Raw genomic sequence first — 144179 nt, forward strand, 5'->3', positions numbered from 1 at the left:
CACACACACACACACACACACACACACACACACACACACACACACAAAGCAAGCAATTAGAAAAACAATTTTAAAATTGTTACATATTCCGAAAATTCAGACCACTATATTTTCCACCAACTGTAACAAAGTCACATACAAATTTGCAACCCAGTCTATTCATGTAAATCATTTTAAAAGAACAATGATATATATCAATGTAATATGAAAATTGTCATTTTTTTGCAACCTACATTAATATCACAAGTTAAACTCAGTCAAGAATTTCAGCAGACAAAAATTAATCTTCACAAAACAAACACACACACACACACACACACACACACACACACACACACACACACACACAGTGGTCCATTATAATACCTGCTTTATTGACTCAGTTTCATTAGGCACTGGCACAGCCTCAAAGCTAGAAATTGATCACATACACAGTTTCAGTTTTACTGATAAGCATCTCAATAGTAAGATAATGCAGAAAGCACAATGTTTTTAAGTTTCATACACATGCAGTTTTAATTGTCCACAGGCACTTCATAAAATAATTAAGCTAATCAATGCAATGAATTGTTTGCAAAGGCGAAAATGTTTTACTGAGGTGTCACCCAGATGAGATTAAATTGTTTTGAGGATTCTACACTTCTAATTAAATCCCCCAGTCCTAAAAGCACTTAGCAGAATAAGTATGTAAACCTGCAAACAATCATTCCTGGTGTGAGAGGTACTGGAGTTCAAGTTATCATTACTGTTCAAACTACTGTTTTGTTGCTTCGCTACAGTAAAACAGTTTGATGTGTAGCAACAAACCAAAGAAATTTATGGCATCTGACATTTGTATATTCTAACTTCCAAAACGTTGAGACATTCAGCACACCCTGTCTGAAAGTAATAACAGATATGACAATCCTTTCATTCATTAATAGTGTAACATATGACTAATATCTCTGCATTTGAATGCAACTATTAACCATGTAAATGGTCAGTCATGTAAAGAATGGAAATTCAATTGTTACAAAAATTTTATGATGATTCAACTTGACAGTTTTATTTTCCACTTCAATAAAATGTAGTGAAAACTTGTTTATTTAAGTTTCTAATATATTTAATGTCTAGAATAACATTACTAGCTCCTGCATTTGAATTTCATTACATGACCAGCATGTGTGTTTCACCACTTAGGTGAGAAATAAGGCATAATATAACAATACTGACAATTGTCAGAATATATTTTTCATGTTTATTTTGAAAATATTTTACAGTGTCAATGACCAAACGCCAATAAAACGGTATAGGGATGACCAATTGGGGGAGGGCGGGGTAGGAGGGGGGGGGGGAGGGGGGGGGCGCATGTAACAGCACTCATTTAGCCGCAATTTTCTTTTTGCACTTCACATTTGGATTTTAAAGTCTTCAATTAAGTGCAGCATGTTATTTCAAAAACAAAAATTGAACTGAACACAGTTCCTTTCCCCTACAACAATAAAAGCAACTTAATCTCGATCAACATACTGCCAGTTAAATATTTTTATAAATATAAACTCATAAAAAGTCTTTGCTCTTAAACACACAAAAAATTACATTTATACTGTACCCTGAGAAGTATTATGGGAATCACGAAAAATATTGAAATTTTACCATACTTCATGAAAAAATAATAATTTGCTGTGGGTTTACGAGAATATACTGAAATTCATTTGTTCATTCTCCTCAAGTTAATGAAGAGAAGTAATAAAATGAAGTAGTCATTTATATTAAACTCGGATGCATAATGACTAAAATCACTGAGAAAGAATGTCAGGATGAAAAGCTTCAAAATAATAAGGTAAGAGCAATTTCATTACAAAATGTGCCAACTGAAAATCAGTAATTTACTACACTTTTAAGGAATTTACAGTTATTTTCCTCCAGGCATTGCTTGAACAGTATTACTCTTCATTATATTAGCCACTCTAGTGCACAAGCTAGATAGTAACAAACTGTATGCCATACTACTTTAAAAAGAGAGACTACCACTTTTTTGCCAGCACATTCCTCTAGATAATGGAAAGAAACTTAAATAAGCATAAACCATCTTTCAAGTATAGTTTGTTACTGAGAATCAAACTCTTGCTCATAAAATACAAAAGGTTCATCTGTGTTAACAAAATTAAAGAATAGTATCAAAATGAACATCTCAGACAGCATTAGCTTTTTCCCCTCCACAGCTGGATCTACCACATTTCTGCAGATACTTCTGTGTACAACCAACTAAATATCCAGCAAAAAATCAAAATTTTAAGTGAATTTCAATCACCTTAAAAATCAAAGTTTTCATCAAAACTAACATATGGCTCTTCCAAAGAAATTAATGATTACCACTACACACTACATTGCACCATGTGCATCATCACTGCACAATTTAAACCATCCAGAGGCAGAGATATGGCACTATTTGATAAACTGAAACAAACATATGGAACATAGATACGCCTGATGCCAAGAGAAGACATTTTCCAGTATTTTGGTGTTTTAACTGCATATTTCATTAATGTATTTTAAACTCTAGTGAAACTTTCCTACATTTCTACATATGTTATAACAAATATTTGTAACTGAGGAGAAGAGCTTATTACTCACCACTGGTAAGTTTCACTTTAATAGCTGAAATAAATACTACTACTACTCCTGCTGCTGCTATGAGTGGATAGCATGAAGAACTAACATCAGAACAGATTGCTTAAAAATCAAACCTGGTTAATAAATTTTGCACAAAAGATCTACATTCTTCACCCAGTAATATGTTTCAAGTCAACTTTATTGTTTTATACATGCTGCTGTAGCAGTGTGCACATAAGAAGGCAGGTGGTGGGGTGATGTGCAGTGGCAAGGAGCAGTTTACCATGTGATACTCCTGCCAATAGTATCTTCAGATGACAAAGCAAACATGATAAGTATTATATTAAGGAGCAACAACTAAAGTTTTTCAAGCATATAAATTTTGCTAAGCAGAGTCTGAAGCAGAAACAGTGGACAGGTGTAGCTATCACTCCTGCATTGCCAGTTACCAGGACAGGTGACAGCTGCAGTGTGAGGTTTGGGACAGACAGAACCCCCCCCCCCCCCCCCCCTCTCTCTCTCTCTCTCTCTCTCTCTCTCTCTCTCTCTCTCTCTCTGCACAGAACACACTGTGCTGCCACCTGCTTACATACAGCACACTATTGAACTTAAGTTTGTCTTTCTTCAGACTTATGAGTCAGTTCTTTTAACCCTGTACACGGAAAGCACGTACCACACACACACACACACACACACACACACACACACACACACACACACACACACACACACACACACACAATTTCACTGTTTGGCAATTTCAAATTACATCAAAAATAAGTTGTGTACATTAAACTACATGTGCAAAAACTTTACTAGAGATAGTACATACAGTACATAAAGAATTAACAAATCCAACTGCATGAAATGTACATCTGAAATCATCTATTTCGATAATAATTTAAAATACAAATTATCAGTCTTTATATAGCTTTTTATATTAACAGCATAAAAATAATCTGAACTGCGTTTTCATATAAAACAGTAACAATGGTAGGCTCAACCAACCAATTTCTTATAAATTTAAAAATTTGTGTTTTATGCCAAAATGTTTCAACACTGTACCAATAGGAAAATTTGTTTAAATCACTGCAGAAGATCTAATAACAATGGTAGTAAGTTATGAACAATACGACTTTTTCCTTTTGAACAACTACCAGAGAAATTACGTAAACTGAATGTTGAACAGTGTTCCACAATAATAAACAACTGCTCAATCCATTTGGCTGAATGTACAATCAGATACTTGCTGAAGATCAACTGTTAGCACAGAACATGAAAAAGCATAACAGCAAATAAACATGTTTCATCTATTTCTCTCACATTACTGCAACCTCTTCAACATTAATGTTAGTTTGAACACTGCAGTACTAATGGAGGTGGTATGCTCTTACTAGCCTGCTCCTGCTCCAAACTTTGGACTGATTCCTTCAGCCAATTAAAGGGAACCTACAGTGGAACAACGATTCTGAAATAGTGCAAATCAGTACAAAAATTATTTCCAGATATGAAAGAAGTGATGACAAATATCCAAGGACCAACAGGGAACTGAAACCCATACCTCCAGATTCCTAGTCTGATACTCTCCCACCTCTGCTAAAATCTGAGAAATCCATATCTATGACTCCAATCTAAGAACCAGTCACACGAAGTCAATATTCTGCAAACTGTAAGTATTAACAAAAATGTAAAATATTAAAAACAGAAAATTATTTTCAAAACTTATTTTCAGCCATCTCCCAATTTTTCAGTTTTTCACTGAAGAAATTTGATCAAGTTTAGGTTGCCAATTAAAATACCCAATGAAGAGGGAGAAAACAGCCATGCTAAATGCCTGTATGGTTAATGAAAAAAATTATTAACTAGAAGGCATGCTAGATTTAGAAAACTTAAAAGCAACTATGAGCTGGTTCCAAGAGTAACTACCAGTGCCATATTGTGTTACATATAACTGTCAGGGTTGTTCCTAGCAGTCTCGTCTGCTCCCCTCCCCTTACATTCCTCCTAAGGAAATTATACACACACAGGAAAAATATCTGAGTATATCACGAATAACATTGTTCCCATAAATAATTCATTTCAGAAAGATCTCCCAGTTAACAGTCATCATTTAGAAAAGATAGAGTACTTCACAAATTTCCTGTTATATACCTCCATATTTACAAGTATCACATAACCATCTGAACAAAACTAATTTTTAACTTTAAAACAGTGATACTATGTTACTGTCAGACTGGCTGTAAGGGACATCACAGAAGTTTCTGCAAAAATCAACAGGAAATAGACGGAAATATTGTAGCACTTAACCCTACCTGGGAAAAGTGTTTAATAAGCTGACAACTAGACTAAAACTCTGTCATTTTCGTTACATATGCAAAAAGGAAGAACTAATGCAGCTGTTATTAGGAATGAGACAAAGCACAAGGGAATGTGTTATTATCACAGATGTTTCCACGACATTAAAATGAACTGACCAAAGGAGTGAAAATTCTATCTAGACTGCTCAGTGAAAATACCACAAATTCCAGTCCGTCATATCCTACTACATTATGTTATTAAAATCATCGTTTCATAATTTTATACATCTTCATCTCTCGAAATGGGCACAGACAATTTTCACTTTAAAACAAGGCCACATATACAGGGCATCCCTCCTAAGAGCCATAATGCACATTTTCTCTGCTGTTTTGGCAGATATTTGCAATTTCATTTTTGCAATGTGTAGTAGAGGTCAGCCAAAACAAATACTGCTCATCACATCTTTCATGCAATGCACATTGTCAACAGAAAGTGACCATTTCCAATCACAACTAAAATTATTTTTTTAAGTGGACTTTTACATGCCTATTCAATAGAGGCTGCAAATTAGTCTAGCGCAATATTTGTTTTATCAATATGTGTTAATGTCAACAATACAACACAAAGAATAACCAGTTCTCCAGTAGTGACAGCAACACCCTCACCAACTGCTACTACCACACAGCAGCACTTCTCATTCACTGCTAGAGTACTGCTAATCACTGTTAATATGTATCAATAAAACAAATGTCACACTAGACTAACTTAGGACTGCATTATTGAATGGGCAAGTAAAATTCCACTAGCTCCAATATTACTGTTTTCATTACTCACAGGTCCAGTTTGTTAATTACCCTAAGACATAACATTTCAGTAGAGGTTAGTTACCATTCCCTTCAACACTTAATTAGGGCAAAAGCTATCACCTACTCAGTTTCACACCACTTAATGAGTTTCACTGTGTTCATCTTCAGAAAGTGTGGTATTTTAATATACCATACATTCTGATAATAAAGAAAGTGAAACATGTAGGGCCATACACAGTTCTGACAACACAGCAAATTGGTGGGGGCAGACATAATGAGAGCAGCGTAAGTACACTTTTTGGGAGCTTAAATAATAGCTAAAGAGGTAAGAGGAATTGTGAAGTGACCTACTAAATTCATGGCAACAAATACAGGGTCACACATCAGTAGCTGGCCTATGGGTCAACATCATTCATTAGGCAGTCCTATCAGGGGCAACAGTAAAGACCGCAACCAAGAGCACATAACATACTGTGTTGTGGGCAGTACTGTGTTACTGTACTGGCTTGTCCCTCATTTGTCAATATCACCAAACAAGCATTTAAATAAAAGATGTCAGTACCCACTTCTCCAATTCTGCTATCCAATCGAAAATTAAGTTTCGATTAGATTCTTGAAAGAGTGACACTAGGAGCACATAATGCAAATGGATGGATAAAAATCCACCCACAAAGTGGCAGCAGGAGAACACACACATATAATGGTTAAGGAAATCTGCAAGATTTCAGACAAAGTGGCTCCTTCTGGCAGAAATGTTGGAGGGAAAGAGAGAGTGATAAAGAAACAGGACTGATGAGGTTTACAAAATGGAGTGTGTTTGCAAGTCATCCAGAACCCCAGGTCAGGGGAAACTTACCGGATGGGATGAGAAGGGAATACTGATTATAACAATAGTAGATTCTTTATATATCCAGTTACATTACATTTTCAAAATTTGATTTTTTTTTTTGTATATTTAACTAGGAGCAGGATTAAGCAACACTACAAAAGATGGACATTTGCAACAGTGGCAGAAACGTTGGTCCGTATAACATGACGACCCATTTGCTCAGCTTGAAAAGTTTCATTGAAGGCATAAAATGATGATAAATAAATTTATTGTGCAATCAAGACCTTGCCATCATTAAGTGGCAAATATTTATTAGCTACTCTTCTAACAGCACAGGTAACAGAATCCCTATATTAACAATAATATTGAAGGGGGGAGACATTGGCCCAAAAGTTCAGATGTAGTAGTCCCATAAAATTTTATAACATGTACACAATTTTAAAAGTGACCTCATTTCTGCCATCTACAGTAATTTCTCACATGACAGGATGACAATATGCTTTATATTATGTCTGGACATGTACCAATTTGTGAAGTTAATTTTGGTTGTTGGATGATTAATGGTTTACATGCCTTTCAAGATATTGGCAATATATAGAGTCGTTGCATACAGTGCATTAATACTACTCAGCATTTACTTGAGAATGACCCAAAGTTTGAAACTGTCCATCACCGATACAAATAAATAAATTTACTGGTCAGTGTGGAAAATGTCTTTACTAAAAATTTCAAAGTATTTCAGTCACGGGTGGTCAAATTTAAACTTTACTACACTACCATCACAAAATAAAGAAAACCCTATATTTGTACTAATTGTTTATGTAATTTTTCTCTAGATCACTACATACCTGAAGTGATGTTTCATGGACAGTGAAAGAATAAAATCACTCAGCACTGCAGTTAGACTATTTGTACCTAAATTTGCCAACAACCCCACTGAAAGCTGTATCATTACAATAAGATTTTTTTGCCACAAACATTTTTAGCATTTGCCCCAACAACTTTAAGTTAAATCCACATTCAGGTTATAGCCACAATATTGGTTAGCATGATTGCTATTACCCAACTGTGGCCAAATTAGTCTTTAAAAAAATGCATTTTGAAGCCTTTAAAGACAATGCACCAGTTTACAATGAAAAATATTACTTTCTTCTTTATAATATAGTCTGGAACATGTCAAATCTCTGCAAAATGTGCAACCACATATCTGCCCATCTTTTCTGCCAACAAACACTGAAAAAGTAAACGAAGTGATAAGGTTTCTGACTTTTCCACAAGCTTCCTCAATTCGTCCCACTTTAACAGGTTATCTGTGTTTATCCCTGTGACCCATATCAGAACTGAAACTATTGGGAGTCTTAAATACACAGTTGTAGAGCTATATATATGACGAGAGTAACAAAACGTTCGAACATGTACCGTATTTCTAATCAGATTAATGTTTTTAAGAATTTTAACAGCAGATTTTGGCCTGGAAATAGTGTGTCACTTATTCAGCAGTCTGGCAGACAGAATGCTAATAACAGTCTCACAGCACAGAGCAAACTTGAACCAACAACAACTCATGCAAGATAAATGTATTAATAACAACAGAAATAATAATTAAAAAATACAATGCCAACACTCAAAGCATTAATGATACAGTCATGTAAAAGGACAATGTTTATAATTTAACAATATGTGACTTCAGCTGGGTAATAGTTTTGCATTCCTTTTGCAAGGCTTTGCTTACACGCAGTCTCAAAATAAAATAAAAAAAATTAAAAATACTGTGTGACACCACCGCATTACTCTTTAACATTACAACAGCTGCCGAAAAGAGAAAGTGGATCATAAATCACCAGCTAACACATTCCTAAAACCGAAATTAACAGCCACACAACTCCAGTGAAAACTTCACTACACTACTGAAATTAACAGCAAGCCATATTACAACACAAATAATACTGTCAGCCTGTGTTGCTGAGACATTTAGCCCCCCCCCCCCCCCCTCCCCCTACCAAATAAATCCACTTTTATACACAAAATAAAACAGCACTCTCCTCACACACATCTTTTCCATATTTAACACATTAACTCAACAGTCTGAAGACAGGTTCTGGTTAAACAGATACTGTATGAGAGCTGAGAAATTTTATTGGAAGATTTGTACTGGTGCATCATCCTGTTGCTGGCAGGCACGAGCAGCAGCAGCAGCAGCAGCAGCACGGCGACGATCTTCCATCATCCTGCGACGGGCATCATCTCGTGCCTTACGGATTGCTTCTACAGTTCCACTCGAATCAGCAGATCGTGCAGTTGTCGTCGAGTTGGACTTGCGCTGTGGTGCCACGACGACGCTGAGTTGCACCCTTCACCACTGTTGGTTGTTCCTACAAGATAAATTTTTGTACTATGTGATATACAGAGTTTAAAATAGAACAGATAGGAGTAGAGTTTTAGGTGCCACTGAAATTATTACTATACTGTGGTGATTATGAATGCAATGTATGGGGAAGGAACAAAGGAAGGCAGGAAAGAAGAACAGAAAGAAAGGAAGAAATTTAAGTAACTTTAAGGAATATAATGAAAATGTTTTGCCACTCATCTAATTTTCAACTAAAAATCATTTAAGGTTTGAATATATCACAGGCACTTAGCAGCAATTACAAACACAAAGTTAGCAATTACAAACGCAAACCAATAAAATATTTGAAAAATTCACTGTGTACAAAATTTAATGTGATCATAAAACTTGTGACTAATAAACTCTTATTGGTGCCCACCCTGGTCATACACCCATTCAATTAACTGCAGTACAAACATAAATTAAGGACTGTATTGGATTTTATGTGCCTAACCCCCCCCCCCCCCCCCCCCCCCCCCGAGAGAGAGAGAGAGAGAGAGAGAGAGAGAGAGAGAGAGGAGAGAGAGAGAGGAGAGAGAGAGAGAGAGAGAGAGACCGCACTTTTTATAACCTACTCCCCAACTTCCACAAATGATGATAAATTATTATTGTTTTTAATTACAAATCCCATTATTCTGGGACTATTACAGCATTACTATATACCCAATACTTAAAAGGGCCAAGTTCTTGATACAACATACCTCAATCCAGTTGGCAGCACGAAGCCTCTCAATGTCTTCAAAAAGGCGGTCAACATGATCCACACCTGAAGTTTTACCATATCCCAAAAACCCTCCAGGTCTTCATTTGTAGTTGGGAATTGCTCATCTGAACTTTTGTTGTTGTCTGCAAGTAGTAAAGAAAATATCAAATTTATTGCTATGCCTACCCATATTTGTTGGCAGAGCAGTACATAAAAGGTACACCTGAATACACACGAGTACACACACTCTTGTGACTTTTCAATAGGTCAATCTAACCACTGATGTAGTTTATAATAGGTTGCAGTCACACCATTCCCTGCCAAAAAACAATGGACAGTAAAAACAAGTTGTACATTTACAATTTTTGCAGACAAAAAAGCACACTGATGTTTTGTTCAACTGATTAATTGAAAGACTGTTCACAACAGAAAGAAGAGGGAAGGCATTTCTGAAGACCCAACTTTAGAGAATTACAAACTGAATGCCAATTTACTGAAAATAGCATTCACAGGAAACACTGTACTACCACTGGATAAGAAATACCTGTTTAACTAACTTTTTTCCTCTTTTTTGCTAGGGTTCAGCAATAACATAAAATTGAAGTAGTTTTGTTAGGACTGGTAAAGGAATCAATTGACTTAACTGAATGAGCCACACACACTACCATCTGAAGTGATTTAGGGAATCCAAACCAGGAAGACAGTATCATGAATCAAAGGTGGCTAATTCCCAATAGAAGTAGTTTAACACAGAAACAGCTCATTATTCTTAATGTTTGAGCAGAGGGGATAACAGCTGAAAGCTTATTGGTAGCTAAATCTCAAGCATGTGCTACTGCGCAATCTCAAACAGGTTTAATCTCCCAAACACGTTTATCTGGATTTCCACATGCCAGTACTCAAAGGAATGACCCTTTTTCAAAGCAGTTATGGATTGATGATGATGTCCTAATACTATGCACCAATTTACATACCAAATGAAAGTGATGAATGGTGCACACTTCAGGAAATTTGCAAAACTGTGACAAACTGTAATTGTAGCACCAATAGCCTTAACTGTAGAATCCAGCAAAACTAAGATTAGTATTCAAGACAACTGACCAATATGCGAACTTTAAACAAGAGTGTACATGTTGAAAATAGTGATGAAATTGAATTACAGTCCCATTTAGTAACTAAAGTACAATGCAGTGGTGATGAAATGAAAGATGTTCCTGACATAGATAACTAAATATTACCTGAACTGTCTAGGCTAAATAAACTTTCAACACCACTTTCTCAAAATTGTACGTCTATCACTTACGAAACACCAATGTGGAGAAAACTGTCTGAAATTTTTAGAAACATATTTCTGAAAAATGATTACAATTTTACAGTTGGTTACAGCTTAATTGGTGGACAATTTATCAAAACAGGTTTCATTGTCAGCTTACAAGTGTGTGTGTGTGTGTGTGTGTGTGTGTGTGTGTGTGTGTGTGTGTGTGTGTGTGGGCGCGCGCGCGCTACAAACACTATGATATTTACAACCCCTGTTTTGACATATATTTACAACAATGTTTTGACAGAACTTGGACACGCAAATTTCAGGGATTAATCAGAAATTCAGTAAACATATCTAACAAGGCTAATACTTTAACATTTTCTCTCTCTCTCTCTCTCTCTCTCTCTCTCACACACACACACACACACACACACACACACACACACACACACACACTTCTTGATTTTACAAATCACTGTAATTTATAGTTGAAAATCGCTGAGAGAGAATAAAATACCAATCTGTGAAGGTAAAGCAGTAGAAATTTGTAGTCAACAGTCACGTAGCATCCGCTTAACAACAAATATAAATACATCAGTAGTAGTGCACAACATCATTACAGTACCACAGTGCATTCATTAAAGAACAGAAGAAGCATCCTGGCAGTCATGGTTCAGAAAAGCTCCAGTGGTGTTTTAAAATATTTTGTTTCTCACAGACAATGCAAAACACTGTTTTGTTAATGCACATTTTTTTCACGTGTTAAGCTATACTTTACAAATGAATTTTTAGTGCGAACTGAACATTCAATATTTGACTACATGATGGTAGGATTGCTATTACACAGTATGCTTTTGTTTTTATTATGCCTTTTGTTTATGATTTGAACTATGTTACAGGATGAATCACTGATTTTATGATCTGCATAAAGTAATTAGTTGTTTTGTGCCATGTCTTCTTACTCTTGAGCTGTGAGAAAGCTTCGAAAGATAAACTTTTGACAATATTTAAAACAATATCGTGCTACTTTGAAATTAAATTTATTACGTAATTGTGGAGGTAAAAACATGTGATGTGATAAAAATATTGAAATCATGGAAAATAACTTATATAATTAAGTACACAGAGCAGTGTTATGTATCACCTGTTTGGTAAGATCTGTCTGATTATTTAAGAAGTGAATAAGATAGACTTATAGATTTCAACAGTTTCTTCACTACCCAAGCTATCTGGATCCTCCCCTCCGCCACCAGCTTTCCTGAACTGTGCAGATGGGAGATACTCTCAACACGTTCTCCACTCCCGAAACTATTCGTCTCAACCTACAGTAACCTACTGTTGCCCCATCTTCCACCCATCAGTGTCTACCCCTTTCTGTCCGAACACCACCTCCCCAGTCTTGTCTCTCAACCTGTGTGTGCCACCCACTGCCAACACATCCACCTGTTTTCCCCTCCCCTCTCTTTTCCTGTTTCACTCCCCATCACCAACCCCCCCCCCCCCCCCCAGTCTCAACCCCACAGCGTGTGTGAACATTGGGGAGGGGAGCGGGGAGGGAGGGAGTGGTGCTTCCTTTTCTGGAGAAGACTTCAGCCAAAAGCTTGTGTGTGTCTTTCTGTTGTGCCTGTCTGCAGCTCGCATCATCTTTATGGTGAGCGGTAATTATCTTTCTCCACATACTGCTGATATTCCAAACTGGAAATAGTGCAGGCACATAACTACTACTTATTCACTGTCCTGCAATTCTTCACAAGAGCAGGATGTGGATGTATACCCATTCACCGAGCCAGTTGAATTAAGTAAAAGATACGACTTCATACAAGTTATGACATTTTGTTACTCAGAGCAACACAGATGGTCCATCACAAATGTCGGATCAATGATCAACCATGAACTCTAATTTGCATCCTTATACACACTTACAAACAGTTACTTCATTGTTGATATTACAATTTTTAGATATTGCAATTAATATCAAGTTAATTTGACATACGTGCAGAAACTTTATAATCTCTCTTACTCATTTCATACTGACCAATGAGCCAGAAAACAATGACATCACTTGAATTTACATCAAATATGATGACCAAACAACAATCCTAACAATTTTATCAATTACGCAATACAGTAAAACACGAATTATTGAACCCACTTTTAAGGACACCCTAAATATTTCCGTTGGTCCTAACAAACTCCCATAAGAACATTATTATTTCTCTCTGCTTTTAACAAATCTCACTTTATTCCTTAAAAGGAAACTTCTCATAAACGTTAAACATTTTGCAAACTGAAATTCAGTTTTATGTAATTCCTAACATGTTCTAGCGAGTTTCTGATTTGTTTCCACTTTACAGGTCATAATTTGTCGTGTGGTGCAGTAAATGGTAATCAATTCAACATGCGCCTAGAACGTAGTCAGTAAGTCTACTTCACTTACAGTGAAAATGGCAGATGCGTTTAAACAATTGGAAATCAATTCCCATGTAGCTTAGGTCACAAGATCTTACATCACAGTCACTCATCTTAGAAGTATGAAGCACGAAAAGTTTAGTTTGCTTTCTGAAGGGTCAAAGTTGTCACTTTTATTTTTGTGGAGTTTTACAGCCTGCAAACGTAGAAAACTTGAAGCTCGGCAAAAGCTGATGACAATCTTAACACGAATCTTTCCAACATGGTGAAGAAATACTATTTAGCAACACCTACATGTGCAGCATATTCAAAGATAAGGAAGCATTCTTCTATGCTCAAGCTAACAATTCCTACTGGTGCACGAAAGAACATCCTTATGTGTGTGTGATGTGGAAAATATTCTAAATTAGTTTTCAAGGACTGATAAGTGGAAGAATTCCTAAAAGTAAAAACATACTGTAAGAGAAGGCTCACGAAATCTTTCTGCAGATCGGCACTGAAAATTTCAGTGTATTGAATGGTTGGTTGCATCATTTTTAAAACATATCATAAATAGTCGTTTCAAAGTGTAAGTGGAGAATGTGAGGCTCTGGTCACAGAAAATGTGAACTATTGGAAGAACATTACATTGCCACGATTGAGATATGGTATGAGCCCAGATACATTTTGAATGCTGTTGAAATTGGTGTCTTGTAATTTATTTCCTGAAAAATCATATTCCATTATGGGAGAAAAATGGCATGGAGGTAAAAAGTACAGGAGGGGTGATGCTATTGTGTGTAAATAGAGACGGATGTGTGAAGTAGCCAACACCATTATATCCCAGGTGTTTCCACAACATAAAAACACTACTTTGTACTTTAGGGTACAACAGCAGTCCCTAGAGATGTTAAAAGATTTCTGATGACTTTTTTGGGTGTTTAGATGCCAAGATGGTACAGTAGGAAGGAAAACTGTACTTATTGACCTGCACACTGTACATACTAAGGAAACAGTTTCAGAAGTCTGCAAATTTTTGTTCCTTCCTTCAAACTGCACAAGTACGCTGCAGCCTCTGGACCTGGGCACAATACACGCTTAACTCCAAATACAAAGTATCAGTTCTATAGAAGTTAATTTCATTCTTTGAGAAGAAGGAAGTGATGAGACTCGGCATTGCTGCCTGGAATTCTGTAAAACGACAGACTTTGTTGAACTGTTTCACTATGGCTAGCTGTGGTACACCAGTTGCTGTTTAAGACAAAGTTCTTCCACAAGAAGAATGGAGTAGCAAAACTGATATTTCTGATAATTCAACAGTCCAGAACACTCATTGCTTTTATGACGGCGTCCTGACTTCCACATGTGAGACTGATGCAAGTGAAATGCTTATGAAAGAATACAGGTAGAAGCTGGCAGCAACGATTATGAAAAAGGTGAAAAGGCAGGCAGGCTTTGCATCAAGTTTTGCTGCTGCTGTGCAAAAAGTTTATACTAACAGGAATTTCTTTTCTTCTTTTAATGTAGATGACTCAGTTCTAATACCAACCAACTGGAGCAACAACTTCTTTCAGTAAAATATGCTGGAAGGGCAAAATAAAAAAGAAATTGATTTTTAAAAAAGAATTTTGCGAAGAGAGTGATAATTATATATTTGCTGCTTTAAATTTGTATCACAGGATGTTGCTAATTTTATAATTAAATAGCACTTACACCACCTAAACATGCTTTATGTATGATTCTTGCTCACTGGTTTTGTGTACTCTGGCAAAACCACCCATTTAAGGAAAATCCCTACTTAAGTAAAAAACGTTTGGATCCCAGAGATTAGTTAAAAAGGGGTTTTACTGTAATGAAATTAAGCATAGTGTTCCTACCATGTTTTCAATAGACATTCGATTAGAGCTTTTGACCAATTTAACAGTCATTCTGTATTTAACATGAAGTATCTTGACAATTTGATTGTACACACTGGGTTTCATTATTTTGCAAAATGTTAATTATTTAGTAAATTACATACATTATTTACAAAGATGGATAATAGCAGTTCTTGTGTTATTCGAAACATTTCTTTAAGTATTCTGGCCCACAAAACGAAAGTGAGACCTATGGCATAACACAATTTCATTATATGTTAAGTAAAACAATGACAATTTCAGATATTGACCAAGTTTCATAGGTTTAATATGTTGGTATTTCATAGTCAATTACATATTACATCATTCACAGGACAGAGATTACTGGTTCTCACATTGTAAGTATCTTGTTAACCAGAATATTTGCAATTACTAGCCCTCAATGAACAGAGAGTTGTGGTACCTCTCTGTTCATTATGCTTTCGAAACTGGTCTGTTACATTTCAGTACCCCCTCAAGGGCATTGTATAGCACCGGTCGTGCAAGACTCTTCCAGGCAATCCACGTAAGAGCTGGCATTGAGAACACATTTTAAGGTAAACAACAAAATTTGTGAATAAAAATGTATACAGAAGATATTATGTACAAAGCATTACACAGTTAGTTACCAATAAACAACTTAGTACCACAGAAAAAAGGTGGGGTTGTGGATTCCAGTACAACCTCAATTAACTGTTACTCTTGGGAACAGAGGGTGGTTGAAGTAATAAATCAAAACTAAGGAAAAAATTACATTTCTAATAAAAAGAAAGGAAAACAGAAAAATTTGGACACTGGAAATCTTTTTAAAAAAGTAAAATGTTTCTTGTTTCAGTTTCTTAAACCTAGACTTTGCAGCTGTGTTATGCCACTTCTTTGCTCACATTATATCAATAAATGTAGCGGTTGGCTGTTGTTCCAGATCTTTAGAGGGCAGTCTCTAACACATCCTTTGCTGCAGAGTGGCTGATCTCTTTGTCTTCTTCCTTTTCTTCATCATCTGACTCCTCTTGCTCAACACTATATTGTTCCAAAACAAGATCAATGATCTGACCATCTTGACAGGTTCTTCACCAGTAACAGTTGCGATGTCACCTTCTGCTGGCCATTCCTCTATATCACCAGGCCATGTATTCGGAAGAGTTTGCGAATTAGTGACAAAATCTCCAGTGTCTGACTCATTAGTCTGTCGAAGTTCTTGCTGTTGGTTTAAGCAAGGACAAACCGTCTTTCACGATTTTTGTAGAGTGGTTATCTTAAGTTCTTCCCAATCTTAAGCAACTGCATAAATTGCATGAATTACATAGAGAAAACAGAAGAGGGTTGCAGCTGTTCTGAAGCAATGAAAAACCTCTAACAAAAGCTGGTTTACTTCCTCCTGTAATGTCGTTTCAACCACTCACCAGCACCCTGGTCCATTGGTTGGATTATTGTCGGCATGTGGGAGAGGGGCAAATACAGCTTTTCTGTCACCTTGTTGAAATTTAGTCTCAGGGGTGTGGCTTTGGGTGTTGTCTAGCAGTACAACTGCATGGAGTAGTAGGTTTTTTTATTTCAATTATTTGTTAATAGCCAGAACAAATCCACCGAAAACCATTCTTCAGACAAATTACCATATATCCAAGCACTTTTTTGAGCTTTGTAATAATCAGAAGTACTTATACTTTATGTTTATGAAGGCTCTTGGTTTCTTGGATTTACCAGTTACTAACAGTAGCAATTTTTGGTCACCACTTGTGTTGTGGAATGTTGCAATGGTCAGCCTGCCCTTTCCTATTTTCGTGCCCGAGGCTGATGCTTTGGAGCAAGGGTATTTTGTGATAGCATTTTACAGTTTAGTTACATAAAATTGAGACGGGGCTAATCAGCTACCAGTTTATGTTCAGAGACTATTTTTTCAAAATTTTCAGCAAACTGCCTACCTGCATAGTTTTTCATTCTCAAATGGCAAGTTGTCCAATGACATGACAATTTTTCCACCATCATTTGCTTGAAATTCGTATTCTTCATACCACAGTTTTTTGTGCAAATGAAAAGTTTTTTTCTTTTATGTGCCCTTATATCCTCCCGACAAAAATCAAACCTACACAATACATCCAAGAGCTCACTTTTTTTTCCTTCAACACTTCTAGTTTTTACAGCATTTTTGCCACCTGAAGTTCATGAAGAAGCTTCAAGGTATTTTCGGTTATTTTCCCAGCCTTTAGTGGTTGTCCTCTAACACCCAGTTCACAGGCTTATTTACTAACAGACTTACCTTTGCTACATCTTTGCACAACACAGTTTCTGTTTGACTGCATGCACAGCACATTTCCTTTTTTGATTCGTAGCCATTTTTAGCCTTTCAGAATTCCTTACATTTCTTAATCACAAATTAATAAACTGCATAAAACCAAACAGCAACTTTAAAATTAAAACAAGTACAGAAAAACTTGTTGAGTGCACAGATAAAACAGCAGATGAAAGAGTACAGTAAAGCAAACGGTCTGGGAGTAGAGTAGTTGGTCAAAAACACGTGTAACTAACCTGACTTGGATGGACACCTGCTCCGACAGGAATGAGATCTATCAATAATGCTGACATGCTGTTCGGTGCAGAGTGCAGACCGATAGTTGTACATGATTGGATAACCCAAGGAGTATGTTATTCAAAGGTCAGATAATCTAGGTTATATTGTATTTTAAACAACCAAGGCTTAAACCTTTCATAATTGAGCTACTCATTCACATAGTTTCTCTTCTTTCATTGTAACAGGTAACTCTCCACTAATGTAATGTATGTTATTTAGTCCTGGGAAAGATCACTTAAATGGATCACTTTTTCTAATAACACACTTGCAGCACAGGGCAACATATTTTATACATGATTGACAACGAAGGTATAAACTTAAGGTCGAAAACACACTATAAAATTATATAAAAATAAAATACAAAAAGAAACTTCAGAACAAACTACAATTATGTACACTAAAGGTAACATTCCTCGTCTCCTGTTTCAGTAATGTTGTGCATTTCCTTGCAGACTGTTACTTAGTTTCTATTGAACATGTACACAAAGCTTTCCAATAATATATAGTGATTAGATTTAACATACAGAATTAATTTGTCCTTTTTTATTACTTCTTACATTATGTTACTACAGCTTAGTAAAAGCTCACGAATTCATATGCAGTAGTTAGTTCTACCACAAAATAAAAATATGCCTCTCTGTTACAATTATCTTTTCATCCTCATCTTTTCTTTCTAATAATTTCCAGTGTCAAATTGTGTGCTATCACAATAATCAATGCCAACAATTCTCTTATATGCCATCATGCCTTACTTTTCATAACAGTTTTTTTTTCCTTCATCAAATAAGTGCACTAATTGAACAAGAGTATCACTGCAATGAAACTATGAATTAGTAGCGACACAAATGTAAAAGCTGAAAACCTTTAAAACAAATCTGCAGGTCAGGTACCTCAAATGAATGTTACAGTCAAGTTGCTATGTTAACCAGCACATATTCTAAATTATTTGTGTAGTTGTTCAATGTTCATATACATTGACAATTACTACACAAGACTTAAAAATATAATATTATATGATGATAATATATTATTCACATAGGGTGTGAATGTACCAATTCCCACCGATCGAATAAATAGTAGATATGAGTAAAAATACTGACAGTCTTGTCCACCCTACAGAGCACACACAGTGTGTACACCTACAGGTGAAAGTTTTGAGTAACAGTCAGAATTTATGTTATGCTATTTTAACAACAGTACAGTTTGATCTATCACATATAAAATAACCAGTCATAAGAAATTATACTTTCCAAGTGCTGTCAGTGAACTGAATGGCAGATTACTCAATCTATATACACCTTAAATTCGTCTATATGCATCTCTGAATCAAATGTTTAAGAACAACATATTTTAGATCAACGATTTACGTAAAATAAGTTGTATATAGTAAAAAAAAAAAAAAAAAAAAAAAGAGTAATTTTACAATAAGCAGAAACCAAAAATACCAGGATTCCAAGGTAATATGGATTGCAACCCTCAGTTACAGTTTACATTAGCAATCACACTTCTTGTGCAATCTTAACATAGGTGAATACAAAATGGTATTTTCCATTTACAGAGTGTATAACAGTAATACAACAGCTCACTCATGCATTCAAATTTTGAAACAGCAACGTCAGCTGATAGGCAAACATAACTTTTTTAGTGTATAAGGACAAATGTGAATTGTGTTTCACACAAAGAATTAGACCACAACAGACCTGGTGTGACTAAGTAAAAAAATAAAAAATAAATTACATAATTCATTTAGTAGATAAAGTTTTAACTGAATAAAGACATGATGGCAGCAAACATAAAGAAAGTGCACATAAACTTCAAAACTAAAATCATCAACTATTCTTTTGCTACCCACAGTGAAGCCAGCAACTGAAAACCAGTGATTGTTAGTAAATTTCAGTTGCCAACCTTCTCCTCATAGTTTGAAATATTTAGTTGGTACCCACCTATATAGGGAGAAATGATCATCATAATAATAAAGACAAATCAGAACTCACAGGGAAAGATTGAAGTGTTAATTTTTTCTGTGCACTGTTTGCGAGAAATAGCTTAAAGGTGCTTCAATGAACCCTCCATGAGACACTTAATTGTGAATTGCAGAGTAATAATGTAGATGAAGATGCTACGGAATAACCAACACTTGCTACAGAACAACCGACAAGTGATACTGAAAGAAAATGTAGATGGTGGGATGTGGTAACTGCAATAAAGTCTGTGCATGAACACACTGCATTCGACAGTTCATACAGCAGAGGGCTTGATGACGTTTGTGCAACCGATGAGTGTGACATTCCGTGTGGTATGGCAACATGTCTGCAAGACATCATTTGAGTGCTTACAATTGTGGATAAGAAGTTGGACGGCTCAAAGCCAATCAGAGTGTCACTACTGCTGTCACAGTAATGGATGTGTCCGAAAGTGTCATTTCATGATTAAAAAAGGTCACTGAAGGTGGTTGCAGGCTGACCACAACAGTGCAAGAGTATTGATACGTAGCAAAAAGGAACAGACATCTCACTCCTAGCCAGATAAATTCAGACCCTGCAACCACTATCAGTACACATGCCTCTGCCAGAATCATTTCGCAGCAATTAAATCAGACTGATCTGTCTGTATGCTCTGAAGCCTGTTAAACGCATCCCACTTCAACCATGCAAGCATCAACAGAGTTTGTTGGCTCAGGGAGCATGTTGGTTGGGGTTACATTCTCTCAAGGCAGTTTGTAGTTGTGCATGGCTCAGGGAGAGTGGTTCATTGAGAAACACATCCACCAAGAGCATCCCACACGAATATCCTGTGATTCTGGCCACCAGTTAGCCTGGAGAGAGAACACATCATACACTACAGAATGTTCCTGGGATCACCACCACTATGGTCTAGGCATTACAGTGTAGGCAGCAATTATGCACAATGGCCAAACACAACAGTATATCTTTGCACGAGGTGCCATTGCAGCACAGCGGCATTGCAGGGGTATATTACTCTAGGGTGTTTTTGCAGCTGACAAGCACTCAATGCTGAGGTTATTGGCACCCTCACACACATTAAAAGAAATGACTGGGGAAAAAAATTACTAAAATGTTTATTACACAATGAGGAAGGAACCTATAAAGTGACACACATTCACTCACTCTCACCTCACTTGCATTGACCCCGCACCTTACAGGCCTTAATGCAATAGAGAAGGTCAGAAGGTGCTACACATAGGATTAAAACAGAAGTAAAACCACAGAAGAGCTAAAAGAAAGGCACAGGGAAATGTGACTGGCTGACTATTTACAAAAAAGTGGGTGGGCCTGTCACCCTGTTAATACATTAAGAACATCTCCCTAAAATTTGCAGAACCAAGTTGGACAGATCACAAAACCTTAAAACTATAACCACCTTTGATTCAATGTCACTTAAAATAGAGGAAAGACCTGCCGACAAATTTGCAATTACCCTCTGGTCCAAAAACAAAACACAGTCTAGTACAATGTGGCCCACAGTGATCTGTACTCCACAAGCACAATGGCCAAACACACTGGAGCAAGAAGCCATGTGTCATAGGACTGGGGCCTATGCAAAGACAAGTAAGGAGGATCTCTTCCTGTCTCCATGGTTGGAAGGAATTATGCCACGGTCACGAAGTGGGCTTTACTAGACGCAGCTGACGTCACTTGCAGTCACTCGTTTTCCCATTGATACATCACTCTGTACCTCAACAGCAAGAAGATAACATGCAGGAGGATGGCACACTGCACAAACTGAGGGAGCAGAAAGACACCTCTTTCCCCAGCCATTTTAGTTGGAGGAGGGTGTCCTGGATATTATGAACTATTTTATCTGATGGGCACAAGGGTTGTAGAGAGTGAAGTGCACTCAGAGAATCTGAAGACAAGGAATTTAACACTTTAAGCACATCACATCTGCTCCAGTGCTCCTAAGATCACATATAATTCCACATCAAAGACAGTACAGTCTCCAGGCAGTCTGACCTTGAAAACACGATCAGAGAAAACAGAACAACCAATGGAGTCTGCCTGTTTTGACCCATCCATGAAGACAGCTGTAGAGTTGTAATGCTCAGTTAAAAGTTAGGTAATAACATATTAAAAAAGTATGCAGGAGTGCAATCTATCCTGTAGTGCACTGCACTAAATCCAATATTACTCTGGGCCTCTGAAGTAACCACGATGGCAAGCAGTCTGCGGTTGTACGTGCTCCATACAAAATGACTCCACCACATACTGTACACGGGTCCCAAATGGGCTTGTTGCTCGTGGACGATTGGAGAAAACGTGCTCCTGAAGTGGATGAGTAACAGTACGATACGCACATGAAGACAGAGTTGTGCAAAACTTACACTCTTGGCACATCACGAGGAGATGCCGTCTGACGGTGAGTGGCAGTTCACCAGCCTCAGCACAGAGACTGGGTATGGGCTGGTTCTGTAAGACCCCGTGGCCAACCTAATCCCTCATGGTGGACCGAGCCAATAATCTTTTTTTTAAATGTAGTAATTAAAAATACAGTGAGAATCATTAACACATTAACACGCACGCGTGCACACACACACACACACACACACACACACACACACACACACACAGCACACAATCTGCAGAAAACTGAAAACCTGTCTGTACAGCCCACTCCCCTGATCTCAACACTGTGAGCTGCGACTGAAAAGTCGCTGTTGCAACACTGGAGGAGGAACAGAGAACATCAAAATTGTTTACAAGTAAGTAGCATTGTATGGGAAATGATCCTGTTTATGGCTATGGCAAAGAGGGTAACACTTAAAACATTGCCTGAGAAACACCATTTCCCAGCTTAAATCGATCTGTCAGCATGTCACCAACTCAGGACCTAAAAAACCAGACAGAAAAGACCATATGAAGATGGGGTGGTGTCCATGAAAGGCCAATTGTTGCAGTTGCACAAGAATACTGTGTTTTCAAGTAGTATCATACGCCTTATAGATATAGAAGAATATGCCAATACATTGGTGTTTATGTAGGATACCCTGTTGAACAGCTACCTCTAGCAGGATCAGGTTGACAGTGGACCGAAATCTCCCAAATACACACTGAAACTGGCTAAAGAGTTGCCTTGTATCTAAGAACCAGACAAGATGATAGTTATGCATTCACTCCACGGTCTTTCCTACACAGCTCATTAAGGTGATCCTCCATTGACTACTGGGATGTGTGCCCTCCTATCCTGGTTTGATGAGAGGTATCAAAATTGCCTCTCTCCACGAGCGAAGGAACTGATCTGTCTGCCATATTAAATTAAAACCATTAGATAATGATTCTCTTTGATGCTACTGGAAGATGTCGAAGCTTGCAGTACTGGATTTGGATGTGACTGGGTGCATTATCACAAGTATGAGAAAGGGCCGATTCCAGCTTCCACATGGAGAAAGGGCAGTTTTAAGAATTGTTGGATCTGCAAGTCCACTTGCCCCTTTCTACAGTTGCACGATAGTGGCGAAATGCCAGATACTATCTGGCACTGGCAGTAGTTTTTGCAAAACACTGCCAACGTCTGAGCGATGTCTCAGGGTATTGTTTGAAGAAACTCCCATTTCAGCACTGCTGTTATTGGTAAACAAGCGTGTTTACTGGAAATCCTCTGAATAGCTTTCCATACTTTGTAGAGAAAGTGGAAGAGTTGAGTCCACAACCTTTTCTCGCTCTCCTTAATTACACATTGAGCATTGGTTCTCACAACTCTAAAAGCTATGAGGTTGCCTGCTTCTGGGCAGCATTTAAACCCTCTAAGAGCAGTACACCTGTCCCAGATCACTGAATGGCACTTATTAGTTCACCAAGGTAAAGGTCGCCTCCTAAGATGACCTGAAAACTTTGGGATGGGTAAGTCAGCAGCATGACGGATCTATCGTGCAAATGTGGTCCACCCATTCCTGGATCAGCTGTGGTCTTCAGACATCACCAGCTGGCTGAACAGCGTCCATTTAGCCCTGCTGACCATTTTGGTGGCTTCTGTTAAGGTAACACTCCATCCAGTAGGTGACACTGGAATGAAGGTTGTCAATAACTTCCCACTGAACAGTCCACGATGGCTGGAGAGCAGACAGAGAGGCCAATGGCTGAGAATGACCCAGTATCAGCACAGAAGTGAGAGTACCTGTGTCGAGGATGCACAGCTCACCAGACATCTTGAGGCTTTCCAAAATCTGACCCTGAAAGGGAGTAGAGGTCGAACCCCACAAGACACGACAGTCACTGAAGTATCCCAGTAAGAGAAATCATCAGGAGAGTTGTTCTATAACGTCTGTGATAGTCTCTGAGCCTACCGTATCTTGGGGAGATAAACACAGAGAGCAAACAGTGATCCTCCAACACACATGCATTTCAACTGCAACTGCTCGCAGGTCAGTAGCCAAGGGGGGGAAGCAGAGGAATGGTGGGCGTTATTGATAAACACAGCTATCCTTCCCTCAACTCTTTCCGCAGTCAGATCATCCTTGTGATGTAGGATACAGCACAGTTGCATAGGGGTGTCAGTATCTTTAAAATGTGGTTCTTGTGAATACAAGTACAAGTGGTGTGCCTGTGCTATGAGCTACAGTTCATCCACATGGGTCCAAAATCTATTAATGTTCCACTACAGGATGGGCATCTATTATGGTGGTAGCACTTTCATTCTGAGTTTCTGCAACAGAGGGGATCCCGCAACGGGTGTGTTTGTGCACACCCTAGTCTGTCATCGAGGTCAATCGCCTCTGAACATTCGAGAGAGGAGTCTGAGACTACAATGTCAACATTGTCTGTCTCTTTACTTCCTGTCTCAGCTTGTTGGTGATTCTTCAGCTTTAGCTTCAGTTTTGTTTGGTCTGGGGATGCTTCGGAGCCACAATCGTGGAAGTGATAGTCGCAACACTTGACGGTGGACCGGACTGAATCTTCAAAGGGATAAGGAGTTCTGCAATGTTAGAAACCATGACCTTTCCTGAAGTTCTGGGGGAGAAAGAGACTTAAAGAACTGCAGCAGCAAAAGTGCATTGACAAACGCAGGTACTAGTGCTGACACTCGCAACCTCTGTCTGTGTAGCAGCGTCAGTTTTCTGGACTGGCTTTTTCAGAACCGAAGCAAAGGAGGCAGTGAACATGTGTGACTGCACAGCCTTGTCCTTTTTGGCTTCACTTATGGGAGCCACTTTGTTGCTTTGATCTCATTTATCTTCCATTCTTCAAGGACAACACAGCAGTCCCCACTCTAGACAGAGTGAGCCCTAGAGCAATTCACACACTTTGGAGAAGATGAACGTTGACTCCTTTGCATGCAACCTTACCGTATTTGCCACAAATGACTTCTCTCACATCTGAAAGTGTTGTACCCATAGCGCTGGCATTTAGAACAGTGCATTGGGTTGGGGATGTACTGCCACATGGTTAAGCGAAGGAAACAGGCTTTAATATACTCTGGGAGTTTAGTGTCATTAAAATTGAGCATGAACAAGTCTTATTTAATCGGCTCACCTTCCACCCTTTTCATGATACGTTCTTGACCCCACTCAACTTTCAAGTCGCCTTTGGCAATGTTCACCAGGTCCCTGCACATCATAATACCATTACTGTAGTTTAAGGTGGTCTGGAGCTCAGTCTCCATGGCATATTCCTCTAGGGTTTTTGTCTTCTGCAAGTTTATCACTTGTTGGTAACTTGAGGTTTCGAACATTATCCCATTTCACAACATGGTAACATATTTTAATGTACCTGCAACTGCAATCCCCTCTAAACCCATTTAAATGTAAAAAGGCAAGACTTTTTCAAAGCTCCCATATTTCCTTTTAACTGTCAAAAATACATTTCGACTAACAGCGTAAATTCTATTGTTATAAAAACTACAATTGTGAAATATTTTTGTTTTTTTGATGACTGCCTACATGAGCCCTCTAATTGGATTGGGTCTCAGTATCTTCCAGCAGCCCAAACTTTCCACTGGGAGGAGGAAAAGAAAATTTCAAGGGATTCACCTCAGTCCCAAGAGCAGCTACGGAAATAAGTCACATGTGGCTAGGCAAGCCTTATACAACTGAGACTCTGAACATAGAAAAATAATTATACTGGCGGATAGTCATATCTGAGGAATTACAAGTAGACTTAAATAAAGTAAATGTGAAAGCTATAGGATTTGTCAAACCTGATGCATGTCTAGATCACTTACAAAATCTGGTTGATTCTTCCGGTGTGTAATGTCTTACCAATCTTGATTTTGTGATACTTGCTGGTGGATCTAACGAAATACACAAAAATGAAACTAACAATGCATCTTTATCTCATGTTTTGAAGTTCTGTCTCAGCAAATTAACATATACTACTGTGATGTTCATTGATGTGCCACACTATTACGGCCTTCCAAACTGATCACGTGTAAATTTTGAAAGAGTGTCTGATAATTAGAGATTTGCAAAAATATGTAAGTATTTGAAAAATGTTAACTTCATGAACACTTATTTCAGCAGGATATTTCACTAACATCATGGACTGCACCTAAACTGTCTTGGCAAATTAGATATATGCGATGTTATTACAGATTATGTTGAAGTACTACAGAATGCAGCAATATCGGGTCATACAGAACCCATTAAGTTGGCCTTCAGACTGCGGAAATTTTTTTATGAGTAGGTTTGACAAGCCTTATGAAACTAAAAAAACCTTCCATATTTTTTATCACAACTTCCAATCTATATGGAATAAATTTCTAGAATTTGAAATTTATTTCATGTCCGACCTTCCCACTATGGAAATTATACGACCTTGCTGAACACTGGATAAAAGCTGACGAGCACTCATTTTTTTAATTTTCTGAATTATGTCACAAGTGCTAGCTACTTCAGCACCACTAAAAGAGGTGGTACTTGCCAATACTTTTAAGAGATGACATTCAGTCCAGTCAAGTCAATAAAATCATCTAAACGTAGAAAAACACTTTGAACATTATTTACTTTAACTGAAACAACAGTAGTCAGTCATCATTTGCAGCTACAGATCATCAGATGGAAACATGGCTCACTTTCTACAAAATATGGAATTATTACATTTTGAAAAGAAAAAAATATTATTCTGTGCTCTGATTTCAATGTAAATTTAACAGTAGCTTCAAAGGAAGCCAGCAAATTCAGAAATGTGCTAGCAACATTCTCAGTGGAAAATATTGTAAAAGAACCTACTAGAATAACTCCCACTTCCTCTTCTTTCACTGACAATCTTTGTAAACTGTTACTCTATCCCAGTAGTAACACTTGAGAACTTGTCAAATGGTCTTTCTGACCACCAAGACCACCTCTTTGATGTAGGCCTACCATATACAGTAAATTCCACATCCACCTAACCTAAAATAATTCACGGGAGGTGCATTAATGATCCTGATAATTATATGAAGATTTGTTGAAACAGCAGTCATGGAAAAAATGTTTACTAGGAAGAAGATACTTATAAAAAGACTAAGAATTTTCCAGACAAAGTAAAAGCAACAGAGACACTAATTTTCATAATTATTTCAAAAATACAATGAAGTTCTTCAGGAAGTGATATCCAAGGCAAAAAAGCTGTCAGTCAACTAGTACATTAAAAATGCAAGCAACATGAGTTAAGCTGTGTGGAAAGCTGTCAGTGGCATAACAGGAACGAAGCCTAAACAACCAATGCCTGATTTTCTAAATGAGAATGGGAAAAATATTACAACCTAAAGAAATAAGTGTTTCTTTTGTTGCACCTTTCACAAGTAACATAAGCAACCTTTCTTCAGGAATGTTGAAACCGTAGAAAACTTTTGAAATAGTACTAAAAAATCAGACAGGTCACTCTGATTAACATCAACATCCATTGCAGAGATCATAAAAACAATACGAGAAACAAAAAAACTCATGCTTTTGTTGTACTGATTGACCATTTAATAAAAAATATTAACACAGAAACTGCTGGACCTCTTTGCGATGTAATAAACAGTTCATTATGCAATGGCTGCTTTCCACAACTCTGAAAAATCTCAATGTCATCCCAGTTTTCAAAAAGTGCAACCCACTAATGTGAATAATTATCAGCCAATATCCTTCCTATCAGCAGTATCGAAGGTAATTGAAAAAGTCATGTGTAGTCAAGTGTTAGAATTTCCCACAAGCATAGATCTGTTGATGCCTTTTTGCTCTGTGATCTAATCATCCAGAGTATTTGATATGCTTCAGAAATTAGACACACATGGCATCTGAGGTGTATGTAATCAATGGTTTGAGTCATACTTAACAAATAGGATGCAAGTAGTTGAAATATCTAGCATTAGCAAAGAAATGACTTGTTATAACAAAGTAATGATTACTTGGGGTGTGCCACAAGGCTCTGTTCCATGTCCCCTTCTCTTACTGCTTTTTATTGATGATCTTCCCCTGAACCTTCCTAAAATTTCTCCTGTACTATTTGCTGATCATACAAATCTGTTGCTCAATAGCACATCACTGCAACAAACGAGAGAAATAAACTGTTGCTGAATGCAAATAAAACAGCCCGCATGCTCATCCCATTGAAATGACACATAGTAATAGGACATGGAATTGATTAAGTAAAAGAAATGAAATTTTTGTGAATGTGGGTAGATACTTTGAAGTGGGGTTTGTGTTATTTCATCATCATCCATGCGCGTGGCAAGATTGGACTGAGCAAAGGTTTGAAATTTGTACCGGCGCTGATGACTGCGCAGTTGAGCGCCCCACAAACCAAACCTCATCGTTGTCAGATCCATCATCATCTTCATCTTCATCTTCATCTTCATCTTCACCAAACCACCACCACCACCACCACCACCACCACCACCACCTACACCTTTTTGAAGTAACACTCTGTATGCTGCCTTTACATGTGTGATTGGTGACTTACTCATTGGCAGCTACCACGAGTAGCTCAACACTAACCTAGCAATGTTTCATAAATACACATTTTCCTGAATTTTTTGAACACTTTTTATGGCCGACCATGTCCGAACTTTCATGTGTGTACCGTATTTACTCGAATCTAAGCCGCACTTTTTTTCCGGTTTTTGTAATCCAAAAAACCGCCTGCGGCTTAGAATCTAGTGCAAAGTAAGCGGAAGTTTTGAAAAATGTTGGTAGGTGCCGCCACAACTAACTTCTGTCGTCGAATATATGTAACGCTACGCAGGCACAAAGACAAATACTGGCACCAAAACCTCTGTGTCAGTAAATAAATAAAAAAAGGTGGAAAACGAGCTTTTTTTTCTCCGCCCCGAGTTTCGACCACTGCATTTTCATACATTATCCAATGAAGTAAATACAAATTCCGTATTGTTCCTCTTCGAACGTAGCAGCATTTCAATGTACTACGAAAATCCGACTGGCAAGACTGTTTGGGATATTTGTCAATATGGCCAACTCTGCTTTCTGAATTTTTTCCTAACTTTGAGAAGAAATCGTTGCTAATAGGAACTTTTATGAATTGTGAATCACATACAGTATTCTCTTCACCATAAGAATAATACGAATATAAACATTTTGCCATGTATTCTTTCGTGTTTGCTGCTATCTCATTTAAATCCTGTCCGCCTAATAAACTACGAAACTAGAGTGAGACAACAGCAGACGCGGAAGAATATACATACCATGTCATGTTTATATTCGTATTATTCTTATGCCTAATAGTGATACAGTCAGAAATGAAGCACGGCAATTGACTAGATTTTTAAATCTAAGATGACTAATTTCTGGGCATAATGTAATGTACTAAAGAGGCGTCTGCAAAGATTTTCAAACGGAAAAAATGTTCGCTAAATTCTCGTTCAGAACATCACCTATCATACGCAATCTATTATTTGGTTCTTCTTGATCATTATCAAAGAAAGCAGCAGTGTAAGTAGCAACGAATAGCAATCTCTTGCCATTGTTTCGCTAATGAGACGATTCCTCTCTTTGTTTTTTTAAATTGTAAGCGGCGGTAGCGTGCACAAAGCAAGCCATGCCGCGAGTGGCGACAGGCCGTAAACCCTCATTTTCAGAATGCGACAAACAATGCATGACACACTACAGTAATGCATTTTCAGCTTTGAGTGACGGAAACACCTATAACAAAGAGAACTGCACTTGTCAGATCAAAGAAAAATAAGCAATCAATTCAAACCAGACGAAGCACGTGAAAAAGGAAGGGTACCCGTATAAATATGGACGGAGCGCCTCACGCATAACAACGGCTACCTGGTAAAGCTTAACTGCTAAGCTTACGACTCGAACCAAACTACTACAGCTGTATCGTCATTCATTCAACCTAAATTGTGTCTCATATTACAATGGACCAACTTTGTTTCGATTTGGAAGTGCGGCCTAAAACTTTTCTCTCCCCTTGAAATTCGAGTCTCAGATTTCAGGTGCGGCTTAGATTCGGGAAAATTTTTTTTCCTCGATTTCGAGTCTCATTTTTCAGGTGCAGCTTAGATTCGAGTGCGGCTTAAATTCGAGTAAATACGGTATTTTGTAATAGTTTCAATATGTTGCTCTGGCCAGCAAACTTTCCAGCTGTCACTATCAGGACTGCTTTCAAAACAAAATTCCCTTATATGCACGATATAATTTTAAAACCTCTTTTTCCATCTGCAATGCCACTCATCTTCACTCCCTTTCACAGGTAATCTAGAGGAAGCATCTGAAATGACATTCTCTTTCCATTTCATATATTTTATTGTACTGTCAAACTGTTGCAGATAAACTGCCCATCTTGTGATTCTACTGTTGTAGAATTCACAGTCCTTTATGTAACATACAGCTTTGTGATCAGATAAAACAATGATTTTGCGTCAAACTAAATAATTCTGAATTTCATAAATCCCCATTCAATGGCCAAAAGTTCTTTCTCAGTAACTACACAATTCTTTTCATGTTTATGAAGTGTTTCAATTGCAAAGGCAGTTGGTTGATCTTTTTACCATTACCTACCTTCTCTTGGAATAGGCAAACTGCTAATCCAAAATTAAGACATGTCATGGAACAAAATGGTAATGAAACACCAGGTCTGTGTAGTATTTCACTTATACAAATTTGTTCCTTTATCTCTACATGGCATTTCTCACTCTCCTCCCATATTCCATTTTTCCTTTAAAGGTTGTTCAAAAATGGTGCATGTAAGGTGGGTGTTTTTAGATATTTTCTATAAAAACTAGCTAACCCAAGAAACAATCTTAATTCTTCCTTCACTCTTCATTTCAAAAATTTTGCTATGGCTAGGATTTTATCACTGTCAGACAAACCTCCCTCAGTTATACTGTGGCCCAGAAAATTGGGTTATCTCACAGCAAATTTACACTTTTCTAGTTTTAATGTCTCCCCCCTTTCCTTAACTTCTCTTACTTCTCTTAAGGTTTCAAGATGTTCCATGGTTTCCCAGTTATCAAAACATCATCCATATAAATAGTCAATTTTGCCAAAAGTTCACTTCCTAAAACAAAGTCTATTGCACAAATAGATTCTGCACAGAATCTAAACCAAATGGTACTACACAATATTGAGAACATCTTCCACACTGTGTACATTGACTGACCGAATGCAACCTGCTGTTATCCAGAAGTCTACTACTAATTAATCTTTTATTCTATATCTTTAAATTTAATTTAATAATTCATCTATACTTTCAGGCTGATATGTTTCTCTCTCCAAACATTTATTTAAATGTCTGGAATCTAAAACTAGTCTCACTCCCCCATCCTTTTTTGAGACTTCCATCAATGGGTTATTGTACTGACTACTACTATACTATTTTCCACTTTTGCATCTTCTGTACTTTACAATCGCTTTCCTTTTGCATATAGGTACACCATAAGGCTTGATAAAGAATTAATCATTTGTTTTCTACTTCAGCTCACACAGATAATTTCTTACTCTCCCCGATTTTTCATCAAAAATTTCACAATATTCCCAAGAAATTTCTTTAGCTCCTCTTTTTCCTTAGAGCTCAACTTCTCACCTTCCCACACCTTTTCTGTAATCAATTCATTATACGACTCATTTACCATATTATCCTCAGTACAAACATCAATAATCTCAATATTCTCCTCATGACTACTATCTGCCCTGTTTTATTCCCTTTTAGTGCATGATCTGCAGCCTCACCACCCTCGACCTCAACAATTACAGGTTCAAACACCCCACCCCTCCCTACATTTTCAGTTCCCACTGATCTTACAAATCTGCATTTATCATAATTATTAGCCACTTTCTCTTCTACTGACACAGATTGGCTACTTGATTCATCACAATGTTTGTCAGAAGATCTCCACACAGTTCCGTTTCACTGCTCTTATTCCCGTCTTCCTTACCTTTCATTCTACTTAGTACAGTTTCCCAGAGTTTCCTATTAAAATCACCTATTTACCTGGTATGTTCTATTATTCCCATGGCCAAATATCAGTTGTGGATCATTTCTTCCCCTCCTTCAGTAGCCATCAGCCTAATTTCCATCCATTTTTCTCACCCCAAACTGGTAGGCTCCCAATGGGGCATCCCTCTATTTTCTGTTCTCCTGTTATCAAATTGCCACTTGTTTCCTTCCATGGTCTACATCCCCTTCATGTTCCCTATTTTCATTTCTATTCCTGTCATTCCAATAGTTCTCCCTCTTATTATTATTACACTGATAATTATTCCCATAATTTCCTGGGTCTCTACTCCTACATCTTTCCTAATGTTAATTTTGAGACCACTCCCCATTCTAGTGATGACAATATTCTCTTCGTATATCTCCTAGTCTCATTTCTCTCTCATGTTCTGTCTAACTTGTCCACATATCTTGTAAACTGTTTAATAGAATTGTGATGCCTGTATACCAATTCCCACTGGACTGTTTGGTAATCTCTGCTTTAACGCACCAATCAATCAAGTGGTTTATTCAAATGTACTAATGTTTTTCACTCTTGTTTACAAACATCTTTTTTTCACCCACTACCTTCCCTGAAATTAGGCCCATTTAGGAATTCACTTTTTATTCCAACTTACTTAATCTCTGAACAATATTTGTTTAAAAAACATTTTTTCAAATTCACTGAAAGTTGTTTTTTTTTTTTTTTTTTTTTTTTAGGGCGCAAAACTGCTATGGTCATTAGCGCCCGGTCCGTGACTTAGGAAACAGTAAAAAACGACAGTGGAAACCAGCAGCAATGGGAACGAAAGTCATAAAATTGGAGAAACTAAAAGCAGAAGGAAGGCTTAAAAATTCACTACAGAAAGGGGTTGGTTGTCCCCAAAAAAAGCTTCAAATGACTGACGTCATTTCACTGGCACTAATAAACTTGAGAATGCGGTCGGCTGAGCGCGTGTCATCTGCTAAAATCGATGATATATCAGGCGATAGCTGTAGACGGGAGCGTAACGGATTAAAATAGGGGCACTCAATTAAAAGGTGTCTTACCGTCCACAGCTGAGAGCAGTGGGGACAGAGTGGGGGAGGATCGCCGCTTGAAAGATGTCGATGGCTAAAAAGACAGTGCCCTATCCGGAGTCTAGTTAAAATTACCTCCTCCCGACGACGCGTTCGGGAGGAAGAGGTCCAAGCACAAGGAAGAGCTTTCACGTCCCGCAATTTATTATGGGGAAGTGTCGACCAATGCGCGTGCCATAAATGAAAAACACGACGACATAAAAGACTCCGTAGATCGGCGAAGGGAATCGATTGACTAGCTGGCCGAAGACGAGAGACTGCAGCCTTGGCTGCAATATCGGCCACCTCATTTCCTCCCGGGAGCCAGAGGAACGCCACCGAGACGCCCCCCAGGTGGAGCAAGCGCAGACAGTCCTGAATCCGGTGGACCAGAGGGCGCACAGGATAAAGAGCTTGGAGACTGAGGAGAGAGCTGAGAGAATCTGAGCAGATAACGTACTGTATCCGCTGATGGCGGTGGATGTAGTGGACAGCCTGGAGAACAGCGTAAAGCTCCGCAGTATACACCGAACACTGGTCGGGAAGCCGAAAGTGATTTGGGGTGTCGCCAACAATATAGGCACTCCCTACACCTAACGATGTTGTCGAGCAGTCGGTGTAAATAAATGTGGCGTCCGTCATTTGTGCACATAGAGCAGCAAATGCCCGACGAAAAACAAGTGAAGGGGTACCATCCTTGGGAAATCGACAAAGGTCACGGAGCAGGCAAATCCGGGGACGGGTCCAAGGCGGTGCTGTACCCCAAGTTGTCAAGAAGGTTTTAGGAAAGCGAAAGGAAAGAGAATGGAGCAGTTGACGGGAGTGGACTCCCGGTGGTAGTAGGGAGGAGGGGCGGCCTGCATACCCTAAATCAAAGGAGACATCGAAAAAAAGGTCATGGGCTGGATTAGCAGGCATGGAAGACAGATGGCTAGCATAACGACTCAGAAGGACTGCTCGCCGATTGGACAGCGGAGGCTCAGCAGTCTCAGCATAAAGGCTTTCCACAGGGCTGGTGTAAAAAGCTCCAGGCACTAAACGTAATCCACAGTGGTGGATAGAGTCGAGACGCCGAAGAATAGACGGCCGAGCAGAGGAGTAGACTATGCTTCCATAGTCCAATTTCGAGCGCACTAAGGCGCGATAGATGTGGAGAAGGACCACTCGGTCCGCTCCCCAGGAGGTATCATTCAGGACACGGAGGGTGTTAAGGGATCGCAGACAGCGAGCCGAAAGATAGGAAACGTGGGAGGACCAGCACAGTTTTCTGTCAAACATAAGACCCAAGAATTTAGCGACATTTGAAAATGGAAGGTTGACAGGACCCAGATGTAAGGAGGGCGGAGGAAACTCCTTACGTCGCCAAAAATTAACACAAACGGTCTTACTGGGAGAAAAACGGAAGCCGGTTTCGATGCTCCAAGAGTGGAGGCGATCGAGAGAGCCTTGAAGACGTCATTCAAGAAGGCCAGTCCGTGGAGAGCTGTAGAAGATCGCAAAATCGTCCACAGAGAGGGAGCCCGAGACATCAGGAAGGAGACAATCCATAATTGAATTGATGGCAATGGCAAACAGTACAACACTCAGCACGAAGCCCTGGGGTACCCCGTTTTCTTGGGAGAAAGTACAGGAGAGAGTAGTGTTCACCCGCACCCTAAATGTGCGCTCTGCCATAAATTCGCGAAGAAAAAGGGGGCAGCCGACCTCGAAAGCCCCAAGAGAACAGTGTGCAGAGGATGCCTGTCTTCCAACAGGTATCGTATGCTCTCTCCAGATCAAAAAATATTGCTACTGTTTGGCGTTTCCGGAGAAAATTGTTCATGATGTAAGTGGAGAGAGCAACAAGATGGTCAACTGCAGAACGATGCTTTCGGAATCCGCATTGGGCAGGTGTTAAAAGACTGCGGGATTCCAGCCACCACGCTAAACGGTAATTCACCATACGCTCCAAAACCTTACAAACACTACTCGTGAGAGAAATGGGGCGATAGCTAGAGGGGAGATGTTTGTCGTTTCCAGGTTTCGGAACAGGAACGACGATAGCTTCCCGCCATCGTCTGGGAAAAGTACTGTCGGTCCAAATTCGATTATAAAGGCGAAGGAGGTAACGCAGACTATGGGTTGATAAATGCAGCAACATTTGGACGTGGATACCATCCGGTCCTGGGGCGGAGGAGCGAGAAGAAGAGAGTGTACGTTGGAGTTACCACATGGAGAAAACAGTATTGTAGCTTTCGCGATTTTGAGGAGAAGGCAAGGGGTCGCATTTCCGCTGCACGTTTCTTCGGGAGAAACGCTGGCGGGTAATTTGAAGAGCTCGAAATCTCAGCAAAGTGCTGACCCAACGAGTTAGAAATTGCGACGGGGTCCACTAATGTGTCACGCGCAACAGTGAGCCCAGAGACCGGGGAGAAACTAGGCGCGCCTGAGAACCGTCGAAGCCGACTCCAAACTTCCGAGGAGGGAGTGAAGGTGTTAAATGAGCTAGTAAAGAATTTCCAGCATGCCTTCTTGCTATCGCGGATGACACGACGGCATCGCGCTCAGAACTGCTTATAGCGGATACATTTGGCCGAAGTAGGATAGTGGCGGAAAACGCGGAGAGCACGTCGCCGCTCACGTATTGCATCACGGCATGCCTCGTTCCACCAAGGAACTGGGGGGTGCCGGGGCAATTCGGAGGTGCGTGGTATTGAATGTTCCGCAGCTGTAAGAATAACGTCGGTAATATGTGTGACCTCATCGTCGACGCTGGGAAAGTGACTGTCATCGAATGTCGCTAGAGACGAAAAAAGTGTCCAATCAGCTTGGGCAAACTTCCAGCGTCGCGGGCGCATGTATGGCAGTTGAGGCTGCAGTCTAAGGACACATGGAAAGTGGTCACTCGAGTGTGTATCATCAAGGGCGAACCATTCGAAGCGCCGAGCTAGCGGAACAGTACCGACCGCAAGGTCCAAATGAGAGAAATTTGTCGTGGAGGCAGACAAAAATGTAGGGACCCCAGTGTTGAGGCAAACTAGATCCGCTTGGTGGAAGACGTCTAGCAATAGTGAGCCACGTGGACAAGGATGTGGAGATCCCCAAAGCGGGTGGTGGGCATTGAAGTCCCCAACCAGCAAATAGGGGGGTGGAAGCTGACCAAGAAGATGAAGGAGATCAGCTCGTGCCATTGGTGTGGATGATGGAATGTATACAGTACAAAGAGAGAACGTGTATGGGAAAGACGGACGGCGACAGCTTGGAAGGAAGTGTTTAAATGGATTGGGTGATAATGGAGAGTTTCATGGAGAAGAATCATGAGTCCTCCATGTGCTGGAGTTCCTTCAACAGAGGGGAGATCATATCGGACGGACTGAAAATGAGGGAGAACAAAGCGGTCATGGGGACGCAGCTTTGTTTCCTGAAGACAGAAGATGACCGGCGAGTAGGATCGCAAGAGGATCGACAATTCATCCCGATTGGCTCGAATACCGCGGATATTCCAGTGGATAATGGACATAGGGTGAACAGAAAATGGAGGAATGTGACCAAGGTCGCTGTCAACTCAACGACTGCTCAGAGCTTGCGACCGACAGCATGGAATGGCATTCAGCCGAAGGCAGAAGATCCTGATCCATAGGTTGGTCAGGAGCAGCTCCACCACCAGCGATCGGCCGGTTGATTGGCCGCCAGCAGTGCGCCTCGGCGACACAGAAGACTGCCGAGGGCGATTCCCACCAGGTGGTGCTGTAGATGGGACACGCCTTGGCGGAGAAGGAGAGGAACTGGGTTTCTTTGTAGCCTTCTTGGAAGTATGATGTTTAGATGAAGGAGGAACCGATGGTTGGGAAGTTGCGGTACGTAAAAACTCTTCACGAGTATGCTCTTTTTTGGAAGTCTTTATGTCTGACTTTTGGGCTCGAGATTTAGCAGAACCCGACGAAGGGTGAGCCAGAGAGTGGGCAGGCGAAAGTGGTGAGGTTGAACGGGCGATCTTTGCGCTGGCCGATCTGACGACCGTGGTACTAAAGGTGAGGTCGCAAGTCTGCATGGCCGCCTCCTTTGTTGGCCGAGGAGAAGCAAGGACAGTGCTGTATTTTCCTGTCTGAGGCACGGTGGGCTGTCGACTGGCGAATAATTTTCGAGCAGCAAAGGTCGACACTTTTCCTTCACTCTAATTTCCTGGATGAGCTTTTCGTCCTTAAACGGGGCAATCTCGAGAGGAAGCAGCGTGGTCACCCATACAGTTGATGCAGCGAGGGGATGGAGGTGGACAAGCACCCTCATGGGCATCCTTGCCACACGTAACACATTTGGTCGGATTGGAACAGGACTGGCTGGTGTGATTGAACCGCTGACACCGATAGCAACGAGTAGGGTTTGGGACATAAGGGCGAACGGAAATTCTCATAGCCTGCAGAGCGGGTTGGAATGATGTTCGTGTCAACCCTTTTCATAACCCTATGAACAGCCGTTATGCCCTGGTCAGACAGGTAGAGCTGAATTTCTTCGTCAGACAATCCATCGAGGGAGCGTGTATAAACGACTCCATGCGAGGAATTTAAAGTACGGTGCGGTTCCACCCGGACAGGGAAGGTGTGTAGTAGTGAGGTACGCAGCAATTTTTGTGCCTGGAGGGCACTGACTGTTTCTAACAACAGGGTGCCATTCCGTAATCTGGAACAAGACTTTACAGGACCTGCAATTGCATCGACACCTTTCTGAATAATGAAAGGGTTGACCGTGGAGAAGTCGTGACCATCATCAGACCGAGAAACAACAAGGAACTGTGGCAACGATGGAAGAACTGTCTGTGGCTGAGACTCAGTGAACTTACGCTTGTGAGCAGACATAGTGGAAGGTGAGGAAACCATTGCGGAAGAATCCCCCATGATTACCAGCGTCTCCGATGGCGTGCTCCTCCCTTGTGGGGCCCCTCTCTGAGGGCACTCCCGCCTTAGGTGATTGTTCACACCTCAGATCACACCTCCCGACAAACGGACGGAGGGACCAATCGGCACTTTCGGAAGGTATCAGCTCGGGTAATCACCCCTCCCTGTGCCTGGCCGTCACCAGGGGGTACGTACGTGTCCTACCTGTCTACCCGGGGCGGGGAATAACGCGTTACCCCGTCACCGGCTACGCATGGAAGTGCGTGGGTCGGCCTTCAGACACGCACAGGGCAGAAAAAAGAGAAAGGGAAAGGAAAGAAGAGGGGTTGAAAATGCCGCAGCGGAGAAAAGTGCAAAGAGAAGAGGGAAGGAAAAGAGAAGGACAGAGGAAGGACGAAGACTTGCAAGTATAGAAAGCAAGGAATTTGTAACAGTTTCGAGCGTCCGTCTCCGGACGTAGGCACAAACCATACTCCCAGAGGGGGAGAAAGGGAAGGAAAGAGCCGGAGGTGAGGGGGGGGGGGGGAAAGATGGGGGACAGGGAAGGATGCGGAAAGGGAGGGTATGCAGCCCGGAAAGGAAGGAGGGCGACATTAGCTCGGGGTCCCGTGCTCGCTACGCACGTATCCACAAAAGATTTGTGGACCCCTGCGGGGAAAGTCATATCTGTGCTAATATTTTGACTGTTCCAAGACAATGCTTCCCCATCCAATTTTTTTTATGAATGTACTTTTAGAGGCTTCAGACATTCCAGAAACAAAATTATCTTTACACTGCTAAATCACATCAACAGGGTGTAACCTTTTATCCTGGAAAATTCTTTAATGTTTACATTTCCCCATCCACTGCCACAACCACTACCGAAACACTTAGTAATTTAACTTCCTTGTAATTTAAATAGTGTATTATTACTAATACCTGATTATGCTACTTTGACATGCATCAACATTACTACTTACATCTAGACTGATTAATTTTGTTAATTTCTCCTTCTGTTTTACTGACTACATCTGCAAACTTCCTATCAACAGACTCTTTACTTTAAATTCTTGCACAAAGATTTCCCTTTCATTGCTAATACTATTATGTATGAGATTCAGTCTCAGTCCGGCAAACAGTTTTAATCTGCCAGGTAGTTTCATATCAGCACACACTCGCTGCAGAGTAAAAATCTCATCCTGACTTATGTATGATCTTAAAATTTCTTGTTCCTTTCCATTTTATATAACCAAATCATTCTCTACCTAACTGACTTTATTCTTTACTGCACTAATGCGTGTGTGTGGGGGGAGGGGGGGGGGCTGATAATTGGTATCGACAGAAAATTTGGAACTGGTTAGTTCCTCCACATTGTCAATCTGTGTGATTCTATTGGCTGACTGGTCTTTCACTCCTTTTACTTCTCTGCTTGCACAATTTTATCCCCTAAGAATTTTGTAAGCTGTTCAAATAGGTTGCTGTTGCTGCCCAACATTTCCGCTGATCAAATCTATGAAATGGAGAGCATACGGTACTTATATCTCTGCCCACAGCTCCCCCTTTACAACTTCAGCAATATAAATTTTTATTATTCACAGAAGATTGCTCATCACCACTATCTTGTTCTGAGGTTACATTCTCACCTACCTCCAGTTAGCAAACAACAACTTCACCTAGATCACTCATTTTTAAAAAGTTAATAATGAACAAATCTGAACAAAAAGTTCCTCCCGTGACCTAATCACACTAAGCTGACCAAAGCAGACAATATTAACTTTTTAAAATCCTTGTATTGTTTGTTGAAGTAGACAATGTTTGTCATCCCACATCTCATTTTGGTTATGCAATTCAATTTCTGTCCTCTTAGTTTGGCTCCAACATTTAGCTCCACAGTCCTTGTTTATATCTGTAGGTTCAAGTTCATTCTATTTTCTTTTATTTCTATGATCAGCATACCTGAAACTCAACACAGAATTACCACTTTATCCTGTATTGACTGATCCCAGTTCATTCCACACCATTGTGGCTTAACTCCAACTAAATGTATTTTACTTCTTGACAGTGAAAACGGTAAGTTTGTTGCAATTTAAGAGCAACAAAATAAAATCAGTTCAGATGGGCAGTGTAATGCATGTACTTAACTAATACTAATGTGATGTCCTGGAATTCTTCACAAAAACAGGACTTCGGCGTATATCCATTCAGCATGCTACTCGAATTAAGTAAAAGATACACCTCCATATTTTTTATGACATTTTATTATTGAGAGATGAGGTAGTCCATTGTGAATATCAGATCAACAGTGAACCATAAACTCGCCATTTCACACCCTAATGTACACTTACAAACAATTACTCCATTGTTGATAATACAATTTTTAGATATTGCAATTAAAATATCTCAAGTTAATTTGACATACAAGATGTTACCCAAAATATCTGAGAATTTCATTTTACTGGTCAAACCTATAGCAGTACGATATTCTGCCACTAGATGTTTCTAGATACATCTTAGCTACAGTGGCACAAAGGTGAATCATTTTTGATGCACATAGCTGTGTGTTGTAGCAGTGCATGTCGAGACATGTTTGTGCTGCTATGCATTGTGAAATGGATAATGTGAAGGAACAGCAGATTTGCATCAAGTTGAAGAAAACTGCAGCAGAAGCCCACCACATGCTGACAGAGGCATTTGGCGAGAGTTTACAGAGTCAAGCAAGGACATTTGAGTGATTCAATCACTTCTTGGAAGGCCAAGAATCGCAACATGCACAACACCGGAAATGATCATGAAAGTGTGTGAAGCGGTTCACGAAAGCCGAAGGCTGGTAATTTATGATGTTTGTAACAGACTTGGGCTGTCGTGCGGTACATGTCAACAAATTCTAGGCAATGACCTGAACATAAAAATTGCAGTGAAGTTTGTCCCTCGCCTTCTCAGCACCAACCGTCAACACTTCAGGATTCAGATGTGCACTGAGCTGCAACAAAGAGTTAGAGAGTCTCCAAAATTCTTATCCAATCTTAACAGGTGATGAATCTTGGTGCCACAGTTGTGACCCTGAAATGAAGCGGCAATCATTACAACGGAAAATGCCATCTTCTCCAAGACTGGAACAAGTATGACAGGTTCACAGTAACAAGGAGTCAATGCTGATCATTTTTTTGACACTCGGCAAATAGTTCATAAGTGGGTTTGTTCTACCTGGTCAAACTGTCAAAGGCAGTTTTAGTGTGAGGTTTTCAGGTGACTGAGGGACAATGTTCTGCACAAACGGCCAGTGCTGTGGAAAAAGAAAGACTGGTTGGTGCACCATGACAATGCACTCATGACACCTTGTGCATTGTGAAGGAATTCCTGGACAGAAAGAACACGGAAATTCTTTTCAAATTGGAGTAAGTTAAAGATGTCAGAATTTGCCTACATCTAACATGTTTATGGTTTTCTGAAGGAGACACCCTACGTTACTCTAGTAAAACTTCTAGCCACTGCCTGTTTCATACAAACTGATGTGAAAATCTGTAACAGCAGTAGTATCTTCAGTCTTTGTCTAAACTCTTCCTAGATGGTAGCCACACCAAGTGTCTAAAATCTCTCCATAACTGCAATTCATCCAATGCGTCTGTTGCCCACTGTTTAAGTAGTCAAGTCAGTGCAGGAAATCATTCTTTTTGCAGTACATTAACAGCAATGAATATCTGACATAACTGTATACTAATATACTTACAATGTTCTTTTGACACAGGCCTTCAAATTGCTGCAATTTCTGACGCACGAGAAGGCCAGCCTGACCAGCTGCCGCCCGGAGCTTGCCTTTTGCTTCCTCATTCAATTTTTCATTGTTTTCCAGCTCACTTTCAGTCTTTCTCACCAGCGACAGCAGCCTTTCCATTTCCTGATGCACTTGCTGTGACAAAAGCAGAAGAGTAAAGTACTTTCTCATCTCTAAAGAGCAAAAATATAAAATTTAATGTTGAATTGATAAATAAGAATTTCTGGGAATAATTTACAAATTATGTTCAATTGTAGAAAAATCTCATTTATGGTAAACCAACAACACACTTTTCATAAATTTCAACTAGTTTGTTCCAACAGTTGGAAACTACTCGTGGGTTTACACTTTTTATTTATTGCATTGCTTCCTAGTTCACTGTTCACACATGAAGACCTCAGACCATAATTTTTTTCTTCCTCAATTTTTTGTCAACATTTGTGATTAAATAATATTAAAGTACAGTGATAGCCTTTGGTGAATGTTGTCTTTAGTTTCATTTTCTTGTGCTGTACTCTTCGCTTGTGTTACAATCAGAACATTTCTATGTTAGTTACTGCTGTCATTTTTACATTTGTAAACACCTAATATGAAGCACAAGCACAATTCCATTTATCTCAAATGGGCACTGTATAAGGGAGCCAGAGCTTACTCCCTCCTCCTAAGCATGGGACAGAACATGCTTCCTCCACAATCTGCATGCCTCCATTTAAATGGGTCAAGATAAAGCCTGTGAGCTATATCTAGCAGTATTATATGCTTAAAGATCGGAATGTAATTTAACACTAATGAAATACATTTGAGAGGGAAGTGAAGGAAGAACACAAACATACTGACAGTAAGGAGTGACTGGCAGTCACAATGCTGGACAAGAAGAGGGAGAGTATGATTAAAATGCACATAATGTGCAGGCAGTGTGATCTGGAAAGGAGAAATACTATCTACAGAAGCAGATAAGCAACTACTGGATGTAACAATTTTAAAATCCTGGTAGGGCAATCCTGTGTGCTGGAGTAGGACTCAAACACACAGTCCTACAATGGCAATTTACCCAAAAGTTTACAGTTGGTTGCAGAGTAAACAATTCATTCTGGAACAGGTAATTACCCGACTGACTGGTAAAAATTAAGATTGACAAGAGAAAATGAAATGCACAAAAGTACTATCACTACAGTGGAAGTTTACAATGGCAGTTTTTCAAAAAGTTCAATTCTTTGGGGTGAAAAAGAGAACTAGAGATTAAGTAAGACTTTTATAAACACTGTCTATATGTATTCTGGTACTGTTAAACAAGAGTTCACTAACAAGGCTAAAGTAACTATTGAGGGAGAAAATCCTGGTTTCAGAAAAGAATGTTGTAGATATAGTGTCTTTACTATGAGTCCAGTATTGTTACATGATCAGAAGTACAACAGTAGCATCTATATCTTATTGAATTACTAAAGTTTTGATCTCACACGAATTTCAGGTTTGCACAGGTTCTTCTAAATGCAAAATAAGCCTTACCAAATGTTGATTTGATTAAACATTTCACTCTACATAGTGTATCACAACAGTGAAACACACACACACACACACACACACACACACACACACACACACACAAAAATGATCCAGTAAATATGGGTCCACAAATGACCCTTTAACAAGACTATAACAAACGTGGTTATGAGCCATCACTTACTTTGGTATGAAATCTTTTCTTAGTGCAAATGTATTTGAAATGCAAACTTATTAAGTCTCCATCTAACTGGGCTCAAATTTCACCCATGGCCTACATTAACAAGAAATACACCACTTCAGCATGACAACATTGGTTTTCACAGAGACATTTTGAAGAACACAAGTTAAATTCAACTCCTCTTCATCCATCTTGCTTCTTTCACTATGGTGATGACACCTTTGTGATCTGGCCACATGGAATCTAAGCTATTCACCAATTAATTGATAAACACCCTAACATCAAATTCACTGCTGAGATGGGGTGAGGGAGGGAGAGAATGAAAATTACCCTTTTTTTTTAGAAATTCTTCTTCAATGAGAATCAGATGAGCAGATAGGACCCTGTTTACTGGTAGCCAACACATAATGACCTATATCTCAATGTGCAAAACTTGTCAACCAACCCAAAAATGGTTCAAATGACTCTGAGCACTATGGGACTTAACTTCTGAGGTCATCAGTCCCCTAGAACTTAGAACTACTTAACCCTAACTAACTTAAGGACATCACACACATCCATGCCTAAGGCAGAACTCGAACCTGCGACCGTAGATACACAAACCTAAAACTGTTGTGACAAGAATACATGGAGTCAGAGATTAGAGTCTGAAACATATTCCACAAAATTTTGGTAGCCATCCCTAAGAAACAAACACAGAATCATTTGAAGATTATCAGCCTATAGCATCTCTTCTTGTCTGCAGAGCAACACATAAAATAGGCAGAGTCCTGGGCAGAAACTGAACTCAATCCATTTTCTGATTACCCAAGTACATCTAAGAGTAGCTGGAGACAGTTAATGACAGCCTTGGCCTCTGTGTTCCTGAAATTTATAAAATTACTTATGAATGTTGTAGCTGTTACACTTGTCATTCAACACGAATGGTTTCAGGACAATACAGAGCACTGGCATCACATTACATACACAGTTTCTCCAAATCTGTTGCCAAACACAGCCTCATGAACAAACATATGATTAGGTTTGCTGAATTGAAATTATACCATGCATTTACCTACTGGGATTCTGTCAACAACCAAGAATCAAAACAACTTTAGCCGGGACAGCAGCTATTCCCTAACTGGTGCATGGAAAAAGCACTTTATGATGAGGGGCAACAGAGAAATAAAACAGCCAAGCACCAAACAACAGTCATCAACACCAATGTAGTTCTATCACAGACATCTCTGGAAACATGTGGAAGTTTATGATTTCGTGACATTTTCAAGACAATTTGGTCAACTAAATTAAGTATGAAACAGCCTGCAGCAAATGCTTGACGATGACAGGTGAAGTAGTTGGAAGCTTGGAGCCTGAATAAGTTTCATGCAGCATGAATTCCACGTAGCTTTTATTCGACTACTTCATTATGTTACGAAGGTTGGTACTTTAATGGTGGCAATTATTTGTTTACAACTTTTAAGAATAGATATGTGTTTCAAAGTTTTACTGTTCCTCAAAGTAGTCACCACCATTCTGCATAACCTGTTGCCAGTGATATGGAAGTCTTAGGATAGCCTTAGCAGTACCCGTTGTGTTGATAATTTGTGTGGTGTAGTCCACTGCGCAATGAATCTCTAACAATTCTGAAGCAATTGCCATGAAGTGCTTCCTTCAATTTAGGAAGCAAGTTGGAGTCACAGGAGCTTAAGTCTGGGTAGTATGGTGGAAGGTGCAGCATTTCCCAGCTGAGCATATCAGTCAACTGACAACATATGCATCCGAGCACTGTCCTGCTAAATGATGGGCAGGTCCTGCACAGTGTCACCCATTCCTTCTCTAAGCTGTTTCCATTTTTGAAATGCAGTCTGCGACCAGCTTAGAAAAAGAAGCTATGACACTTTCTGTGTGACCCGCCCTTCATTTTGCACGACAATGCTCAAGTGTATATGACAAGTTTTGTCAGTGATTTGTTCGATCGATCGATGGGGCTGGGAAGTGCTGTACAACCCATCACACTCTCCAGACTCAAGCCCTTATGACAACTTTATTCCTAAATTGAAGGAAAATATTCATGGCATTTGCTTCAGAACTGTTACAAAGATTCATTGGGCAATAGACTGCTCTACTAACTATAAACAACTGGTACAGCTAATGGTATCCTATGACATCCATACCACTGGCAACAGGTTAAGTACAATGTTGGTGACTATTTTTCAAGGACAGTAAAACTTTGAAACATGCTTTGTGTAAGTCCTAAATAAATAGTTGCTAATGTTTAAGTTTCAACCCTCGTAGATTTAACAATTTACTGTACATTTGCACAATACTATATTCGTCTCTGCCACAAGTTACAAACTCTTTCAAACACCCTGGTATATCTCAAAGTTTGAGAAGACTCTACAATCAGTTGTTCCAGTTCCTCATTTGTATCAATGAGAGTGCTGTTCACACACACTTCGCAGTTCACTTTTGAGATAAACCTGGACAGGAAATTTTACGTCCAGTACAGGACTTTCTTGACCCATCCATCTCTGACCATATTGGCATGTTAGATGTCTTCCTACATTGGCAGAAGAATGTGACTCCTCCAACAGACACTTACCACACTCTCCAGCCATGTGCCATGGGTGAAATTTGAGCCCTGACTTTAATAACGACCATTACATTTCCAACACATTAGTACTAACTAGGACAATAATTCATACTGAAGCCAATGGCAACTCTTAATCACACATTTACAAATATTTTACAAATGGTTCAGTTGTGGACATGTTTTTGCTTCTATCATATACTTTCAATCATGTTAGTTATTACTATTAATTATAATACACTATATATCATTCTCAAAAGTATGAAATGCAAAATTTTTACGATACATAATGGTGTAATATGCTGATGTGTGATAACTAAAATTTTCTCACAGAACAGTTCATGTTGCAAGGAAAGCACTATATAGGGTGGTCCATTGTAGTAACTGGGCCAAATGTGTCACAAAATTAGCATGAAACAAAAAAATAAGAACAACAAATCTGTTCAAGTGTGACAAGAGAAAACAGATGGCACTATGGATGGCCCACTAGATGGCACTGCAATAGGTCAAATTCATAGAAACTGCATTTTTTTAAATAGGTACCCCAATTTTTTATTACATATTCATAAAGTACATAAATAAATAGGAATGGTTGATTCGGAACATCTATTTCACTTTGTTATGGATGGCGCTGTAAAATTCTCACAAATGTAGCAAAGCACCCAATAGTACTGTGTGCAATTCATTACTTAAATTAGGTATGATAACATGCTTGTCCAGAAATAACAACACAATCCTGTTAAAATGGAATGTTTAACAGTCACAGAAGAGGTAGGTATGGTATTTACTTATGGCTATTGTGATCAAAATGCCCAACAAGCTTGTGCTTTGTATATTGATCGTTATCCTGGCACACAGCATCCAACTGTTCAGACCTTTTGTCGCATAGTTAATGCATTTAAAGAAACCGGAAGCGTTCAGCCAAAGAAGAAGTAGCAACCAAGAACTGCAACAAATGAAGATGCCCAAATAAGTGTTTAAGCTGCAGCTGAGGCTAATCCACACATCAGTAGCAGAGAAACTGAACAAGAATCAAGACTTTCAAAAACATCTGTTTTGAAAATTCTTCATCATACATTCCACCCTTACCCTATTTATATGCACCAGGAATTTCACAGTGGTGATTTTGAACATCATGTAAATTTTTGCCACTGGGCACAAAATAAATTACAAGACGATAACAGGTTTCTTTCAAGAGTTCTATTTAGTGACTAAGTGTCATTCAAAAACAGAGATAACGTAAATCGGCATAATATGCACTATTGGGCAACGGAAAATCCACAATGGCTGCGACAAGTGGAACATCAGTGACCCTGACGGGTTAATGTATGGTGTGGAATTATGGGAGGACATCTAATTGGCCCTTATTTTATCGATGGCAATCTAAATTGTGCAATGTATGCCACTTTCTTAATTAATGTTTTACTGATTCTACTGTAAGATGTTTCACTTCATGACAGAATGGCGATGTACTTTCAACATGGACGTCCGGCACAGAGCATGCGTGCAGTTGAAGCGATATTAAATACAATATTTAATGACAGATGGATTGGTCATAGAAGCACCGTACCATGGCCTGCACAATCACTGGACCTCAGATCTCCGGACTTCTTTCTTTGGGGAAAATTTAAAGATATTTGTCATCGTGATCCACCAACAATGTCTGAAAACATGCATCAGTACATTGTCAATGCATGTGCGACAATCACTGAACGCAATCTACTCACTGTTGAGAGGAATTTTGTCACTCATATTGCCAAATGCATTGAAGTTGAAGGACATAATTTTGAGCATTTATTAATTAATGAGGTTATTATACTTGCTCATGCAGTAACAGCATGCATTGCCATAATTTACGAAAAGGTCACAAAAGTAAATGTATCACACTGGAACAACAGAAAGAAAGTCTAAACATAACTACTTTTTGGGTTGTAATTTAAAAAACCACACTGTTACCAACTGTTTATCTAAATGGGTGAGGCATATTATAAGTGTTAGAATATTACAGCACCATCCATCATAAAGCGAAAAAAATGTTCCAAATTGAACAATCATATTTATTGACGTACTATACGAATATGTAATTAACAAAATAGCAGTTTTTATGAATTTGATTTATGGAAGCCTCATCAAGAGGGCCATTCATAGCGCCATCTGTTTCCCCCCGTAACGCTCTAACAGATTTTTTGTTATTTTTTGTTTGATGCTAATTTCGTGAGATATTTCACCCGGTCACTATCAATGGACCACCCTCAATAATGCTTGCACACTTAAATAGGTGAAATGAAGTACAAGGTACTTTTGTGGGTAACATTTCATTTCAAACACAAATCATCTTGTAGGATGTGATACAACAACACACATACTAAATGATGGTCAGGGTTAATATCGTCCAAGTTAAAACGTCTTAAACAGCAACATTTAACTCTACTCAAACTTACGTGCAATGAAAGTACATATCTAACCTTCAGGAAGAAATGGCCATCCCTGATAGTTGATTCATGAGGAGTCAGAGTGGGACGTGGAAGTACAACGTCAGGAGCAGCTGGTCGTAAGTCAGGAGGAGGTTGTTGTTCTGAGGTAGATCCTGCCAACTCCGACTCTTGGGGAGTCGGTGGTGGGACACGCCGGGTTCTGCCTATAGGAAGCTGAGCACGAAACTCTGGTCTTAGGTGCCTCAGCACAGGCAGAGCTGGGGGTGAAGAACTACATACCACCTTAATATCATTTTCCGAAGGTGACACCTGGAAAGAGTGTACAACTATTACAACACCTGCTACTCTGTGCTTTCTTTATACATTTAGTCACTGATACTATTTATTAGTGAGAATTAAGTTTCTCTCAGTGTGTACCATTAAGCATCACAACATAATTTTAGCTAACTAAAAGTTTACCGACACAAATTAAGGACTGAAATAGAAAAAAAGGGAAGCAATCACACAAATAACGAAGGATGGGGAAAGATCGGTAAAGAGGAAGGAAGTGTCAGATTGTTCACAAAACTCAACTTGACATGAACAAATAAGATGATTTGAAAAAACAATGCCAGAATACATATAAGTTACGAAGGGTAACTCCACAAAGTGGAAATAAAAAACAGAAGAAGCAATGTAAATCAATTTCGTTTTCAAATTCATGCAGTGTTCTCTCTCTTCCTCTTCCCTCTTTAATTGGCAAGGAAAACATGAGATTTCAGTATCTCTTGTTTACTTAATCATTATTATTGTGCACTGGCAACTGTGGTGATATATCCCTCAAAAGGGGAGGAGGATTTTTTCATTACTATGGTTACAAAATTTATTTTTACCTGTTGTCAGTCATGTTAAGATCTATTTTGGACTTTACCTCAAACATATGCATCTAAAATACTAACCTGTGAATCATCATCAATGGTAGGTGATTTTGGCACTGAACCACTCATTCTTTTTAAGAAAGCCTGGGCCAGGGCACCAGGCCCATACAGCCGTTCAACTCTCTGCTGAACAACAGATTTTGCAGGAGAATCTGGCTCTTGCTGATGCTGCACAAAACCCTTTTGCTGAGTAGCCAGTTCCAATTCAATAACACGAACCGCTCCAGGCACAGCCATAATGGGATGACTGCAGTCTGGATCATCAGAATTCTGGACATGACCATTGACTCTGGTTGATGATCTCCCATCCTGTTTAATAATAATAATAATAATAATAATAATAATAATAATAACAGAACTTAAACTAAATGATACACTATTCAGGGCCACACCTACATAAAAATTTCAGAACAACAACTGCACTCCACTAATGAAAGACCGTCACCTTATGAGAGACATCAAGAGTTTTGGATCTTAAAATAGAACTAGTAATACCATTTGTACACTTATTTTTCAAAATAGTCTCACATCAGTGTTTCTTTCCTTTTCTTACAAAATATATATTTCACACTCCTTAAGAAGTTCTCAAAAACTGATGCCGTTCTTCATTTTACAAGAAACTACTACTAATCCAAATTTATTTGCTTCCTTAAAAGCTCTGGGGACTAATTGGAAACTGTATGAAACTACATGAATATTGCAGAGTCTGATCAATTCATGTTTTACTTTCATGGAAATATACAAATTTAGTTTCAACAAAACTGAAAGGTAGTTTTCTGTAATTTTATCTTAAGTTTTCATCAAAATATTAGTGTTCTCTTAGCAGTGAATATAAATTTTATATCTACTCTATTAACATACGTTTCTTTCTGGCAGCAGAGTGTTATCGCCAGAAACACTTATATAATAAGTTCATGCTATGATGTGAAAAATTTGAAATGAACAAAATCTGCAAAAACTTTTGAAGTTATATAGCTCCACACCAAGTTGGTAATAGATTATGCAATTCATCAAATCCTCTACAGTATCAAGGATAAAAGCTTAATCTGCTTTTGCAAGCTCTCCTATAGTAAGATGTTTATGATATTTCAATGTCAAAGGGAACCAATCGCGCTGCTGAGTCACCGTCCGTCACCAGTGAGGACAGGGTGACATCTATAAAAAAGGGGTCAGACTCACTCACACACACACACACACACACACACACACACACACACACACACACACACACACACAGACAGACAGACAGACACGATACCTTCAGTGCAGACGTATATTAAGTGTGAACTCTAGCAGGAATCTGGTGAAGCTGCCAGCAAAGAGGATCACAGATAGTGGACACTACATATGTTGTGTGCGACACGTTGATAATTTGAGTTGGATGGAAAGCGTGCTTGTATAGTCTAAACGGTTAACACAACCACTCATATAATGTGGGAAATTTGGCTTCGAATCCTGATCCAGCACAGATTTTCATTTGTCACCACTGGATTTATTTCAATGCCAGATTGTGGCTGAGGTCCAGAGTTTCTCTTAAATCATACAATTTCAGAGTTTACATAAAAGCCTTACCCAACAAACACTTCCATGTGAGATTATTAAAACTATTTGCACAAAATCTTTGAAATTTGGACACGGCTTTAAAGATAATGTGAGTATATCAATCGACAAATTAGAGAGACAATTTTCACTTTTCTATTAAGATTTTATCTTTTCTTCAATTCCCTTTTCTCTGCAAATCTCCAAATTCAAGTTTGACGCAGTCTGCCTCTGAATGTGACATTGTTTTATACCAAAATTTCAAGGGATACTGTTCATCATCTTTCAGTTATTTTGTGGTTTAAAATGATTTCTGGGTTCAAGCACGAAATCACATGTGTTAAGTCATATTTGAAGTATGATCTTTCTCCTAACTTCTCTAGTATGCCAATACTGTGTGATTGCATGCTTTCTTTTAGCAACAATATTTTTTGTTCATATACATTAATTTTTAGTGCACTTTTAGTAGCAAAATCTAGATTGAAATGTCTTCCCATAATCAGATTTGTTACATGCTTCAAGTCTATTTTCTTATAAGAAAAATTTTTGCTTTTTAAGACTTCTTTCAAAACTCACTGCATTAACCCTTTCACTGTTACAGACATGCTTCTTGCATTCTGTGCTGAGAGACTGCGTTCCATCCACTATGAAACACACATCCAATTTTAAGGAAACTACTAGGTGGAAAAAAAATATTTTTGCACATCTTACTGTCCGATTCATTCACTCAATGAAGGACTATTCATAATAGTTACTGTGCTGCATCAAATTAACTAAACCATTGCCCTAAATTTTAAGGAGTTTGCAGAGGTAAAAATGCATTGAATAAACTTTCTGTACGATTTATTTTAGCTAATACATTGGTGCATATGAAATGCAGATAAGGTAGAACTTTATGAATGAGGAATACTTTTCTATTTCTTTACCTCAGTAATGTAAGTGTGAATATGTTCAAAAATTTCCACAACCTTCTCAGCTGCATTGGCATCTTCAATGATCTCGTTTCACAAAATGGTGTAGGAAAGGATGCAGATCCAGTTATCACAGTGCATTGTGGCCTCTGTACTTGTTAACGTCATTCAAAAGCTTTAAATTCATGTTTGGCCCATCCATTGATAACTGCTTACATTTCACAAAAATAGAATTAAAGTAACTTGCTATTAATGATTTGTCATGGTCCTAAAATCACACATATAAATATCTGCACTGTAGACTGTTTCACTGGTTCATTCTGCCACTTCAAATATGTCGTCTTGTTTGATTCTGGAACTCTTACTACAAAAACGCTAATCTATATTCCATAGTCCCAGCTAATGCCCATGTCTCAATGACAAAACAGGCAGAAAGCTGACAATGAGGAAAGCAGAACATAACGAGATGATATTGCCTTACCTCATGCGAGCAAGAGGGTGGAATCTAACTCAGCAAGAAGACATCACCTCACTAACAACACAGCCCGAGTTCACAAGAGAAAAGTTCCACAAGAACACCAATAAGCTTGCCAATATGGCAGAAATGCAACAACCTGAAGACTTGAAAGGCATCCTTGCAAATTAATCTGCTAATCTGCACAAATGGAGGTATCCACAATCAGGAAAGAGAAAGAAATGCTGATGGGCAACAAGATAACTTCACTCCTTACAGCAATAATTTCTAGATTTTCTATAAAGAATTATTCAAATCTTTAACTAACTCATATGTAAAGGAAGAAAGATGAAAAAATTGTACTTACAAATTTCATGCTACATGCAACACTCAAAGTTTGGGTAACTGCCACCCATGACATTATACAGTAAAAGTTACACAATATTTTATAGCATACATTTTCAGAAAGCATAACAAATAAAAGCTTTCATTTTGTGGCTGAAATGAGTGTTTCACTTGGCAACAAAATATAGGTTTTACTATAATGCATTCTAGTTTACAGCCAGGATACACAGATAATGCACATTTTTCAGTATATGTGCATGTAACTTAGTTCACACTTTTAAATTTTTATATTACAAGGAGGGATAGAAAGATTCTCTCACTGTTAGAGATTTTTTCCAACATATTTCACAGGACTACTGTGATAATTTTGGGAGAGATCTAGTTTTGTACAAACCAGCCTTTGCTTAACTCTACCTCTGAAACATCGAGATATATCATCAAAGGTGCAGAATTTATGTGGGCGATGACAGAATGCTAATGCATACTGTGCCATATAAGGCACATAATACCAGTATTTGGCTAAGAATATTAAATAAAAATGATGATTTTTTTTAACAACAATTTGCAATTCATTCAGAGTTGAATTTTCTACAGCCACTATTTTATAATACCACCTCCTGGCCAGGATGCCTTCAAAGCGTGGCATGGGGAACATAGTTATCTGACACTGTTCTACGCAAAAAATATACAGGGTGTTTATAACTAAACTTTGAATACTTGAGAGGCTTCCATGAAAAATGAGGGATTATAGGACAATGAAACTTTGTGACAGCATCTGTACAGACATGGAGAAGAGAGATAATGAATAAAGTAATAAAAAATTAATTTACACATGACGGGGTAACAACTGTTAATAGTATAAAATGTTTACATTCTAGGTTACAAACATTGCCCAATGTGACGGCCATCTGCATCCACCTGCAACCATACTAGAGATACAATTTCAGAATTATTCTTAGCATTTCTGAATGGTGGACAATGGAGTGTTCAGCTGACATGACACAGCTCATGCGATACTCCATGATTGCACTTTACATCCAGCATTCTCAGCCATGGCTACAGTAACTTCAACCATTTGTGGTGCAATTGGCCACTGCTCTCCCCCAAGAGCAATTCCCAAATTGCCTGGTAATTCTAACTTCCAAATTATGTTCAACCGCACTGTGGAAAGAGGACCTCTCCATATTCCTTTAATGCATTTACTTACAAATAGCATCTGTACTATAGCTGTTTTGCTAAAACCACTTTTCAGAGTAAAAGCCCTGCTCACCTTGTCCAGACATGACATTGATTGGCTGAGACTAATACACACTGACGCTTGTCTTTCAACCCTATCTTGCTGTACCAGTAGCTGCACCTTACCAGCAAGCCATGGCACACTACTAACAGTGCAAATCCTGCAGTATACAGTCTGAACATCATTCCTATGAAGTTGATTATCCTTAAAGTAAACAGTTTTCCTTATACACTGGCTCAAGAAGCAGAAGTTTAATTATAACCACCCTGTATATTTTTACTTTTTGCTGCACAAGATTTCATTAAAATTACTTTAATTCAAGCTCATTTTTAATCGAGTCTGTTATCTTCCATTTTCTGCTTTTATTAAGGAATATATCTGGAATTTATATTCTGTTGTCTATAAATTCCACTACAGTTATTTCAGCTTAGCACAAAATCAGAAAATTTTAGCAAAAAAGTAATCTTTCATTTTTTTAACGTGTGTTTCAAAATCACCCATTATCATCCCTTATGTTAAACTGTTTATTAGACCAAGAAGTTTTCACCTTTTGAGTCAGGGTGTGAGAATGCTTGAATGCAAAAACTTTGATGGCTCAAAAGCTCGTATTTATTCTTAAAATAATTATTCTTTATTTGGATTCCTTTAATATTAATAATTTGTTTATTAATTTTCTGGTTATTAATAAAACTTACAACTTAATATTATTGATCTGACAAAGGAAATTCCCATATTGCAGAACTGTTTAATTACCTTCCATATTGGTACCTCCTATGCAATGAGCAGCTCATTTCACTTTTTGTTCAGTTTCCAGACCAAGTAGCAAAATCTTTGGTTCTTGAAATCTGCATTACACATTATGGACATACTGACATCTATAAAACTAAATTTTCTTTCAAGTAGATTTGGTACTAAAATGATCATGCAAGTAGCTGGGTATGCAATATTTTAAAAGAACTGCAGAAGTTCTTCAGTCTTATATCTATAAACTTTTTATTGAGTGCTGTAAACTGTCCAGTACAACAATTTTTGTGGGGAAAGAAGTGAAGCTACTTCACCTATGTTTTGTTAAAAGTCAAGTCCTCACAGCATGCCGCAACCTTCTTTTCTGTGAAGTCAAGTGTAAAGTCACCAATGTATCACGAACAGTATCACTCACTAGCATAAAAGAGAGAGCACAGTTTAGCATTTACTAGTAGCTACAACACATAATACTATCCGTTGTGTAAGTGTGGTACTGCCTGCAGACAAAGCTCTACAGCTCTTCCAGTTTGTTGTAACCATGTCAAAGTACCTACATGAATGGAGTAGTTATTAACATTACGTGAGCAACTAAATGAAGCTAACAGCATTTCATTTAAGCATTGAGATTTTCAGGAGAGAGATCAAAAACAATCTGATGAAGACAAAGTACTACAGTGTACCAATGAACAAAGCCACTTACAAAGAGCCTCACAACTGAACAAAGCCCAAGTATAGATTGGTTCTAGTCTTTTCTGGTCCTGTCATGACTGACTGCACCAACGCTGATTAAAAGTTAACTGCAGTTAAGTCAGCATGTAATCCTAGTCAATGCAAAATTCCACTTCATCAACATCGGTTAAATGAGGGAGTTGAAAATGGTTCAAATGGCTCTAAGCACTATGGGACTTGACTTAGAACTACTCAAACCTAACTATAACCTAAGGACATAACACGCATCCATGCCCGAGGCAGGATTCGAACCTGCGACCGTAGCAGCAGCGTGGTTTCGGAATGAAGTGCCTCGAACTGCTCGGTCACAGAGGCCAGTGAGGGGAGTCAATCGCAATTAAAATAATGTAAGTTGATGCTGCATTTTGATGTTTTAGATGGCATAGATGATGAAATATTATACCTTTACCACAAAGCATCACCGCAACTGTACTGGAGTAGTTGTCGAAAGAGGAAATTCTTTCAAAGATTATGGTGACAAGAAATTTGAAGCAAGATTTCATCTTTCAAAACAGTATTATGGCTACTAGGCCAAATCAACGAAAGCTTGGAATTGCCTACTACGCTAAATAACCCTTCACCTCCCATGAACAGAGTTCGAAAGACATTAAGCGCATATCCAACGGATGCATATAATATAGATATTGAAAACTGTTTTGTCCACATCAAGTCTGCCCTATAGATTTGCACTATGCAATATTGCTGGTATCACACTCAGGGATGCAGGTTCTGTGCAGCACAAAACCTATGAAATGGCATGCCATATGCGCAAAAAAGTTAGTCAGATGTTGTCAAGGAAGCCGTGAGAAGGTGCAGGGCACACTTGTGCTGGCAGTTGCTCTGGGCAGCAGCATCCAGAAGTAGCAAGATACAGCTGTAAAGTGGACACTGTTGTCTCAGTACATTTTGATTTCAACCAGGATGAGAGTGTGTGCATCCTTGTCATCCAGCAGGACTTTGTTGCAGATACGTACAAACAATAACTTGGTGAGCTGCACTTGGGAACTGTGTGGACTTGTGATGACATGCTAACTTTGTTAAACATATACTCAGGGTGTTGATTGCAGCAGTTCAAAATTTCACCAACAACTTCAAATAGTAACTGTGTGGTGTGCTGATGGATCAGGAACCTTTCGCTTAACCGTCAAGCATTTGAGCTCAACAAAGGAGAAGCGGTTATTACCATATTGTGACCAAAGTAATTTTCTCAAAGACTGTTTTCCTTAATCATCCAACTGCATGAGGGGAAGCCTGCTTATTTTGCCTTCCGTGTGATCGTGGGTTTGACTGATGGCAGGTGACTGGGTAGGCTTGACCATTCTGTGTCCGGCCCACGGGAAAAAAGGCAAACTCTAAAACAGCCTATACTGGTTGTAAGAAAGGAAAGCCATTACTGTCTGTAAACTGGATATGTTGTTCCTGCAACCTTTTCTATAGTCATTGATGAGTTTTATTTTGTAATTACTTGGGAATTATTGTTGGCCATTTTGAGAATCTCCTAACAAGTTCTAGTTAACTAGTTTCTTTAGGCAACCAGTGTTTGTTAGGCTACCTTTGTTTGCTGAACATCCTTTTAAGATTACAGTTGTTCCTTTAAAATTTAGCCCACTGCCAGATTTTATTGAAAGTTTTTTTTATTGTTAAATTGAATGTCTATTCTTTTATATATTTTCTTAAAGTGAATTCTGTTTTTTTTAATCATATCAAAGTGAAAGTTTCTTAATCATTGGAATGATGAATACCTTTAGAATGATTGAAGCCAGTGTAAAATTCCAGTAGAAATTAGGCATCTTTGTGTTTGTAGCAAGTAAGAAAGAATTTAAAAATCGGTCATGAACGGATTTTGTAATAAATTTTTGTTTTGAAAATTTTGTTCCAGCACCTTTCCTCAATGGAACGATGTTTCCTAATCTTTACAAACAGAGTAGCCATTTAAAAATGGTACTAATGCAGATAGGACAACACCGCAAAGAATTATCACTGACTTATCGGTTATCACAGCACCAATGTCTCCACAATACATAAAGCTTCTTCCTGAGCAGAATTACTGTCTGATGTATGGTTTCAGTGCACTGGATGATTTCCTGGTGTCACTCGTACAGCGGATTATGCTCACAGAAGTATTCGGTCTTCTGCGAGATATAACACAGAACAGGAAATCTTATTTTGCATTTTTCTACCACATCATTGGATTCCGTAGAAATGGTGGAACACGTGAGGCAATACTGACCTTACAACTTATCTTAGAAGAAAGATTAAGGAAAGACAAACCTACGTTTCTAGCATTTGTAGGCTTAGAGAAAGCTTTTGACAATGTTGACTGGAATACTCTCAAATTCTAAAGGTGGCAGGGGTAAAATACAGGGAGCGAAAGGCTATTTACAATTTGTACAGAAACCAGATGGCAGTTATAAGAGTCAAGGGGCATGAAAGGGAAGCAGTGGTTGGGAAGGGAGTGAGACAGGGTTGTAGGCTCTCCCCGATGTTATTCAATCTGTATATTGAGCAAGCAGTAAAGGAAACAAAAGAAAAATTTGGAGTAGGTACTAAAATCCAGTGAGAAGAAATGAAAACTTTGAGGTTCGCCGATGACATTGTAATTCTGTCAGAGACAGCAAAGGACTTTGAAGAGCAGTTGAACGGAATGGACAGTGTCTTAAAAGGAGGATATAAGATGAACATCAACAAAAGTAAAACGAGGATAATGGAATATAGTCGAATTAAGTCGGGTGATGCTGCGGGAATTAGATTAGGAAATGAGACGCTTGAAGTAGTAAAGGAGTTTTGCTATTTGGGGAGCAAAATAACCGATGATGGTCGAAGTAGAGAGGATATAAAATGTAGACTGGCAATGGCAAGGAAAGCGTTTCCGAAGAAGAGAAATTTGTTAACATCGAGTATAGGTTTAAGTGTCAGGAAGTCGTTTCTGAAAGTATTTGTGTGGAGTGTAGCCATGTATGGAAGTGAAACATGGACAATAAATAGTTTGGACAAGAAGAGAATAGCAGCTTTCGAAATGTGGTGCTACAGAAGAATGTTGAAGATTAGGTGGGTAGATCACGTAACTAATGAGGAGGTGTTGAATAGGATTGGGGAGAAGAGAAGTTTGTGGCACAACTTGACTAGAAGAAGGGATCGGTTGGTAGGACATGTCCTGAGGCATCAAGAGATCACAAATTTAGCATTGGAGGGCAGCGTGGTGGGTAAAAATCGTGGAGGGGGACCAAGAGATGAATACACTAAACAGATTCAGAAGGATGTAGGTTGCAGTAGGTACTGGGAGATGAAGGAGCTTGCAAAGGATAGATTAGCATGGAGAGCTGCATCAAACCAGTCTCAGGACTGAAGACCACCACAACAACAACAACAACAAGAACCACCACCACCACCACATCATCAGGGACCAAAATTTAATAATATGGGATATTGTTGCTTGACAGCCTGGCTCTGTGGAATCATTAAAATCTTGTCACTACTGAATTTAATAACCTGTTACATTATTATGCCACTGTACACCAACGTTCAGTGCAATAAGCGAAATCAAATTATGTAGAAGTTGTGGGAATGGTTGATTCCACTTCATGTAGACGTTTTATAAATGATTAATACTATTTGTATTAAATACACTTAATACACCATAGAACATTTACACAGTGAAACATGAAACTGTGCATTTTTTGCATTCAAAAATTCTCATCAAAGCCTACCAGTTCTAAACATGAATCATTTTGAAATTTCGAGAAATTCGGTGTACTTTTCTTGATCTCTGTACTGCAGTAACAATACCCACACTACAATAACAAACTGGGAGTGCATGTAAGTACCAGAGACAGCAATTATTATCTTTGAATGTACAATAAGCACTTTCCTTTGTAACACAATGAGTTACTGCAGTCAAATTCCCAGTTAACTGAACACATTTTGCTAACCAGTGTTAAACACTGGTGCAACACAGAGAGAATTTATTGGCGATTAAGCTTTAGCAGTGATCACAGAACCCTCAGTTATCTGGCTTTTTAGTCAATGTTCGTGCAGTTGGCCCAGAGTGCTATTCAATGCAAAACAAGAAATAAGTTTAGACTATTTTTCATTGTTTAATATTTGGAAAAAATTCACAAAATTAACAAAGACAATATACATAAGATATGAACCAAGAACATTTTACGCACAGCTAAGTACTTTGAAAGCAAGTACATACTGTAGCAATGTGAGGAACTTTGAAGTAACTGAAATCTGTGTGGCACTCCACTGCATAGTGAACAACTCTCTGTTAACTTACAGGTCCATATCTGAAATGTTTCCTCTCTATTTGGTCTTTGTAAACCTAAAGTCAACAGTTTACTACAACGGATGCATGACACCATTCCTGATCAGTTACCACTATGACAAATTGCCGTATCACACCCAGTGCATTACAGGCATACAGGGTGATTCCACGTCAAAACACGCAATAATTCGAGGATTTGTAACCCTCGATCTATGATTTTCACAGAACATTGCACATTTGCTTTTACTTATTACATGGGAACTTCTGAAAAATCTTTTTGGTCTCAGACTACAACTTTATTTTGTATCAGATTTTAAATGTAGTGATATTCTGATAACTCGGCTCTGCGATAGTGTCAAAGCAAAATGGTACTTATCTGCATAAATGCCTATAACTCAGGTGTTTATGAAGCTTTTGATTTTGATTTTTTTCAGAAGTAAGGCATACAGTTAACAGATATCCATTTATTGAAGCAGTAAAGTTACAAAGAAAATTTTTAAAAATATTAATGTGTGTTAATTTTCAATTTCACAAAAACTGTGACTGTGTGAAAAAATGTTTATATCACATTTCTCCAACCTGCTGGGAACCTGATTTTGGTCTTAAATAATCCCCTAAATTCTAAGTTTTCTAATAAAATAAAAATTTTATGACACACATCTGAAATCAAAATACTTTTTGCTATGATGGAAAAGGGTCATTTTAGGTCAGTTCATCCACTCACTGTCTCACTGCCTCAGATGCAAGGGTATCAAATTAGCATATTTAAGTATAACTCATTCTAGGCAGGCATGTTGACTTTAAGTTTGAAAATTTATTTCCTTTCATTCAACTAATTCAGTAATTTTTTAAACACTATAATAGATATGATTTGTGTGTTCAGCCAGTCACCTGCTCACAGTGATAAAATAGTGCCCTTAGACAGCAGTAGCTTGTTTGAAAGCTTTCTAGGCATGGAAACAATGCAACAATTGCTGAAATTTACTGTTGAGAATAAATGGCATGAAACAATTAGTCTATTTGGCCTCAGTTGCTCTTTGACTTTCTATGAGACAGATCATATCTGTTTGTGGTGTGGACCTATCATTCCACTTGTATAAAGTATGTTTTACATGCATTAACACTCAGTTAATTGCAATGGAAAATTAATTCATTCACTGTTCAAAAATTATAAAAACACCATGTCATTTGACAACCTATACCTTAGTAAAAACTCTGCAAAAAATAGAAGAGCTGAGTGAAGACAAATGAGATTTGATATTGCTGTGGTCCAACACAAGCTTTCCACAAAATCAAGAAAGTGCAGCTGTATGTGGACATCACAGATACTATTACTTAAAAGTTTTTGAAAGTCATGAAAGAACTTCTGATCCTTTGTAAAAACGCAAACAGTTCAAAAAATCTTTGAGGTCAATTTGCTTGTCTGTCTAAAAAGTAAGCACTGAAAGAGTCTAATGAAAACCAGGCCAAAAACTGAACAGCATGTCATAAGATTTGTGACCAGAAAACTGACATCACTGATAGAAATGAAATTATGCAGATGACCCAGAGGTGAAATTTCACGAATCAGTACTAAAAGTGTTGAGGGTGCAAATAAAACTTTACATGATTTGGGGTGCTCTGCCTTAAAACTTCACTCCATTCCAAATGACAGCAAGGTTTCATATGGCAAAAAGAAGCTAGAAAAAGTGAAGCACATTTTGGAAAGAAAAGTGTGCCAGGCACTAGACTGCAGTTTGGAAGATTCTGATGATGACATTGTTAATAAAGCCGAAGATTTTGATGCCAATATATTGTTAATAATAGAAAAAGTGCCTAGTGTAAGTGTGCCTGAAAAAATTGCAATTTCAACTTTCGCTCCACCCTCTTGGTCAAAACAAAACAATTTTGGAATTCAATGTTAGTGAGTATGTGGTTCGACAAGCAAGGAAATTGAAAACAGAAATGGGTATTTTATCAATTCCTGAACCAAAAAGGGGGGGGGGGGGACAGTTATTCCTGATGAAGTGGTAAACACTGTCACTGATTTCTACCAAAATGATGAATATTGTCACGTACAAGAAGGTGTAATTAGATGAATGATGAACACTAACTTCACTTAACGAAGGTTTATTCAGCACTTGCACATACAAGAGTGCAGAGCGAACTGCCTCTGGCCAGTACACACACAGTATATATACAGCTGCAGAATATTCCAGTACAATGATTCTTGATATGTCTGGATACTTCTAGAATGTCCTCTAACTGAATATAGAAATTAAAATTTCACAGTTCAGGTGAGTTTTGAACTCACAACCCTCCATGCAACACTAGTGTCATAACTGCTACACCACAGTGACAGTGCTACTCAGCTTCCTCTGCGACAATATAGTCAAATGTTACCAAGCGCAAAAGAAAAAGTTACCGTTCACAAGAATGTGTATATGCAGAAAAGACTCATCCCTTGCAACTCAAGAGAACTGTACTCTCATTTTGAATGGGAGAATCTGAACATTAACTTCGGTCTTTCTAAATTTTGTTCACCAAGACCAAAGTGGTATTTTAGCCGGTGCTGCCAGCACTCATTCCGTGTGTGTGTGTGTGTGTGTGTGTGTGTGTGTGTGTGTGCACGCGAGCACGCGCGAGCGCGTTCCACCAAAATTTAAAACTGCTTTTGGATGCAGAAGACATTGAAGAAACATACAAAGATCTTATGAAACTTCTTGTATGTGACTCTGAAAACTACCACTGCATGCTTAATCACTGTGATAATTGTCCCCGTGACAGCAAACTGTCAGAACTATTAAAAATAGAAATTCTCTTACAAATATGCTGATGATGAAATTGAGTTCAGCCAGTGAATAAACACAGATCATCGGGCAGAATTGGTAAAGCAGTCTGCAACTGTTTGTGAATACATAGACTTGTTGGTAACAAAATTACAGGCACTTAAACTACACTCATTTATATCTAAGTGTCAGTCAAAATCATTGAAAAAATTGAAAGAAAAATCTAGCTTAGGATAAAGCAATTCTGTTAATGGACTTTGCTGAAAACTACAGTTTTGCAATTCAGAGTTACAGCTGGACAAGAAGCAGCTGTACAATCCATCCTGTGTGTGTTTATGCAGTAAATGAAGAATGTAAATTGGTAATAGCGAATCCACTGCTTTATAAGTTATGATATGGAAGATGATGCAGGATTTGTAAATGCTCTCCAGAAAACAAATGGGTAAGTAGCTGGCAGAGCATTACCTACAAGTGAAGAAAGTGCATTATTTCACTGATGAATGAGTTGCTCAATATAAGAATAGAAAAGATTTAAAAATTTGTGTGAGCACGAAAACAATTTTTCTATTGATGCTGAGTATTCCTTTTTCATTGCTAACCACAGTAAATCAGTGTGCAATGGTTTGGGAAGAACTATAAAACATATATTGAAAAGAGCTAGTCTTCAACTGCATCTGGTGTTTGATTTCTGCAAAGCTAATATTTACTTTTTTTCACTTCTTGGAGAACTAAATATAGATTTCCTATGCAAGAACCTCAAGAATAGATTTTTGACAACCTGCACAATACCTGGTACCAGGAATTTTCAGAATTACAAACCACTTTCTTGTGATTCTTTAGAGACTAGAAGAGTAAGTCTTCCGAAAAGCTTTCCATGATTTTCTCATTCAATGAAAATGCCCCCACAATGGACATGCACTAGTCCAACAATATTCTTTTGTAGCAGCTGTATATGATGACAGATGGTACTTTGCCTTCATCAGAAATGTGTAAGATGGAGGAGACATTCAACTACTTTTTCTCCACCCACCTGGACCAGCAGTATCATTCTTTTGGCCTGAGAGACAGAAGAATCTTGTTTTGTGCCTTTGTAAAACATTTTATGTGCTGTTGGTGCACATAAATCAACATCATTAGGCAGAATGTATTACCGCAATGAAAAAGATATGAAGTTAACAGAATATAATTCGTCGCAGTGGATTAAAAACAGTGATAATCTTACGACTTTCATTAATAGCTTCAGAGATCTTCATTGCTGAACATGTATACTTTAAATTGATGTTAGTGTGGCTAGAATAATTTTTTAAAGGTGCTAATTTGACACCATAAGTAAAGTTAATCCGCAAACTGAAAATGTTTCAATTACATTTATAGCTTTTAGTTCCGTACTTTCATGAGGCAGCCTTACTATATGTTGTTGGTTTACATAATTGACGTGAATGATCTTCTGAGCAATGATGCGATTATGTTAAATGAACATCCAACATCTATAAAAACTCAGGGCTCTTTTTCTTTAAATACTACAAGAGTTGTACTAAAACTAAATCTTTTATCAGCTGCCAGTATTTTACATATTTAAAAATCATTGTTTGAACCACAACAGCTTAAGTTAATTTTCTATATTCCCATAAATCAAGAATAGTAATCCTTTTTTTAAAAAATAAAGATACATCCCTTCTGTGACCTCTAGGAACTATGACAGTAATGTCTTGAAAATGATATACTTTCTATTATTATTATTATTATTATTATTATTATTTATTTCTTTACTCAGACGTTATGTCTGGTCAAAAATGGAAAGTGACGCGGACCTTGATCAAGCGTGACTTCCTTTTAACTGTACGGTGTATGTTATATTGCATTTAGGAACTTTCGGGTAATTGAACATTTATCAATAATTACGGATTTCTGTAGTTGTATATATAAGTTTGGATGTAGCTGTATTGCATTGATGTACTGGTGGATATTGTGTGGTATGACTCCTGTAGTTGATAGTATAATTGGTATAATGTCAACTTTATCCTGATACCACATGTCCTTGACTCCCTCAGCCAGTTGGATGTATTTTTCAATTTTTTCTCCTGTTTTCTTTTGTATATTTGTTGTATTGGGTATGGATATTTCGATTAGTTGTGTTAATTTCTTCTTTTTATTGGTGAGTATGATGTCAGGTTTGTTATGTGGTGGTGTTTTATCTGTTATAATGGTTCTGTTCCAGTATAATTTGTATTCATCATTCTCCAGTACATTTTGTGGTGCATACTTGTATGTGGGAACGTGTTGTTTTATGGCAAGTTGTTGATGTATTATTTTTGCTACATTGTCATGTCTTCTGGTGTATTCTGTATTTGCTAGTATTGTACATCCGCTTGTGATGTGATCTACTGTTTCTATTTTTTGTTTGCAAAGTCTGTATCTATCTGTTGTGGTATTGGGATCTTTAACAATATGCTTGCTGTAATATCTGAAGTTTATTGTTTGATCCTGTATTGCAATCATGAATCCTTCCATCTCACTGTATATATTGCCTTTTCTTAGCCATGTGTTGGATGTGTCTTGATCGATGTGTGGCTGTTAGATGATACGGGTGCTTGCCATGTAGTGTTTTCTTTTTCCAATTTGCTTTCTTCGTATCTGTTGATAAGTGATCTAAAGGGTTGTAGAAGTGGTTATGAAATTGCAGTGGTGTAGCCGATGTATTTATATGAGTGATTGCTTTGTGTATTTTGCTAGTTTCTGCTCATTCAATAAAGAATTTTCTTAAATTGTCTACCTGTCCATAATGTAGGTTTTTTTATGTCGATAAATCCCCTTCCTCCTTCCTTTCTGCTTAATGTGAATCATTCTGTTGCTGAATGTATGTGATGTATTCTATATTTGTGGCATTGTGATCGTGTAAGTGTATCGAGTGCTTCTAGGTCTGTGTTACTCCATTTCACTACTCCAAATGAGTAGGGCAATATTGGTATAGCATAAGTATTTATAGCTTTTGTCTTGTTTCTTGCTGTCAATTCTGTTTTCAGTATTTTTGTTAGTCTTTGTCTATATTTTTCTTTTAGTTCTTCTTTAATATTTGTATTATCTATTCCTATTTTTGTCTGTATCCTAGATATTTATAGGCATCTGTTTTTTCCATTGCTTCTATGCAGTCGCTGTGGTTATCCAATATGTAATCTTCTTGTTTAGTGTGTTTTCCCTTGACTATGCTATTTTTCTTACATTTGTCTGTTCCAAAAGCCATATTTATATCATTGCTGAATACTTCTGTTATCTTAAGTAATTGGTTGAGTTGTTGCTGCCAGTAGTTTTACATCTTCCATGTATAGCAAATGAATGATTTTGTGTGGGTGTGTTCCAGTAATATTGTATCCATAATTTGTATTATTTAGCATGTTGGATAGTGGGTTCAGAGCAAGGCAGAACCAGAAAGGACTTAATGAGTCTCCTTGGTATATTCCACGCTTAATCTGTATTGGCTGTGATGTGATATTATTTAAATTTGTTTGGATATTAAGTGTGGTTTTCCAATTTTTCATTACTATGTTTAGGAACTGTATCAATTTAGGATCTACTTTGTATATTTCCAATATTTGTAGTAACCAGGAGTGGGGCACACTATCAAAAGCTTTTTGGTAATCAATGTATGCGTAGTGTAGCGACCTTTGTTTAGTTTTAGCTTCATATGTCACTTTTGCATCTATTATCAGTTGCTCTTTACATCCTCGTGCTCCTTTGCAACAGCCTTTTTGTTCTTCATTTATAATTTTGTTCTGTGTTGTATGTGTCAATTTCTGTGTAATGACTGAAATTAATATTTTAGGCATGTTATGGGGCAATATTTAGCTGGGTTTGCTGTGTCTGCTTGATCTTTAGGTTTCAGATAAGTTATTCCATGTGTAAGTGTATCTGGGAATGTATAGGGGTCTGCAATGTAACTGTTAAATAATTTAGTTAGATGTGAATGTGTTGAGGTGAACTTCTTTAGCCAGAAATTTGGTATTTTATCTTTTCCAGGGGCTTTCCAATTGTGAGTAGAATTAATTGCTTGGGTGACTTCCATGTTGCAAAATTATCACTTCAGGCATTTGTGGTATCATCTTGTATGTGTGTTTCTGCTTGTATCCACCGTGCACGCCTGTTATGTTGTACTGGGTTTCACCATATGTTGCTCCAGAAGCGTTCCATGTCTGTTATGTTTGGTGGATTGTCTATTTTAACGTGTATGTTATCTATTGTCTGGTAAAATTTCTTTTGGTTTGTGTTGAATGTTTGGTTTTGTTTCCTTTTATTTTCACTTTTTTGTACCTTCTAAGTCGTTTGGCCAATGCTTGTAATTTCTGCTTCTTTTCATCTAATTGCTCTATCGCTTCTTGTTGTGAGATTTTACCTAACCTTTTTCGTTTTTTGTCTGACATTTCATTTCTTATAAATTGTGTTAGCTGTCCAATGTCCTTTCTCAGTTTTTCTATTCTGATCTGTAGCCTGTGTTGCCATGCTGGTTTTGTGGGTTTCTTCTGTGTGTTGGTTGGTTCTGATCTCTGCCTAGTGTGTATATTTAGTGTAGTGAGTGCTCCTATATAAACCAGTAGTTGTAACGCTTCCATAGTTGTGTTTTCATTTATTTTGTTGTGTATGATTGTGTTGATAGTTTTTATTGTTGTTTCGACTTGTGGGTTATTTGGCGGTCTATGCAAGAATGGTCTAATGTCTGTATTTGTGTCTTTGTATTCTATATATGTCAGCTGAAATTTTTCTTCTATGTCTAACATGTGTGTCACTTCGTGTTCTATTTGTGCTTGTTCTGGTGGCTGTCTTAAGATTTCGTTTTCCTCTGATTGTTTAATTGATGCGTGTTGTTCTTTGTTTGTTTGCTCTGGGATGTTTGAGTCCATTACTGTATTTTCTTCTTCTTCTTCTTCTTCTGATTGCACATTATTTTGTTCCAGTATTTGTTGTACTTGTTGTTTGGTGTTTTCTAATTCTGACTGGGGTATCCTGTTATTTTTTATTATTACACGGATCTGATCAGCTAGTCGTTGTTCTGTTAAAAATTTTAATTCTGGGTATTTGGTAATAAATGTTGTGTATACTTGTGATCTGTATCCAGTTGTGTTGGTTCCTAGGTTTGTTGCTTGGTAATAACAGAACATGAGGTGTCTATTAACTTCATCTGACAATCTCATCCTCTGTCTTTGTTTCCCTTCTAGGGTGGTTGCAGGAAGCATATCCTGCAAAACACCTCTATTTGGATTTAAATCATTTTCCAGTTGGCTAGCAGTGTCGTTACCATTGTGGGCGGGCATAGGGTTCAAGCATCGTCCCCGACCATGACGGCGCTTGTCCGAGGCTTCTTTAGTTCTGTCCTGAACCAACTAATCACACTAAAAGGGGGGTAAGCCCTATTAGCGGTTTGTTCTTTTCGTCGCCTTTTATGACTGGCAGAACATACCGGAGGCCTATTCTTTTCCCGGGCCTCCACGGGTTTATTATTATTATTATTATTATTATTATTATTATTATCATCATCATCATCATCTGAAGTAATGCAATCCAAATGACAAACTTCAGTTGCAGCATTCATGTTTGTAAAAATTTCCATTTTTTCCCCTCAAATTACATGAAACATGGAGCAATTTTGCACTGACTATTGACATGCAGTAGAAAAGTTCTGTGAAAATCTCAAGCAATGGTTGTCAGGTATGGATGAACTTTCTTAGAATAATTTTTTAAATCACAAAGTATTGTGATTTCAAATTTGTGCATCCATTTGTAGAAAAAAACCATTAATAATTTTATTTTACTACAAAGTATACTGTCTTTGGAATTATTTAAGACCAATTATAAGTTCTCACCAGGCTGCAGAAATGTGATGTAAGCACTTTTTAATGTGTGTACTTTTTACAGAAATTCGAAAGTGATGCGTATTAAATTTTTGTATTGTTTTTTGTAACTTAACCACTAAATAATTACACGTCTTAAGTATGTGCTTCTCTTAACTTATGAAAAAAATTCCAAATCAAAAGCTTCATAAACACCTGACTTATGGGCATTTATGCTGGTAAGTACCATTTTGCATTGACATTCCTGCAGAGCCCAGCTATCAGAATATCACTGCATTTAAAATTTGATATAAAAAAGTTTTAGTGTGAGAGCAAAAAGATTTTGCATAAATTCTTACATTATAAATATAGGCAAATGTGCAAAGTTTTATGAAAATCTGAGATGACCTGCGTGATTTGATGTGGAATGGCCCCAGAATTTCCCAATCTTTCCGAGGGAACTTTTTAAAAAAAAGACTGAATTGAAGATGTCCTTTGAAAATACGTCGGCAACTTACTTCCCAAGTTCAAAAACATGTAAACTGAGTTTTTAAGAAGCAGTGAAAGTTAAGAAATCACCAGTTCATTAAATCTGGAATATTTTGGATTACTTGTCCTAAGGAACCTAATAAATGGCTTAAAGAAGGGCTGCCTTACAACCAGTGTTCTGACCAGACAAGTGTTTTCATCAATGTGTCAAAATTTGTAACCTAAAATATAATTGAAAATGGAAGATTCATTTAATTCACTGATGTTGACAAATTTGGTAACAGTGTACACTTGTGTCCAATTTGTAAGCTATTGCATTCTTTTAAAATTCATCAATGAACCATAAAAATCCATGAAGAGAATATGATTTGGTACACCACTATTTCAGTTTCTTTCATGTTTATTCAACTGCCTGAGCTTGGCAAATTCAAGTATAAAATTACAGCAGTTTATGGCTTCCTAATAATGTCTTCCACACACTAATACATCAGTACTGAAACCAACTAATATCAAGACGAACTTCCATTAATAGCAAAATATTTTAGAGTGCTGCTACTATTGCATGAACCAGACATTATGTTCAATTTTTTCCAAATGTTTTCATTAAAACTACATTTCCTTCAGTAATTTTTGGATAGAACGGATTTAATGGGATGTCTGATAACAGTAGTAACATAAAATACATTATATAACGAATATTAGAAGAGAAATTATTTCCCTTATAGCACATGGTGGTGGTGGTGGTGGTGGTGGTGGCGGCGGTGGCGGTGGTGAAAGGAGCTGGTGTTTTAACTCTGAGTGTTAACTGCTAAGGAGAACAATGCAGTTATTTTCACGCACTGTATACCGAAATAATATCAGTGATAGACAATCAGGCATACAGGACATAATACAGTTATTACAATAAGGTATATACAAATTGGTTACACGAAAGCCAATAAATGAACAAATAGATATATTACATGATATAAAGTAACTACTATAAACAGCATTTTGTCAATATGTGATGAATACATGCACAAGAGAGATACCAAAACTATCAGTTGTGAGAATAGATGGCTATCTGTGGGGATTTACTGCAAATGCATAGATTTTGTGCCACCAAAGACAGCGATTAAACAATGCTAATAGTTCCCAAAGAGACGGCATCATATCGAAATGTGCCATACAGTAGAAGACTATTTCAGAGGTGTGGCAGTAACTGGGTGTTAAATACGCACTGGCATGCAGGCCGACATGTAGAATGCATGCCATGCTAGGTATTACAGACTGCACCTAGGTCGCAGTGCATGTGAAAATACTGCTTAAGTGCTGTGGTCTTTTACCATGAAACCAGCATGGAAGTGGTGTGTGTTTCAACAGAAAACAAATTCAAAGTTGTGACTGATTAGCCACAGAAACAACAACAACAACAACAACAACAACAAAAAGACATCACAGTCATTTGAAAGGATCTATACCAAAATTTATACTCACTAGAAAAATAAACCCCTGTCTATACTGAATGAGCAATAATACTTCAGAGACAAGTATTTCCATAATTTTTTTGAAGACATACTACAAAATGTTCCTGCTTTTCTGTTCCTCTTTTATTCTCTTATTCTTTAATAAATATTTTCATGATTGTATAAAACTTGGTTCAATATATTTTAAACTCTTGGCTGCTTATGTTTTTACTTTTTATTCATTACTACCTCCATATGCCTAGTTTTGTGATAATTACTGTGCAGTACCTCCCTTTATGTAATATGTGGATTTTGCTCCAAGTTAACTAAAAAATGCCGTTCTGCTTCGATTTTTATTCCTGTTTTCTTCCTCCAAATAATAATTGTAACTTCATGCTTATTGCTATTTAATGGACTTTATAGTTGTTTAGTCATACTCTCAGTATTTTTAAACTGTTGACTGCTTATGCATTTGTTTTACATTTATGACTACTTAGATGGGTCTGATGTATTGTATGGTGGTAGTGGTGTTACCTGTATTTCTATACATCTGACATGATGTATGCTTATTTTATGGAATTTCATGGAATATTCATCTGTAAACAACTATATTCACAGGTCTTTAAAACTTCAATTTCTTAAGGTCATTGTTTTACATTTTCGAGTTTGCCAGTACATATCTAACATCCAGTCACTGTCACTGCTCTGATATCATTTGCTGGATGTCGCATATTGATACACCGCAGCCCCATGGGAACCATTGGCGTCACTTAATCGCATTTTTGGTGGCATGAAATCAGAGTTTGCAATAAATCCTCCACAGATGGCCATCTGTCCTCACCTCTGATTATGACTGGTTATCTCATCACATATTGAGGAAATGCTGTTTACATCAGGGAAACATTCCACGTGGGAAAAATATATCTAAAAACAAAGATGATGTGACTTACCGAACGAAAGTGCTGGCAGGTCGATAGACACACAAACAAACACAAACATACACACACAATTCAAGCTTTCGCAACAAACGGTTGCTTCATCAGGAAAGAGGGAAGGAGAGGGAAAGACAGAAGGATGTGGGTTTTAAGGGAGAGGGTAAGGAGTCATTCCAATCCCGGGAGCGGAAAGACTTACCTTAGGGGGAAAAAAAGGACGGACACACACACACACACACACACACACACACACACACACACACACACACACACACACACACACACACACACAAAATTATATATATATATATATAAGCAGACATATTTAAAGACAAAGAGTTTGGGCAGAGATGTCAGTCGAGGCAGAAGTGCAGAGGCAAAGATGTTGTTGAATGATAGGTGAGGTATGAGTGGCGGCAACTTGAAATCAGCGGAGATTGAGGACTGGCGGGTAAGGGGAAGAGAGGATATATTGAAGAGCAAGTTCCCATCTCCGGAGTTCGGATAGGTTGGTGTTGGTGGGAAGTAGCCAGATAACCCGGATGGTGTAACACTCTGCCAAGATGTGCTGGCCATGCACCAAGGCATGTTTAGCCACAGGGTGATCCTCATTACCAACAAACACTGTCTGCCTGTGTCCATTCATGCAAATGGACAGTTTGTTGCTGGTGGCTCAACATGCCTTGGTGCAAGGCCAGCACATCTTGGCACAGTGTTACACCGTCCGGGTTATCTGGATACTTCCCACCAACACCAACCTATCCGAACTCCGGAGATGGGAACTTGCTCTTCAATATATCCTCTCTTCCCGTTACCTGCCAGGCCTCAATCTCCGCTAATTTCAAGTTGCCGCCACTCATACCTCACCTATCATTCAACAACATTTTTGCCTCTGCACTTCCGCCTCGACTGACATCTCTGCCCAAACTCTTTGTCTTTAAATATGTCTGCTTGTGTCTATATATATATATATATGTGTGTGTGTGTGTGTGTGTGTGTGTGTGTGTGTGTGTGTGTGTGTGTGTGTATACCCGTCCTTTTTTCCCCCTAAGGTAAGTCTTTCCACTCCCGGGATTGGAATGACTCCTTACCCTCTCCCTTAAAACCCACATCCTTTTGTCTTTCCCTCTCCTTCCCTCTTTCCTGATGAGGCAACAGTTTGTTGCGAAAGCTTGAATTTTGTGTGTGTTTGTGTGTGTATTGACCTGCCAGCACTTTCGTTTCGTAAGTCACATCATCTTTGTTTTTAGATATATTTTTCCCACATGGAATGTTTCCCTCTATTATTTATATATATATTACAATAACTGTTTTACTTGTTGTACACCTCATTAGCTATAGCTGATGTAATTCGGTATGCAGTGGGCAGAGCATCACATATTTAAGCAACAACTGTTTTGCTCTCCTTAGCAATTGACACCGAGTTAAAACACCAGCTTCATTCACCATCACTGCCTGCCGTAAGTGTTATAATTTGTTCTTTTAATATTTGTTATATATGATGTATTTATGTTACTGCTATTATCAGACATCCAACTAAATCCATTCTATATTTAAATTTCAGTATGATGGTCTGAGGATGTTCAAAAACTGACAGACTGTTTACCATCAAAATAAATGTTTTTACAGTCAAAATTGTGTCCACATTTAAAATATTTCCTTCACTTACCACATAATAGAAACCAATAATCATCCGACAAATGAAAGTAGCATGTAACTTACAAACTTACAAGGAAAAAATGACAGCTCAATTTCTTTAATTATAATCACTAAATACTGAATGTTAAGTGCCTACCACAGTTTCACCAGTGAGGTAAAACATGACAATAGTAACAAAAAGCAAGTGCCAGAAATTTAACGTACACACACTGCATCATCCATGGTTTGCACTGGTGTGCCAAGTCTAGGCTGAACAGATGTTGGTGCTGGGCTGTGATCTCTCGAGCGCAGTCCGTATGCAGATGCCCTCCCGTATCCACTCACAGAGCATGACAAGCCAAGATACGAAGGTTTGCGTACACCACCAGATTCTGCTGCACTTTTTGGAACATTTTTACTTGCACCTGAAATAAAGTTTTCAGATACTAATCAAAACAGTTACTAATGTAATATCTCAAAGAATTCTTCCAGCAATATTACATGTGGATGATTCATGCCCAAATTTTATATGCCATTTTTCAATTTCTCCTATATCTGTTTCAGAACTGTAAAACTGTATGACTGTATTTAGTCATAATAATCATTAAAAGTGGCATTAAAACAAAGCACATTTTTCATAAATTACTACTCTACAAGTAATCTGCAGCACATGATCGAAGTATCCAGACACCAACCTAAAATAATTCACTTATCGAAGAGACAAGCTACTGATTTTGTAGGATGTGATTTCCATTATTAAGTACTTGGCCATGGCCTTTAGATTACCCAGTAGTAGATACTTCATAGCACTTAACACTGCCACATATCTGTGCCATGATGAATCTTATTATAGCAAATAGTGAATGGAATTTGCAGTTCTATCTAGTGCCTACAGCAAAACTTGCCCCTTCTCACCCTGCCATCCCACAGAAAGGGCACTCATAATGAGGTGGAATGCCAATCCAATAGTTTTCATAAATATACCGAGTGCTTACTGACTGTCAAAGTATTGTTCAATTGTGCACATGGAGTGCATGGACATGAAGAAACACTTTCATACTGCATGGTTTGCAGAGGAGTAATCTGCTGAGAAGGCAGTAATGTGTGTACCACATGATTTTAACTCATTTGAGCTTTAACAAGATATCTGGGATTGTTAGCTTTGTACCAGACAACCAAGGCAACCAGCGAAATCTAAAAACCTTGCAGTTCTCCAAGAAGAATCAATTCAACTTTAACTACAGATGTGAGTGTTGGCTGTCAGGTTATAGAATTGGTCAACCCATCTGACACACCAGAGGAATGACAGCAGCTTTACACAGCTGTCTGGATACTTCTTACTGCATAATGCAGCTAACAAAGGTGTTTATTTAGTATGCACAAAATCAATAATCATGTAAACATAAAAGGTTAAGTCAAACAATAGCAACTAACAAATGATAGAAACTTTTTTGTTGTTGTTGTTGTTAACAGAGTGTTAGCAACTTGATCAGTCAACTAGAATGATACCAAATCCAAACTTGGCAATATCAGTACTGCTAGTGTGTAAATAACAAGCATGCACACACGTGACTTCAATGTAACATGCAAAGGGCAGTGCATCAACAGGTGGGAACAGGGCAGTGAAAATGGATTGAAATGCCAAGCAAGAGAACTTCTCCTCAGTATCTGCTCACCTCTCCTACCAGAAACTATTGCAATCCACTGAGGACTCTGCATTACCATAAATTACTTCTGGCTATTTTAGGCCTCTGATACTCCTCATCCGCATAAAATTATTCTATAAAGCAAAACCTAGGTGAGTAAAAAAAATCCTTGACCCTTGTACTGACAACGTGCAATAATTTGTTCTGCAATTGTGGAATGTATATGCACACAAGGTGATGTGGGAACAATTACAAGCAAAGAATCATGCGTTTAACGAGTTTTTGACGTCTAATACCTGGATCGGCTCCACCATTACTGTAAATACCCACAGAAGGGTTGTTTATAGAAGCCATGATGCATGACTTCCTCACCTCGACAGGCTTACCTGTATAAAAAAAGTATTTAGCACATTGCAAGGCGAACACCAAAGAAATCACCAAAATCTGCACTGGAGGAGAAATACTCATCAATAATTGTACTTTGATGGAAACACTCTTACGGGTACACTAATAAGAATGGCAATATGTGGGCAGCAATTTTTCCATTAAACACGAAGGCAAAAACATTATGCAGTATCGAGGAGAATCTAAGAACATAAATTATTGCATAGAGTTCAGTCATGTTACTGTATTGATATGAAACTCACCTATTACACTTTTTTCACCTGTCAATTTGCTTGTTCAAAGTGGAAATACCCTATTTGAAAGCCAGATAATATTCCTTACTCCATACCAGTGTATTTCTTATGGCAAAGAATCCTCTTTAAAAGCACGCACACACGCACACTGTGCCCCCATTTAGTAGGGGTGGTTCTCTCTCCCCCCTCACTATTTCATGTTCAAGATACCAACCAGAAGAATATTTTTTATTATAAATGTCATTTTATACAGTTAATCATTCTACTGGGGTTGTAAACCTTCTTAAAGACCAGGATTAATTATGTATAATATACACCGAGGTGAAAAGTCATAGGTTAGCGATATGCACAGATACAGATGGCAGTAGTATCCTTTACAAAAGGTACGAAAGGGCAGTACCTTGGCAAAGCTGTCATTTGTACTCAGGTGATTAATGTTTAACAGTTTCCCATGTGATTATCACCGTGCTACAGGAATTAAGAGACCTTAACATGGAATGGTAATTGGAGCCAGATGCGTCTGACATTCCATTTCAGAATTCAATATTCTGAGATCTTCAGTGTCAAGAGTGTGCCAAGAATACCAAATTTCAGGCATTATCTCTCACCATGGACAATACAGTGGCTGCCGGCCTTCACTTAATGACCTAGAGCAGCAGCGTTTGCTTAGAGTTTACAATGCTACCAGACAAGCAACACTGCACAAAATAACCACACAAATCAATGTGGGACATTATGAATGTATCCATTAGGATAGTGCAGCAAAATTTGGTGTTAATGGGCTATAGCAGCAGATGATCGATGCGAGTGCCTTTGCTAACAGCACAAGGTCGTCTGCAGTACCTCTCCTGGGCTTGTGACCATATCGTTGGACGCTAGATGACTAGGAAACTGTGGCCTGATCAGATGAGTCCCAATTTCAGTTGGTAAGAGTTGATGGGAAGGTTTGAAAGGGGTTTGGTTTGGGTTTTGTTTTGCTTTAGGGCACAAAAATCAACTGAGGTCATACTCGCCAAAGTCAGAACTATAGAACACAAAGACAGAGAGCAGTTAAAAAATGACAATATGTCAGTCCCTACTGACATAATAGAAGACAGCTAAAAACAGCATGTGGAAAAAGGGCTAAAAGAGACACCATACTGAAACAGAGGTCCAAAACTAAAAATTAAATGGGCTTCGCAATATTGCTTTGGCAGATAAAAAGTAAGATGCAGTCAACAGCCCATGCGTCATTTGCTAAAACGGCCAATAACTCAAGATGGCAAACCCAAGCGGGAACGTAAATGGTTAAAAAATAGGCATTCCATCAGGAAGTGGTGGACAGTTAAAAACTTAGGAGCAATGTGTACAAAGTGGTGGGATAGCGCCACTTATTAAATGACAATGGCTAAAAACACAGTGCCCAATATGCAGCCTAATTAAAATGACCACCTCCCAGCAGGAGGGCCAAGAGAAGGTTGTCCAAGCCACTGGGAGAGGCTTAATAATCCAGAGATTATTCCTGTGAAAGCAGGACCATTTGCGGTGCCAAATGGATACCACCTCCTGACAGACGGCAACACAGAGATCATCGGAGGGAACATAGGAACTTGCAGGCTGAGGCAGGACTGCAGCCTTGGCAGCAGTGTCAGCAGCCTCGTTTCCTGTCAGACCAACATGACCAGGAACCCACAGAAGCATCACACTGGCTCCACCAAGAGTGAGCAAGTGAGTTTTGTGGACCCACTGCACTAAGGGATGGGCAGTGTACAGCACACATACTTTGAAGGGCACTGAGTGGGTCTGAGCAGAGAACACAATCGAAAAGGCCGTGTCACCAGATGAACTCCATGGTCTGATACAGGAAGAAGAGCTCAGCTGTAAATACTGAGAAGTTTGCCAGAAGCCGAAATCTAAAGACACAGGTGCCAATGATGAAGGCACACCCGACCCCATGGTTAGTCCGAGAGCCATCAGTGTATACAAAGGTACTATCACTAAGTTCCATGTGAAGGTTGTGAAACTGAAGGTGATAGACCAAGGCTGGAGTAGTGACCTTAGGAAGCGAATGAAGGCCGAAGTTAACATGGGCCGCTTCATGAAGCTAAGGTTGTGAAGGGTTCACACCCACTGGGAAATTTGCAGGTAGTGTGAAGTTAAGCCACTGTATCAAGTGCCGAAAGCAGACTCCAGGAGGTAACAGAGAAGAGAAAAGGGAACACCACACACTGGCGATCAAAGGACTCATCGAAGGAGGCAGCATAGTATAGGTGGCCATGCATGGCACACAAATGGCATGCATACCTGCTGATGAGAAAGTGATGGCAGTAGAACAGTGGTAGTTCAGCAGTTTCAGCATACAGACTCTCAAACAGGCTGGTGTAAAACGTGCCCATGGCCAAATGGATGCCACAATGGGGGATAGTGTTGAGACGATGTAAGAGAGATGGACGTGTAGACGCATAGACGAAGCACCCATAGTCTATTTTTGAACGGACACGGGACTGGTACAAACGGAGGAGGGTTGTTCAATAGGCACCCCAGGAAGTACTATTGAGGACATGGAGATTGAGGGACCGCATACAGTGGGCTGCCAGGGAAGACACATGGGAGAACCAGGAGTGTTTCCTATCAAGCATGAGCCCTAGGAATTTCGTAGTTTTAACTAATGGAAGGGCAACAGGCTTAAGATGTAAAGATGGTGTGAGAAACCGTTTGCGACGCCAGAAATTCATAGAGATGGTTTTGTCAGTGGAAAAGTGAAAGCCATTGTCGATGCTCCAGCAGTAAAGATGATCAAGACATCGCTGAAGATACTGCTCAGTGAGACAGGTCTGTAGATAACTGCATAGATGGCAAAATCATCAACACAAAGGGAACCGGAGATGCCCGGCGGGAGACAGGTCATTATAGGGTTAATGGCGATTGCAAAGAGGACGACACTTCTCTGGCTGAAAAGTGGGGACTGACGTCCCCGAGGGTTGGGGGCAGGGGAGGGGGGTGTTGCTCCTGCACAACCTACTTCAGGAGCAACGGGGAGGGAAGTAATCCCACTATCAAGGGGGCAGGTGAAAAGTCTGACAGCTCAGAGCCAACTGTACACGGCAGAATGGAAGATGGTAGAACCATTGCCATAGCGGCGGCTTAGGTTGACATATGCACAGGATGTAGCCTCCCTCTCTCTCTCTCTCTCTCTCTCTCTCTCTCTCTCTCTCTCTCTCTCTCTCTCTCTCTCTCTCTCTCTGCCTCAGTGTGGGTCAGTCGGTCGAGGGTCTTGTATTCCATTATTTTTCTTTCTTTCAGGAGAATCCTGCAGTCTGGCGAGCAAGGCGACTGGTGCTCTCCGCAGATGACACAGATGGGAGGCGGGGCAGAGAGAGAATTGGGATGTGAAAGACGTTCACAATGCCAACAGGTAATGCTGGAAGTACAGTGGGAAGACATACGGCCAAACTTCCAGCACTTTCATTAAGCACCCATCCGGGAAGGGATCTATAGCTTTACGTCACAGTGGTAGACTATCACCTTGACCATATAGGGTCATGTGACACCCTCTAAGGCCAAGATGACGGCACCGGTGGCAACTCAAACCCCAGTGGACGTGCCAGACAAAATGGACACCTTGTTGCTCTAAATTGGTGTGCAGCTCATTGTCAGACTGGGAAATAAGGTCCCTGTGAAATATGATACCCTGGACCATATTTAAGCTCTTATGGGGCATCAAGGAAACAGAAACATCCCCCAGCTTGTCACAGGTGAGTAGTGCCCATGTCTGGGCAGAGGATGTTGTTTTGATCAAGACCGACCTTTACCACACATTTTGGAGAAGCCCTCCACCTCCCCAAAATTGTCCTCCAAATACTCCACAAAAAATTGATGTTTCACTAACAAGAAAGATTCCCATCAAGCCTTTTACATACATGGTACCAGGCTGATTAAGCTTCGCTGCCATCCTTAGGCAGGTGTTCCTCACATGGTGTGGCCGGGGGGGACGATGATTTGGGGTCATATTTCTTACCATTGAAGTTAGCCCTTGACCGCTTAGAGACTGCTGGTGTTTGACCACCAGCAAGAGATGACGTACTATGCTTCATGGCGTGTCCTCTGCTCTGATGCCACCCACTCCGACCAGGGAATCTCCCCACGGGCACCACCCAGCCGCAGCACAGGCCACCTGGCAGGATGGCCATTGCCAGGAGTCCCAATGCTCCAGGGTGACTGGCATCTACTCCTTGGCATACATGGGGAGTTAACGGTGCAGCCATCAGCAGAGAGATCCCTGAGTGGTCAGGGGGATACACAACCAACAGGAAGAATGAGCAGAAGTGCAGATCCACGTCGACGTAGGATGCGAGAGGTCTCAGTGCATGATGGACACTATGCACCATGTAAGGCGCCCTTCCCCAATTGGCTCACTCTTTGAGAAAATCTTAAAAATCGAGGTCAAACCCTACAGGGGACCATCATATAAAGGCCAAAATGTGCGAGGCTCCTTTTAGTCACCTCTTATGACAGGCAGGAATACCTTGGACCTATTCTAACCCCCGGATCCACAGGGTGGGGTAGATGATGATGATGATGATGATGATGATGATGATGATGATGGTGGTCACCTTCACGAAGAGCTTGCAGTAGCTGAATTTTCATGGTTTCATGTGTAAATGTCGACATAACAAATGCTAGACAGACATTCGAGGCATACTGAGTTGTCGAGCTGCACAGTGAACGTATTTCTGGGGACCCCTTGTTGAATTATGCAGGATGCGTTCGACGTCTGTGTCTGACACTAGGGGACAATCTGACGATTTTCCTTTACACAAACAATCTGTTCCTCAGAATTGTTCATGCCATCCTCTACTGCTCTTTGCTGTAGGAGGATCCACACCATACCTAGTATAAAAGTCACACTGAACAGTTATTACTGACCCATACTGCACAAAACTTAGAACACAAAATGCTTTCTGTTCTCCAGACATCATTTTACTAGAACTGAAGTGGGCTCACACTGCTGCTACCTAGTGAGAACCCTGTGAAATTCTAGATTCTGCTCTTTCCAGCAGTATGTTGTTCACACACATACCTCAAATAACATGATAGTTAAGATTTTTTTTTAAATCCAATGTTTTTTGATACACCCTGTTTTTCTGCCACATTTAATATGGATATGGATTGTGGTTGTTCTGTTCACATGTGAGTCAAGCTGGTGACCCTCTGCTCACAGTTCCACGTGGTAGTCCGTTTGATTACACAGCTTGAGGCTGTTACCAATGCACATGACCATAGGGGACCCGATATGAAGATCCAAGAGACATCTGGCACATCCCATGTGTCCTCCAATAGGTTCACTACTGTGGCCACCCTGGGTACTGCCCGCACTGAGGTTGGCCTTGCTCTCATGGTTAAGTGGGAGGTCATTGCAAGGTTTAGCAGACAGACTTTCTGCGGGGCTGATTGAATGGCCTCCCAGGTCACAGTGGGCTAGGTTACTAATAATTGGGAGCATTAGACATATAATGGGACCCCTTAGGAATGTGGCTGCCAAAAATGGGAAGGAATCCATTGTACACTGTGTGCATACCAGAAGGAGTCATTCCAGACATTGAAAGGGTGCTTTTGGATGCCATGAAGAGCACAGTGTGCAACAAGCTGTAGGTGGTGGTTCATGTCTGAACTAATGATGTGTGTCACTTTGGATTGGAAGCAATTCTCTCGTTTCAGATGGCTAGCTGACATGGTATTGCCTGTTACACGAAAGCGAAGTTCAGTGCCTGTAGAATAATCTACAGGATTGACTGTGGACCTTTGGTAGTGAGCCTAGTAGTAGACATGAGTCAGTCTAGAAGGTGCAGAGCAAACAGCACAAAGGTAGACCTAGCAACTATTGGTACTTCACTTGGAAACTGGTGTAACTCTGTTGGGAAAGAAACAAAGCTCCAGGCACTAACAGAAGCACTAATCATTATACATACTAGAAAGCTGGCTAAAGCTGAACATAAATTTAGCCGAAACTTTTACAAACAACCTAACCATGTTCAGAAACGATAGGTTAAACACAGTTCATGGTGGATTGTCTACTCCTGTCAGAAGTAATTTACCTTGTGAAATTGAAATAGATAGTTCCTATGATTTCGTATGGGTAGAGGTTATACTTGACAATTGGAATAAATTAGTAATTGATTTGTTTTACCAACCTCCAACTCAGAGGATCAGTTCCTGCACAGTCATTTCAAACAGACAGCAACACGTACAATTGTATTTTGTGGTAACTGGCTCATTCAGCACAAAATGAGCGAAATGGTGATTTTTACAAAATCAGGAAAGTGAAGATTTGAGCAAATGAATGCACTAACAAAACATAAGATTTAATGATTTCAAACTCATTTTCACTGTATTCAAGATATTTAGTTATGAATTGTAACCACAAAGATTGTAGTTTAATGTACTCCATGAACACCAAGAAACTTATATTGGCTGAACTGATTTGCTTTCTGTGAAACAGAGGGTGAAACAATGAGCAAATTATGTAACAATAGGTTTCCTACACTGAGTACTTTTTTTCATATAAGCTTTCTTTTGAATTTCTCTCTCTTTCTGGAGGTGTCCAATGAATGTCACACCTGTGACAAAAAAAAAAAAAAGTTTGCTTCTTGTTTCAACAAGTACTTAATAATTTTTAATATTCTGTGAAAGTGAGGTTAAGAATACCGGGTGATTCAAAAAGAATACCACAACTTTAGGAATTTAAAACTCTGCAACGACAAAAGGCAGAGCTAAGCACTATCTGTCGGCGAATTAAGGAAGCTATAAAGTTTCATTTAGTTGTACATTTGTTCACTTGAGGCGCTGTTGACTAGGCGTCAGCGTCAGTTGATGCTAACACCGCTCAACAGAAAGCTTTTTGTGTTATTGAGTACGGCAGAAGTGAATCGACGACAGTTGTTCAGCGTGCATTTCGAACGAAGTATGGTGTTAAACCTCCTGATAGGTGGTGTATTAAACGTTGGTATAAACAGTTTACAGAGAATGGGTGTTTGTGCAAAGGGAAAAGTTTTTGGTCCCTTTTTCTTCGAAGGTGCTACTGTAACTGGACTACAGTATCTGGAGATGTTAGAGAATTGGCTGTTCCCTCAGCTCAAACAAGAAGCACAATAATTCATATTTCAGCAGGATGGAGCGCCACCACATTGGCACTTATCTGTCCGTAACTACCTGAACGTCAACTACCCGAGGCAATGGATCGGCCGCCAGGCAGTCCGTGACAGAGCATTTCATCACTGGCCTCCAAGAAGACCTGATCTTACCCCCTGCGATTTTTTCTTATGGGGGTATGTTAAGGAATAGGTGTTTCGGCCACCTCTCCCAGCCACCATTGATGATTTGAAACGAGAAATAACAGCAGCTATCCAAACTGTTACGCCTGATATGCTACAGAGAGTGTGGAACGAGTTGGAGTATCGGGTTGATATTGCTCGAGTGTCTGGAGGGGGCCATATTGAACATCTCTGAAACTTTGAGTGAAAAAAAAACCTTTTCAAATACTCTTTGTAATGATGTATAACAGAAGGTTATATTATGTTTCTTTCATCAAATACACATTTTTAAAGTTGTGGTATTCTTTTTGAATCACCCTGTATATTAATTACATATATATTATAATAAATATTTAAACTTTGAGACTATTTTATATTGAAATGTTGTCACAGGTGCAACGGTAATTTTTGTCACAGGTGTGACAAAATGCACACTTTTTTAAGATATTCCAGCATAATGAAATACCAGTATATAAAATTTGAAACAAACTGTTTCTGTTGAAGATGCAAAATAAATGGCATAATCTGCATCACTTCAGGCAGAGCAGTTACCTTCATAGTCTCTGATGTTACTGAATGTAGCACATCTTAAAATTCAGGAGTAAGTAAGAAACACGTATCTTTTTGTTTTCTCCATAAAAATTCCTGCCCTGAGAGATAGGCCTCCAAACATGACACAGAAACCCATTCTGAACATGCAAATTTTGGAAAAATTTGCAAATGCTGTATCCCTGGAACAGTTCTAAATTTTTATTTTTTTTATTTTAAAGGTAATTGCTTTATGAATGCAAAGAAATCCTCCATTTGTACTTATCTGACAACGTTCTTTTACTACAGTGTTCTGAACTTTATAATTTATGGAAAAAAAATTTTTTTCAAAAATGCCAATCCATAAAATTTATTTTTTCTGTTGGTTAGTACCATATAGTTCTACATTCCCTGAAAATGAGAGCTTCCACTTTTAAGTTGGACAGGTTTTATCTTAAAAAATCATTTTGTTTACTTTCAAGGGTAATGTATGTCTTCACTGTAGTTGTTTCTTACTAATTTTTTTGGTACAATGTTTATTTCTATTGTCTTTGTTGCACCTTCTTTTCACTTCCATTGTTGCACCTACTTCTTTTCACCTCCATTGTTGCACCTACTTCTTTTCACTTCCATTGTTGCACCTACTTCTTTTCACTTCCATTGTTGCACCTACTTCTTTTCACTTCCATTGTTGCACCTACTTCTTTTCACTTCCATTGTTGCACCTACTTCTTTTCACTTCCATTGTTGCACCTACTTCTTTTCACTTCCATTGTTGCACCTACTTCTTTTCACTTCCATTGTTGCACCTACTTCTTTTCACTTTATTGTAGTTTCTTGTCAGTTTCTTTGTTGTGGTTGTTCATTGCAGGTTTCTGTATTGTAGTTGTTCAGTGCTAATTTGTTTTCTGAAGAGGCTTCTAAGAAATCTGAGACCATCCAGTGAGTTCTGTGTTTTTGTGAGGAATTTGCCAGTTGACACAGATGCAGTGTTTTGTGAAAAGGACTGTGAAATTTCTTCTGACTGGGGCCACAGCAGAGCGAATGTCCTATTTGCATATCCATAAAGGAATTGTATGTAACACAAACAAAAACACAGACTTTGTTCAGGTTGGGAATAAGTATTCTCATTTGAAGACTGTTTCAAAGTGAACATGTTTCCAGTGATGACTGTGTTCTAAATGTTTAGACAGAACAACAATGATAGTATCTGAACAAGGTGGATAAACTAAGAAAACTGTGGCCTTTGACTGTTTCATTGATGAACTTGGTAAATGGTCAGTGAAAGCAGTAACACACCAGCATCCTAAGAAACTGCAACAACAATACAGTGCAGAAGTGAAAGGGTGTGTACAGGCTGAAGAACTATGTTTCGTGCTTCACAGTGATTTTGCTGAGAACTGGTCTGCATTTCTCCACAAGAAATACAAGGGTATCATTGGAGTAATGACCAGGTTTCAATTTTTTTCTCCTACCCTGCCTGAATTGATATGGACTATGCCAAATATAGGTCTACTGACATAAAAATAAATGTAAATAATATGTCTTACATTCTCAGATAATGAACTTCAACAGAAATAATGAGAAAGCTGTGCGATAAAATGAAGGAAGATTCACTGAAACATGAACACTTAAAAAGGTACAGAAAAAAGGACAAAATGAGAAGAATGAAGAACAAAAAAGATAGGATGAAATTAGAAAAAGGTGATTCACGGAAAGAAAACATAAAAATATTGCAGAAACAAACAACACCAGTGAGTTACGGTCCTACAAATTTTGCAGATATTGGGTAAGACTGCAAATAAGGTGAAGAAGTCATTCCCAAACAGTCCAAGGAAACAGACTGCTGCTGTTAGGAAACTGATTAAGGGACTGGATTTTTCTGACAAAAAAAAATTAAGGTACCCAAGAGGTTCAAGAAGTTTGTCAACTGAAACAAAAAAGTAACTGAGTATTTCTGTCACAATGATGACAGTCAAGTTACTCCCAGTATTCATAATGTAAAATCTGTTAAAGACTCATTAAGTGGAAAATGAGAACAGGTTCGGAAGCAGCATATGATTACAACTGTTGGTGAGGCCTATGAGGAATTCAAGTCAACATTTTATGAACCAAGACCAACTCTTTTACTACCAAGATCAGGGACACCTCAGAGGACTAAATGTTAACTTTTAAAAGGCATTTCTGGATAAAGGAGTAACAAGCCGAATATTTTTAATTCTGTATGAAGAGCTTACAAAGAATGATGTTGCCATGCAAGCTGACTTCACCAAGAACTTATCTTAAATGTCACAAGATGAAATTTAGGCTGCACATTGGAGCCATAATATTTAACATTTACATGGGACAGTGCAAATGTTTCTTCTTATGCAATTACAAATGATTACCTTTCTCATGTCAAATTTGCAGTCTTGAAAAAATAATAGTACATCTAAAACAGTAAAATCCAAATTTACAAAAAGTTCGCATGTTTTCTGACAAATACACTTCACAGCACAGTTTAAAAATAAATTTACTCTGTCCTACTTCTGCCATACTATATCATGTTTGGGAGTTGCAACTGAGTGGAACTTCTTTGCTGCTTCACACAGCAAAGAGACTGTTGATGGGAAGGGAGGTGGGGGGGGGGGGGGGGGGAAGACATTGAAGAGAACCATATGGAGAGGAATTGGAAAGAGACAGTGACTAATGCAAAGGGATTTTCTGATTGTGCTAGTGATAAACTGAATGATGTTCAAGTTCTCTTCAGTTGAAGTAGTGATGTACACATGACAAAGGAAAGTCCTGAGACAAGGTCATTCCAATTCCTGATGTGCATTCTAACCATTATTTTAGGATCTATGACAGTCCTAAATATTTTAGCTACAGAAACATCTGGCAGTGAAATGGCAACATATGAAATCTTTCAGGAGGTCCCTAAATCCAAGAAACAGCTGAAATTTTCTGATGTTTATTCAGATTCAGAAGAGTGATGTTTAAGATAATCAAGCAACATCAGAAAAAGTACATGCAACCATAAATCCAACAAAGTAAATTAAAGCAGGAATCTTCCTGAAGATCACAGAGATTCAAAGTGAGGGAAAATGGACAGAGTTTTGTTGCTGTTTGCCAATCAGAGTGTGTGGAGAATAATATCAAGGTCATGTTTTTAAAATGCTGCAAGAAAGAAAAGAAACTCTTGTGCTAACGAAAATAACATTTCAATTTTTTCTTCACAAAAGAACATTGTTACAATTTTGTATCCCCCTGCAATCCAATGGAAAAATCTAGTTTTTATTATTTTCATGAGAAAGTTATTTACGAGTGTTTCTGTGTATACTTCTTTATTTTGTTAACTACTGAATCCTTTGTTTGAACAGGACACTGCTTAATTCTCCATATTGTGTAATACGCTGAAGAACTAAGAGGGTGTTTTAGTTAAAAATGAGTTGTTTCTTTTAAATAACTGAGTTTATTAATTTAACTCCAACACCACTTAATTAAGCAATGTGATTTTTTAACTGCCAAAAATGGGATTTTAATACATTTTAAATTTTTGTTTTTCTGAACTATTTAGAGAAGTTCATACACATCATACCCATGACAACAGAAAATACGCTATTATTTTGAAAATAATGTTATGTTCTTTCTGATATTTTCATCGCTAGTAAGTTTTCAGAATTATGCACTTATTAATTTGTTTACATATAATCATTCAATTCACAGAATTTTCCCTGACAGGTCAAAGTATTAAGTTGCACTTTTGAATTTCGTGACGCTCATTACACATGGTTTTTGGTTAATAACAGATTTTCATTAACTACAAAAAATTCTTTATTCAGACTTAATATATTCAATTTCCTTTTAAATAATATATGTTGAAAGAGGAATCATTAATTTGGGATATTTTAAAATTGTTTCACAGTTAATTTATACAGTTCACATGTCACACCCAAGACTACGGAATCAATCAACTTCTATTTTTTTTATTTTTTTTATTTTTTTTATGGTTTTAGGGCACAAAACTGCGATGGTCATAAGCACCCATTCTGTGGCTTAGGGGAGGGCAAAAAACCAAATGTTAAATCAGCAATGTGACCGAAACTCAAAAACGAGGGAAACTAAAAACAGAAGGAAATCTCAAAACTACTACTGAAGGGGGGTTGTTTTCCCAAAAAAGGGCTTCAAATGAGCGACGTCATCTCACTGACACTGATAAATTCAGGGACGCGATCGGCTGACTGCGTGTCATCTGCTAAAAGGGAAGATACATCAGGCGACATCTGTAAATGGGCAAGTAGCAGATTGAAATAGGGGCACTGAAGTAAAAGATGTCTCACCGTCCATAGTTGCAAGTAGTGGGGACAAAGAGAGGGAGGATCGCCACTTAGAAGATGTTGGTGGCTATAAAGACAGTGCCTCATCTGGAGTCTAGTTAAAATTACCTCCTCCAACAACGAGGCCAGGAGGAAGAGGTCCAAGCAAAGGGAAGAGGTTTCACATCCCATAATTTATTATCGGGACGTGTAGACCAATGTATGTGCCATAAAAGAGCAACATGATGCAATAAAACACTCTGTAGATCAGCTAAGGGAGCCATGTGAACAGCAGGCCGAGGAAGAGAGACTGCAGCCTTGGCTGCTATATCATCTGCCTCATTTCCGTGGGTACCAATGTGCTCGGAGGTCCAGCGGAATGCAACAGACACAACCCCCAAGTGGAGGCAGTCCTGAATCCAGTAGACCAGAAAGTGGACAGGATAAAGAGCTTGGAGGCTGAGGAGAGAGCTGAGTGGATCCAAGCATATAATATACTGTAGCCGCTTATGGCGACAGATGTATTGGGCAGCCTGGAAAAAAAGGGTGAAGCTCCGCAGTAAAAACCAAATACTGATCGGGTAGCCAAAATCTATGAGGGGTGTTGCCAACAACATAGGCAGTCCCAACACCAAATGTGGTTTTTAAGTCTTCAGTGTAAATAAATGTGGAATCCTCCATTCGTGTGCATAGAGAAGCAATTGTTTGACGATAAACTATTGGGGGGGGGGGGGGGGCATACTATCCTTGCGAAGCTGACAAAGGACACGAAGCAGGCACGTCTGGTGACAAAGCCAAGGTGGCGCCGTACCCACATCTGTCAAAGTTTTAGGATAGTGGAAGGAAAGAGAATGTAGCAGTTGATGGAAGAGGACTCCCGGTGGTAATATAGAGGAAGGGTGGCCTGCATACCCTAAATCTCAGGAGGCGTCAAAAAAACGAGCATGGAATGCATGAGCAGGCATGAACGACATGACTAGTGTAACGACTCAGGACAGCTCGCCGATTGGACAGCAGAGGTTCAGCAGTCTCAGCATAAAGGCTCTTCACGGGGTTGGTGTAAAAAGCTCCATATGCTAAACGCAGTCCATGGCGGTGTACTGAGTCGGTCACCAAAGAATAGACAGCCATGCAAAGGACTAAACAATGCTTCCATAGTCCAATTTCAAGCGCACTAACACGTAATATAGGGGGAGAAGCACCACTATCTGCTCCCCAGGAGGTACTACTCTGAACACAGAGGGTGTTGAAAGAGCACAAACAGCAAACTGAAAGACATGAAACGTGAGAAGATTAGCACAGTTTTCTCTCAAACTTAAGTCCCAAGAATTTGGCGATGTCTGCGAACAGGTCGACATGGTCTAGATGTTGGGAAGGCAGAGGAAACTGTATGATGCAAAAAATTTACACAGACTGTCTTACTGGGAGAAGAGCGGAAGCCGGTTTCAATGCTCCACGAGTGAAGGCGATCGAGACATCCTTGAAGACGTCGTTCAAGAAGGCTGGTTTGTTGAAAGCTGTAGTAGATCACAAAAATGTCGACAAAGAGGGAGCCCGAGACATCAGGAAGGAGACAGTCCAAAATTGGATTTATGGCGATGGCAAACAGTCCAACACATAGCACGGAGCCATGGGGCACCCCGTTTTCTTGGGAGAAAGTACGGGAGAGAGCAGGGTTCACCAGCACCTTAAATGTGTGCTCTGTCATAAATTCACAAAGAAAAAGGGGTAGCCAACCTCGAAAGTCCCAAGAGAACAGTGTGCAGAGGATGCCTGTCCTCCAACAGGTATCATGCTCTCTCAAGTTCAAAAAATATTGCTACCGTATGGCATTTCCTGAGAAAATGGTTCATGATATATGTGGAGAGAGCAACAAGATGGTCAACTGCAGAATGATGCTTTCAGAAACCGCATTGGGTATGGGTTAAAAGGTTATGAGAATTCAGCCAACAGCCTAAGCGGCAATTCACCATATGCTCCAAAATCTTACATACACTACTTGTGAGAGATATGGGGCGATAGTTAGAAGGGAGATGTTTGTCCTTTCCAGGTTTTGGAACAGGAATGATGACAACTTCCCGTCATTTTCTCTGAAAGGTACTGTTGGTCCTAATTCAATTATAAAGGCGAAGGAGGTAACGCAGACTATGGTATGATAAATGCAGCAACATTTGGGCAACAATTGGACATGGATGCCATCTGGTCCTGGGGAGGAAGAGCAAGAGGAAGAGAGTGCATTTTGGAGTTCCCACATAGAGAAAACAGTATTATAGCTTTCATGATTTTGAGAGGAGAAAGCAAGAGGCCACACTTCTGCTGCTCGTTTCTTCGGAAGAGAGGCTGGCGGGTAAAGTGTCGACCCTATGGGTAAGAAATTGCGACTGGATCCACTAAGGTATCATGCATGACAGTGAGCCCAGAGACTGGAAGGGAGAAACTAGACATGCTGGATAACCATCAAATTTGACTCCACGCTTGCCTTCTTGCTATCGCGGATGATGCTACAGCATCGCGCACGTAACTGCTTACAGCGGGAACAGTTGACCAACGTAGGATGGTGGTGGAAAACGCAACGGGCATGTCTCCACTCACGTATTGCATCACGGCATGCTTTGTTCCACCAAGGAACTGGTGGGTGCCAGGGCAAAGGGGAGGTATGAGGTATTGAACGTTCTGCAGCTGTAAGAATAACTTCTGTAACATAAGTGACCTGATCATTGGTGCTAAGAAACTGACAGTCATTGAATGTTGCTAGAGAGGAGAAAAATGTCCAATAGGCTTGGGAAAACTTCCAGCGACTTGGGCACATATATGGCAATTGTAGCTGTAATCGAAGGACACATGGAAAATCGTCACTAGTGCCTATCGGCGAGAGTAAACCAATCAAAGTGCTGAGCTAGTTGAACAGTACCGACCGAAAGGTCCAAATGAGAGAAGGTTGACGTGGAGACAGACAAAAAGGTAGGTTTCCCAGTGTTGAGACAAACAAGATCCGCTTCGTCGAAGAGCTTCATGGACAAGGACACAGGGGTCCCAAAGCAGGTGGGAGGGGGCCACTGAAGTCCCCAACCAGCAAACAGGGGGCAGGAGCTGACCAAGGAGATGAAGGAGATCGCCTCTTGTCATTGGTGTACACAATGGAACGTATACAGTACAAAGAGAGAAGGCGTATCCAGAAAGGGGAAGACGTACAGCACAGCTTGGAAGCAACTGTTTAAGGTGACTGGGTGATAATGGATAGTATCATGGAGAAGAATCAAGTCCCCCGTGTGCCGGAGTGACATCAACAGAGGGGAGATCATACCGGACACATTGGAAATGAGGGAAGACAAAGCGATCATGTGGATGTAGCTTTGTTTCCTGAAGACAGAAGACGACCAGGGAGTAGGATCATAAATGGATCAACAATTCATCCAAATTGGAGCGAATTCTGCGGATATTCCAATGGAAAATTGGCATAGGGAGGACAGAAAAGGTAAACAGCTCATCACAGCTGTTGTCAACTCAATGACCGCTGAGAGCTGGCGGCCAACGGCGTGGAACGGCATTCAGTCAAAGGCAGAAGATCCTGATCCATAGGATGTTCAGGGGCAGCTCCTGCCGCCAGTGATCAGCTGTTTGATCAGCTGCCAGCTGTGCGTCTTGGCAACATAGAAGACGGCTGAGGGCGGCTACCGCTGGGTGGTGGTATAGAGGAAACACGCCATGGCAGAGAAGGAAAGGAACTTTGTTTCATATGAGCCTTCTTGGAAGCAGGACATTGAGATAAGGGAGGAATCAATGGTTGTGAGGTCAGGGTATGTAAAAGAATCTTCACGAGTAGGCTCTTTTTTTGGATGTCCAGGCATCCAATTTTTGGGCCCATGATTTAGCAGGAGCCGATGAGGGGTGAGCCTTAGAATGAGCAGGTGATAGTGGAGACATTGAATGGGCAATCTTTAGGCTGGCTGATCTGACGACTGTGACACTAAAAGTGAGATCCTAAGTCTGTGTGGCTACCACCTTAGTAGGCAGAGGAGATGCACAAGGACAGTGCTATATTACCCACCGGGGTTTTCTACTGGTGAATAACTTAGGAGCAGCAAAGGTAGACACCTTTTCCTTCAGTCAGATTTCCTGAATAATTCATTATCATTAAAAATAGGGCAATCTCTAGACGAAGCAGTGTGGTCGCCCATACAGTTGATACAATGAGGGGATGGAGGTGGACGATCACCCTCATGGGCACCCCTCTTATATGTAATACATTTGGCCATATTGGAACATGACTGGTTGGCATAATTAACCACTGACACCGATAGCAATGTGTAGGGTTGGGGATGTAAGGGCAAATTGAAATTCTCTCATATCCCACTTTAATGTTTGATGGAAGTTGAATTTTGTCAAACGTCGGTATCAAGTCCTTGTCAACCCTCTGTAGGACTACGTACAGCCATTATGCCCTGGTCAGAAAGGTAGTTTTGAATGTCCTCGTTGGACAATCCATTGAATGAGCATGTATAAACCACCCCGCATGATGAATTTAAAGTGCGGTGCACTTCCAACCGGACAGGGAAGGTGAGTAGCAGTGTAGTTCACAGCAGTTTTTGTGCCTGGAGGGCACCGACTGTTTCAAACAACAAGGTGCCATTTCATAATTGGGAAAAAGACTTTACAGGACCAGCAAATGTGTTGACACCTTTCTAAATAATGAAAGGGTTGACTGTGGGGAAGTCTTTACCTTCATCAGCCCGAGAAACCACTAGCAACTTTGGCACTGATGGAAAGATTGTCCGTGGCCGATTCTCATCGAGCTTTTACTTGGGGGTAGAAGTTTTAGACAGAGGAAACCATTCCGAAAGTATCCCCTATGATTACCGACGTCTCCGATGGCATGCTCCTTCCTCATGGGGAGCCTGTCTGGGGGTACTCCTCCCATGGGTGATTGTCCACACCTCAGGTCACACATCCGGAGAAACGGACAGCGGGACCATTCCGCATGTTTGGAAGGTACCAGCTCGGGTAAGCACCCCTCCCTGGGCTTGGCCTTTACCAGTGGGTACATACATGTCCTGCCTGTCTACCCAGAGCGCGGAATTACGCATTACCCATCACCGGTTACGTGTGAGTCGGCCTTCAGACACGCACAGGGAGGAAAGACAAAGAAAGGGAGGAACAAAGAAAAGGAAAGAAGAGGTCTCAAATGCTGCAGTGGAGAACAGGGTAAAGAGAAGAGGCAAGGAAAAGAGAAGGACAAAGTGAGGACAGAGACTTTCTTGCAGGGAGAGCAAAGAAGAGAAACTAGGCTTATAGTCATAAGTGTCCGTCTCCAGACGTAGGCACAAAACATACTCCCAAAGACAGGGAGAAGGGGAAATGGAAGGAGAGAGGCGGGGAGACCAGGGGGGGGGGGGGGGGGGGGGAGATCGGGGACAGGGAGGGATGTGGCAAAGGAGGGTATGCAGCCCGGAAAGGAAAAAGAGCTGCACTAGCTCAGGGACCCATGCTCGCCATGCACATATCCACAAAAGAGTTGTGGACCCCCTGAGGGGCCTTGATATGTTGACCAGAACAAATGTTTAAGGTCAGTGGTAGGCATTAAATGTAATATCATACTAAATGTTTTCTTCAAACATTATTTTGAACAATTGCATCAGGAGCCAACTCAAAGCGTAAATGGTTGTGAAAACATATTTTACCTCCCAGCAACAAATAAACCTGAGCAAATACAGAGCTTTGTAACAGATACAGGGATTAGTAAGTAAGGTCATTGTAGCAAGACCTAATACCATAAACATCCAAACCCACAAAAAAATAAACACAAAATATGTATCTCGAAATAAGACAGTCTTGGTTGCAAAATCTTTTTCATTTACAGGAAATGCTTTTCACCCTTCTGGGGCATCATCGGACTGATCTAGGGGTGAAAAATGACGACAGTGAGGCATAAACAGATTAAAATGAGGAAATGAGGTTGATATAAAAACACAAAAGAGGCAAAGTTACAGGCTGTGCATCCAACTCTACAATTCACCCTAACTATGTACTTACGTAAAAATAAATGTGGAAAACCAACATCTGTCCATTAATGCCCACATATGGCACTAAGATAAAATTTTAGGAGGAACCATCATCCTATTGACATGGGATGAACAACAGCACTACAGTATGTGGAACTGAGAGTACAATGCCAAGTATAACTACACTGTCTGCTGGACAGGAAAACTATGACAAACCAAAAAAATTTAAGAAATCTTACTTAACACAGAGCCAACAGCGTTCCGGCGTACACAGCATGGAGTGTTGCGTACAGCTGACAAATAGTAGATAATGCAGTTGAGTACAGGATACAACAGCCCTCCAAGCCGGCCACACCCACAGGGCCACAGAAACGAGATTATACGCGCCCGTAGTAGCAGACATTACAAATTATTAAAACTGAATTTAGTGCAAGAGTATTAATAAAACAGGCGCAAAACCACAAATTTATTACAGCTAAAAAGGTATCTATGAAATGTCAAATTTTTAAAACCTGTCAAGCAGTAAAACCTAAAATGACAAAACCTTGATCAGACAAATGAAACCAGTTAAAAGATAAGGAATAAAAAATTAGCATCACATTTACAATGAAAGCTATTGGTGGGTTGGAATAGTGGGTACCATATCATAAGACTGGTTTCTGCTAACCAATAGAACACTGAGCAAAATGCATTTCCCAGTACCAGAGTGTTTCAGAATTTCTATTCCCTCTCCAAGATTTCTAAAGTCCTTTCCCTCTGCTGGCAGTATGGTGTACATGTGATTTGCTCAACGTTGGAGAACAGTGCCCACTAGATTTTAGGTGCCCTGCAGAGACTAAATTCTGCTCTATTTGTCCATACTTGTTAAGCAAATTTTCACCAAATCTGGTTCAAAATTTCCTATCACTCTGGCCCACATATGAAGCTTCACAGTCCACATGCTATTGTGTAAACCCCAGATTCCGCGTATTAGTCTTTAGTAGGTATTTTATTATGGATGTACTGATGTTGGATTTCGTTTGTTGATGAAAAGGCAATGTCCACACCATATTTTTTAAATAGATTTGCAAGGCCATATGATAAGGTGCCTACTAGTTAAAATTAATGAAGACTTCTATGAATATACAATTTAGCAAACAGTGCCTCCATGGGCATTTACTTCCTGTATATATTCGTGAACATTTGAACATATGCAAGGATCAGTGCTCCAGTAAAGACATGGTGAAATGTAGTAAAATCCTTATTTCTAACGAAATCAAGAAACTTTATTAAGGAAGAGGTGAGCTTGATCTCTTATCTTACAGAGCCTATTTTATTGCTGTAAGGATTTTAACTAGTGATCTTTTATATAATTCATTTAAAATCCTTAATTGTGTCTTATGGGAAGTTAGCCCGTCTATCACTCAAACACACACTAAGAAGTTGCACAAGTTAAAAGAAGCTGACTATAACTTCACTAAAATGCGATATGCTAGCACAGCAGTGCATTTTCCCTTTGCCTAACTAAAATAAGAGTTTAGTACACAAGAAATGCAGCTACTGAAGAAAGGTGTAAAGTATTGCAGTCAACCAAAACTTAATGAAAAGACCACTACAGGTCTAGATGTGATTTGAAAATGGCACTTGATACCACCCCATGCAGTAAGGCCAACAAAATAAAAGTATCATATACAGGGTGTTCCAAAAAGGTACAGCCAAACTTTCAGGAAACACTCCTCACACACAAAGAAAGAAAATATGTTATGTGGACATGTGTCCAGAAACGCTTACTTTCCATGTTAGAGCTCATTTTATTACTTCTCTTCAAATCACATTAATCATGGAATGGAAACATACAGCAACAGAACGTACCAGCGTGACTTCAAACACTTTGCTACAGGAAATGTTCAAAATGTCCTCCGTTAGCGAGGATACATGCATCCACCCTCCATTGCATGGAATCCCTGATGCGCTGATGCAGCCCTGCAGAATTGTGTATTGTAACACAGCTGTCCACAATACGAGCACGAAGACTCTACATTTGGTACCGGGGTTGCGTAGACAAGAGCTTTCAAATGCCCCCATAAATGAAAGTCAAGAGGATTGAGGTCAGGAGAGCATGGAGGCCATGGAATTGGTCCGCCTCTAGCAATACATCGGTCACCGAATCTGTTGTTGAGAAGCGTACGAACACTTCGACTGAAATGTGCGGGAGCTCCATCGTGCATGAACCACATGTTGTGTCGTACTTGTAAAGGCACATGTTCTAGCAGCACAGGTAGAGTATCCCGTATGAAATCATGGTAACGTGCTCCATTGAGCGTAGGTGGAAGAACATGGGGTCCAATCAAGACATCCCCAACAATGCCTGCCCAAACGTTCACAGAAAATCTGTGTTGGTGACATGATTGCACAATTGGGCCAACTGGCGGTGAATCGAGGAAGTACAGTACATACTGACAAAACTAAAATGAGCTTTAACGTGGAAATCTAGCGTTTCCGGACACATGTGGACACAACCTCTTCATTATTTATGTGTGACGAATGTTTCCTGAAAGTTTGGCCGTGCCTTTTTGTAACACCCTGTAGAGCAAGTGAATTCATCCAAAGGGCTACACAAAATAGTCATAGAAATAAAGAATATCTTGCACTCACTATCCTCAATGGCAAGCTAAGGTCTGATTATACAATGATAATTCTTGCTGACAATGGTAATACTTCAGTCATTCTTCACAAAGAAGACTATATAGCTAAAACACACTTTCTTTGAACATAATAACATTAAAGAAATAGACACTGAGGCATAGCTAAAGAACTAAAAAGTTGTCTTGAGGCCTGCCCTAATAACACGGGTTCTGAGGTCACCGCAAAGTTGAAAGTCATGAACCCTAAAGCTTTAGTGAGGATGCAAACCAGGCTACAAGATTCGTCCAATTTCTTACGGGATAGGGAACCCAGGAGAACCAATTTCTAAATATTTACTGCAGCTGCTGCAAAATGTTTCTGAAGAATGTTTTGCTATTTGTAACGGGAAAGCTCTTATTAGTCATGTGTGGACAACCCCCCCCCCCCCCCCCCCCCGACTCACGACTGCTTTCTGTTGTCTTTAGATATTAAAGAATCTATATATGAATATTCTCATCAATGAGACTATTACTCTTACTGAAAAATCTTTGTAGACAGCATCAGCTCACATTAGATGAGACCACCGAAACCATCTCCCTTCTTAAATTACTCACTTCATATAACTATTTTTCATTCAATCATCAGTTTTATAAGCAACACAAGGGTTTAGCCATGGGTAGCTGTCTGGCGGCCTTTAATACCAATGTTTTTGTTAATTATTTAAAAGGTGACTATCTGAAGAACAATACAATTACATCTAAACACACACTTTTCAATAGGCATTATGTTGATGACATTTTTATCATCTTTGATGGTACTGTGGACAAGGTTCCGTGTCTAGTTGACGATTGTAACCACCCTAACTCTCACCCTCAGAGGGCCTTCGCCCATGAGGTAATGGTTGACAAGATTATCAATTACTTAGATTTACAATTACTATTAGAAGTTGGTTATTAATTCCTCTTCTTGTCATTCATATCATCATAAAGTGAGTTTCTTCAAATCAGTGATTCACTGCATCACAGAACTTTCCCCAAGTCAGTATTCCACTGAGAAAGAATTGGTAACCTTAAGAATATTGCTGTCAGCAACAAATACAACCCTAATATTATTGAACCAATCCTGATGAATCCAAACTCCTATTAGGTCTGTTACAGAAGATTACTAGATTTTTTAAAATCCTTTTGTAGGCACCTTATCTTACATCCTTGCAAATCTATTTGGAAAATACTGTTTGGATGTCACCTTTTCATCAACAGAGTCCAGCATCAGTACATCCATAATAAAATATCTACTAAAGACAAACACGCTGAATCCATGGTTTGCACAATAGTGTGCCGGCTGTGAGACTTCCTATGTGGGCCAGACTGGTAAGAAATTTTTAATCAGATTTAACAAACATTTGCTTAACAAGTATGCACAAATTAAACAGAATTCAGCCTTTGCACAGCACCTAAAATCTAGTGGGCATAACTATCCAATGTTGAGCAATTCACATGCACTCCCTACTGCCAGCAAAGGCAAAGGGCTTAGAAATATTTTGGAAGGAATTTACATTCTGAAACCCTCTGGTACAGGGAAATTTATTTCGTTGAATGGTCAACTGGTTAGCAGAAACCAGTCTTATTATATTATGGTACCCACCAATAGCTTTTATTGTGAATATGATGCTACATTTTTTAATTCCTTACCTTTTAACTGATTTTATTTGTCTGATTAATGTTTCAGTGTCATTTTAAGTTTTACTGCTTGATAGGTTTTAAAAATTTTACAAGTCAGATACCTTTTATCTGTACCAAATTTTCACCTATTCTATTAATATTCTTGCACTAAATTCAGGTTTAATAATTCATTGTTCTACATAATCTGCCTTCCACACATGTAATTTAGTTATGTAATTGCTTTTTGTAAGCACAATGGTTAGCAAATGCCGTCTGCCTTTTAATGTCTGCTACTACAGGTGTATAATCTTGCCTCTACAGCTCTGTGTGGCCGGCTTGGAGGACCGACATATCCTGTTCTCAATCGTATGATCTCCTGAAGTAAGATTTCTTAAATTTATCTTGGTTTGTCACATTCTTCCTGGCCAGCAGACTAATTATACTTGGCACTGTACTCACAGGTCCAGGTCCCGTAGTGCTGTCATTTATCTCATGACAATAAGATGACGGTTCCTTATAAAATTTTATCCTAGCGACATATATGAGCATTAATAGACAAATGTTGGTTTTCCAAATAATTTTTACGCAAGTTCCTAGTTATGATTAATTGTAGAGAAGGATGCACAGCCTGGAACTTTTGCCTCTTATGTTTTTATATTAACTCCAGTTTCCCCATTTTTATCTGTTTATGCCTCACTATTCATCTTTTTTACCCCTACATCACACTGATGATGCCCCAAAAGGTTGAAAAGCATTACTTTCTGTAATTAATGATTTTGCAACTGACACTTGTATTTCAAAAGACTGATAACTGTTTACTGTACCATGCACCCAGTACGAAATAGAACCAATTTACACAATATATCTATTTTAAAAAAGCAGTTAAAAATTCACTTGGTATCTTCTTAAGCCTCCACACCTTCCCATCTGACTGAACATAGACCATATGTGGCTTAAATTCAAAGGAATAGTATGGAGAGCAATGGAGATATCTATACCAAAGAAATTAGTAAGAGATGGAACTGTTTTTCCACTGAATGGGCAGATTTACTTGAGAAAACAACCCAGCCAGGAAGACTACCTGGGTTACAGAGTCATAAAAGATCCAACTACAAGATGGTTCAACAATGATGCAATACTGTAGCCGACAATTTTTTCAGTAGCGTACTATTAGTGATAGGACTGCTAGCAGTCAAATCCACTATGTTAGATCTCAGCTGTGTTTTTATTTTCCAATTCCTTATCACTAGTATTATCATACGGACCAAAGAAATCATAAGCAGTTATACTTGTCTCCTCCCTTCACTCAGCAACTGTAGTTGGTGATACAAAAAGGCATTCTGTAATGGAGCATTAGAATAAACACAAGGGGGCATTGACATCACGGATCAACTTGTGGGCACATATAGCGTGAAATTCATCACCAGGGGTTGGCCTGTCTTACTGTTGCACATACATTGCTGGTATAACTAATGATTAAAGGGGTGTTACATCACCCACAAAGACTTCAAATCAGAACAGATGGCAATTCCTGTTGCTGTTGTGATGACTGCTTGTGCACCTTACTCAATAGGAGGGCGTAAAAAGTGACCTTGCCCTCATGAGCCTGAAGGAGAGAGTGCACCTATGAATCACCAACTCACTACAAGAGACAAGGGCATTCCTTGCATGCATGAAATGTAGACAAAATAAAAGCAATCTGTAACAACTGTGTAAAATTTGTTTGCAGTTTCCATTCCAGCCAGACTGTAATGTGATAAAAATGATAAGTTGTTGTGTTGACATTAACATTTCTAAGCATACTGAAACCAGAACAAGTACTCCATTGCAATATTTTTTTTCTCCTTTTTTATTTTTATTACAATCACTACAGAAATAATCAATAGAGTCCACTAACTGGAGAGATATCAAGAATTCTTTAGTCCCTTATTGTTCTTAATATATATTAATGACTTGCCACTATATTCGTGAAGATGCAAAGCTAGTTCTTTTTGCTGATTATACCCAACAAACATGTTCCACATTCATGAGAATCATCTCATTTTTTGGGTCCATGGAACGAAAACTGAATAATCTAATCAAGAATTAGCTGAGGAAATTGGTAATGTCTTTCTGAAAATTGCAGCTCTGCAAGTGGCCCCTCACTAAATTTTGAGACAGCACAGTATACATAGTTCTGTACCGTAAATGACATAATACCATGGATAAATATAGACTTAACGTAAGTCTGCTGCTAAGACAGAATATTCCAAATTTTTGACTGTGCTCATTGATGAACTGCTGAAACGTTCGAGTACAGCTACTTATGTTTTCTGGGTTATTACAAATTTTGGTGATAAACATATCAGTAAATAGGCCTACTTTCATTCACAGATTTCAAATGGCATCATATTTTGGGGTAATTCATCATTAAGAGAAAAGTATACTTCACACAAAAGCGTGTAATCAGAATGATAGCTGGAGCCTACCCAAGGTCACCTAGTACACATTTATTTAAGGAACTCTGGTTATTCACAGTTTCTTTGCAATACACACACTTTCATGAAATTTGTTAATAAATCATCCCAGCACAAAAATAATAGCGAAGTGCATAGCTACAATACTAGAAAAAAGGCAGATCTGAATGACAACCCCTCCTACTCAAATGAAATTTTAGATATGAAGGAGCAAAAAAATTATTGGCTAAAGAAAACTTATCTTAGGCTGACACATTCCACATAATTACGAAATATCTTATTCGTGATCAACAGCCCAAGCATTAATGTAATGTAACGTAATTACAAGGTCTTTAGAGAAAGTGACACTCAACCGCAAGTATGAAGGAAGTCTACTTTCCTTTTTAGTGGAACTACTCCATCTTTTGCCTTAATAATTTTGGAAAATCAAAGAAATTTTAAACTTGGTTGACTCAATGGGGATTTGGACTACCATCATGCTTAAACAGTCTACGTCACCCCATGTGTACAATAACTAACAAATCCAGCTCACAGACCTGTTACAATTATTGCTACACTATAATAGCTGTGTAACAACACATACAAAATAAGGGCCCTGCCATGGAATCCAGCACAGCACGAAGAAACACACAGTTTTATGTTCCACAGATTATATTTCATTTTAAATCTTACAAGGACTTGTCAAGGAAAAACTTTTTCAATTTGTTTTCAGATTTTACTTTGATATCACTGGGTAAGTGATCAAAACTTTTTGTTGCAGCATTGTGCACCCCTTTTTGTGTCAAAGACAATCTTAATGTCGAGTAATGAATGTCATTTTTCCTTCTGGTATTATAGTTACGCACATCATTGTTCCTTTAGAACTATAGTGGATTATTTACAACAAACTTCATGAGGGAATAAATATACTGTGAAGCATTAGTTAGAATGCCCAACTCAAACAGGTGTCTACAATATGATCATGGGCAAGAACAACATATTCTTACGGCATGTTTTTGCACAATGAACACTTTCTTTCTTAAAGATGAGATACCCGAGAATATTATTCCATATGACATTATTGGATGAAAATATGTAAATTTACTGATTTGTCTCTCCCCAAGATTTGCAATGATTCTACAAAAAAATGTGGCTGAATGAAGTAGTTTTAGGAGTTCCAAAATGTGCTTTTTCCAGTTTAAATTATCAAATGGACACCAAAGAATTCCGTAGCTTCCACCATGTTTATTATTTCCTCAGCACATGTTACGCTTATCACTGAATGTGTTGCATCTTTTTAAAGCTGAGGGTGAGACCATTTACAGAAAACAACTCAATGATACTTTTGAGAACATTGTTTACTATTTTTGTATTTCTGTATGTATGCTTGGATTGATTACTATACTAATGTCATCTACAAAAAGAACTAATTGTGCTTGTTGTCTATTAGAAGATTGTTTACATATATGAGCAACAATAGTCGATTATGAGTAAGCCTTGGGAGCCCCATACTTTATTTCTCCCCATTCAGAATGCCACCTAATTACATTGGTTGAACTACTAAAAACAGCATTCTATCTGTAAGATATGAGATTATCCATTGGTTGGCTATACCATTAATTCCATAAAACTTCAGTTCCTGCAGAATACTGTGACTCATTCAAATGCCTTAGACAGGTCGCATAAAATACCAAACGGCGTTATTATTTAACGATTCTAAAATTTGGCGAATCAACACTTAATCAGTATAGAGATTATGCTCACTTCCATACACAATTGATAAACGCCGCTTACATACCCGATTGACGTCAGTGAAACAGCAGTATTGTGAGTAGCGACCACATGATAAACTGATAAACAGTATAGTTCATCGTTTGTAGTTTCCTTCAGGTTACTGCAACTCAGTACCTGAACTACCTGCGTCACAGGAGCCCGCACCAAGTGTATCTCTCGCTTTCAAACGTACGCTACCAAATGAAAATAACTAAAACACTGACGGAGATTACATGTCTATATTAATTAAATTACACTCTTCTCATGTGTCATTCAACACAAACAATTCTGTGTAAACACCAGAACCTCACATTATGAATTCTCCCTTTACGATTTACGTGAAATATAACAAAATGACACGGTATAAATAATATACATTAACCTCAACAGATTAATAATCTAAAGCCATACAACGAACTTTCAGTTTCCAATTTCATTCACCAGTGTCAGATGTAAATGTCACTAGGGTCAAATGAGACAATCCTACGATTAGAGAAGATGTGATGTCATCTACACACAGTTCAAACCGGAACCAGCCTTACGTCCGTCATACATTCAATACAAATGACACAACTATACATGACAGGAAGATACATGTATCAATACACTACTATATTTGAACCCCGAAACAATCTATCGTCAAAGTACATTTTCCATGGTGCTGGGAAACAACCAAATTACTTACAATGAATAATTCCTTGTCAGTTGCAACACAAACTCCGACTAACAGCAACAATGTATGCACAGCGTCTCCCAGACACATTAACGTCAAAGCAGGGTGTGACCCATTTCCCGAACTGTTCAACCCACACATTCAATAACAACACGCCCTAACATTGTACTTCACAATCTTTGACCAATTTCGTTACAGGCGTCTAAAGCTAGCAAAATGAGGGATGCTCAACTACCGGACCTACCGATAGATGGCTCTACCAGCTGATTACTGTCGTCTGTATTGCCCGCCATATTCGAATTTGGCAAGAAGTTTCTCTCGGTCTGTACGGTGTATAAGGAATTACGGACTATCGAAATGGTGATTTCTTGTTCCGCTTTCAATTGTACGAAGCGATGGAGTAAGGAGAGTGACTTACCATTTCACAGGTAATACGACTACCGACACAATACGATAAAAATACAGACTTAGTGCGTTTCCTAATTCGATGTTTTTGAACAGGTTTCCTCTAAAGCACCCAGAGCTACTAAAGACATGGATTACGTCCGTGAAGCGGAAAGATTTTAATCCTACGTCTTGCAGTTTTCTTTGCGGAAACCATTTCCGACAAGATGATTACGTAGTACGCCCTGGAACGTGGGAGAAACGTTTCAAACCCGGAGCAGTGCCATAGTTTTTGACTTTCAGACACATTTGATGCACCAAATAAACAGCCACGACGACATGTTGTTAGGATTTTGAGTGACAACGATGATTCTCCATTTGAGGTAGCTAATTACTTTCCTTGCTGTGTGTGCACTTTTTACTTTTGTGAATTTATTTCGTACGCTACATAGGTCTAAGCGATGTTGTAATACAGGTCCATATTTTTGTTTTTAGCGTTCTGTCATGGAATCCGTGCTCGATTTGCCCATTGCAGACGCTACTGATTGCGTGGAGAATGTTGTCAATGAGAATTCTTCCGTGGAAAGCATGTCCCACTTATCCCATGCAGAAGCTGCGAATTGTTTCGAAAACGTTAGTATAAGGATGTTTTCACACCCCCAACGTTTTCTTATAATATTTTTTCATCAAACCTTGAGTTATTTCAATCGTATATAACGAAATTATTTCCTTATTTAGAGTGCAGTTGGTTCTTCAGTAATTGATTGTAGTATACAGTCGAAAGTATAAATGGAAGACAAGGCGACCGAAACTTGCATTTTTTTTTTTTTTTTCTCAGACATTGTGCACGAATTAAAACGTAAACTGAAGTGTGTCCGTGAAAAAATTCGAAGAAGAAAGTGTTTTCCGTGGATGACATAAGTTCATTGAAGGAGAAGGGGCATCTTCCTGAGAAGTTACATAACTTCCTCAATCATCAGAAAGGAACACAAGTGGAATTAGAGTGCAATTTAGTGAACAAGTCTCTCTCATCAAAGGGTAATAGATACACAACAAATGTGAAAATGTTTGCGATGACTGTGTACTTTTATTCACCAGCAGCATATGAATACCTGAAAAAATTAATGCCTCTGCCCCATTGATTCCAAAATGGGTGGCAAGAGTAGACTGTGAACCTGGCTTCTTAAAAGATGTTTTCAAGTACATTGTAAGGGACCAGTTCAGCGATTCATGTCTAATTGTAGACAGTGTGACAATTAGGAAGCAAGTAGTTTGGGACCAAGGAACTAAGCAGAGCACAAGTTTTTTAGACTTTGGTGGGGAAGTGCCTCAGTAAAAGAAGTAATAGAGCCATCTGAGGCTCTGGTTTTCATGCTTGTCTCTATTAAAGGCAAATTTAAATGCCTGATTGCATATTTCTTTATCAACGGTGTACAGGCAAATAATCAGGCCACACTGATAAAATCTGCTTTAGAGAGGCTGCATAGTTCTGGCATTAGGGTTTGGTGTGTTACATGTGATGGCTGTAAGGTAAATATAAGCACTTTACGTTCATTTGGCTGTACTTTAAATTTTTACCAGGGTGATTTTAAAAGCTACTTTCCTCATCCTGTGGAAAAATACAATGTTTAGTGTAACTTGGACATGTGCCATATGACTAAGTTTGCCAGAAATGCTCTAGCAGAAGTATCTGCTATTGAGTCTCCAACTGGCATTGTCAGATGGCATTTCATTGAGCAATTGAACAAGGTACAACAAGAAGAAGGTATGACATTTGCGAACAAACTATCAGGACAACATATAAGTAGTGTAAATAGAAAAATGAATGTTTCATTAGCTGCGCAGACTTTGAGTTCTAGCATGGCAGATAGTATAGAGTTTTTGAGGAGGGTTTGTGATCCAAATTTTAAAGGAAGTGAAGCAACAGTAGAATTTTTGTATTATATTGATAGGATTTTTGATATTCTGAACTCTAGAAATCCATTAGGTAAAGGGTATAAGAGCCCCCTGAGACTTGACAACAAATCTTATTGGCTTGGTATTTTCAGACACTGTGAAAATTATATCAAAAGCTTAAAAATCATTGGTGTTCCATTGCTGCTCCATGCAAGAAGTGTTAAATCTGCATTAGAATGTATTTGTCTCTATGCTTTTTCCAATATGGCCAATAAAAATGCATTTGTAAATTTTCTTAACTGGGGAAAACTGTTTAAAACAAGTGACTGCGTGTACTCTGTTGTAGAATACTCAGAAACTGTTTCAGATATTTGTGATTGCTGGGGATATGCGACAGAAATATATACAGGCCAAGATTTTGCATTGTGTTAAAATTAAATTCGTAGATTACCCATCTCCTGCTCTTGGTCATGATTACCATTATGAAATTGGGATTGAGGATTTACATCAGACTAAACTTGTTTGTAAGATTGCATCCCTGTACTCCTGCACATGCTTAAAAACATATGGAAAAAAAGCCCGCTGAGAAAATTTTAAACAACAAATCACGTATAAGGCAGAAGTTAAATAAACTCATATTGTTTAATCATGTATAGTGCTCAAATTGGAAAAGATTATGTATTGGGACATCATTTCATGCAGATGGGTGTGACATTTTGACAGATTTTTTAAAACTATTTTGTCCATAGATTTGTTGTAGTATAATGAACTTCAAATGATGAATCACATTGAAGTAAAATTAACTCTTTACATCCTGTGTAGATATTGTAACAAAATTATAATTATTTATTATATAAGCTTATTTTAAGATGTTAGGTGTTACAAAATATGCACTTGCATTAAAAACAGGTGACTTGTGTGAAATTAATGAAAAAAAAAGTTCTGAGACTTATTTGACAGATAGCTTTCAGTGTGAGAAAATATTTCCATCAATAACTATGTTAACTTGAATTTTTCACTTTAAGAAAGCAGTTTAATCACAGAATGGGTGTGATCTAATGGAGTATGCAGTGGCCCTATGTTTCAAATAGTAATGTTTGTGGATACTCTGCAACATAAGAGCAATAAAATTGTTACTCTCTTAATTCTTGTTTTAATACTTCTTAGAATGAACACAATGTTCCAATTGATCGTAAGCATTCTTATTACTTTAGAACCATTCTAGAATAAGGGGGCCTGATTCAGGCAAAACCTAATTTTCTTAATTTTGTCTTTATTTTGCTAGGAGGTCTTTCTATTATATTTTCCTGTGTTGAGGGAGGCGGGAGGGGAAGAGAATGCAAATAATCACATAGAATTATCTTTCTAGCATTACAAAGTAGTGAATACAGTGATTACAGTTACACTTGGAAATCTAGGAAATTTCAAAAAATGGTTCAAATGGCTCTGAGCACTATGGGACTTAACATCTATGGTCATTAGTCCCCTAGAACTTAGAACTACTTAAACCTAACTAACCTAAGGACATCACACAACACCCATTCATCACGAGGCAGAGAAAATCCCTGACCCCGACGGGAACCGAACCCGGGCGTGGGAAGCGAGACTTGCGGATTAGGAAATTTCAGTATTCATGTTACATGCCTAATTTTCATCAACATTTACCTTAATTATACAGTTACACTTTTTGCTGATTTGAACTGTGTACTACATGTTAAAAATATTTTGTTTGGTCATAGTAATAAAAGCATTTCATATATTTTTTTTTTTTTTTTTTTTTTTTTTTTTTTTTTTTTTTAGGTCATATGTCCCATATGGAACTGAAATTATCAAGTTACAATGACAAAGGAAGGAATTAACATTAAGGAATCTTACTTCACAGAAATTATGTAACAATGGTTACACTTTTTGCAAGTTAACTTTAACATAAACCATTTAGTTTTCCATTAAGAGTGAAAGCAGTTGCACGAGTCACGTAAAGAACAAAGTTTCCCATAGGGAACTAAAGTATTTTATGTTTGACTTATTGCAGACCCAAAGTATTGTGATCTTCATATTTCTATTTAAAAAAGTTTGTAACTCAAATTCACAGACATTTTGGAATCTGTACATACATGTGTGTAACAAGGTACTTTTCATGTATCATGTGGAACCTTTAATTTTCTGGTTTAAATATAATTTATTTCATGAATTACCTTTAATACCGACAATGTCTGAATGCAATATTTACCATTTAGAAGAAGAAATATTACTGTACAGAATAACAAACCTCATGCAAAATGCGAGAGATTGTAATGTACCGAACTTGGAATGGCTCTTTATCAATAGCAGGTAAAAGAAAGGCTTCTATTAAATGTTCAACGAAACCAGTCAGTACCTCTTAATTCACCATAGAGGTGATACAGTAATAAAAGAATTTACTTTTTTCAGAATTTCTGCTAAGTATTAAAAGTGTGAAGACCTATTCAATAAGTATTTGCTTTACCAATAACCTGTAGTACAAGCACATGTATAAGCAGGTAATTAAGGGAGTCAGGACTTATGTTAAAATTAAAGATACTGACTGGTATTACTTGCTCACAAAACATTGTAGTTGCTGTACAGTTTATGCTGTAAGTGGTGTACCCAATGTGATTCCTGGAGGACATAATATTCTGTTATCCTATGGGAATGCACTGCTACCACACCTGTTGACAGTAAGTTTTGCTGTGGAATAGTTGTATCAGACGTCTGTATCAGAAAACAAATCTTCACTGTGACACCCTCATGTTCTTGGTATGCTATTAGCTAATTACAGGAATACTCTTCACATGGAGGAGGGAGGGAGGGAGGGAGGGAGGGAGGGAGGGAGAGAGAGAGAGAGAGAGAGAGAGAGAGAGAGAGAGAGAGAGAGAGAGAGAGAGAGAGAGAGATATATATATGGGAGAAAATCATGTTCTTAGGAGGAGCAAGCTTTACAGCAGCATATGCTGTTAAAAGCCTAGTGAGATTTTCTTTTTCATCATTTCCAACATTGTACACAACTTTCTTGCACTTTTATTTTATCACATTTTTCCCTTGAGAATGGAGAAGAGAGAGGAAGAAAAAAAAGAAAAAGTAAGCGAGCTTTCATAAGAACTGAAAACTCTACTTGTGTCATTTTCAAAATGTTACTCTCTTTCCAAATGCTGTTCTATTTCTTCAAACCAATTCTGAATGTCTCAGGTTATTACATGTTATTTACTGTACATTGTCCAGCAATACTTCTGTTATTAATGGATAGTTTGTAATTTGGCACTACCTTTGTACCACTGGTATTGTCTAGTGTACTTTTGCAGATAAGAAAATCGACTGGACTAGAATGTCCTGTCAGTATAGAACAAATTCAGACAATATGGAACTTTTTACACTAAATTTGCAATATGTCACCCTTGTCTAATACAGATTGTAGCAGCCATTGGGGTGCCTGTCTGGCCAGCTTCTACAGCTTTCGCTTTCAGGTTTGTTTTTTGCTTGGGCCATATCATGACAACCAGTCATTCCAGTGATTGACACCATGTCAAAGACTGGAACCAAGATGCACAGAAATAAAATTCCATGGTTGTAATTCATAGTCTAATTAATTTTGCTCACTGACATGTTTTGAATTCAATTTTAAAGTAAAACCATGGTACCAGCCATTATTTGGGTGTCAGACTGGAAAATTACAGTTTTAAGACACCCCAACCTTAAAATTAACAGCTGTGATCGATGTTATTTTCAACAAGTTCCTTCACTTCCTACATCATCATGGATCAGTCCAATATAATATTATTACTACACTTAACTCCCAAATGATACGAGTTATGCATTTAAGAGGAGCCTTAACGTTGGCCTTTGTGTTTGTCTCATTTAAATGTATTTCTTGTCTCGTATCGAAGGCTGAAGCACTGTCAAAAACTGGTGCTTCTACCTTATCACTCAGTTCAAATACACTGTGTCATGTACAGGCGTTAATAAAATTATGGCATTTAAATTTCTAATCAAAGAGAGAGCCAAATTCGTAAGTGAATGTTGCAATTACGGTGTCAGCATATATGCAGATCGGTAATGCATCACTTCAGATAAAGAAAAATAAGTTTTTCCGTTTATAACTAAGTAATACTTTAATAGTTCAGTTGTAATTTCTGTTGTCAGTAAAGATACCCCTAAGCAAACGATGTCAACTTTTTTACAAGACACGTCTTCACTGTTTTCCACACTTGATTTTCCGAATTATATCTGTAGTTAAAAGCTTTGGCAACCAAGGTAATTTGTTGAGCTCCATTGAATCTTAAATAGTATTTTAAAACGGGCAAATAAGTAAAGCACTCATAAAATTAATAGTAAACAATTTATAGGTCGGCATGTCAAACTTCCAAAACACACTTGAATTTAGGAATTTCATAGCAGAACTGTCACTGTTTTTTCTCACTAGATTAGAAACACTTAATTATGTTGAAGTGTAGATATCTAGAACATCCAATATAAAAGACTTATCAGGGTGCAGAACGAAAAACATTTTCAACCGTGTTTCGACACTTCGTTTTTCGCCAAATTCAGATATGGCGGACATTCAATGATATAATCTTTGGCCGCCACGCGCTAGAGCCATCTATCGGTAAGTCCGGTAGTTGAGCATCCCTCATTTCGCTAGCTTTAGACGCCTGTAATTTCGTTCCACCCAAAGGTGGTGAGTCCTAACACCAAAGATCACCACTTCAAGATTCGGCATATCATTATGCTTCGATGTCGTCCGGTTGTACGAGGATTCGTGGAAGAGGTTAACTACAGCATCACTATGAGTACACGTTTTATGACTCCCTTTTATTTTCCGATGAGTTATAACAGGATACGATTCCATGTTATTTCCCGATCAGCTACAGCAGAAGTAGCGCTTTCCTTCAACTTTCGGTTTGCAATGAATATTGAATGCGCTGATAATAATTGAGGTAGGAAGTTAAAGGTCAATTCACACCTAACGAACGTGACGTGAAAACATTGCACAATGACTTTCAAATGGTGACTGTGATTTTTATTGCTCCCATACATTACAGTTTGTACAGGTATGTAATTGTACCACAGCACATGTCATTACGCTTAAAAAAATCTCACTCTCTTTAGTGCAGTGGTTAGAACACTACACTGGACTCGCATTTGGGAGGACTACAGTTCAAACCCACGTCTGGCCATCCTGATTTAAGTTTTCCGTGATTTCCCTAAATCGCTTCAGGCAAATGCCAAGATGGTTCTTTGGAAAGGGCACAGTCGATTTCTTTCCCCATATTTCCCTAATCCGATGGGACCGATGACCTGGCTGTTTGGTCCCTTCTCCCAAATCTACCAACCGACCAATATACAGTAAATAGATTTAACAGCTTGCACAGTACATACATAATGTTAAACGATTTAAGTACATACACCAGATTTTAAAAAAAGCATTTTTGTTAATCTTATATGGTACGTAAGTAGTCTAAATTCTAGTTTACTTTTCAACACTAATTTCTGGTTCTAGTTTTTCATCAAGTGGTGTGCACAATTTATCACTCACCGACTGAACTTTTGCTGATTCTCTGCTCATGAACTGAGCCGCACTATAGAGTCCTTTTTCTATTAAAAACTTTTTTAGGGTTGTAGGGAACATCTTCCCAGTTAGAGGTTTTGTAAGTCTCTTCCAATGCTTGTAGTAACTTTCTACCAGAGTATTTAGGTCTTTTTTTTCGAAAATTCGAGGTCTGTGTGAAATGCATGGCAATTATTTTCTGTTCATTGTGTTTTGTGGATGAACAGTTTCACTGGTCTCTAGTTTTGTGGGTTTTCGTAATATAGTCACAATGGTCTATTATACATGAGTATACACTAATGGAAATGTCAAAATACTGAGATCTTTGAAACAGTTTCTACAATATTCTTTTTGCTTCTTTTTCAATATAATTCGAATGACTTTCTGATGTAGTATGAACATTATTTTCATTTCTGTGATGGCTGTGTTTCCTCATACTGTGATTCCATTTGCATGTGTAGTTCGAAAAATCAATGGTAGACAGTGGCCCAGAGGCCTTGATGTTCATACTGACCCATTTGTTTCATTGTAGGTATCACTGAGCTTAGCTTGTTGGAAACACTGTTTATCTGTATGTATGTATGTCTGCTGCTTCCAATTAAGTTCGTTGTCTATTGTTATGCCTAAAAACTTAACTGAACTTACTTCTTCCAGTTCCTTTTCTCCTAGAAAAACATCTATGTGCTCTTCCTTTTGGTTAGTGTTGAAAGCTATGAACACAGTTTCTTCTCATATTAATAATTAATTTGTTTTCCATGTGCCATTGTGCTGTGTGAAAGTGTTTTCCTCAAGTGCTTCAGAATTGTTTGAAAGATTTAGTACAGTCATGTCATACACATACAGTTTTTTTTTCATTGTGATATATTTTTACATTATTTACAAATAAAATGAAGAGGATAGGCCCATAACAGATCTTTGAGGTACACCATACTCAAGGCTTCTAACTTCTGGCATTGGTGGCATTCACACAGGCCATCAATGGAACGAATCAGAAAAACAATGTAAATGTTTCTCAAGAAGAAAGTTTGATGTTGATGTTTGGGAAAGGATTGTTGCGTCATTTTCTAACGTCAGAAGTTAACCCATTCCCCCACACTTACTCATGTTACAGAAGAAGATTCGTGCTTTTGTTTCTCATGAGCTAGATGGCGTCAAATTCGAATAGTCAGTCACAATACTCGACAAATAAAAGTAAAATTCGCGTAAATAAGTGTTGTAAATGTAACTCATATATTGACAAGTGTAAATATGTGTTTAACATATAGCAATATGGTGGCCAGTGTAAAAGTATATTGTGCATATCCTCGGAAAAATGTAAATATTGCAGTTTATTATCAGTACACTAAAAATGGAAATTACTAAACTTTAAACACCAAAATGTGAACCGCTGATGAAGAAAAGTGAGCCGAAAATACCGCCATAAACAACGTCCTTTTCTGACGAGTGGTCTCAAGTGATCAATAACGAAATTAAAAAAGTGTTGCAAGAAGAAAACAGTGCTATGAGGATTCAAATCAAGGATTCAGAAGCACAAATACCCCATAATGAGCAAAATGCAGTGAAAAATGGTAATGATGTTTCGAGTGAAAACTCGCGATCTGTTAGGCCTCAAACAACTGCTACAAAAGGAAATAAAGTTCTTGTTTTAAGCGACAGTCATGGCAGAAACTGTGCGAGTTTACTACAAGACGAATTAGGCAAAAAATTCAGTGTGCAGGGTTTTATAAAACTTGGGGCGCCAGTTAAGGAAGTTGTGAAAAACGCAGACAAATTAACTGATAACTTCTCCATCAATGATACTTTAATCATTAATGGTGGCACAAATGACACTGATAAACCTCTAGAAGAACTGCAGTGGACCATGAAAGATTCTTTGGAATACATACTTAAATTCACGCAAAAAACAAATGTAATAATTCATCCAATACTGCTTAGACATGACGTACCACGTCTAAATGGAAAAATCTAAGCTGCAAACCGCATTATGTTAGAAAAAATCAATACTATCACAGGCGTGTGTAGGAAGAGATTATCTGTGAGTTTCCAAATCGAACGCCTGAAAAGAAATGAGTATACAACTCATGGTTTACATATGAAGAAACAAGGAAAGGTTTGCATTTGTAATAGGCTTGCTTCTTTCTTACACACTGCGAAAATTGAAACGCCAAGTACCGGTACAGGAAAAAAGCATACGCAAACCAACTATCAGATATAAAGTACCAGTCTCGAAGTGAAAGTGCCACTCACGAGAAAACGGACAGTTATGGACCATTTTATAACAAAAAATAAGCCCAATGAAAGTCATAACAACTTACTGACTAGGTCGAATTTCAGGCCATCAAATGCAGCAACAAGGCAGTCGTTAATGGACAGATGGGTGAAAAAGGATGGAAAAAAGTAAAAATTGGGAAAATTTCGACAGAAGAAAGGCAGGAACCCACAAACGGTGAACCACCAAGCTACACGGCAAACCCCATGAAGACCATCCCTGGGAAACAAGAGGATTTTTTTCCACTAAGTACACTAGCTCAGATAGTGAGGTAAGTGGTCAAGAAAAAATGATTCCCTTCCTGTCCCTAATTTTGAATTACTCCATCAAAATCTTCAGTTGATCCTGAATAAACTAAATGAAAGAGAAATAATATTAAATGATCTAAATGATATTTCTGTACTATTCTTTACTGAACACTGGCTCAAACAAGATGTGTTACAGCAAACACACCTTCCTCAGTTCAAACTTGCAAGTATGCTTTGTAAGAAAATGTTGAGTCATGGGGGTACTTGTATATGTGTTAAAGAAAATATTGAATTTAATAGTGTAACTAAATACCATAAAGTGCCCTGTGAAAAAGATATAGAACTCGCTATAGCTGATCTACCAAGGCAAAAATACAGTTATTATTTCTGTATACAGGTCACCAAATGGATACAAAAAAGTGTTTTACAATCATGTGGAGGAACTCTTGGAAGAAATTCACTTTCCCAAGAATAATATAATTATATGTGGTGACTTCAATATTGATTTCTCGAAATCCAATAAATTCAGAGATGACATTATAAATTTACTACAATCATTCAACATCAGTCCAACAGTAACTGAACCAACTCGAGAAACACCTCTCTCTACATCTATTATTGATCAGATCTTGAGAAATATGTACAAATTTGCCTATGGCACACAAGTTGTAAACATGGGTTTTAGTGATCACTATGCTCAAATTCTTGCAATGAATGTTTCAGGACGCCAAATTCCCTGTCGAATAAAAGACACTGTAAGGAATTTCAGTATAAAAAAATGTGGAATATTTTTGTTCTCTCCTAGAGGGTGAAAGTTGGAAATCTGTATATGACTGTAATGAGACCAATGAGAAACATGATAAGTTTATGGCTACATACAAACATTTTTTTTAAAAAAATGGCTTTACCCAAGAAAACAACTATGTTGAATTCTACTCAAAAAACAAATACGTGTATTACAAAAGGAATAAGGATATCATGTCAAAATAAAAGGATATTGTATGACTACTCTAAGCATAATACCAGTCCTGACTTTATTCCACGTTTCAAAAGATACAAAAGAATACTAATACGAGTTATTTCAAAAGAAAAAACTAGAAAATGACAAAATATTGTGTGACTCCAAGAATGAAATTAAAGCAACCTGGCAAATTATAAGGACAGAAATGGGTACCAGGCCAGTTAACCATAGTAATATAGAGCTGATTATGAATAATAATAAACTATCTGACCCCAAACATGTTGCTGGTGCTTTCAAGAATTATTTCTCAAATACAGTACGGCAGTTAATCAATACACACCATGGCAAACAGTCAACCAGTCACTCAGATAAAAAAATTCATTCAAACACATTATTCCTGTATCCAGCAACACCTGAGGAACTGTCAAGAATCCTAAAAGAATTACATAATAAATATTCAGTGGGTGTTGATGAGATACCAGATGCTATTATCAAAGCTAGTGCAACAATTATTGTGGAACCACATTTATTGTGGAACAGACATAGTAAATTTCCAAATAATCTAAAAACTGCAAAAGTAACACATTTGCATAACAAAGGTACAAAAAGTGATATTGCTAATTATAGACCAGCCTCAGTCTTGTCAGGCTTCAGCAAAATTATGGAAAAAATATACCTTATAAGATTAACAGTTTTCTTAAATAAAGAAAGGCTGATAAGTGACTCCCAACATGGGTTCAGAGCTGGAAAGTCAACTCAGTCAGCAATTTATGCCTGCTTAAATGAAATATTAAAAGCAGTGGATGATAAACAATATGTATCTGGGATATTTCTGGATCTATGTAAAGCCTTTGATGTAACTGGTCATGGCATACTCTCGTGTAAATTAAGTAATTATGGAATTAGTCTGAAAAGTGGAGCCAGTCGTACTTCTGTAGTTGTCAGCAGATTATAGAAATAAAACACAAAGATAGTGAAACACAAAAAATTCTAGTTCTTACAGTGACAGCAGAAAATCAAGTATGGAGTCCCACAAGGGTCAGTTCTAGAACCTGTCCTATTTCTGCTGTATGTAAATGACTTTGCTAGTAAAATACATTATGGAACAACTGTACTGTTTGCAAATGACACTAATATTATAGTTAAATGATAGAATTAGGAAAATATGCTGGAGGCTGCAGTATCAGTTATGCATACCTTAATACACTGGTTCAAGACCAATAGGCTCAACATAAATTCTGAAAAAACAGTGGCAGTTAACTTTCATACCACACAAAACCTCCATCCTGCAAACCCTGTTTTCGCTATCGAAGGAAGAAATGTGTTGAAAGCAGTCTTACAAAATTTCTAGTAGATCTGAAGTAGGAGGTACACCAAAACAATTTAAATAAGACACTGAATTCACTAACATATGCTGTTAGGATCCTCAGTCAAAATACAAGCTGCACATCAGTGCTGACAATGTATCATTGCAGTATACAGTCGCTACTCATGTGTGGAATAATTTTTTGGGGGAATTCCACAAATGCTACAAAAACATTTAAAATACAGAAAAAGATTATGAGGGTAATCAAAAAAGCTAAATGTAAGAATTCCTGTAGACCTCTTTTTAAAACTCTGAAAATATTGCCAGTGTCTTGCTTGTATATATATGAAATACTAATTTTCAGAAAAAGGAGCATCTTAAAAAAGGAAAATCTCTTCAGACACAACTATGATACAGACACATATGAAACTAGACAGAAGATGAACCTACACAGGAACACAGTAAATACAAACTTATTCAAAAGAGGAGTGTATCATTCTAGAGCTATATTATATAACCATATGGTTTCTTACCTAAAATGCATACCAACATTAAATGCATTTAAAATAAGGTTAAAACAGTTCTTATTTGACCACTGCTTCTATTCTTCGTCTGAGTTTATGGAACATCATAATAAGTAAACCTCATTTACCAAATTTCACTAATTGTCAATTCATAATATAGTTTACATTGTGCTTATCATATCATATCACTTATTAACTGCTATTACCACATGTAGAAGAAATGTAGTACACCAACCCACATTATTATGCATTTTTATTATGTCAACAATGTAGTCAAATTGACTACTGTATTGTAAACTAACTAGGTTTACCACTGTCCTATATCACATGTACAAACAATGTACAAAACTGATTCTTGGAGCAATAAATAGACATGCTTTATAACATCAAAACTTATGGAAAAGAGACGTGAGGAAATGGTCAAATTAAACAGCATAGCAACAGCACCTTACCAGCAAAGTACAATTTCACCTCGAAAAGTCTCAGGACTCTGTTATTGTGGAAAGCATGTGTGCAAGGGAATAATGTGTATCAAACACAAAGCTGTATTTCATTCCACCTGTGTAGATATGAATTCGAAACAAAAACTTTGGTTATATATGGAATACGAATTAGGATTAAATTTGAATAACAAAGAGTGTTCTTATGAAGTTATTAACGTGCTCATTGATGAAGTGAAAGAACTAAAAAGTTAGCTCGAAGTTCTTCCTCGACAGAAGCGACAAAATGATAGTGATGTTCGATGAGAGAAAAAATATATTGCTAAATCATGTGAAGATCAATGTTGCGTTAAAGAAACTGTGATGAAAACAAAACAATACATGGTGTCTAAAAAGAGATTTAAAACAGTGAGAGGCATTTCAAAAGATCGTTCATCGATTAGAAGGACAGGCAACAGGTTTGAAGTTCTTCAAACAGAGGACGAAAATAACATTTCTGCAACTAGGCCAAATGTAACAGTTTAGTGTTACAGGAGAGGCCACAAAGAAATCAAACCGTGGTAGACCTAAAAAATTCATCCTCCCAACATAACACACAAGAAAAGGCTGTAGGTTTAAGCACTGACAAATCCAGTTTATTAATGACCAAAAAAAGTGTAGACAAGGACATCGTCACAAAAGTATCTGAGACTGATAATCACGGATCTGTATTGAAATTATGTCACAGTAACACTGTAGACAGAAGTGTAATTATTAATTTTGAAATCAGGGACACTGTGAAATGTAATGTCAATGGATCAAAAAAGATTCTACTGTTGTCAGATGCTCAAGGCAGACGTTGAGCTTCAATTTCAAAGGAAACTCTGGAGTCACAGTTCAATGTGTCTGCAATGATCAAACCAAATGTATTGTTTGGGAAACGGCTGTGATAAAACCAGTAACGATCTTATGAGTACCAATACCAGAATTGTGATATGTACAATTCCCTATCGTTATGATAAACCAGAATACAACGTAGCAATATATACACTAAATAGTGCATTAATGGACTTGGAAGGTGTGTACTCCAATGTCAGTGCCTTGGATGTGAATGCTATATTGCACAGGGGGCACTTCATACATCATTTTAGTTATTTAAATAGAAGAGGAAAAAGCAAACTATGTGCAAGCATTGTCATATTAATAAGGTCCTGCTGGAAGGTAAAACGTACCTTATAAACAATTTCACCTACAAAAAGTAGTGAAGACATTAGAGAATTAAGCCTAGCAGTACCAGTAATAGTAGTATTAAATGAAAAACAAGAAACAACAATGGAAATGGTAAATACACTAGGAACAACAGCTACAGTATCAACAATAGCAATAGTACAACCATCAGATGCCACAACAGAATCACCATCAGAGCAGAAGTCAGTCAAGCCACATCAGGAGTGGTGGCTTCAGTTCAGAAAGAAGTAACTGCAACAACAGCAGCAGTACAAATATCAGATGCCACAACAGAACCACCATCAGCAGGAGAAACATCAGCAGACAGTCAAGCCACCGGTTCACCTCATAAAGAATTTATCACAATAGAAACTGTGAATCACCAGGAGCACCAACAGCAACAGTAGGCATAGTCCCAAGAGTAGCTGAAAATCCAACAGCAGAACCGCTACCACCACTACCACCACCACCACCAGCAGAAGAATCAGCATCATCACTAATCCCAGTAACAAGACCAAATACTAGCAGGGTGAGTAAACTAAAAACGGTGCTTCCCTCCAATATAAATGATTTTTAGTGGTAAGCCGAAGGGGGAGGAAGATATCCAGCTAAACAGACTCAAGCACAGATCAGACAGTTTTAATGTCCTTCACTGGAATGTACAATGTTTATCTACTAAGTTGAAAGTAGTGGAAGATGTCATAGAGAGTTACCACATAGATGTAGACAGTCTTGTAGAACACTGGTTAAAGCATGATGAAATAGATCTATACTCCCTGAGGGCTACACCCCAGATGACAAATATTGTAGAACTAATAAAAATCATGGTGGGTGTGTGATATTTCTAAAAAAAGGGATTAAATATGAACCAATAGCAAAAGTTAAGCCATTATTTTTAGAAAATATTCTGTGAAATTGCAGCTGTTAGATTAAAAGATCCAAATGTAATAGTTGTAGCTTTGTATTCAACTAAGACTGGAGGCAATTGAACAGATGATTTCGTTAACAAGTAGTGTCTTTATGTGACACTGTCTGTAAGTATAACTGTAGGATAATAATCTGTGGAGATTTCAGTTTGAATTTTCAGTTGTCCACTATCTATAACTCATATGTAGATAATTTATTAAATTCTTTTGGTCTTTATATTACAACCACTGGAATAACAAGGCCACATTATAAAGGAACAGATACCTGTATTGACAATGTAGTTGTATCAAATGATCTAATGCATCTCAAGTCAGAGGTAATTAAGACCTGGGTATCTGACCACTGGCCACTATTTCTTGGAACAGATACAACAAGAAATTGTAACACTGACTCAGTGCACATGGCAGTAAAGAAAGTATGTGTGGGTAATTATCTAAATATGTTTAAGTCTCATATTGATAAAAGTAATTGGTTGCAGGTTTATCGAGAACATACAGTAGATAAAAAGGTGGAAGATCTCATATCTACTCTTTCTGTATATGCTAAGATGTCCTCTCCCATTAAGTTACTAAATAGTGAAAAGGCACTTAGAGTGAATATGGTCAAGGATGAAAAGGTGTTGAAGATCAAGAGGGAGTGTGATTAGTATTATGACCAGTATAGAAGTACAGGTTCTCAATTAATTAAAAACATGCTCACAGTGAAAAAGAAAAGATGAAGACCTGCCTTAAAGGAAGCTACGTGTAAAAAAATGAAGATATAAAACTAACATCTGAAAATAAGACGCATGCAATGTGGAACATCATTAGTAGTCAGTATAATTGACTTCACAGGCTGAAAGCAGTAATCTGAATGCTTCACAGTTAAATATATTCTTCACTGAGAAGATGCCAGAAATAATAAAGGTGATTGGCACTTCCAATATAGCCAATATAGCCACTGACCGTAATTATTACCTGAGAAACACCACAAAGCCTGAAAGAACATTTAGCTTTAAACTGGTCAAGGTACAGGATGTTACTAATATACTGAAGAAATTGAAGATCAGTTTCAGTAATGATGTTTATGGTTTAAGCTCAGCCATGTTAAAGTGTGATTCAGTTCAAGTGCCAAATTTGATAACACATGTAGTAAACATGTATATTGGAGGATCAGTTCCCAAAGACACTAAAGTTTGTTAAAATCACTCTAATACACAAATTGTGCCAATCTTGAGTAAAGTGACAGAAGCTATACTAAATAATCAAATAGTAAAATACTTTGAAGAAAACAAAATTTTCACTGATAGTCAATTTGGCTTTAGATCAAGGTTAGGAACTGTTAAACTGGCCTTATTACTTTTAATACAGTGTGTGAAGTAACTAGAAAGCAAGCTAGTGATTCAGAAGAAACTCTATGATTTATCAAAAGCTTTTGACACTTTGTCTCATGAAATCTTATTGTACAAACTGCAATTATATGGCTTTACAGGTAGTGCTCTGGAACTGATAAAATCAGAAGGTGGTTTTTAATGGTGCAGAATCAGATTACTTACCTGTGGACACGGGTGTCCCACAAGGTTCTGTACTTGTCCCAATTCCATTTATTATTTATATAAATGACTTACCATGTAACATAGTTGGGCCATCAACTAGGACTTACTTACTTGCAGATGATCATGCAGTCTGCATAGCTGCAGAAATATTACAGAAGCAGACCAGTGCACTGTCAAAGTTGAAAATTGGCGTAAAGCCAATTCCCTTTGTGGCAATCGAAAAAAATACAAGACCTGTATGCATCGTGGAATAATAATACTGAATTTGAGCAATGCTCTAATGCTGTTAATTTCCTTGGAATCTCAATTGATTAAAAATTATACTGGGGCAGCCATGTAGAAAAAGTGGGAAGCAACATTAACAAAGGAATATTTGCTCTAAGGAAGCTTTGTATTTGCCTAAACGTGCTAGTACTTAAAGTGGTTTATTTTGCTTTAATACACAGTCACATTTCCTATGGCATAATACTGTGGGGGCATCAAAGCAAGGCAGCTAATGTCTTAAAACTACAAAAGAAGGCAATAAGACTGATATGTATCTTGGCACGCAGAGCTCACTGTAGGCCAAGCTTTAAAAAATTACAGATTATGACCCTAACATCAATATTTATACTACAGTGTGTAATGCATATTAAGGGAAACTATTCCAGTTATCAACAGTATGACATGCGACATAATTATAACACAAGAAACAAGCAGGACATAGTTTCCTTCCAATGTAACTTCAAAAATACACAAAAGTGCTTCCTATAGAAGTCCATAAAAATTTTAATGCCATACCCCAACATATCAGGGATCTTCCAATTCAACAATTTAAAAAAAAGTAAAAGAATATTTCTTGAGCTCAGCATTTAAGAAACATGAATTTTTGAGAGAGGCAGAGAATATGGTATGACTACACTTTATGTGATCAGTTTGTACATGCTTCTATATCTGAGTAAGTCTGCAATTGGCTAAATTTACTGTGCAATATCAATTTGTACCAGAAGTTTCTCTGTTTCTGTGTGAAGGTACTATAATTATGTGTGTAATATTTATATTGTGTAATATTTTTCTTGTTTTGTAATTATTTGTGCAACATTTATACTGTGTAATATTGACTTTCGTAATGCCTCAGATGATCTCTGAGGTCTCTACAACAATAAAAATCAAATCAAATATTGTTTGCTTTGTTTCCTTGGCACATTAAAAATTTCTCATAACGACTTGGATATTTTTAAAATATGTTTTCTTTCAAAAGAGAGACTAGATATTTGGAAGCGAAAAATAATTCAGATTTTCCAATAGCTGGAGAGAGAAAATATCTATGCTGTGCATAGGTAAGAACATAAACTGATGAAAAAGTTTTCGATAAATAACTTTTCTTAACAGTGAAAAAAGTCAGCTCTACTGAAGGAGAAGATTACACACGTTTTTAACGTCATTTGGTAGTTAGAAAGAAAAAAAACACAATAAATAATGTAAAGAGGCTCTATTTACTGCCTTAGAAATATTGATTTGTGTGTTTGCTTGCATATATTTTAGCTAGCAAATAAATGTCAATCTTCTAAAATGTTTTGATGATACTTTCACTGTTGTTTCACATCGTAGCGTTTTGCCATACAAACTCTGTGAAGAATATCAGTTATGAAGTTCGCTTTGTCCCATAATAAATGTTATCATTTCTCGTTTCTAATTTTTGAAACTATATTCCACCTTTTTATGTGATGGTTAGTATCTTATGATCTCACTTTCATCATTCGGTACTAGTTTAAGAGAAGCAAATTCGTGTCGACTCCCCATCTTGCGTGAACACATCACCATTTGATGGTGACAGTGCTTCCCATTCTATTGACTTCGCTATGAGTGGCTTTTATGGTATTTAGCTGATTCTATCCTGATCTAAAAAAGTGCCACTTTTTGTAAACACATGTGAGAAGCATTCAAAAGATCAGCATTTCGAAGTTAAGACACTCCAAAACTACTAGTATACATCGAGGCATAGTTGATGCCCCAACATGTATTGAATTGTTAATGATGAACATTTTACAGAGGTTGAAAGATGTACCTGTACATGTGTCACAACACCTCTCTTGAAATCAGTTAAATAAAGGATGTGATGTATTCTTGTTTGGGCAGTGTGGTGTAGCGGTATACTGTACATTGAGATTAGGATGCTGTAAGATTCATTTTGCTGATGTATAGCGGCCTGGTGGCCTAAAAAGCACATTTTCCCACTGGGAAGCTGCCATCTTCTCTCTTTGCTCGAATGCTGGTTGCAGTTCTAGTAATGCACAGACACAATATAGTTCATTAAATTTACACACAAACCTGTGACTTAATAAAGCCATTTCCCACACACCAACCCAGATGAAATTCTATAAGGCCTTTCAGAATGACAATAGGTAACTGATGTATGAATTCCAGTCCCATACTTGTAATAATTTTGCATACATAAAAAGACCTTAAACTAGATTTTTACAACTTTCCATTAAAAACAACATCCTGACACGTTCATAAGTTTTGTAAATACATAAGACGACAGCTTAAACTCACCACTTTTCAATATATACTTAATTAGCGAATATTTTGTTCATAACAATTTATGTTATGTAACATTTTAGTTTACAAGCAATAATTTAGAGTTTAAGTTTTTTGATATAATTATTTTCATTTGTTATACTGTCAGAGTGAGTTAGGGGATGAACGCAACATGTATGTAATGTACAAATCTGGAAATGTATTGATAATTAGTGATGATTGGAGTGTGAATCATACTGTGTAATCGAGGAGTGTGTCACATACATGGTACGATATGCTTAATATAAAGCAGCCAGTTTAAGTATCATAGAAGCAAAGGTTTACTTCTGTTCTTAAGACTAGTAAAGATAATATTTATTCAAGTTTATTTGATTTTTGGGAATTATTAAGTTTGTAAAATGATTAAAATAAACTCAGAATTTATGATTAGTGAAGGAGGGAAATTTTCATACTGTCTACAAAAAGCTATGTTGCCAATCAGAACCAAGAATGTTTGTGCATTCTGCAGGAGAGATCTGGAGGAGAGAAAGCTTGTGCACACTCACAATGTGAAATTATAATTCAGATTTAATAGAGTGAGGACTTGTGTTTCACTATTTGAGTTATTTTCAAAAATATTATAATTTACTTTCGTTAAGACATAGAGAGTTTCGAAAAATGATTGGGCTCTACCATCAACAATGTTTCTTTCAGTAAATTTTTGACTTTCTTCCAATGGGGCCTAGGAGATTCCCCCTTGGTAAGCTATGCAGTCATAATTATGGAAATTTTAGATTACTGAATATTGGTGAACTTTATAGTATTGAACAAGTATCCCACAATTAATAACCATCATGTAAAATTTTCAACGAAATTTGTTGACTGTTAAAAGTTCTTTAGACAGCATGTACTGACCCTATAATTACGCCAGCTACTATTGACAGAATGTGATATGTGAGCAGTACGTGATAGTACACACTATGAGCAAGTAGATGTTTTTACATTACAAACTGTGTATTAGAATTGATTTGGTATCGGCTCATGTAGTATTAAAATGACAATACAGCCGGGAAGTTTCATATCAGCGCACACTGCGCTGCAGAGTGAAAATCTCATTCTGGAAATATCCCCCAGGCTGTGGCTAACCCATGTCTCCGCAATATCCTTCGTTTCAGGAGTGCTAGTTCTGCAAGGTTCACAGGAGAGTTTCTGTAAAGTTTGGAAGGTAGGAGACGTGGTGCTGGCAGAAGTAAGGTTGTGACGACGAGGTGTGAGTCGTGCTCGGGTAGCTCAGTTGGTAGAGCATTTGCCCGCAAAAGGCAAAGGTCCCGAGTTCGAATCACGGTCCGGCACACAGTTTTAATCTGCCAGGAAGTTTCAATAATCTCATGTTTAAGTTGAAACTCAACTTTCAGGAATCACCATCATTCTCTTCATTATCAGGGGATAAAACCAAATAAACTATTGAATACACTGAATGAAGAACATAACATTATAAAGAACAAATCATTCATTATATTATGGCCTTTGCAATGAGCACTCCCACAACATATTGTCCCAAATTCTGGTGCGTTCAGGATGGTGCAGTGGTTAGCATTGCTGGCTGACATGCTATGGGTCACCAATTCAAAGCTGACCACCAGCAGTTATTTCTTATTTAGTATTTATCATTTCTGCAAGTTTCTCAAAAATCTTGTTTTTGTATATTCCGGAATATTTAACGTCTGTATGAATACAAGCATTCTCAAATATTCTATGTTTGCATAAATAGCTGCACTTCGTAACACGATTGTCTGTAATTTATGTTTTGATGAGGTTTTTTGGTGAGCAGACTTTAAATGGCACACACACCTCGACAGCAGGCTGGCCACTGAGATGGTGTCGATGGAGACTGCTCCTGATGAGTGGGCGCCCTGGGGTCCATAAGGTTAGGCATATAAGCCAGTAGCACGCTAAGTGCTTAAAAGGACCACATTCCTCTGTCAGACTTTGAAAGTAGCGGACACGATGTCAGCTCTGCTGTTAGTGGGTCACAATCGAAATCAACTATTGTTTGCATTTGTACTCACACCATGCAAATGGTAATTCGTATAGCGAAGGACAATACATCAAGATGGAAACAGTATGATTCAGCTGATGTATGGATCTCATTTGGACTCCATGTGCATCAAAAGATACAGCACCAACTAGTTTTATGTAACTTTTATTCAGTAAATGGTTTATAATATGTGTAATGTTCTAAGTGCCATAAAAAGCGAGCACTTAGACTGCAGGTGTTGGAGAGATGCAACAATTGGTGTATTCATGTAATATATATCATAGGTGGCCAATGAGACAGCCGCTCTCCCAGAGCCATCTGTATGAGTGCAGGCAGAGCCTAGGAGCCAAGAACAGCCAACGTCTATGTAATACTTTGTGCTGTAAAGACTAGATGGCGATATGCGGAGTCAAGCTGCAAGCACAGTCACAGTAATGTACCTGGCTGAGTACCGGGTGACCAAAAAGTCAGTATAAATTTGAAAACTTAGTAAACCACGGAATAATGTAGATAGAGAGGTTAAAAATTGACACACATGCTTGGAATGACATGGGGTTTTATTAGAACAAAAAAAAAACAAAGATCACAAAATGTCCGACAGCAAAACGTCAGTGACTGCGCATGACAATCGTGTATAAAAGGAGCTGTAATGAGAGATAGAATCAGATGCGCCAGCAGTCGCAGCATGTTGACATTACCTGAAAAGGTGCTTCTAGTGAGCTGTATTATCAGAATGGGGAAGTGTACTAGTTCAGCGTTACGATCCTATCGCCATAGGAACGGGATTCGAACGGGTAAAGGTCTGTTCAAACAGACAGCACATCGGGTAAAGGTCTGTTGACAAATGCAGCTGTGGCGAGAATGATTTCGAAGTTCGAAGCCACGGGTTGTTTAGACGATGAACCCCGTAATGGCCGACCGAGCACAAGGCGTTATGCTGCTGAGACAGAAGGAGGAAGAAATGGAGACTGTTCAAAAAATGTCTCTGAGCACTATGGGACTTAACTGCTGAGGTCATCAGTCACCTAGGACTTAGAACTACTTAAGCCTAACTAACCTAAGGACATCACACACATTCATGCCCATGGAAGGATTCGAAACTGCGACCGTAGCGGTCGCGCAGTTCCAGAAATGGAGACTGTAGCGGGTTCGTCTATGCATGGGGAAGTCAGCGCTCGTGCAGTCGCACGTCGCACCAGCATTCCATACACTACTGTTTGGTTGGCACTGAGGCGTACCCTCCAATGCCATCCGTACAAACTCCATCGGCATCATGAACTGTTACCTGGTGATTTAGTGAAGCAGAGGGCATTTGCGGTGTGGGCGTTTCAAAAGATGGCGGAAGATGACGATTGGTTGAGTAACGTGTTGTGGACCGACGAAGCTCATTTCACGCTCCGAGGGTCTGTCAACGCCCACAGCTGCAGAATTTGGGCTACCGAAAATCCTAGAGCTCGTGGAAACTCCATTGCACGACAAGACAGTCACAGTATGGGTTGGATTTACCACATCTACCGTTAGCGGCCTTTTCTCTTCGAGGAAATGCGTGATTCTGGTTTTGTAACTGCTACTGTGACGGGTGAGAGGTATGCCGATATGTTACAGAATCGCATCATCCCCAGCCTGGCTGATAAACACCTGCTCGAACGTACGATGGGTATGCAGGATGGCGCTCCACCCCGTATTGCTAGACGCGAGAAAGATCTCTTGCGCGCGTCGTTTGGTGATGATCGTGTGTCAGCAGCCACTTTCGTGATGCTTGGCCTCCCAGTTCCCCAGACCTCAGTCTGTGCGATTATTGGCTTTGGGGTTACCTGAAGTCGCAAGTGTATCATGATCGACCGACATCTCTAGGGATGCTGAAAGACAACATCCGACGCCAGTGCCTCACCATAACTCAGGACATGCTTTACAGCGCTGTTCACAACATTATTCCTCAACTACAGCTATTGTTGAGGAATGATGGTGGACATATTGAGCATTTCCTGTGAAGAACATCATCTTTGCTTTGTCTTACTTTGTTATGCTAATTATTGCTATTCTGATCAGATGAAGCGCCATCTATCGGACATTTTTTGAACTTTTGTACCTTTTTGATTCTAATAAAACCCCATGTCATTCCAAGCATGTGTGCAATTTGTACCTCTCTACCCACATTATTCCGTGATTTATTCAGTTTTCAAATTTATACTGACTTTTTGATCACCTGTTATATTATGTCATGGTACAGTGCATTGTGTAGTTGAAACGGCTAGTCAAAGTAATCGGGTAAAGTGATGTTCTATATTACAGTTCAATTCTAGTTGGGAGTATGATTACTTGTTCACCAAAAGTGAAGGAGGAGCACAATGTTTGGTATGTGGTAAATTATTAGGCATAAAAAAGTACAAATTAAACGTCACTACAGAAGATATCACTTCATCCACTATGGAAATGCAGAGGGTGAAATACGACTTAATCTTCTTAATAATTTATGCGAGCAAGGAACTAAAGTACCTACATATGATATAACTTAATTACTGTCCATAATAAAAAAAATTTCCTTTGAAATGACAAATCTGTTAATTTCTTACACAGAAATGTGATGACTCCTCTTCCAATGCAGCTATTTGGATTTTCGATCTGACTGAGAGATATGGACGATTTATCAATAGATTTGAATGTCTTTGCTGCACCCTTTTCAACTGCTATAATAATTGATGACGCTGTGTCTGCTCTACAGTGCGAATTGCTCACAATTTAATGTGATAGTGAATTGAAGGCTAAATATTTATCACGAAAAAGCCTATCACATTTTTTGAACATTTTTTTGGAAACAGATTTCTCAAATATGCTCAAAATGGCTGCCAAACTGCTATCAATGTTTGATCTGTATGAAAAACTGTCTCTTTAATGAAGATAAATAAATCTCCACGAAGAACCACTTTAACTGATTCACATCTCAATGTAGTTCTGCAAATTGCAGCTGTGAGATTTTTAACACCAAATGTAACTTGTCTTCTTCAGCAAACAGAGATGCACACCTTAGCATCATCTGCTGAGTGACATTTCAGATTTGTAAGAACATATAACCCGTTTTATTTACAGTGAATTATATTTATTCATTTATTTATTTCTGTGCTTAACCTATAGTTAATTTGTCATTCATTGGTTATGCGGTATTCTAAATAAGCTTTTATATTGACCTATTGTATTTTCATGACTATACGTAGTAGTCAAAGGAGTATTTTGTTATCAGATGTCAAAGTAATTACTTTTGTTTCCTATGCATAATCTAATAAAAGGAATACAATTAAATGTATTTATTTAGCACCATAATCTATTGCACTGTCCGCCCCTGGTGGCTGAGTGGTCAGTGTGACGGAATGTCATACCTAACTGCCCGGGTTCGATTCCCGTCTGGGTCGGAGATTTTCTCCCCTCAGGGACTGGGTGTTGTGTCGTTCTTATCATCATCATTTCATCCCCATCGACACGCAAGTCGCTGAAGTGGCGTCAAATAGAAAGACTTGCACCAGGTGAATGGTCTACCCGACGGGAGGCCCTAGCCCCACGGCATTTCCATTTTCCATCTAATGCACTGAATAGAACGAGACATTAGTCAATACAACAATGTCACAAGTTTACATCTGGTTTGATATGCATCCCTTCCACAGTTGTTATGGAAATCTGTACAAGCAGCTATAGATAAACCTTCGCCAGATCGCAAAACTCTGTTCTTTTTCCTGCCTGAGATGGAGAGCTGCTCATTGAGTCGATTTGTGCCTGCCTCTGATTTATATTATAATTAATTCAGCAGTAACAGATATTTTAATTGAAGTTTTATCGGATGCTGATTTAAAAAATTACCATCATACAATTATACATACAACAAGGCAGTGTATGTTGGCAGAAATTGTATTACACATTATGCAATCATTAGTTGTTAAGACCTGTATTTTTTGTATCATGTTTCTTTTTTTTCTTGTTAATTTAGAATAGTTTCCCCAGTGGTCTCTGAAAAATTAATACTATTCAGATTTTGATTGGCGCAATATGAAGAGTGGTAAAAGTCTCATAAGGAGGTGGTGCCATTTATTGATTCTGAAAATATTTAACGGCACAATGAACAAGGACAGTTTTGAGCATTTGTGACAAGTTTCACATTTAGTTAATGTTAATTTCTGGGTGAACCATTGCACATAGAATTTTACATGATATATCAAAGAAGACTAAAATCTCAGCACACAGCCAATGGTGCAGTCAAATCAGTGATTGCCATTTTGTATTAAAAAAACGTGAAGTAGAGTGGTGAAGATGAAAACTCAGGTGACACACACATAGAACGTCATGGAGAGGGTGAACTGAAACTATTTAAGGACGATGGCCATCTTTGTTATGGCAATGTCCTGTGCACTCTAGTGAAGGCAGGATCATTATTGTTCTGAGTGGCAACTTTCACCTGTGCTCACGTGAAAAATACAGAAGTTTTTTTTTCTGGTGGTCCAACAGTTGGACTTAAAATATCGGAGCTAGTTTGGATGCTGTTTATTTTTGTTGAGGTGATCGTTCGGACTTGCAATTTGCGTGTAAAGTGGGTCTGGAACATTATTTCTGAGCACTGAAATTAGATTTATCCCCAGACTCGGCTGTGAGGGGCTCTGTTCACTTTTGGGCTGGTCTGTACTTAGAGTTTACTGTCATGTGTCCACTGGAATCTGAGAGATGTGAATTAGCCAGTGATTTATTTCTTTCAATGAAGATCTGTGAACTTAAATAACAATTTAACATCTTTCATCAGTCCGTTAAAACTTTATGCATCGAGTTTGCCTGCCACTGTACTGGGGGCTCCAGCCAGTTTTCACTAATTTGACTAAGTTTGTAGTTTTCGCCAGTCTTCGAAGTTATATGAACAGTTTAAAGATTTTATTTACTAATAATTCAAATAATTGTTGTGGATCGTCATCTCACAAAGTTTCTGCCTCGTTAATGACTAGCAATTAATTAACTCTTTGGTTTACACCACCAAGAGTAATTCATTTTAATTATTAATTGGCTGGAGTACGGGGAGGGAAAGAAAGCTGAAGCAGAGATCATCACCCCCCCAAGGAAAACAACGAGAGCTGTCTTGAAGTAGCCTCAATTTCCTGAGTGAAACTTATGCAGTCGCAACTGGGAACTCGTCTGGGATTCTATAAGCGTGGCGGTTGTACCTGAAGACTAGGCTTACTAGGTGTGAACCATAACTGGTGTGCTGGAGCTACGAGTTCGATTTTGGTTTCATTGTGAACGCACATCGGTCACCATAGTTGCTGCCACGCCACATTGGCACACTTCGCAGCATACACACTGAGGGTCCAAGCTCCGGTGCACCACACCACATCATATGCTCGCCGCATCCTCATCAGCATACCAAAATGCAGCTTCACACTGAAGGTCGTCTTCGTCGCTACCACATTTTCTGTGACCATGGCCATGGCAGGTGGCCTAACAGCTGACACAAAACACACAGTTGTCAAGTTACAACAGCGGCAGACCGGTGGTTGCAGACCAAAGCTGAGCAGCATTCGCCATTTGCTTTGTGGTTTGCAGCTTGTTGGGCAAAGCTGACGGCAAGAAACAGTTGGCTAGTGAGTGTGACTCGTCGCCTAGTGAGTGTCGCTCAGAGTGAACAGCGATATGGTGAGCTTTACGAGAACTGTAGGAGAGGAAGATAAAATGTTCTTTACTGTAATTGCGTCACAATTGCGGTTTATTAAGCTAGTGACTAGTTTCGAACTACCAAGTTCATTTTCAGGCCAGGACTATTAAAGCTGCACTAATAGCGCTTGGTTAGGCGACAATAAATTCACACATGAGTAATGCACACATGATATACAGGGTGGAGAAAAACTGTGCCACGAAATTTTAACCAGTAGAAACCAAAATTATTAATGTCTAGGTCGACAACACACCATTTTTAAATTGCAGAAACTTGCCGCCACGCAATCCGATTGTCCGTGGGATTGCCCTGACCCATTTGTCGGTTGACGGGCAGTGCTATGATTGTCGATTCACACATACAAACGTCCCTCGTCCCGTCACTGCCCAAACGTGCTACGCACATGTGTCGAATAGGTCTTGCTGTTTTTCTCCACCTCACGTCAGAGGCATTCACACGTAAGCTTCGCTTCAGAGCACAAACACGTCACCTGCGATTTAGTCACACAATAAGCATGGCTGCACAGTATTCTTTTGAAGAACAATGAGATATGGTTTTCGTTTATGGAATAGCAGACGGTAATGCACATGAAGCTCGACAGTTGTATGAAGAATGGTACCCAGCAGGACGCCACCCACACCCACAAACGTTTACAGCAATTCACCGGCGACTTGGCGAAACGGGGTCGTTAGCGAGATATCATGGTCGTGCTGGAAGACCTCGAACATGAAGGGATGCTGCATTTGAAGAGACTGTTCTCGAGCGCTTCGAGGAAGCACCTACGACAAGTACTCGAGCGGTTGGACACGACATGGCGGTCACTCATCGGTTCGTCTGGGAGGCTTTGAGGGATGATGGCCAGCATCCATTTAGTTTCCACCCTGTCCAAGACCTAAATCCTGTGGCGGACTATAAACACAGGATAGGGTTTTGCCGGTGGTTTCTGCGATGTGTTGCAAGAGATCCCAACTTTCCCACCACTGTGTTTTTTACCGACGAGTGCACCTTCCATTGGAATGGCCTTTACAACACTCGAAACGTTCATTACTGGGCAAGGGGAAATCCTCATGTCACATACATCCTTGGACACCAGGAACGATTTTCGTTCGGGAGGACGACGGTTCAATCCCGTCTCCGGCCATCCTGATTTAGGTTTTCCGTGATTTCCCTAAATCGTTTCAGGCGAATGCCGAGATGGTTCCTTTGAAAGGGCACGGCCGATTTCCTTCCCAATCCTTCCCTAACCCGAGCTTGCGCTCCGTCTCTAATGACCTCGTTGTCGACGGGACGTTAAACACTAACCACCACCAACACCACCACAAAGATTTTCGCTCAACATTTGGGCAGGAATTGTGGGTGACTGTCTGATTGAGCCAGTCAGTCTACCTCCTCGACTTACTGAGGCAAATTACCTTCACTTTTTGCAAGAAACTCTACCCAGCCTGCTGGAAGATGTTCCCCTGGACATACCGCTGCACATGTGGTTGCAGCATGTTGGGGAGCCCGCACATAACAGTTGTGCTGTGCGTGGACATTTAAATGAACTATTTGACGGCCGGGTAATTGGCGAAGGTGCTCGTAGCACATGGCCCCCGTGATCACCAGACCTCACGCCTCCGGACTTTTTCTATGGGGATTCTTCAAAGTTGTAATTCACCCACCCAGACGCGAACCACCTAGAATGAAGAGGCATTAATGGATCACATTCAACATGGAGCCAATCACACCAGGCCAATTCCAGGAATCTTTGAAAGAGTTCGGCAAAACATCGTTCAACGTACCCAAGATTGTGTCGCGTCAATTCGAGCACCTGCTTAAAGTAAATAATGTCCTAGCTACAAAAAAAGGCCCTTTTCAGGGCCGACACAATTTGTAAAAGACTTTCTATACGCGAACTAACAGTTGTTGATGTGTTGTTTCCCAGCACATCTTATCATGAAACTACAATGGATGTGTCTGGACCCTGGCGGATTCGCCCCCAGACCCCCAGAGTAGAAGGCTGGCGCGCTACCAACGGGCGTGCAGGCCGCCTTGAGTACATCGCGTCCTCCGGTAGGCAAAGCATTCGTGGTCATGCATTGTCCAGAGCATCCGACAACAGTGCAATCCCGCAGTCAATTGGAGCGCATGGTGCCGGGTTTCCGTAGTTTAAAAATAGTGTGTTGTCGACCTACACAACATTAGTAGTTTTGGTTCCTACTAGCATCAGCTATCCAGGGTTAAAATTTCATGACAGAATATTTCTCCACCCTGTATAGCCACATGGAATATCAGTCAATTTCGCAATGAAGATGTATTCATGAAATACAGTAATGCTAGACTTTAGATTAGACTAGAGTCTAGTTGTGCAGACTACACTCTATATTGGACTAGGGCCTAGTACAACTGCACTTCACGAATATATCTACATTGCGAAACTGGTTAATATTCCATAATACTCTGTATCAGTAGTAGTTTAAAGAAAGCATCAGTGCGGCCGGCCGGAGTGGCCGAGCGGTTCTAGGCGCTAGAGTCTGGAACCGCTCGACCGCTACGGTTGCAGGTTCGAATCCTGCCTAGGGCATGGATGTGTGTGACATCCTTAGGTTAGTTAGGTTTAAGTAGTTCTAAGTTCTAGGGGACTGATGACCTCCGAAGTTAAGTCCCATAGTGCTCAAAGCCATTTGAACCAAAGCATCGGTGCATTTTGTTAGTGTGGATTGCCTACATCAGGGACAAGAATACATTCCTTAACCTATTGTTCTGCTAAGTTGATTATGACCCCCTGGGGATACTCCGTCCTTCCAAGAAACCCCCACCCTCCCCCTCCCCCTCCCCCTCCTTCACACCCTCCCCCTCCCTATCCTCCTATCCCATCTCCTCAGAACTACCCTCACTGATACAAACACACTTTTGATACCTAATTAATAAACTTAATAATTAAATCCAACAACTGATTAACCCCTCCCCCTCTGGGAAACCCCAAGCCCTCCCTTTCCCATGCCCTACCTGGATATCGGCGGGAGAAGGACTCAGTTGGTTGGCTTGCTGTTTGCCTGGGAATCGATTTCAGTGTATAAAATATTGCTTAAACAATCGCTGGTAGACAAGGCAATATGTGACATACTGTTTATTTAAACAATTTGTTGGATACAAGACATTGTATGGGATATAGTTTATTTATTTATTGAAAGAAATTAGCCAGGAATCGATTGTAGTGTACAGAATATTGTTTAAATCATTTCTTGTAGACAAGGCGCTGTGTGGAGTATTGTTTATTTAAACAATTTATGAGATACAAGGCTGTGTCTGGAATGTGGTTTATTTATTTAGTTAAAGAATTTGTCAGGAAATAGATAGCAGTGTATGGAATACTGTTTATCTGAATATTTAGAGGTTGATATGGGAGTATGTAATATCTGAACAACTGCAGCTTTTTTTATCCTTATTGTGCAAATATACCATCATCATAATTCACCCCATATTAATACACTGTACAAAAATCTTTTGTTCGTAAGGCACAAATCGTCTGCCATTGGCCGAACTGGACACTTCACATGTTCCCACATGTGCAGGTCACATGATGCCTGCTCAGGTCCCACAACTGGCAGACTGGATGTCGTGCTAATCCCCGAACAAAGGTGAGAGAAACTCTTTGATATTTAACAGTGAGAAATTCCTGTTGGCCGACCAAAGTGACCGAGCGGTTCTACGTGCTTCAGTCTGGAACCGCGCTACCACTACAGTCACAGGTTCGAATCCTGCCTTGGGCAGGATGTGTGTGATGTCCTTAGGTTAGTTAGGTTTAAGTATTTCTAGGGGACTGATGACCTCAGCTGTTAAGTCCCATAGTGTTCAGAGTCAAATTCCTGTTGAAACACATGCTCTCTCTCTCTCTCTCTCTCTCTCTCTCTCTCTCTCTACCTGTCTATCTATCTATCTCTATCTCAAGTGGCCACATCCTGCCATGTACTATTCCCCTGCCTGCGCATTCAGTCGGTCACAGTCGGAATGAACAGCAAACAAAGCAGCATTTGCCTGGAAAACTCCCAGGTTTAGATATCTTGAAAATATTCTCTCACTATATTACATTGATTGACTAAGTAATAATGAATAATAATAAAGAAAAGTAAGGTTTTACATGCATTATTGTGTTGGAATTCAAACTTCCTGCCATTTTTTCTGGTGGTTAGGTTAGTGGACGTAGTATAATTGGCCTATTTTCCCTCCAAAAGCCGCCATCTTGGATGACGTCATGTGCTGTTGCCAAGTCTACATGCTGCCATCTTGGATGACGTCACTGCCGCCATCTTGAATAAATTTGGCAACAATGCAGCGTGTCGTGACACGAACCTTGCCCTACTACTGACGGGTTACTTTGCAGGTCGACGAAAAGCGGCCCGTGCGTCGTCGTTCCAGCGGGAGGGAGAAGAGCTACGGACAGACGGATAGCGGAGTTGTTTTGGTGGAGGACACGACATCAGGACGTGGATGAGTACGTTAGGAATTGTGTGCCATGCACACAGCGTGCAGACTTGGGCCATCAAAAGATTCAGCTTCAAAGATTACCAGAGGCAGACAGACCTTTCCAACAAATGGGAGTCGATTTATTAGGCCCACTTAATAGGAGTGCAGCAGGGAATAAGTATGTGTTAACAGTGATTGACCACTTTTCTAGGTATTTAGTCATGGTCGCATTAGCAGATAAGAAAGCAAGTACGGTGGCAAAAGCTTTAGTTAATAATTGGTTACTCAGGTATGGGATACCTCAGTCCTTAATCTCGGTTCAAGGTACTAATTTCACGTCTGATCTGATGAAGCAACTGTGTAAGTTACTGAAAGTAAAGAAACTACGGACTAGTCCATTCCATCCACAAGCAAACGGACGAACAGAGAGAGTGCATCGCACGATAGCTAAGATGTTGAGTCACTATGTAAATAGTCAACACACCGACTGGGATGTGTACTTGCAATTCGTAACCAGTGCATATAATAGTAAGGTACATACGTCGACAGGATTGTCGCTATACGAAGTGGTGTATGGGTGGAAGATGCCATCACCTTTTGACATGCTTTGTCCAAGGCTGGGAGCGGAGGGGCATGTAAGGCAATTTGCGAAAACCATTAAGGAAGTATGGCAGAGAGTTAGACGAGCTAACACGAAAGCGTTGGAACAACAAGAACGGATGAGAGGTGCAACGAGGAAGTTGCCACAGTACAGAGTAGGCCAATGGGTGCTACTAGCTAATCCATATGCTCCAAAAGGTAGAACCAAGAATTTCACAAACAAGTTCCAGGGACCGTACCAGGTAGTGGAAATGACATCACCTGTCAATATAAAATTACAATTGCCTACCAAGACAATGGTGGTTCACGTTAGCAGAGTTAAGCCGTTCCAGGTGGTAGTAGATCCGTGTATATGTACTTCTCCTTCTGGTAGAAAGCGAAAAGAAGCGCCAGAAGCAGACAGTAAACCGGGTAATAAGTATAAGTTGTGTTCGAGGGATGTGTAGTTAGCAGTAATTGTCATGTGTGCACGGACAGGTGAGTGTTACGTTGATGTCACCAGAAAAATTCAGACGGAGTCTGAAGCAGGCAGAGGGAGAGTTTCCAGAGGGGGTAGAGCACGTAGTGTCGATAATTGAAGAGAGTGTGTCACTTTTTTATCATATGTCTAGGATTATGGTAACAACGGATCTAGTTAAGCTGTATGTAGAGATTAGATTTCCAGTAACTAGTGTGGGGAGACAGTATCACTGTTACACAGTGCATCCATATCCGGTCAGATGGGAGTGCATGGGGAAGGGTGTACAGTACAGGACACAGGAGCTTTCATTAATTTCTAAGGAGGGGGATACTCGTGCTATTATGTCGAGTTTAGAGTGGAGTAGGTGTCTAACGGAGTCAGTTTCCATTTGTCCATCACAGGTTGTTTTCACGGGCAAGGGGTCATGTGAGATCCAGTTATTTAGGGCAGAAGCAGAAGCTTCAGAGTGTCGGAGAATAATAGTGAAGCCTACGCCACATTTTCAGCAAGTTGGGAGGCATTGGTTGTATTCAGTATTCACTACGGAGGGGATATCAGCCAAGTGTTATGACAATGGAATTGGACAGCAACCACGGAGATGGAATTACGGGACAGTGGTTTGCTAATCAACGGGACAAACTGTGAAATAGTAGGGGATCGTTTCAGCTTACCAGCAACAGTCACGGGAGTCACCAAGGTTACAGATACTCATCTGACATTGTACTGGCCAGATGCGTCATTCAGCATCGCTCCAGTAGAAAATTTGAGGTATATTAACAACAACTTGGGTGCTACACTATTGCAAACGATAGATAAACTAGTAGATTCGGAGAAAGGCCAAATTTCAATGCAGCAATTATTAAGGCATGTGGAGGAGCACGATACCAGGCGGAAACATAGCATAGTGACCATTGGTATTTCAACCAGTACTATTACCGTGTTGATTGTATTTATCGGTGTGGTATATGTTTTATTAAAACGGAGGATTCAGCATGTTAAAGCAAGACCGCTCCATGAAATTCCTGTAGAATGGATTACCAGTAGGGCATGAGTCAGGGCAACCTGGATGTATATAGGGAAGAAGTAGGATATAGGATAGAACTAGAGTTAATGTATAGGGTAAATTCGGGGACGAATTTAATTTTTAGGAGGAGGCAGTGTTGCTGCCACATGTAGTAAGCGTTGTTTCACGCAGTGAGGAATGGCAAAACAGAGGCAGTCGGCGATCGAGGCGTTGTGAAGTAAACGCAGCACAGATAGCCTTGCTGACAGTAGCGGTCTACCAACAAGCTGATGCAAGGACACACACAGCCCGAGCGCCGAGCGAAGCCTGGGGAGTGCTGAGTAAGGGAAGTGAGGCCAGCACCCTAAGTTAGGCTACAATATACTGCAGGACTAATAACAAAAAACTGCCACCGAGGGTAAAAAACGTCCTCCTGCCGGATATAAATAGTGGAGCGCAGGCAGCAACAGACAGAAGCCATCAGGAAGCAGTTCGGATCTGAGGACGGACGTGGTCCGTGTCTGAATGTTCAATCTTCATAGGTGACGATTCCAGAAGTCTGTTCCAGCTCGCAGGAGTCATCCGTTCGCCGCCAGATGTCAACTTCACTTCGGTCGGCACCATGACTGACTAACTACAGCGAGAACTTCCAACAGGACCGGCCGCAGCGCGGTCTAGGTCACAGGCGCCGCCGGGGACTGACGCCGGACTTCATTGCAACCTGGCCCCACAGCGCGTGGTCCGTCCATGACGGGACCTCGCGGACATCGCGACTGAGAGCTTCCCAGCCGCCGGTGCAGCAGGCGTCGGCAGCTGACCTCGCGGCGACGAGTTCATCTTAACCACAGGGCATCATGACGTCAGGCGGAGCACCGGTGGCCTGAGGCTCCGAGTGCGATCGGTGGCGCGCGTTGCACGCATTGTCGGAGAATCTAGACAGCAGCAGCCAGGCGGAGGGATCCGCAGACTGGGCAGCGACGACGAGGGAGAAATTGTAAAGAAAGTTCAATAAATAATTGTAAAACTCCACGAAGTCTCAGTCTTTGGCGCAGCCACTGTGTCTGCTGCTAACAAGTGGCAAACGGGCATAACAAGTGGAGAGAAGGCGTAACGCCAGTATCAAATGATGTAGCTGTCACGACACTGTTTAGTGAAGTGTGTCCACGTTTCTGCCAGTTGCCATCAAAACATATTCAAATATCATTACTTTCACTGTCATCGCTTTCCTTGAGTGCTTCTTCAGCTGCTTCCTTCGTTGAGATGTCACAAACTTCAGCAACAGCAGTACCAATAACATTATTGTAAGTCATAAATTTTGCACAAGGATTTGGAATCTCAAGTAATGCACATAAGAGTTTGCCTGCCTCTTTTACCAATTGACCTGAGACCATAAACTAGCCTTATATTGTTCTCATATAAATTGTTATTTGTATTTTTGATGTCATTGTTGTAGCAACTGCATCACATTTTGTGCAACTCAATGTCAGGTTTGACACAATCCCTTCATAAAGACGCTGATTCTCACCCAAAGATACGTCACCACCACATATACTGCGCACAGTACTTTTGGAAATGAAATCACAGAGCATGCTAAGGTTCACCATAATATTTCCAAACGAATGTTTGTCTCTACAAACTCACTGTGAGGAAATGCCTTGAAGACACTGCAGTTTTTTCATGATATGCTGATTTTCTTTATGTTTAACATCCTAAGGTCCTTTGACCCACTAACCTCATTTACCTTTACGTATTTATTTCCTCTGCATTTTAATTTAGCCGAGAATTTCTTTATTCGCGGCATTTTTATGAAAACACAAGGAACCAAAGAAAATACAAATCAACACATACTTCACTCACAACAAAACTCACTAAGTATAATCATTAACGCTCGAACACAATAACAAACACGATAGGAAAAACGAGTATCGATAGTAGATATAGGGTAGGAAACATTGAAGCGATAAAACAATAGAAGCTTGAAATAACATACAAGGAGTAAAAGAATGCTGCACATTATCTCTGCATGGTGCAAAAAGGAAGGTGTGGCATTTAAATGCCAGACTGCACAGAGCGTAAGAAAAACCATCATATCTCACGGAAAAATTGTCGTATTTACATAAAACAAAAACTGTTTCACGCAGGAAACGCCAGGCATTTCAAATATGCTAAAATCTAAAAATCGAATTTTTGAAGCCCACATGCCTTCCGTCTCCCCTTAAGAAACCTTGTATTGGTTGTTATTAACAAAAGATCCGAAAACTTGTTATAGCTGTATTATTTGATAGATTCCATCACGTGCTGTAACCAAAACTTTCTATCATTAATATAACAGATGCTTAATCTACTTCAAATAAGGACGTTTTTGTTCCAAATTTAGTTTTCCGTAAATTACTCGAAAACTATTACCGCTGGCCTAATGGGAGTCACGTAGTTATTATTTTATGTTGAACTGAAGCGTCATACAAATTTTCTCATTTCTAAGTCTAATATTCAGAGCTTTCAATTTTTTAAAAAACACAGATTCTGACCAAAATACTGCTTTAATTACGTTGAGACTTGTACCAGTTAATTTTGACATACATCTGCACATTACGACCAATTTCTGGCTTCCAAGCTTTATTATTAACGCCACTTATTTTTGTCTTAAAACGATGTATTTAGGTAAAATATTAAGCTAATCAATCCGATACTTGACAGTTTAAACATTATTACACTGAAGCATATGTTGACAACTTTTAATTTCATTCTCAATTATGGTGCAATACTTGTGTTCTACGCACAGACGCGTTATAGTGACGTTGCACTGCTATACTCCGTTCATCATAAGAATAAACCTGATGTAAACATTGCACTGTGTACTCTTCCAAGTTTGCTGGAATCTCATTGAATTTCAGTTTCACGTGGGACTGCAGCCAAGCTGTCGTGAGTACTGTCAAGTACGATAATAAGGGTACGTTTTGTGCTGTGCGTTATTTTGCACATCGACTTAGCGATAATACGGGACAACAGCAATACCGGCGCTTTTAACTTAGCATTGGCCGGTCAGCTGATACAGCTAGCCTGCAGTGACGTGGCCAGCTGCAGTTCCCAGGTAAAACGAGACAAACAGAGGAGCAATACAGCTTCGAATATCATTTAATTTTTAAGCACCATGAAATAATACACTGCAAATTTCTCACAATACGCTCCTATGACGACTAGACGAAAAACACAACACGTTATCGTTTATAGCTAACATACTATTGTAACTAAAAACAAGAACGGTGAAAATTCCTGACGTAACCATAGGGCAATTTTTCTGAATAAGCCGTGTGTTATGTAAGAGAGTATTCAAGGATTTCGGCGTATCGTTAAATATTGAAGCCACTGCAGGTAATCTCTTAGCTCTTTCCTTATCCAAATCCGAGGTATACATTTCAATTCTGGAAGTGTCACCTGCTACGTGGATAACGAGCCAGTCAACAACAGAATCCACGAAGTCAACCAGGCTTAGCATTTTCTCTTCTTCTTTTATGACGAGCCGTTCTATATCCCCGCCAGAGTTCGGCAGTGACGTGTGAAAAAGCTGCATGCGTTGCGGCCATATCCCGCACCTTGGCTTCAGATCAGTTCTGTTGGGTTCATATTGTAATGGTACAGCAGCAAATGTAAAAATGCAGCATTTGTACGGTGTGTTCGATGCTGTGAAAATGATTGTTTTTCATGTTTCTAAGATACTTATCAACCTAAGTGTTATAAAACGATGGACATAGTCCAAATAAAGAGGATTTGGCTTTCATCTTTGCCTTAAAAATTAAATTGTTATTTTTTTTTAATTTAAACAACTTTTAGGAACAGTCTTTCATAAAAAAATTGATAATTAAGAATTTGTATTTGAAATGGGAAAAGGAATTTCGCGTCCAGTATGTAATGGCGAGGAAAGCGTTTCTGAACAAGAGAAATTTGTTAACATCGAGTATAGATTTAAGTGTCAGGAAGTCGTTTCTGAAAGTATTTGTATGGAAGTGAAACATGGACGATAAATAGTTTGGACAAGAAGAGAATAGAAGCTTTCGAAATGTGGTGCTACAGAAGAATGTTGAAGATTAGGTGGGTAGATCACATAACTAATGAGGAGATATTGAATAGAATTGGGGAGAAGAGAAATTTGTGGCACAACTTGACTTGAAGAAGGGATCGGTTGGTAGGACATGTTCTGAGGCATCAAGGGATCACAGATTTAGCATTGGAGGGCAGCGTGGAGGCTAAAAATCGTAGAGGGAGACCAAGAGATGAATACACTAAGCCGATTGAGAAGGATGTAGGTTGCAGTAGATACTGGGAGATGAAGAAGCTTGCACAGGACGGAGTTGCATGGAGAGCTGCATCAAACCAGTCTCTGGACTGTTGACCACAACAACAACAACAACAACAACAACAACATGTAATCAGAAATAAGAAAACGTGCATTATTCATAAAAAAATGGGGATGAGTTTCATAATTACGAGATGTAGGTATTTCAAATTGAAAGAGAAGAAAAAAAATGAGACTGGGGAAATTTGAACAAACGAACGAATAACCGCCTTTACTTTACATCCCATTACACTACCAACTGCGCTACACGTTCAGCATGAGTTTGTATGTCAACTGCATTATATACAACGCTTGGAAAACTTCAAATACGATTATCTCCGTAAATTAATGGAAAACATTAAGAATAGCCTATTTATCGGCATTGTTAACCGTATTCCACGCGCATGTTTCACTACGGAACGGAAAGCAACCTCAGCCATTTTCATACTGCGCATTAACAGCGCGACAATCAGAGCACAACGCTGAAGAGGCTGAGACTGTACATGATTTTTTAAATAAAAACTACGTAGCTAAAGTGTGATTAAGAAAAACTTTAATGGCTGTTTATACATTTGAATATCTTAAAGTTCAAATTATCATAACATAGTAATACAGTATCTAATACGCAAGTAGACCCTACTTCCAAGAGCGTAACAACACCAGTGTACGTGTGATACGGCTTCTGACCAATCATTGCATTTGTCTGTTTACATCAGGGTTCTTCTTAAGATGAACGGGTTATAGCAGTGAACTGGGGTAAGTCCCGCCACACTCGCTCGCCTCTGTCTTTCTAACGATACAACGCTTGTTTCGACACAAAGTGAAATATTCAAAGTCCTAACTTCGTCTGAAATATTTCAGTTTAGCCTTCATAAATTCAGGCTCCTCATGAACTTGAACAACGATTGTCGGAAGTACTACACTGCACTCAAACTTTTTCATTGTTATGCAATAGAATTCCTCCAAAATCACATGTGCAGTCATTTCTCACCACGTCCCCTGACACTCGCTTTTATGAGCAGGAAGAAACTCCCTGCATATGTGTCCTTGTTGAAGGAGTTATACCACATTTCATCAGAATAGATTTAAAAATCATTTGGAAGCATGTGTGTTCACAAATAGATGTCTCACTACACCATGATTTGGTATTGAAGTGGATGCCGATGGTTTATTTGGATTCACCCATGATTTAAGACGCTTAGGATCCATTTTTCATCACTTGTCACTATTCGATGGAGAAACGACTTTCTTTTGTACCTGGCGAGCAGCATTTCACAAGTGGTCTTTCGAGTTGCTTGCTATCTTTCATTCTGTTCATGCAGAACCCATTTTCCCACTTTCTGCACCTTTCCCATAGCTTTCAGCCGAAGAGAAACGGCTTTGTGCGTCACATTCAATTGTTCCGCGAGTTTCTGTTAAGTTTGAGTATCATCTTCACCTAATAAGGCCTGCAATTGCTTGTCTTCGAACTTTTTTGGTGGTTTCCCGAACTCGTCGTTTCTCACGCCAAAATCACCACTTTTGACTTTTTGAACCACTCAAAACACTGTTTTCCCAAGAGTTTGTTCTCTGAAGGCTTCGACAATCGTTCGAAGCGATTCTGCAGCAGGTTTCTTCAAATGTTCATGAAAACCTTTTTCATATTACTGACATCTTCAGGTTCATCAATTGTTACCATTTATAAACTCGCTGGAAATACTAGATGACGATGTATAACGTAAAGCACTTACATTTTATGAGAAGAATCACTTAAAATCATTCCTACATGCAATGCTAACATGTACATTAGATTACTGTTGGTTTATCAGACGATGATTGGAGTCTAAAAGTTCATCCTCATCGTTATCGAATTTCATCACACCATGGCATACCTACAGCAAAAATCACTGTTACTGTCATGTATCAAAAAGAACTGCGATCATTTCAGTACAGCTACATGAAAATGTATGGTATGACTCTGCTACTGCTACTAATATTACTACAGATAGTTGGGAACCTGTTTGAATCTATAGTATGAATCTACTGCTACTACCATACAGAATGAACTTTGGCACCTACTGTGTGAAGTCATGGAATTAATGTGCTTCTACAAGTACCACTAGTGCTGTTTCAGCTGCGCCATATGGACCACATATCTTCATGAACTATTATAGTGCACTTTTCTGCACAAGCACCATTACAATTGACTGGTTTAAGATTCAAATCATGTTACAGTGGTTTCAGGAACACTCAAGTTAATGTCTTGGCCATCAGATTCATCTGATGTGAATGGATCTGGGACATTACTCTATGACAGCTCTACACCTGAAGTTTACGGGAGTTATATGTAAACATACAATGTCAGATACCTCCAAAAACCTAGAAAAATCTGTTGTAGCCTGTTCGATCTACTAGTAGTCTTAAACCGCCACACGTAGTGCAGTGTAAGTCGTAACAGCAGACCCTCACATTCGTGAGCGTTCATAATCTTGCCCAGGAAAATACTTACCACGCAAACAGCCTGGCTGAAGGAAGCCAGCTGTATTTGAAATGATTTAGAAAACGTGTGCGAAGATTCCTAGTCGACAGCACACTTATAGATGTCTACACAGCAAACGACTGCAACTAACACCTGTGCCAGGTGTAGAAGTATGAAACCGGAATTTGGTTGTAATAGTTACACATCTGTTGTTTGAAACTGATAAACAATATTTTATTCAAAATAATCTCCATTGTTATTTATACATTTCTCCCACCTCTTCAGCAAACTATGAATGCCACGCCAACAAAACAATTCTTCTTTTGAGGAAAACCGGTCAACAAGCCATTTTCGTACAATCTGAAGCTTTGCTCAGCGAGAGCGTGTCCCAGTGTTTGCAAACAGATGATAATCGGTCGGAGCCAAGTCTGTAGAATAAGCCACATGGCCTAGTATTTCCCAATTGAACGTCTCGGTCGTTTCCCTGATCCGCTTTGCTGTGTATGATGGGGCTTCATCATGGAGCAATATGACTTTGTGCTGTCTTTGTCCATATTCCGGTCGTTTTTCACGCAATGATCGATTTAAATCGATCATTTGCTGTTGGTAGTGATCAATGTTAACTGTTTCACTAGGTTTTAGCAGCTCATATTAGGTGACACCCTTCTGATCCCACCAAACACAGAGCATCGTCTTCTTTCCAAAGCGATTTGGTATTGAAGTGGATGCCGACGGTTTGCCTGGATTCACCCATGATTTACGACGCTTAGGATCCATTTGTCATCACTTGTCACTATTCGATGGAGAAAAGAATTTCTTTCGTACCTGGCGAGCAGCATTTCATATGTGGTCTTTCGAGTTGCTTGCTATCTTTCATTCTGTTCATGTGGAACCAATTTTCCCACTTTCTGCACCTTTCCCATAGCTTTCAGCCGAAGAGAAACGGCTTTCTGCGTCACATTCAATTGTTCCGCGAGTTCTGTTGAGTTTGAGTGTCATCTTCACCTAATAAGGCCTGCAATTCCTTGTCTTCGAACTTTTTTGGTGGTTTCCCGAACCACTTTTGACTTTTTGAACCACTCAAAACACTGTGTTTTCCCAAGAGCTTGTTCTCCAAAAGCTTCGACAATCATTCGATGCGATTCTGCAGCAGTTTTCTCCAAATGATAACAG

The 144179-nt window shown here is 38.9% G+C and overlaps 1 protein-coding gene across 1 annotated transcript; it reads right to left on the minus strand.

Moving 5' to 3' along the window:
* Positions 1–8543: 8543 nt before the first annotated feature.
* Positions 8544–102450, minus strand: LOC126469919 (uncharacterized). The gene is made up of 8 exons (XM_050097311.1): positions 102247–102450; positions 74636–74725; positions 72919–73118; positions 49395–49682; positions 48487–48765; positions 41720–41903; positions 9616–9760; positions 8544–8900 (listed from the first exon to the last, which is right to left on the minus strand). Exons 2-8 carry the CDS (start codon positions 74691–74693, stop codon positions 8882–8884), a joined length of 1173 nt encoding a protein of 390 aa, XP_049953268.1. The 5' UTR covers positions 74694–74725; positions 102247–102450; the 3' UTR covers positions 8544–8881.
* Positions 102451–144179: the final 41729 nt, after the last annotated feature.

Source organism: Schistocerca serialis, chromosome 3 (assembly GCF_023864345.2).
Source record: "Schistocerca serialis cubense isolate TAMUIC-IGC-003099 chromosome 3, iqSchSeri2.2, whole genome shotgun sequence".
In the NCBI taxonomy this organism is placed as follows: Eukaryota; Metazoa; Arthropoda; class Insecta; order Orthoptera; family Acrididae; genus Schistocerca; species Schistocerca serialis.

Bases quoted from the DNA above. Each gene is read 5' to 3' on its own strand.
- LOC126469919 (XM_050097311.1), bottom strand. From the start codon at position 74,693: ATGGCTTCTATAAACAACCCTTCTGTGGGTATTTACAGTAATGGTGGA. The intron at 73,119-74,635 runs GTATTAGACGTC...ACTTTATTTCAG, and splicing joins TAATGGTGGAGCCGATCCAG to GTGCAAGTAAAAATGTTCCA. The intron at 9,761-41,719 runs GTATATTAGTAT...TACTACTTGCAG, and splicing joins GTGTCAAAAGAACATTGTAA to ACAACAACAAAAGTTCAGAT.